At 35.6% G+C, this 129503-nt stretch overlaps 13 protein-coding genes and 1 pseudogene across 13 annotated transcripts; 2 read left to right on the forward strand and 12 right to left on the reverse strand.

Moving 5' to 3' along the window:
• Positions 1 to 8852: 8852 nt before the first annotated feature.
• LOC108387921 (olfactory receptor 5J3) lies at positions 8853 to 9797 on the forward strand. The gene is given in 1 exon segment (XM_017646302.3): positions 8853 to 9797. A coding segment is annotated over 1 exon segment (939 nt). The 5' UTR covers positions 8853 to 8858.
• A 2332-nt stretch (positions 9798 to 12129) lies between these two features.
• Positions 12130 to 15347, forward strand: LOC118968091 (olfactory receptor 5J2-like). The gene is made up of 2 exons (XM_036996818.2): positions 12130 to 12266; positions 13918 to 15347. Exon 2 carries the CDS (start codon positions 13941 to 13943, stop codon positions 14877 to 14879), a length of 939 nt encoding a protein of 312 aa, XP_036852713.2. The 5' UTR covers positions 12130 to 12266; positions 13918 to 13940; the 3' UTR covers positions 14880 to 15347.
• Positions 15348 to 19140: 3793 nt separating this feature from the next.
• Positions 19141 to 20082, reverse strand: LOC108387920 (olfactory receptor 8K3-like). Its single transcript, XM_036996793.2, has one exon. The coding sequence runs from the start codon at positions 20080 to 20082 to the stop codon at positions 19141 to 19143; it is 942 nt and encodes a 313-aa protein (XP_036852688.2).
• A 15657-nt stretch (positions 20083 to 35739) lies between these two features.
• Positions 35740 to 36681, reverse strand: LOC108386529 (olfactory receptor 8K3-like). Its single transcript, XM_036996786.2, has one exon. It carries the CDS (start codon positions 36679 to 36681, stop codon positions 35740 to 35742), a length of 942 nt encoding a protein of 313 aa, XP_036852681.2.
• Positions 36682 to 43457: 6776 nt separating this feature from the next.
• On the reverse strand, positions 43458 to 45845 carry LOC108386527 (olfactory receptor 8K3-like; annotated as a pseudogene).
• A 2982-nt stretch (positions 45846 to 48827) lies between these two features.
• LOC108386528 (olfactory receptor 8K3-like) lies at positions 48828 to 49769 on the reverse strand. Its single transcript, XM_036996785.2, has one exon. The coding sequence runs from the start codon at positions 49767 to 49769 to the stop codon at positions 48828 to 48830; it is 942 nt and encodes a 313-aa protein (XP_036852680.2).
• Positions 49770 to 56581: 6812 nt separating this feature from the next.
• LOC118968073 (olfactory receptor 8K3-like) lies at positions 56582 to 57508 on the reverse strand. The gene has a single exon (XM_036996792.2). The coding sequence runs from the start codon at positions 57506 to 57508 to the stop codon at positions 56582 to 56584; it is 927 nt and encodes a 308-aa protein (XP_036852687.2).
• Positions 57509 to 65238: 7730 nt separating this feature from the next.
• Positions 65239 to 66183, reverse strand: LOC118968072 (olfactory receptor 8K3-like). The gene has a single exon (XM_036996791.2). It carries the CDS (start codon positions 66181 to 66183, stop codon positions 65239 to 65241), a length of 945 nt encoding a protein of 314 aa, XP_036852686.2.
• A 9879-nt stretch (positions 66184 to 76062) lies between these two features.
• LOC108400935 (olfactory receptor 8K3-like) lies at positions 76063 to 77004 on the reverse strand. Its single transcript, XM_017666560.3, has one exon. It carries the CDS (start codon positions 77002 to 77004, stop codon positions 76063 to 76065), a length of 942 nt encoding a protein of 313 aa, XP_017522049.3.
• An 8201-nt stretch (positions 77005 to 85205) lies between these two features.
• Positions 85206 to 86147, reverse strand: LOC118968070 (olfactory receptor 8K3-like). Its single transcript, XM_036996783.2, has one exon. The coding sequence runs from the start codon at positions 86145 to 86147 to the stop codon at positions 85206 to 85208; it is 942 nt and encodes a 313-aa protein (XP_036852678.2).
• A 3921-nt stretch (positions 86148 to 90068) lies between these two features.
• LOC108400937 (olfactory receptor 8K3-like) lies at positions 90069 to 91040 on the reverse strand. The gene has a single exon (XM_017666563.3). The coding sequence runs from the start codon at positions 91038 to 91040 to the stop codon at positions 90069 to 90071; it is 972 nt and encodes a 323-aa protein (XP_017522052.2).
• A 4479-nt stretch (positions 91041 to 95519) lies between these two features.
• On the reverse strand, positions 95520 to 96467 carry LOC108400938 (olfactory receptor 8K3-like). The gene has a single exon (XM_036996748.2). It carries the CDS (start codon positions 96465 to 96467, stop codon positions 95520 to 95522), a length of 948 nt encoding a protein of 315 aa, XP_036852643.2.
• Positions 96468 to 103417: 6950 nt separating this feature from the next.
• LOC108400939 (olfactory receptor 8K3-like) lies at positions 103418 to 104368 on the reverse strand. The gene has a single exon (XM_036996790.2). The coding sequence runs from the start codon at positions 104366 to 104368 to the stop codon at positions 103418 to 103420; it is 951 nt and encodes a 316-aa protein (XP_036852685.2).
• A 9353-nt stretch (positions 104369 to 113721) lies between these two features.
• LOC140844337 (olfactory receptor 8J2-like) lies at positions 113722 to 117596 on the reverse strand. Its single transcript, XM_073215774.1, has 2 exons — positions 116697 to 117596; positions 113722 to 113793 (listed from the first exon to the last, which is right to left on the reverse strand). The coding sequence occupies exons 1-2, from the start codon at positions 117594 to 117596 to the stop codon at positions 113722 to 113724; spliced, it is 972 nt and encodes a 323-aa protein (XP_073071875.1).
• Between the last annotated feature and the right edge of the window lie 11907 nt (positions 117597 to 129503).

The following is a 129503-nucleotide window of genomic DNA, read 5'->3' on the forward strand; positions in this document are numbered from 1 at the left end:
TAGCCTGGGAGATGTATTGGATCAAGCAAAGGAGTTCAGAATTCCAGGTCTGGTGTTTCCACTTCAAGTCTTCAACATGTTGCTAAGGATTGTCGAAGTGTTTGTTGAGTCTGTCTCCAATTTCAGTGCCTGTTATTACCTCCCTCTGGAGATGTTTGCTTCTTTTACCCAGCCCATTCTTCCTTTTTCATTATTTTGATTTTAATTTTATCATTGTGGTAAGCATACGAAACATGAGATTTACCCCATTAGATTTTTAAGTGTATACAGTATGGTTAACTCTAGACAAGATGTATAGTAGATCGTTAGATCTTATTCATCTTGCATAAATGAAACTTCATACCTTTTGATTAGCAATTCCCACATGATCCAGCATCCAACTTCTGGGTATTTATTAAAAAGAATTGCTACCAACATTTTAAAGAGATATTAGTGCCCTGCCCATTCTTATTTGGAAAAGGTTATATCTGATCAGTTTTGAACATCCTGATGTTTACATTTTAAATACTTCCATTTAAGACTAACCATCAGAACAGACAAAATAAAACAAGTATGCAAAGGCCTAAGTGATTTTTCAATCTTTAGACATGGTGATATCAGTTAGGAATTTTTTGAGGTTCAGAGATTTCTCTGTAACTCTTAAAAATCATTTTATTTATTGGCTAATCTACTTAATCAGTTTGCAAAGCCCATTCTGGAGAAACAAACCACATAGTAATCAACCCATTAGGGAAAACAAACTACTAAAACTTCATGTATAGGAGTCCTTACATTAAAATATAAAATTAGTTTATAAAACATTGCATGGGAAATGCATATTCTAAAATATTCTTTATCAAATATTGCATTGGATATATTTATATAAAATAATATTCATCAAATATTACATAGGACATATACTAAAAACTATCTGTTTATTTGAAATTCAAATGTAATGGGGTATCCTGTGGTTCATCTGGAAATTCTAACTTTAATTAACAGCTTCTAATAGATGAGATCAGTGATGTTTCCAGTTATTTCTAATTTCCTCCTCAGTTGCGATATCCAAATTCCACTACACCTCTCACAGATCAAGTGGGTCTATGAAATCTAGTCATAGAATAGTCATAATCTAATGCTCTAAAAATACCATACTACTCCAGAGAACTCCAGTTAACAAAGGAGATAATGTATGTTTGTGGTGTTGAGAAAGAATCAACTGTCAGTGACCATAACAGTGTCCATGGTCAGAAGCTCAGAATCATAGGAAATGACCAATACCCAGATGATGATGAGATCAGCAATTCCCATCCACTCACCTTTAATGAGGAACTGGATTTTCTTCTCCTAACTTGCTCTTTTGCTTTGAATGGAGAGAATTTCTTCCTTTTCTCCCTCTTGAGATACTCCCTGAGGAAGAGGAGGATGTCCAAATCATCTGAGAGATTTTTTTAAATTGCCTTGTGGTGCCTACTAATTATCCAGGACATCCTACATACTCTCTAGTGAGAAAATACAAGGGCCAATTCAAGCAAAGGTGCAAAACAACATGACTGATACATACAGTTCCATGGAGACCTGCATTATGTAAAGATACTCTCACAGAATCAATGGTTAAAGTAACCATGGAAAACACTTTTACATAAACTTTATCCCAGTAAAACTGTACAGGACCAAAAGTAATGAAAAACCCAGAAATGATGTTATCATCATCACATAGAATTTTTTCCTTGAATTTATCATTCAAATAAAAAATACAGTAGGCATCGGGTTAAGAATATATTATGTAACCTATGTAAAATAGATATTACAGTTCTCCTGATCAGAAGATACCATGCTCAGAAACCATCTATTTTTCTAAAGTCACATGATTGGTAACTAGACTATTTGAGATGACAGCTTCATCTTTAAGGTCATGATATATATGCTTTGTTCTTTCATATGGTACACTCATGCAATGACTGTAATACAATGTGTCACTATAGTGAGTGTCTCAGTAACGGTGTTTCCTCTTGGATAATGGTCAGTACAACCTGACTTACGTAAGTTAGTACATTCTATCTCTTGTAACTTTTACCCATGCCCTCTTCCTCTATGATTTTCATATGTATAAGAATTGAGGGAAATTTGCCTATAGTCAAACATGGGTTTAAATTTTACAAATGCAAAGGATTTGAAAAATGTATTGCCCTTATTACTATACCTGAATCAAGAGAAGACATTTCCAGCATCCACCCCCAAAGTAAGTTCCTTTCTTTCTTTATATCCCCGTGTCCTAGGCTATTCCCATCATAAGGACATTTTCCTCATACTTTAACCCCCAGACAACATCTTCTCACTTGCAGCAAGTGCTGCATTAATTTCTGTCCCTAGGCTTATTTTTTCCTGTCTCTGAATTTCACAGATGTGCAGTCACACAACACAGATTCTAAATCTGGCTTCCTTCGCTTAGCCCAGTGATTTTGAAGTTCATCCATGTTGTGCTTGTATCGCTGCATGATATTCCATTGCATGAACTGACTACAATTCTTTAACCATTCTCCTGCTGATGGATATTTGAATTCTGTGTTATTATAAAAAGTCTAGTGTAAACCATCTTATATGAGTATATTTGTGTACAAATTGATAACTTTCTCTTGATTACAGATCTAATAGTGGAATCACTGGATCATAGGATAAATGTCTATTTAACTCCATAAGAAACTTCCAGATTCCCCAACTTATGGGTTGTTTTCTTTTCTGTTGAATTTTTAGAGTTTTGTGTGTGTCCTAGATGAATCTACTCTTTTATGTTTTTCTTCTAGAAGTGTATTATTTTGATGTTTCTCTTTAGCTCTTTGATCCATTGTTCTGTAGTGATACAAAGCAGAGTTGTACTACCACTAGAGAGAGCAGAACACTCTCTCCCATCTGAGGTCTCCACATACACAAAACATGCTTGGAGGCAAGGGGATGGAATGGGCAGGAAAGGCCATAAAACTAATAAAGCCACAACCCAAGGTACAGAACTCTGAAGACTGAGAAGGGGGAAGGAGAGCTAAGAACCAATGTCTGTTACCATTTCAAGGCTTGTTCTAATTCTCTTATACAAGTGTGTGTCAAGGAATTTTGGATTCCATCTTGGACACTGTGATACTGAGCTTTGAACATGTCTGAATTTTGTGATGTTCTTCCTAAGAATGTTGATTTTATTTGTTCTTTTAAAAAAATTTTAACAGGAAATTACCACAGTTTGAGTAAAATATCACACTTTGCCTCAGGGGCTACTATAAATACTACTTCATACTTTTAGCCTTGTCTAGAATACTGAAATCTTCTCCACAGCCACATGGTTCAAGGCTAGTGAACTGGAGAGTGTTTGGACACAGAATGTGGATCTATCATTCCCTGGATGCTTCCTTTCTGGAATTCATCCTAATTTTACTGTGACTGTGGTTGTCCTTAGCTCTGTCTTTTTGTTCTTCAGATCAGAAAACCTGTTGGATGTATATAAAGCTTCTATTTGGTGCAAACGGGGACCTCTCCTCAAAATAGAATTTGTAAAATTCGGAAGTCATTAGGTTCCTTAGGATATAATACCTTTGAGAATCTGCCTGATATATTTTTTTCTAAGACATTAATTTTTAACCATGTGGTGGTATGCCTTTTCAAAGTTATCTTGGTCATTTCCAGAAATAGATCAAGAAATCATGTCTTCCTTTCAGTTTTTAAGTTATATATTTGCCTGATACAGTTTCATATTTTTCCACCATTTTAAATAGTTTACTCCCTTCTTCTGTGGCTTGTATTACTTTTATCAAAAAAATCTGTGTTCATTCTTTATTTTTTAATGTATTGTTTTTCCATAAGTTTTTCAAATTTCTAAATTTTTCATTATTTTGTTTTCTCTTGGTATAATTAAGTGTGGAAAGTTTCTACTGTCCTGTGTTCAAATTCAGTAATTTTTTTCCTTCAATGTGTAATGTTCTTTTAACAAATGACCAATAAAATGTTCATGTACAATATCACATTCAGCCCTAAAACTCAGTTTGATTCTCTATTATAATTTCTCTTTTTCTTTTAGTATACATGTTTGCCTTTCAATTCTTGCAAATATTTATGACTATTTTAAAGTCCTTCTTGTCTGCTAATTCTACCATCTCTGATATTCCTGAGTCTAGTTTTGATGACTTATTTTTTTTTTCACAGTTATGGATAACATTGTCCTGCTTTTTCAGTCTGCAAATAAATATTTTCTTTTGATGCTGGACATAAAGAACATTCTTCAGTTAAGCCTGGAATTTGTAAATCTTTAATCAGTGTTGAGTTTTGTTTTGGCAGGCAGTTTATTTGCTTTAATTTACTTGTGCATCTGCTGTACAATATCACATTTAGCCCTAAAAACTCAATTTGATTCTCTATTATAATTTCTCTTTTCTTTTATATACATGTTTGCCTTTCAATTCTTGCAAATATTTTTAACTGTTTTAAAATCCTTCTTGTCTGCTAATTCTGCCATCTCTGATATTATGGATAACATTGTCCTGCTTCTTCGATCTGCAAATAAATATTTCTTTGATGCTGGACATAAATAACATTCTTGTTAAGCCTGGAATTTGTAAATCTTTAATCGGTGTTGAGTTTTGTTTTGGCAGGCAGTTTATTTGCTTTTATTTACTTGTGCATCTGCTTAATCTTTTTGAGAATTAATGTTGCGTTCTGTTACAGTGGAGTACAGTGAATATTTTCCTTTGGGACAAGTTTCTCTTTCTTCTGCTATTTCCATTGAAAGCCCTAGACATTCAATGAGCTTCCTCATTAAGATTTGACAGAATTTGAACATACACCAACCATGTGTGAAGTGCCAGTTTTCATCATACAGATCTTTGGTAGTTTATTTTTTCCTGTTAGTTGTTCTTGATCTGACTTAATGCAATCTCACCTTAAGCACTTGAAGTCTCAGATGTCATGCCAATATCTCAATCACTTTGTCTGCTTAGTTATCTCTACTCTGGTACTCAGTTCCACATACTGTAACCACCTCAGCCCTTCCTGATCTGATTTTGTGTCTTTATCTCAAAATGACTATTGTGCTCTCTATACTCCCCACTGCCACCCCATGCCAGAAACCAGTAAATGTGTCCTTCACAGATCAGAGTCTTACATCATCAAATATCTGAAAACATTTGTTACTGTGTGTTATCTCATTTTCTAATTGTTTGCAGGAGTAGTTATTAAAATCCAACTTTCCTGTTACAGAAATTGACAAAAACCCTCAGGAAATGCTTACTATCAATTACCCATTATCAGTCTAATTTTCAGCAACCTTCTCATTTTTCCCCAGGGAGATTATCCATTTATTGAGATTAAGGTTTTAGATATTCGGATATAAGTGTCCTTGGGAGTCTTCTCCAATATTTCTAAAAATTAGTCTTCAGTCATTTTTGGTAACTGCTTTACATCCAGTGCATGACATAATGCCTAGAATATATCACTCATCATAAATATTAGTTCAATGGATATAAGTGTTGACTGTAAACAAGATTTCTAGCAGGATTCCTCCAAACTGATTGTGCAGGTTAAGCTAAGAAACAAGATAAACATCCTAACAATCAGAAACTTGTTGTGTACTCTGTATGTATGTTGCTTTTAAAGAAGCCTTTACAAGCAATAGCACTTGTCAGCTTCCTTATCTTCTACATCTGCATAAAGACAAAGTGTGTAGCAAGCCTAGTAACATCTAACCATTTACCATGTAGGCAATTCACTGTTTCATTGAACAAATTATTTTAATTATTGTTCCTATTACAAATTCAAAAATCCCTCATCTTTCGCTTTACATTTTCTTAAATTCTTTATAGTATTTTAGTAAATTGTACACTTTACGGAGGTAGATGAGACATGGGCAAATATAAAGTCCCTTGGGAAACAGTATTTTCCAATGTTTCATTTATTACTCTCTAACTAAGCTGTGATAGAGCTTGTTAGAGGCTTATGTAAAATGTATATATAGCTGTCTTTTCTACCCAAATTTGTCCTCTTAGAGGAAAGAAATTAAATGTTATCACTGTATTTGTTTGCTATACTGCTTATTATGTATTAATAGTTAAGATTTACTACACTTATTTTACTTGAACTTTTTCAGATATACCATTCATATAATAACTCTGCATATCTTATGCTCATTAATGAAATTGTTTCTGAGTAAAGAAAAAAAACATGCGAAAAGACAGAAAGTTTCTAGAGCTGAAATTTTAGAATATTTTCATTTGGTAAGTTCACTTTAATAAGAATTTTTCTTTTAATCTTTCCTTTGCATTTCCTCTTATTTAATACATCATTTAGAAAGTTTGTTTTAAATCAGATAGAATCATTTGAGTGTGAGGAATATTAGAGATAATTCAATCTAACTCCACATTCTATCACTGAGTTATATTTACAATATCATCTTAAATTTTACAGAGGATAAACATGCCTGAATAAGTAATATACAGTTGCCCCTTGAACAACATGGGTATTAAATGCATGAGTCCACTTATATGGGGACTTTTTTCAGTAAATACTGTACAGTACTATAAATATAGTTTTCTTATGACTTTTGTTAATAATATTTTCTTTTCTCTAGCTTATTTCATTGTAAGGATATAACACATCATACATATACAAAATATGTGTTAATCAGCTAATGTCATCAGTAAGGCTTCTTCCGGTCAACAGCGCACTATCAGTTGTTTTAGGGAGACAGAGGTCAGATATTGATCTTCTACTGCATGGGACTCAGTGCCCCGGGGCCTGCATTGCTCCAGGGCCAACTGTAAATGAACTTCTAACTTACATTTGGAAATCCTATTTCTTTAATTATGCCTTCACTGAAAATTATGTAAAATAGATCATCTTTCCTTAAGAAATGCTGTTCAATTGGTGTTCTGAAAAGATGAGTCAGAGAGTTACATGTTAGATGGCAAATCTAAGCAATTCAGCTTTCTGCCGTGACGGAAGTCTTCTATAACCTGTATGTGATGTAACACCTGCTAGACACATATGGCTATTGAGCACTTGAATTGGAAATAATTCAAAGAACTGAAATTTTCTTTTACTTAGTTGTAATTTCTATTTAAATTTTCACATGAAATTACTCATTGCTGCATTGTAGAACTCAGATGTGATGGACTGATGTCACATTCTATTTTGAAATATCTGGATTTAACAAGATTGGAAGGACTTATCCATTTTGGCACACATTTTGGTACTTTCTAAGCAGCATATGAAAAATTGTGAAATTAATAGGCTAATAATTTATCAAAGGAAATTAAAACATTCTTTTGCATTTCCATTTGTCATTTTAAATAACAGGAAACAGATATTTAAATTGGGGAAATATAAATTAGTTGACCAAAGTACTTTTTCATTTCTTTATATTCATCCACATCTATCCTTAAAAAATAACCTCACATAGCAATTGTCTAGTGGTGTATTATTTATCTAACTTCTTAACTGACTACCAACCCATCTTCCTATGTTATCTATAATCAGAGTACATATTATACACCCAAAGCAACACTTAGCATTTTTCTTGTAATATCTTTTCATCTTTTCAGTAATCATGTCACATAGATGTAATCATACGCAGTCTGATAGCAGAGAGATGAATTTCTCAAAGTCAATTAAAAGGGACAACAATATATGTAATCCCTGGTTGGGCTAATGCCACCCACTTCCCTTTTGTGGCAACTGAAATATATTAATCGCATATATATAGAATTAACATAGATAATCCAGATTTTATCCTTGTTTTTATTTCATTTAAAAAACATTTGTAAATTCCTTCTCTTAACTCTTACGACTATGGGAAAGATGAGTTCTATAATTTTCTGGAGATGTTGAATCTTATCAAAATACAAGTTGAATTAAAAGTATAAATAATCAAACTATCTAAGAAAATCAGATTTAGAAAACCATAATGATTATATATATTTATCAGTATATGAAGGATATGAAAAAAAATGCTCCAGAGCAATTGATTATTTTGGTTATACACATTTTAATTTTATCTTATTCCATATATGTGTGTGAGTGTGTGATGCTATTATTTACATATACAGATATATAGCAACTATTTAAGTACATTGAATAAACTCCTTATCCATATAGCAATGTATATAAAAACACCTTAATGCAAAAAAATAAATATACAATTTATTTATTTGGGACCTCGCATAATTTATGAAATCTTCTACTGCTCTATTTGAGCAAGGTGGTGCTCCAAGGATTCCACAGAGGGTCTCTTTCCATGGGGCTCATAAGTAGGCATCAGAAAAGGCCAGAGAGACTCATGCACTTTAAAGGGTATCATGTATCCTCTTTGGAAGTCAGGCCCTCACCTCATAATCTTTGCCTGTTGTCTGGTTATCGTACTGTTTTTGTGATTTAACTGCATAGTTAATAGTGCATAGTTAATTGCATAGCTGATTTGAAATCTTGTCTTTTACTCCTTTTATATCTAAAAATGAAGAGTTCAGAAGAGGGCTTAAATTTTATTTTGTAAATTCATTTTACTTGCTGTCAGTGTCACTCTTGGTAGCATCATATCCCTACAGATGCAGGAACTTTGGAGACAGACTGAAATTTTTGAAAGCACTTTTTCTTTTTTTTTGCATACTTCCCTTTGGGATAGAATCAAAGCTAGCACTAAAAATAAATAAATAAATAAAATTAAGAGACAATCTGGTCAAGCGTCTTCTATGAGAAATGAGAAGACTCAGGTTCAACAAAATAGTGAATGATCCAAGATACAAGTCTATAAATGTTTCTATTTGCTTTTACTGAATACCAGATTCTCCTCAGTCTATTCTAATCCCTTTAATTTATCCATCACAGATTTCAGGATAAAGAATTAACAAATGGCTGAAGAGAATTTTACGGTTGTTACTGCATTTATTCTTTTGGGGCTGACAGACTGCGCTGAACAGAAAGTAATGCTTTTTGTGTTGTTCCTGGGGATCTAAGCCATCACCCTGGTGGGGAATCTGGGCATGATCTTCATAATCCGAATCACACCCAAGCTCCACACACCCATGTACTTTTTCCTCAGCTGCCTGTCATTTGTAGATGCCTGCTACTCATCTGCAATCGCACCCAAAATGCTAATCAACCTCCTGGTTGTGAGGGGAACCATTTCTTTCTCTGCTTGCATGGTACAACATTTGTATTTCGGGGTGTTTATTACCACAGAAGGCTTCTTGCTGTCGGTGATGGCATATGACCGGTACGTGGCCATTGTGAACCCTCTGCTTTACACGGCAGCCATGTCTAAGAGGAAGTGTGTAGGGCTGGTTGCTGGGTCATGGATATGTGGAACAATTAACTCGCTGATACACACAGTAAGCTTAGGCAGACTGTCCTTTTGTAGGCTGAATATTGTCCGCCACTTCTTCTGTGATATTCCCTCGCTCCTAAAGCTGTCATGTTCGGATACCTCCGTCAATGAGCTGTTGCTCTTAGTCTTCTCTGGAGTCATTGCCATGGCCACCTTTTTGATTGTGATCATTTCGTATGTGTTTATTGTGCTCGCCATTCTGAGGATCCGCTCCGCAGAAGGGAGACTGAAAGCCTTCTCCACCTGTGCCTCTCACCTGACGGCAGTGACCATATTCTACGGCACCTTAAGTTTTAGTTACATCCAGCCGAGCTCCCAGTATTCTGTAGAACAGGAGAAGGTGGTTGCTGTGTTCTATACGCTAGTGATTCCCATGCTGAACCCGCTGATTTACAATCTGAGGAACAGAGAGGTGAAGGATGCTGTGAAAAGGGCCATAGAAACAAAACAACTCTCCTGTTAATCTCAAGACCTTGTCACTTCTACAATATTCTACCCGTCAGTTCTTCACTTGTAGCATTCACATGAATTCAATGAATTTTAGAGTTTCTAAGTATAATACAAATCATTTTATTTTACATATTAATTTTTCACACGAGGAAGCAAGACTAGAAAGTAAAAGTGACTTTATGTACAACTGCATTTTAGAAAGGTAACTTAAATCTCAGTTCACTAGACTATTAATATTTATATCAATCAATTTTAATACAATCAATTTAATAATTTTTTTTAATCCATAGAATTGTGAGCATCTTTTCTGATTAGGGGAAAACTTCACATGTGTATTATATATATATATATATATATATATATATATATATATATATATATATATATAAGATATAAAGATTATATATATATATAGCAGATATAATGAATTACAGATCTTTCTAGTATACTTAAAAAATTATTTAGAAAGTTAATTTTATACATATTTTCTTTTATTTTTAAAACTTGCGTTACATTTTAAGTATTGGTAAGTCCCCATGTTAAATAAAAAGAAGGCTATGAATACAAATTACATTTTCCAACTACTAGTTATTTGCCTACTTTTATTCCTTTTAGACATCAGTGACTTTAGCAACTGAAAGATGAGTTATGAGAAAATGACCCTATTATAATCCTCAGCTTGCAACAATATATTCTTCCTTAAAAAAAAATCCACCATAAAAGACAGATAACTTGTATAAAATGATTCCATTTTGGAATAAGTAAAATTCAGCCCCCTTCCCATCCATCTGTCCTTTCAAGAATTGACTTCATGTTCTTTCAAGATTGAAGAAAAGTCCAGCAATCTTCAAATCACATGATGGATGTTAATGCCTGCCTGAAGTTTCATTCTATAATGATGGATTACTTGATTAACTTCATTACTTCTCCTGATTTTAGAAATCATGCTGTAAAAAATATTATAATAAAAAGTTTAAAATAAAAATAACAGATTATGTTCAATGTTCTGCATTTTGGGAGCCTGTATTAACGATTTCCTATCAGACAACCTGAGGTTTTCAAAACTGATGAGAAAGTTTAAACTAGTTAAACAATTCTACATTTGCTAATGGATACCTGACAATGAATACAGTTAATATGCTAGAAAGAATGACAAGGTTTAGAAAAGAAAAGCAATTGTTATTTTTCCAATGAACAATGACAATAACAAAGCTATTATAAAGTGGTTTTTGCATATACATTTGGTAACACATGGGTCACGAAATTAGGTTGATTTAAAGTAATATGTTATTCATTCATGTGGGATATAAGTCAAATTCCATGAAAATGTTGTTTTGTAGAGAATAACCATCTTCATTATTATAGTACTAACAGTTCATACCATAATGTGTTTAATTGAAGTATAACACTGACTTCTCTGACAAGCATTCTTATGTATGCATATATATCTCCATGCATATTCATATAAGAAGAATCAAAACGAAAAAAAATGGACCAGTACAAAAAAATCAACTTGTCCCAGTTCATTTTAGAAACCTGAATTGCCATTCAGCTGTGACAGAATGGTCTGGATTTTTTCTCAACTAGATTTTGATAAGAAGAGGTTATGCACATAAAAGGTGAAAATAGCACCTGGAACTTCCATGCATGTTTTTAAATGTGTATTTGTAGTAGAAAGTGAATATGTTGGTGTATTCCATAGAAATAAGAATTCAATAGGAAAATGACACTGGATCTTGGCTATGTTTAAGCAAACAGCAACATTATAGGACATTGTTTAAAGAAGCACACATATACAGATAATGTGTGAATAATTATATTTAACAAACCTTGACTTCACAACTATTAAGGACAATCATATTTTCTGTAGATTTTGAAAGGTCCAGTCCATATTATATCTTAATGAAATGTATGCAGTTTATTCTAATTATTCACAATTAAAATTTCTGCTATTTTTTCACCCTTGGCTCTATTTGCTTTCCAGTGTATAACATTTTTTTATATTACCATCTTCAAGAAGCCAGTTCCTCTGGTATCCCTAGAGAAAGTCCTTTGAGAATCTTGAACACAATCCCAAATGTAATTTTTGGGTTGTTGTGATTGACTTAGTGTAATCAGATTCTGAACTACAGGGATTCTGGCCTCATTAGAACAGAAAAATGCGTGCATACACACATTCATATGTGTATATATATATATACCTTTCCCTTCTTTCAACTTTGCCTTATTTGAGGAAATAATTAAAGATGTGAAACCATCATTCTTTTTTTTTTGATGTGTCTGTTTTACATTGTTTTACTTGGTTTTATCTTAGTTTTTGTTTTAACCTAGAATGATATTCAGTTACCTACCATTAAAATCTTGATCATTCTGAACCGCAGAAAATATCAACTGGTTTCATTTCTAAGAAAAGAGTAAAAAACATGGAAATAGACTTGAGCATTCTAAATGAATTGATATACCAAGCTTTTTTACATCATTGGTAAGTCCATTCCTTCTAATGTTTTCCTTTTTCTTTTAATTGCATCATTTTTAGCATTCATCCTGTAAATAATTGAAAATTTCAAATATGTTAGGTTCTTATCAGTGTTTTGAATCATATAGTTCATATAAGTTGCATCCATATCTTATATAATTCAATTCTCAACACTGTCATCCAATTTTGCTGCCAAAGTTATATAGTTTTATAACTGGATTGCTAATATAATTTCTAATTCCTTTTAAATATTCTATTTCCCAAATAGTAGTTTACAACAAAATTCATGTCTATAAGTAATCTCCTTTTTTAATGGGAAATTTTTCAGTTAATACTCTAAGAGTAGCAAAAGAAAGAACAGGTATAAGATTTATAAAAGTACAGTTTTGAAATATACAGACTTATTATTTGTGGGAAATGCTCTCCCATACTGTCAAATCTGTTGGTATTCTTTCAAAAGTTTGTGAGACATCCTGAAAAAATATGTGCTTATTTTATATATCTCACATTGACAAGGCCAGTTTATAAACAAAAAATTGAGATGTCCATTTGATAACTCAAATCAAGGAATAAATACAAAAAGATTTATTTGGGAAGTAAAGATAATTCTATCCTGGATCAAGAAAGCTAAATAACTTTTCTGATGAAATAAAACCTGTTATTGTCAACATTAGGATTTGACTGAAGATTAATAGATTCCTACCATCTCTCTGTTGTGGCAATCAAAACATTTTAATTAAAACAAGTAAGTAGTGTCAATTATACATAGGCCAAAATAATCACTTCTCATAATTTCTCAGACAACAACCCAATTTAAAGAAAACGTCTTTCAAATTTCTGCCTTCTAAATTGTTATGCCCGCTTTCTAAAATTCTGCTTCCTGTTTTTCAAAATTATATAACATTTCAGAAAAAGCAGGAGGCTCCATGTAGTCCAGATATGCAAGAATCAGTATTCTGTGTCCTCAGTCTCAGAGTGAGACACCGTCTAGAGCTCCTGTCCAATCACAGGGAAAATTGTCCCGAAGCAACAATCCTGGCTACTTGTAATAGGTATCATGCGAAAAGCAGGCTTTTCTTTCATGACTTTCAGAGTTAGCTGTTGCCCCCCAATGCATCCCATGATCTCAGAAGCCACAATTTGGTATTTTTAAATGTCATTACTGTTTGCACCTGAGCCACCTTATTTCATGATAATGGCCAATTTGCTATCTACACTATGGTACCCGTAGATCATTTCTACATATAACTTCAAAATATGTATAACTGACCCCAAAACAAAACAGAACAGATCAGAAGAGAATTTCATTGAATCACAACTTTCCAAAAATATGTAATATACATGCTATTAATTTTAATTCCCATTAGTGCTATCATTTCCTTAGTGCTAGTAAACTTTGTTATTGAGGTAGTTATTTTAGAGACAGACTGAAACTGTGAGAATGAAACACTCCACGATTGGTTTTTTGACATATAATCATATAAAATAACAACCCTGGGAAGAAAATTAGAGATGATCTAGCCCACTTGCTAATTTTATTAATGATGAAACTCAGATTCAAAGAAGCGGTATGAGACTCACATCAGTGACTGTATTCATTTGATTGTACTTTATTTTCCTCTAATAAATTATAAATCCCCTTTTTTTCTCACAATAGATTTTTGTGAAAAGAAGAAATGAATGGCTGGAGGGAATTTTACATTTGTTACTGAGTTTATTCTTTCGGGGCTGACAGACCGCGCTGAACTGAAAGTGACGCTTTTTGTGCTGTTCCTGGGTATCTATGCCATCACCCTGGTGGGGAATCTGGGCATGATCTTCATAATCCGAATCACACCCAAGCTCCACACACCCATGTACTTTTTCCTCAGCTGCCTGTCATTTGTAGATGCCTGCTACTCATCTGCAATCGCACCCAAAATGCTAATCAACCTCCTGGTTGTGAAGGGAACCATTTCTTTCTCTGCTTGCATGGTACAACATTTGTGTTTCGGGGTGTTTGTTACCACAGAAGGCTTCTTGCTGTCGGTGATGGCATATGACCGGTACGTGGCCATTGTGAACCCTCTGCTTTACACGGCAGCCATGTCTAAGAGGAAGTGTGTAGGGCTGGTTGCTGGGTCATGGATATGTGGAACAATTAACTCACTGATACACACAGTAAGCTTAGGCAGACTGTCCTTTTGTAGGCTGAATATTGTCCGCCACTTCTTCTGTGATATTCCCTCGCTCCTAAAGCTGTCATGTTCGGATACCTCCGTCAATGAGCTGTTGCTCTTAGTCTTCTCTGGAGTCATTGCCATGGCCACCTTTTTGATTGTGATCATTTCGTATGTGTTCATTGTGCTCGCCATTCTGAGGATCCGCTCCGCAGAAGGGAGACTGAAAGCCTTCTCCACCTGTGCCTCTCACCTGACGGCAGTGACCATATTCTACGGCACCTTAAGTTTTAGTTACATCCAGCCGAGCTCCCAGTATTCTGTAGAACAGGAGAAGGTGGTTGCTGTGTTCTATACGCTAGTGATTCCCATGCTGAACCCGCTGATTTACAGTCTGAGGAACAGAGAGGTGAAGGATGCTGTGAAAAGGGCCATAGAAACAAAACAACTCTCCTGTTAATTCAAGACTTTGCTAATCCTGAACTGTCTGCCAGTCAGTTCTCACTTCCAAGAATTCCATAGGTGTTACAGCTTCTAAAGATTGTAAAGATGTTTTTATTCTATATGCTTATTTGTTATATGAAGAGGCAGCCAGAAAGGGAAAGCTGTTTAATTCCCACACCCGAATCACAAAAATAGCCTATCCCATAGGTCTTCTGACATTCTAGGCTGTGAGTCTCTGAATCAGTATAAATGCCATAATACATTTATATTTTTCTCTTATTTGGAGAAAGGAATTGTTTAATATTTGCTTGCATTTAAGTACATAAAAACAGGGTGTGCACAAAGAAAACATAATTGGTTGTCAAATTTCCAAGAATATAGATATAACTATAACTGACATATGCCTCTCAACAATCATAACGTTAAGGATAACAAAAATTTATATGAAATTTAATAAAACATCCATTTGACCATTCTTTTAGAAGTCTTGGGTTATGTTTTCATTTCTGTGACTATTTAACTTTGCTATTTTTTCTTATGTTTGGAATAATTAGCTCCCATTTGCCTATGCTGAGTATATTACACACATACAATAAAATAAATAAAATAAGCGTATTATGTGAGTCCTATAACTTTGATCTTTAATTTTTAATTCTTTGGTCTGTTCTAATTTCTTTGCCTTTCCGTTCATTTTAGAATCAGTTTGCAGATTGCGCTCACTCAAGTATCAGATCTAACAAGGACTGTATTTCCAATCCATAAGCAAAATATTGTCTCCACATACATGTCACTGATTCTTTTCCTCAGTATTTTGCTGTGTTCGATATGTTGATTTAGGGCATATTTTGTTCAACTTATAAATGTTTCATGCTTTTGATTTTACTGTAGTAAGTTATATATTTGCTTAAACTTCAAATTCTTTATTTCATATATACAGAAATACAAAGGATTCTGCATGTTGGCCTGGTTCACTGTGAATTTGTTGTATTCGATTATTAGTTCTAGTCACTTTTACAAATTCAGTTTCTACACCAACAACCATGTCAGCTACACAGAGAAACAATTTTATTTATTTGTTTCAGCTCTATGTGTCATTTTATTTACATTCCTCATCTTATTGCACAGGCTGGGATCTCCATTATGGTCTATAATTGTTGTAGTAAGAAAAACAGCCTTGCCTTCTTCCAATTTTAATGGGCAAATATTCATCCTTTCATCATTAAGTATGATGTTCACTCTACGTTTTATTGTAGATATCCTGTATCTTTTTTTAGGAAGTCACTTTCTGTTTCCAGACTGTTGAGAGATCATTTTATTTGATGCTATAAATGGAAAGTGAATTTCATCAAATGCTTTTTCTGCATCAACTGAGAAATTCATACATTTTTTTCTCTTTATGCTGCTGATACAATTAGTTACATTATTGATATTTGAATGTTGAACCAGGCACCCTGCAGACCAGTATGGTTATGTGTTCTATTTTTATTCCACTTTACAAGCGAAGTTACAAATCCTTTATTATATCATGCAGTGTAGCAAGGCAGAGAGATATAAACAGTTCTCTGCCAATCACCTATAGTATTCAAATGGAGAAGCCCGGATAAAATGTCTTCAAAGTCTGAGGAGCAGAAGATGATGGAGAATGAATACTCCCCTTACAGACCTCCTTTTTGGGGAAAGAATATGCATTTCTCACATCGTCTGTGGCAGAATTCTACCTACAAAACATTAGCAACAGATATTTGGCTTTTTTGGAATTCTGCTTCTCCTCAGCCTTCATTTACCAAAGGTGGCTGAACTTCTTAAAACAGAAATCATTTCTTAACATGGGAACCTGCTTGTTTACCTCAAGCAGGTTCCTAACAAGAATTAATGCTAATTCTTGCCCATCCTCTGGTTTAGTACAGATTCTACTCAGCCTTCATCCTGCATTCACTTTGTTACGGCTATTGTTGCAAAATCACTCATCCAAAATGCCTGATTAATTTATATTTCTGAGTGAATTTGTTTATTTTTAATTAATTAATTACATGCTTCTTAAAGTCATTTTCTGTGGCAGACAAGGCTTTTCACTGGTTTTTCTTTCTTGTTTTTAGTCTCTCTGCTGTTTCTTCTCTTCTAGTCTGACATCTGCCAAAGTGAAGTTCTACATTTATCATCTCTGGATGACATCAATGAAGCGCACAAATCACATTAAGAGACAATATAGGGTATTTGTTAGAGCTTGAAGTCCTAAGCATGAGCTAGAACACCTGGCTTGACTACCTATTTCTAACACCTAATGCCCTGGGGCACTCTGCCAATGTACTCTCTGGGCCACTGTTTTAAAATGTGAAAAATGGAAATGTTAATGGAACCTACCTCACAGAGATGTTGTGGTGACTAAACTCATCAAGACATGAGGAATGACTGCCATACAGCACTTAGAAATATGAGATATTATGGCCTGGTAGTCTTTATGGCCATTGTAAAGATTTCTTGTAACCGCATCAGTAGTTGATAGTATTTATCCCCACATGATGCCATACCATGCAATTCTTCTTGTATTTCAAGTCTTTATTTTTTCAGACAAATTTTAGGTTCACAGAAAAATTGAGAGGAAGGTACAGAGCTTTCCCATATTTCCCATATATTCCCTGTGCACATCTCATAGCCTCCCCGTCCTATGATGCACGTCCACCACCAGAATGGTGCTTTTGTTACAGTCCATAAAGTTACATCACTCTCATCAAAAGTTCATAGTTTACAGGAGGGTTCACTTACATTAGGGTATATTTGGTGTTGTACATTACATGGATTTAAACAAATAAATAATGACTTGTATGAAACACTGTAGTTTAACACAAAGTATTTCTGCTGCTCTAAAAATCCTTTCTGCTCCACCTATTCATTTCCTCCTCTCCCTTAACTTCTGTAAACACTGATATTTTTTGTTTGATCTTTTCCAGAATGTTATATCATTGGAATGATAGATACAGTATGCAGTCTTTACAGATTGGCTCTTTCCACTTAGCGACTTGTACTTAAGGTTCTACCATATCCTTCTGTAGCTTAATAGTTCATTTCTTTTCAGTGCTGAATAATATTCCATGGTCTGGATGTACCATGATCCATTAACCACTTCATCTACTGAAGGACATAATGATTGCTTTCTATCATACACTTTTAAAATTTTGTGCCAAAAAGTGTTTTATTAAATGCTCATTGGCTAAACAGAGATTTTTCTTGCATAATGGTAACAAAGTAAGTATTGTAGGCTAATAGGGACAATAAAATATCAGAAATATTCAGAAGAATAAAGGCAGACAAAATGGGGAAAAATAAAAGTAAGCACATGGGAAAATATGAAGAATGATATGAAGCAACTATGTATAAAAGGCAAGATAACCATGTCCCTGCCATGTACCAGGTCTTATTTGTCTTAGAAATAGTGTATATGACAGGATTATCTCTGCTTGCTTTCCACAAGTAGGACAATCAACCAGTGCGGTTTAGCGATGAAAATCAATGAAATACAGTGCGTAATCAGTATGGATGAAAATTTGGAGCCATCAACCCAAGGGAAGAGAGGCAACACACAGGCATCACAGAAGAGCTTTTTTACCCAAGGTTACAAAAATAACTGCAACAGAATTTTTAAAGATAGATATTACTTTTTTTTCAAAAAGGTAAGGAAATACTACAAACTTCTAAACCAGGCAATCAGCTATTAAGAACAACCACTTGGAGGAAAAAAATTACAAACTTGGGAGTTTCTGAGTGGTCTCAAATATTTATCTTAATTTGAATAATCCTGATATCAACAAAATGATTGATTGAGACAAAATCAGATGCCAGTCAGAATGTAAGGACTGCTGAATTACAAAATATATTCACTACACAGACTCATGTTCAGAAGAAAAGACATTGATGAGGAAAATGGGACACACACACACAAACATAAACACACTTATATACACATGTACACACACATAGAAAGACACATTAACTTTATTCTTTAGGTTACAGCAGCACCAAAATCCTTGGAGATTTTATTTGGGGGTCGGGGGTTACATCTATGCAAGACATTTACTCTACTATAACAGTTACATAACTTATGGAAGGCAAATGTCTTTACTAGTTTGTTTGTTAGCCTATTTACAACAGTTGGAAGTCCTTACCATATAGACACCTTCTGTAAATATATATTGGACTCATATGTGCTTACAATTTCTTTTAGAGGGTTATAAAGAAAAATGTGAAGTTCATAATGTGGTTTTTGGGAAGCATAGTGAACTCTAATGAAAAAGATTACATAGTTTTTTCCACATTTTTTGCACTGCATATTTTATGTCTCTGTTCCTCAAGCTATAGATCAAGGGATTTAACATGGGGATAACAAGGGTGTAAAATATGGAAGCCACTTTATCAGTGTCAAAGGAATGACTGGACTCCGGTTGCACATACATAAATATCAAAGTCCCATAGAACACTGTGACCACTGTCAGGTGGGACCCACAGGTGGAAAAAGCCTTGTGCCTGCCCTCGGCAGATTTCATCCTGAGAATGGCTACAATGATGAGCATGTAAGACACAAGAACTATCAGAAGAGATGAAATCAAATCAAAACCAGCTAAAATCAGAATAATCATTTCAGTTTCATGTATATTTGAGCAGAGCAAAGATAACAAGGGGAGACTGTCACAGTAGAAATGACTAATAATATTATAGCCACAGAATGACAAATTAAAGATCTTTATAGTGACTAGAAGAGAAACAAATGTGCTGTAGAGATAGGGGACTGCCACCAGCCCCTGACATACCCTTGGTGACATGATGACTGGGTAAAGCAGAGGTTTACAGATGGCCACATAGCGGTCATAGGACATTGCCGACAGAATGAAAATTTCACTAACAATGAATACAAGAAAAAAAGCTAGTTGTATAGCACAAAAACAGTAAGAGATTGTATTTTGATCTACAACAAAACTTACCAACATTTTGGGTCCCACAGCTGTTGCATAACCGAGGTCAGTGAGAGCCAGGTGTCTGAGGAAGAAGTACATGGGGGTCTGGAGCCTGGGGTCCACCTTGGTGAGGGTGATCAGGCCCAAGTTGCCCAACACTGAGATCGTGTAGATGGTCAGGAAGAGCCCAAATAAGGGGGCCTGCAGCTCAGGGCGATCTGTGATTCCCATGAGGATGAATTCATTCAGCACTGTTAGATTTTGTGTTTCCATGCAGGCGTATCAGGAGATGTATCTGGACAGAGACATTGGCACAGTCAATAAATTCCATGTGTTACATTCCGGGAGAAGTTTTAGTATGCAAAGCCAAATGCATAAGATACACCCAAACTTTCCAACGTAGGGCATATAAAAATTAAATCCGCAAATAATAATATACATAAAAAGAGATAGAGACAGTCAACGGTTCTCAACTGGAGTTGATTTTACTAGTCATTTTTGCTTGGGGAGATATTGGTTGATGGGTGCTATTGGCATGTAATGGATAGAGGTCAGTTATGTTTCTAAAGATTTTGGTTGGAAAGATATTGGGAGTTAGGGTGCTATTGTCACGTGATAACTCAGGATCAGATATGCTTTTAAACTCCTACCATTCTCAATATCCCTTCAAAAATATAAGTAGTGCCAGGTTGAGAAACCAGGATGGTATAGATAGATAGACAGATAGGTAAATGGTGGTTAGATAAATGAATAGATGGATACATAGATGCATAAAAAGGGAAATATAGCTATATATAGAAACAGATAAAGATACATATACATATATAAAGGAAAAATGAAAAAGCTAATGATATATTGACAATTGGAGTGTTACTTATGTAAACTAATGTGCTATTTTTTAAAGTTTTATATTGGATATTTATATAATTGCAATCATGTAGTGATATTTATAAATTATGCTTAATAGGACAGTTATATAATGAATTATATTATACAATTATAATTACAAAAATTTGAAGCCACAAATTCCCAAAATGCTCGAATCTACTACTTCAACACACAGTCATAAAATCCTTTGTGCCTGCAGGTGACACAGGCTGAACCAGTTAACACACTTGACAGAGAGTGAACAGTTATATAAATAAGGAAACTATAAAGTCTGCAGTGAGAATTACTTGTATTTATAGAGAGAAATATATGAAATACATGTATGTGTAGAAATAATCTCTGTTACACCTCTACTTATGGTATTACAAAGGAATAATTTGGGCAAATAAGTTATCTAAAACTCTTTATTCTCATATTCAAAACCAATACATCCTTACAGGGCTGGTGGGAGGATAAGTGAAGATTAAATGATAAAATGTCTATGCTACCTTTTCGGTACATAGTGGGTTTTTTTTTCTTTTGTTTTTTGCTTCTTTTAATGGTAACAGTAACTTAGCTCAAATAGGGTTTCTTTACATATATCTAAGTAAATTATTCTGGACTGTTACATATCTTCTTTTCAAAGCAAGATGATGGGTCAGGAGAAGAAAAGGTCAAGTAGGATAGAATGCATGTGACTTACTCCAGGCTGCTCCCCATTTCTCTTCTCTGTGACAAAAATTGGACAAAAAAAAGTTGTTTTTCTTTTGTACTGTATTCTAATTTTCTTAACTGTTTTAACAAAATATTAATAGAAGTTTATTATGTTATAAATTTTCTTAAAATGTTTATCTTCCCTTAGGGGCATTTTCATTATAATACATACTAACTTGTACGTAACAAATCAAATACACTGTATCATGTGAGACTGCAGGAGAGTATTAGGAAATCTGGGCAAATTGGGAGAAAAAGCCATCCCTTAATTGTTTTCATCTGATGAAGATTCACAAAAACTCCCTTGGCATAAAGAGATACTGTACTGTGCAAAAATGTCTGGAGTCACTATGCCTCACAATACTATGCAGATGAAATAAAATACACTAAAGGTGAGATGTACATAGATTCTTGGATATTAATTTAAATTCTTCTATACCTTCAGGCCACAGGAACTCCTTAAAACTATGATATATGTAAAACTCAGGGACTCACTTGCATGATCAAATAAAAATGTATCTGAATATCCTTAATACACAGGTTAAGAATATACCAGAGTAAGAAATGGTGGCAGATTAAGGTAAAAGAATTGTCAGCTTTAAAATGTTGTAAGTAAGAATGTTCCCTTTAAAAAAAAAAGGTAGCAGAAATGATACTAGTTACAATGAAACTTACAGTAACAGTAGCCTCTCAGTGATCTATAAGAAAATAAATAAAAAATACAATTTATAATATTAAATATAAAAGTGGTTACATGAAATATGAATTTAACTTAAAATATTATTCATAATTTTGTTTCCTCCTCATAGCCTATTCTGCCTCAATGTGCACACTGTTTTTATATGGAAATGTGTACAGGTAGACCACAATTTCAGAGAAATAAATATCTTTAGTAAATGTAACAAGAAGCAGTATAAATCTTGCTTTTTGTTCATTTTGTTTTGACCTGAAAATATGAGAGGATGAGAAAAATCATACTTGGTAAATTCCAATTTTCCTGTAAAGGAAAGATAAAAGTGTTTTTCTTCTCACAAGCTTAAGCATCCTATGGAAAGAACCAAATTGCTTGTCATAGTTTAAGATTTTTGTAGCATATTGATTGTTATTTTTTTAAAAACTTATACTCTTTGCAATTAATTATATCTCCTTTCTGTCAGATCCCATCTGAAATTGAAGAACATGCTAACATTGTACTATTACCATAAATCTACATACTTAAAAGTCTGCTAATATCCAAATAATGCTTTTCACACTTCAGTGTGAGATAGAAAGCCCCTTTGACCTTATCAAGAGATCTGGAAAGAATCAAGTTTATACATTTACTTAAATAATCATCAAACATTAAATTATATTGAGAGAGTCAAAAGAAAGAGCCTACAGTCATTAAGCTTTTAAGAATTTGGAAAGACATCAGAATGAGACTGAATACTTGCAGCTTCTTAATTCTGCCAATTTTTACAAATTCATGTCTCTTTGCTTATGCTTCATTTGCTCTATGTTTGGCTTGTATGGAGATACAATTATTTACATAAAATGAATATCTTATAACGAATAGCATGATGATGTTTCAAGGATGCTTTTGAGCATGTGATCTGTCAACCATGTCAAAATACTAAAAAAATTAATATGAAAAGAAAAGGAGAGGGCTCCTGTTCCTGTCCAGGCATACGGAGCAGCAGAAAACAATGAACTGAAGCAGACATGGTCATGTTTAGCTAGGGCTCTGCCTGTCAATGAAAAGTGGGACTTTGCATGTCTCTGTAACACTGTTTATGGTAATGTAAGACAGCACAGGAAATATTCTATCTTTTTACCTGCAATGAAGTCTCTGTCTTGACTCCCTCATGTGTTTCTTACAAGGCACAGTGAGAACAATTTATGGATTTGTTCACCATTTGAGACTCTCTCTGAGGAGATGCCAAGCAATTTGTTGACTATCCCTAATGTATTTGAGAGCAAAACAAAATGTTTAGAGGTAGGCTGTCCTTTAAGTGTCAGGGACAATTTGTATTCAACCATTATCCTTTTTTTAACTTCCTTCTTTCCTCCCTTTCTCCTTCCCTTTTTTCCTTTCTTCTCACTTTTCTCCCTTCCATTTTTTACTCTTGATTAACTTTCCTTTTATAACACACAGATCTTGATTAAAATACTGTACCTACAGGAAATGCCAGGAAGAGTCTGCATTTCCACAGCGGTGTCCTCAAACGACTGACACAGTACAGACATGATGAAACACCGCCTCTTCACAATTTTTAGGGAAGTAAAACAGTACATTATGCAAATATGAGCTTTATTGTGACTTGTCTCATTGTTAGTTTGCATCTACGGTTTATCACTTCTCTTTTTTTTTTTTTTTTTTTTTTACTGCATTTTGCACCATTTCAGTTATTCCAATCTGTGCAACTCCCACTCCAATGCAGACCTATTCATTACCCCAGCATCCTTTGGCTACCCCTTTACAGCCACACCCACCTCCTCCTCCTCCACCAGTGTTCCTAACCCCTAGTAATCACTATTGTTTTCTTTAAATGAAGCAAAGCAAATTTTATGTGAATACACTCCAAGGGAGAAGTAGGCCAGTTTCAAGGTAGACAAAGGCCCCAGTCTTTTAGGGGAGGGTGTATTTATCACATCCTAGTCGGGAGGCATCTCTTTGAATGACAGGTTGACGTCATTTGATTGACAATTCTAGTTATACACCAGTTTCTCCTGGTTCACATCTTTTCCCAAAATACACACAGAAAAGCCCAGGGCAGGGGTTGTGGGGGGTGCTGCAGGGAGGGATCAAAACTGCTGTTTTATTTTAATGAGATTATGATGAGAGGTGGTTTGGGTGGTTCTCGGTTGTGTTCAGTCACATCTGAGTATGATCTGGTTGGGACTGGTTTGGCCTGGTCCCAATAGGCAAGGAAGTTATCTCCCTGCAAAGCCTTTGTTGTCTTCAAGTGGGACTCCCTAACTGGGGAGAACTTTATCTTCCCCTTCCCCAGCTGCTCATGTCTATCATTCTTTCAAATATTTCCCCCTCGAGCAGCTGGGACCCAATTCTTTGGTCACTGGGGCGAAGACCTCTCTGGCTGCTTCCTGCTGTTGGAGGGAGTAGCGGTGTACCTAGACTGCGTCCCAGGGCTTGCTGTCTGTCAGTTGGGCTTTGGGACTTATGACTGGTTGGGTAAGTACCCTGTGGGGCCTGGGATCTGGGACACGGTGTCCAGATGAAGGTTCTGGTCAATCCAGAGGTCCCATACAGATGGAGGGTGAGGGCATCTGAACTGGTTGATAGACATTTTGAATCATCATTTGTAGGTGAAGAGCTGGGAGAAGCGATCCCAATCACACTACCAAATATGTACAGGTGGGGCTTGTTCTCTGCAGTTCTCCTCCGCACTGAAGCAAAGAACTGAACGGCAAACACACAATAGTGAGGCAAAACGAAAGTTGTTTTTTTTTCCTTTTTTTAAAAAAATTTATTTTGGTATCACTAATCTACAATTACATGAGGAACGTTATGTTTACTAGACTCCCCCCATCACCAAGTCCCCCCCAACATACCCCATTACAGTCTCTGTCCATCAGCATAGTAAGATGCTATAGAGTCACTACTTGTCTTCTCTGTGTTGTACAGTCCTCCTCGTGACCCCCCTCATTATACACTTTGCATCCTTTTTTTATAGTCCAGAGGTCTCTTATTTTATTTTACACCTATCATGATGCTCTCCTCCTTCCACTTCTTCCTCCCCCTCTTTCTTCTTTTCAGAGAGTTTGAGAAGGATTGGTATTACCTCTTTAAATGTTTGGTGGAATTCACAGTGAAGCCATCGGGTGCTGGAAATTTTTTTTTTGGCGTTGAGAGGTTTTTGGTTACTGATTCAATATCTTTACCTCTTATAGGTCTGTTCAGATTTTTCTATTTCTTCTTTAGACAGTTTTTGTAATTCCTGTGTTTTTAGGGATTTGTCCATTTCATCTAGATAATCTAATTTGTTGATATGCAGTTGTTCATAGCACTCCCTTGTACTTTTTTTTTTTTTTTGAGAGGGCATCTCTCATATTTATTGATCAAATGGTTGTTAACAACAATAAAATTCTGTATAGGGGGGTCAATGCTCAATGCACAATCATTAATCCATCTCAAGCCTAGTTCTCGTCAGTCTCCAATCTTCTGGAGCATAACGAATAAGTTCTTACATGGTGAACAGTACAAGGGCATTCATCACAGAAATTTTCAGTTTTGATTATGCATTATGAACTATAAACAATCAGGTCCAATATGAATATTCGTTTGATTTTTATACTTGATTTATATGTGGATCCCACATTTCTCCCTTTATTATTATTATTATTTTTATTTTTAATAAACTGCTGAAGTGGTAGGTAGATGCAAGATAAAGGTAGAAAACACAGTTTAGTGTTGTAAGAGAGCAATTGTAGATGATCAGGTGTGTGCCTGTAGACTATGTGCTAATCCGAGCTAGACAAGGGCAATAAAACATCCACGGATGCAGAAGCTTTCTCTCAACGCAGGGGGGGGGGGTGAGGTTCTAAGCTTCACCACTGTTGTTCCCTAATTTCTCACCTGATGGCTCCCCTGCGACTGTGCCTGTCTTAGGTTGTTCCTCCCTTGAGGAATCTTACCCGTCTCTGGCTAACCAGTCATCTTCCGGGGCCATACAGGGAAATGTAAAGTTGGTATGTGAGAGAGAAGCCATATCGTTTGAAAAGGTTAGCTTTTTACTTCTTTGCAGATTTATGCCCTGTGGCTTCTATGCTCAGCACTTGTCTCGAGGTATCTTTACCACCTGGAGGAATTATGATACTCAGTAAATTCGATATGAGGCACAAATTCTATTTAAGGGTTGTAATTAGGAAGGAAGAAGAAAAGCTATAGAGGTAGCATATGGAAGAAAACATGGTTGGATTATTTCTTTGACATATCTTCTTGTAGAGTACCTTAAGTATGTATAGGTTTTAAACTACTAACTAACTTGCACACACATATTAACATAATAGGAATATGGAGACATCTCCAGTGAAGCCAAGAAAACCATTTAGGCACCATAGACATTTGTGAAAATTAGTCTATGATATGATGGATATTGTCCAACTGTACTTGGACAGTCTGAGAGAAATCAGACAAATTAAAGCAACCCATTCCTCGGATCTGTTCACATCCCATATGTTCTTTTAACCATAGATAGTCTATAGTCATAAGATTTTTGCTACAACTTGCACCCCTCCCAACTCCTGATTGAGTTCCAACAGTACAGATCCGGTCAAATTCGTTGTCTCACTGTATGCCCGTGCCAGCCTAGACATCTCTCTCCTCATTGCAATGGCAAGTCCAGGAAACGGTGGGGTGGACGTAGCCACAACCGCAGCATCGCCCGGATACCTGTGGAGGCTTTTTGATGATCATCCCCTGGCACGAGTCCTCCAGAGAGTGCTGATGCCAGAAGCTCCTCCTCATATCGTATCTTAGTTCATTTTCTGGGTAGCGAAGCTAGGCCTTGATCTTCTGCATAGAAACAAACAGACCCTTTGCCCACATTTTGACATGCCCTCTATACCACTGTGCAGAACTCATTGGAGGTCAGCACACAGGGACTGATTTTTTTTTTAATTAAGAGAAAGGAATATTATCAGAAAAGAGTACCTCCATAGCTGATCATCTGACACCTTTAAGTGATCAACATTAAGGATATTTAAAGCATGTATTAATCTTTGATTTACCAATTGTTTTATCCTATCAAGGAGTAATCCCCCTTTTCTTTTCTTCCTTTTTTTTTTAATTCTTTAATCTACACTTACATGAACAATACTATGTTTACTATGCTCTCCCCTATATCAGGTCCCCCTAAAAACCACATTACGGTCACTGTCCATTAGCATAGCAAAATGTAGAATCACTACTTGTCCTCTCTGTGTTGTGCAGCCCACCCTCCCCTTTCTCCCTCCCCCCCATGCATGCTAATCTAAATAGCCCCTTCTTCTTCCCCCCCCTTATCCCCCACTGCCCACCCATCCTCCCCAGTTCCTTTCCCTTTGGTACCTGTTAGTCCATTTTTGGGTTCTGTAATTCCGCTGCTGTTTTGTTCCTTCAGTTTTTCCTTTGTTCTTATACTCCTCAGATGAGTGAAATAATTTGGTATTTCTCTTTCACCGCCTAGCTTATTTCACTGAGCATAATACTCTCCAGCTCCATCCATGTTGCTGCAAATGGTTGGATTTTTCCACTTCTTATGGCTGAGTAGTATTCCATTGTGTATATGTACCACATCTTCTTTATCCATTCATCTACCAATGGACATTTAGGTTGCTTCCAATTCTTGGCTTTTGTAAATAGTGCTGCGATAAACATAGGAGTGCATCTGTCTTTCTCAAACTTGATTGCTGTGTTCTTTGGGTAAATTCCTAGGAGTGGAATACCTGGGTCAAATGGTAGGTCTGTTTTGAGCATTTTGATGAACCTCCATACTGCCTTCCACAATGGTTGAACCAATTTACATTCCCACCAGCAGTGTAGGAGGGTTCCCCTTTCTCCACAGCCTCACCAACATTTGTTGTTGTTTGTCTTTTGGATGGCAGCTATCCTTACTGGTGTGAGGTGATACCTCATTGTTGTTTTAATTTGCATTTCTCTGATAATTAGCAATGTGAAGCATCTTTTCATGTGTCTCTTGGCCATCTGTATTTCTTTTTTAGAGAACTGTCTATTCAGTTCCTCTGCCCATTTTTTAATTGGGTTATTTGTTTTTTGTTTGTTGAGGCGTGTGAGCTCTTTATATATTCTGGACGTCAAGCCTTTATCGGATCTGTCATTTTCAAATATATTCTCCCATACTGTAGGGTTTGCTTTTTGTTCTATTGATGGTGTCTTTCGCTGTACAGAAGCTTTTCAGCTTAATGTAGTCCCACTTGTTCATTTTTGCTGTTGTTTTCCTTGCCCGGGAAGATATGTTCAAGAAGAGGTCACTCATGTTTATGTCTAAGAGGTTTTTGCCTATGTTTTTTTCCAAGAGTTTAATGGTTTCATGACTTACATTCAGGTCTTTGATCCATTTTGAGTTTACCTTTGTATATGGGGTTAGACAATGGTCCAGTTTCATTCTCCTACATGTAGCTGTCCAGTTTTGCCAGCACCATCTGTTGAAGAGACTGTCATTTCACCATTGTATGTCCATGGCTCCTTTATCAAATATTAATTGACCATATATGTTTGGGTTAATTTCTGGAGTCTCTAATCTGTTCCACTGGTCTGTGGCTCTGTTCTTGTGCCAGTACCAAACTGTCTTGATTACTATGGCTTTGTAGTAGAGCTTGAAGTTGGGGAGTGAGATCCCCCCTACTTTATTCTTCTTTCTCAGGATTGCTTTGGCTATTCAGGGTCTTTGATGTTTCCATATGAATTTTTGAATTATTTGTTCCAGTTCATTGAAGAATGTTGCTGGTAATTTGAGAGGGATTGCATCAAATCTGTATATTTCCTTAGGAAGGATGCCCATTTTGATGATATTAATTCTTCCTAGTCATGAGCAGGGGATGAGTTTCCATTTGTTAGTGTCCCCTTTAATTTCTCTTAAGAGTGACTTGTAGTTTTCAGAGTATAAGTCTTTCACTTCTTTGGTTAGATTTATTCCTAGGTATTTTATTCTTTTTGATGCAATTGTGAATGGAATTGTTTTCCTGATTTCTCTTTCTATTGGTTCATTGTTAGTGTATAGGAAAGCTACAGATGTCCGTGTGTTAATTTTGTATCCTGCAATTCCGCTGTATTCCAATATCAGTTCTAATAATTTTGGAGTGGAGTCTTTAGGGTTTTTTATGTACAGTATCATATCATCTGCAAATAGTGACAGTTTAACTTCTTCTTTACCAATCTGGATTCCTTCTATTTATTTGTTTTGTCTAATTGCTGTGGCTAGGACCTCCAGTACTATGTTAAATAACAGTGGGGAGAGTGGGCATCCCTGTCTGGTTCCTGATCTCAGAGGAAATGCTTTCAGCTTCTCACTGTTCAGTATAATGTTGGCTGTGGTTTTATCATATATGGCCTTTATTATGTTGAGGTACTTGCCCTCTATTCCCATTTTGCTGAGAGTTTTTATCATGAATGGATGTTGAATTTTGTCAAATGCTTTTTCAGTATCTATGGAGATCATCATGTGGTTTTTGTCTTTCTTTTTGTTGATGTGGTGGATGATGTTGATGGATTTTCGAATGCTGTACCATCCTTGCATCCCTGGGATGAATCTCACTTGGTCATGGTGTATAATCCTTTTGATATATTGTTGAATTCTGTTTGCTAATATTTTATTGAGTATTTTTGCATCTACATTCATCAGAGATATTGGTCTGTATTTTTCTTTTTTGGTGGGGTCTTTGCCTGGTTTTGGTATTAGGGTGATGTTGGCTTCATAGAATGAGTTTTGGAGTATTCCCTCCTCTTCTATTTTTTGGAACACTTTAAGGAGAATGGGTATTATGCCTTCTCTGTGTGTCTGATAAAATTCCGAGGTAAATCCGTCCGGCCCGGGTTTTTGTTCTTGGGTAGTTTTTTGATTACTGTTTCAATTTCTTTGCTCATTATTGGTTTGTTTGACTTTTGTGTTTCTTCCTTGGTCAGTCTTGGGAGGTTGTATTTTTCTAGGAAGTTGTCCATTTCTTCTAGGTTTTCCAGCTTGTTGGCATGTAGATTTTCATAGTAGCCTTTAATAATTCTTTGTATTTCTGTGGAGTCTGTCGTGATTTTTCCATTCTCATTTCTGATTATGTTGATTTGTGTTGATTCTCTTTTTCTCTTAATAAGTTTGGCTAGAGGCTTATCTATTTTGTTTATTTTCTCAAAGAACCAGCTCTTGGTTTTGTTGATTTTTGCTATTGTTTCATTCTTCTCAATTTTGTTTATTTCTTCTCTGATCTTTATTATGTCCCTCCTTCTGTTGACTTTAGGCCTCATTTGTTCTTCTTTTTCCAGTTTCGATAGTTGTGATGTTAGACTATTCATTTGGGATTGTTCTTCCTTCTTCAGTTGTGCCTGGATCGCTATATACTTTCCTCTTAAGACTGCTTTCGCTGCGTCCCACAGAATTTGGGGCTTTGTGTTGTTGTTGTCATTTGTTTGTATATATTCCTTTTTCTCTATTTTGATTTGTTCATTGATCCATTGATTATTTAAAAGCATGTTGTTAAGCCTCCATGTGTTTGTGAGCCTTTTTTTTTCTTTGTAGTATTTATTTCTACTTTTATACCTTTGTGGTCTGAAAAATTGGTTGGTAGAATTTCAATATTTTGGAATTTACTGAGGCCCTTTTTGTGAGCTAGTAGTATGTGGTCTATTCTGGAGAATGTTCCATGTGCACTTGAGAAGAATGTATATCCTGTTGCTTTTGGATGTAGAGTTCTATAGATGTCTGTTAGGTCCATCTGTTCTAGTGTGTTGTTCAATGCCTGTGTGTCCTTACTTATTTTCTGCCCAGTGGATCTATCCTTTGGGGTGAGTGTTGTGTTGAAGTCTCCCAGAATGAATGCATTGCATTCTATTTCCTCCTTTAGTTCTGTTAGTGTTTGTTTCTCATATGCTGGTGCTCCTGTATTGGGTGCATATATATTTAGAATGGTTATATCCTCTTGTTGGACTGAGCCCTTTATCATTATGGAGTGTCCTTCTTTATCTCTTGTTACTTTCTTTGTTTTGAAGTCTATTTTGTCTGATATTAGTACTGCAACCACTGCTTTCTTCTCACTGTTGTTTGCCTGAAATATTTTTTTCCATCCTTTGACTTTTAGTCTGTGCTTGTCTTTGGGTTTGAGGTGAGTTTCTTGTAGGCAGCATATAGATGGGTCTTGCTTTTTTATCCATTCTATTACTCTGTGTCTTTTCATTGGAGCATCAAGTCCATTTACATTTAGGGTGACTATTGTGAGATATGTACTTATTGCCATTGTATGCTTTAGAGTCGTGTTTACCAAAGGTTCAAGGTTAGCTTCTTTAGTATCTTACTGCCTAACGTAGCTCACTTGTTGAGCTGTTATACGCACTGTCTGGAGATTCTTTTCTTCTCTCCCTTCTTATTCCACCTCCTCCATTCTTCATATGTTGTGTGTTTTGTTCTGTGCTCTTTTTAGGAGTGCTCCCATCTAGAGCAGTCCCTGTAGGATGCCCTGTAGAGGTGGTTTGTGGGAAGCAAATTCCCTCAGCTTTTGCATGTCTGGGAATTGTTTAATCCCACCATCATACTTAAATGATAGTCGTGCTGGATACAGTATCCTTGGTTTAAGGCCCTTCTGTTTCATTGCATTAAATATATCATGCCATTCTCTTCTGGCCTGTAGGGTTTCTGTCGAGAAGTCTGATGTTAGCATGATGGGTTTTCCTTTATAGGTGACCTTTTTCTCTCTAGCTGCCTTTAAAACTCTTTCCTTGTCCTTGATCCTTGCCATTTTAATTATTATGTGTCTTGGTGTTGTCCTCCTTGTATCCTTTCTGTTGGGGGTTCTGTGTAATTCTGTGGTCTGTTTGATTATTTCCTCCCCCAGTTTGGGAAAGTTTTCAGCAATTATTTCTTCAAAGAGACTTTCTATCCCTTTTCCTCTTTCTTCTTCTTCTGGTACCCCTATAATACGAATATTATTCCTTTTGGATTGGTCACATAGTTCTCTTAGTGTTGTTTCATGCCTGGAGATCCTTTTTTCTCTCTCTATGTCAGCTTCTATACGTTCCTGTTATCTGGTTTCTATTCCTTCAATGGCCTCTTGCATCTTATCCATTCTGCTTATAAATCCTTCCAGGGATTGTTTCACTTCTGTGCTCTCCTTCCTGACATCTGTGATCTCCCTCTGGACTTCATCCCATTGCTCTTGCATTTTTCTCTGCATCTCTGTCTGCATGTTCATGATTTTTATTTTGAATTCTTTTTCAGGAGGACTGGTTAGGTCTGTCTCCTTCTCATGTGTTGTCTCTGTGATCTGTCTGCCTGTAGTTTTGCCTTTTCTTGGTGATAGAGATAGTTTGCAGAGCTGGTATGAGTGACAGCTGAAAGAGCTTTCCTTCTCATTGGTTTGTGGCCTTCCTCTCCTGGGAGAATGGCGACCTCTAGTGGCTTATGCTTGACAGCTGTGCGCAGACAGGGCTTCTGCTACCTGCCGGGTTGCTATGGAGTCTATCTCTGCTTTTGCTGTGGGCGTGGCCTGGCTGGGGCTGCTCCTCCAAAATGGTGGACCCCCCCTTTGCGAGGCGCTGGGTTCTCGCAGGTGTGGATGTGTTCTGGATGTTGTCCTGTGTCCTCTGGTCTCTATTTTAGGAAGAGTTGTCTTTGTTATATTTTCATAATTCTATGTGGTTTTGGGGGGAGAGTTCCACTGCTCTACTCACGCCACCATCCTGGCTGCACCCCAAAATGAAAGTTTTGTTTGTATGCACTCCAAGGGAGGAGTGGGCCAGAGTCAAGGTAGTCAAGGCCCACTAACCTATTTTCTATCCTGTATTTTTGCCATTTGAAGGGTGTCTTATACCATGCCATTGAAACTCTTTTGGGATTAGCTTTTTTTATTCAACATAATTCTCTTGAGATTCATTTATTTGTCTATAAATTATTTTTTCCTTTATTGTTCCTGAGTATTGATGATGCAATTGTTACAGAGTACTGTTCTAAGTATTGATGCTGTAATCTGTTCCTGAAAAGCACTTGGGTTCTTTCCAGTTTCAACTCTGATGAATGAAATGTTCATGAACTTTTATTTAGAGATGATTGTATGAACATGTTTTATTCTCTTGGTGTGAGAATCCAAGATTGCAATTGGCAGTTGTTTTAAATTTGATGAAATCCATTTATAAATGTTTACTTTCATAGATCATGTATGTGAGGTCATGTCTGTAAGCTCTTTACTAGCCCTAGGTCCTGGAAGTAGACATGGTTTTTCCACTGTTTTTATCTAAATGTTTTACAGTTTCGTATTTCACATTTAAGTTGTTATTCATTTTGAGTTAACTTTTGTATAAGGTTTTGCTCAACATTGTTTGTTTCTGCCTCTGGACTTCCAATTATATCAGCACTATTTCTTTAAGAGGCTACCCTCCATCTATTGAATTACCATTGCATCTTTATGAGAAATTAGATGAACTATTTGCAAAGGTCTATTTCTGTGTTTATTCACTTACGTGGATATCCTGTAATCTGTTCATCCATTCTTGAGTGGATAAACTTTCTCAAGTGGGCTGTTCTGTTCCTGAGCTTTGCCCATTACAAATAGAGCTTCAGTAAAACTGAAGGGGAAGAAGAAAAATGCATCCTTTTTTCTCTTAGGGACTCTAACTGTGACTAAGAATTAAACTGACATAAGACACATTAACAGGTCAAAAGCATGCATGTTTTATTTAGCAATTTTTACATGTATGTGGGAGTCTGTGGCTTACAAGAAAAATGAAGACCCAAAGAAGTGGTTATCTCCAAGTGCTTATAAGCTAAGCTGAACAAAGTGTAGTAATTGTAGAAAAATAACCAAAATATATGGGGAGACTATTTCTTTTAATTAAAAATAAACTATAAAAGCACTAGTAACATTTACCTTCATATGAGTATACATGTGTGTATATATATATATATATATATACACACACATATATGTAATTATTATGAAACATTTTATTCAAATTTGATTCAATTCACAAATTATTTAATCCATGATGGTGGACTCAGAAAGCAGTCCAGTCTCTCTACAATGTAAACAAGTGTATTGAATATTGAAAATAAGGGAATTTAGGGAGGGTTATTCCCACGAGAATTTCCCAGGGAAAAATACAAGAAACACTTTCCCTGAAACTGTGAGGGAACCAACAGATCAAAGAAAACGACTCAGAAAAGTCAGTTTGAAGGTCAATGAGCTTTATGAAGGGGTTACTCAGAGAGCAGTGGACAACATTCAGGCAGCTGCTCTCCAGAAGTCCCCACCATTCCCAGGCCCCCCACCCTTAGGCTGGCTTCCATCAGGGAACAGGGAAGGGGACTACGTGCAGGGGAGCACGGAAGCAAGGAGCTGCTGCTTTTTGTTAACGTGAGTTTTAAGTGGGGAGTTTTAAGGTGGGAATAGACCACCTCCTTCCTCTGGAATGCAGCCCAGCAGTTTGTCCTTTAAAATGGCTGATCAAATTGGCTTTACCTGCATCAGGCTTTGGAGGACTGTCTGTACTATAGGTATGTAGGAAGCATGTTCTTTGTACTAAACATGACAAGTGTATAAACTGCTGTGTGTTACACTGTGTGTCCACTAGAAATAAAGCATAGTCCAAATTATGGGATCATCTCCTTGTGTTTCCTCTTAGTAGGACCATCATATTAAAGAAATCATACCATATATCCTGATCAAAATATTCTACTCACTTTTTTGAACCACATTTGAAGAAAGTCAGTCATATGAAAAAGAGGGAACTGTCTCATTTATAACAGAGTAGACCTCAACTTCAAGGATACAAACAAAAATGGACCATGCCTTTTAATAAAGAATTCTACTTGCCTCTCAGTTAGATAAGAAAGAGTAATAATTCATTAGACCAAAAAACAAAAAAAAAAAAAAAGAGAAGAATCAACCTCAAACTGGAAGGAAAAATCAAAGTAAGAACCTGGTAGTTTCTGTAGCAGGCCACAAGAAACTTAGCTCAATTGGTACACCACTCTTAGAGATAAATGGACTGATATAGACAAAATGAGGTGCTGCGCTGATTTCTGAGCTGTTGAAATGCCAACTATGTTGAGATAATAGACTCCTGAGGGTTCATATGTTGAGGTAATGGCACTAATGAGAAACCATCAGGACACAAAGATCCCCACATATGATAGGGGCATGTGAGCAAATTCAGATGACTGATGGCTTCAAGTAATGCATTCCACTGAGCCTCCTTGATAAATACGATTAAGGGTGTTTTATCACACCCCACAGAAACATGAATGGTAACAAGAAAGAATGCATTTACAGAAAAATATGCATGCATATGCACAAATACATAGACACTGGAAAGCTTATTCCAATAGTTGAGAATAACACAAGCATCATTTTAACTCAAATTCTAAACCAGCTGTTCTTTACTCCCACAAACCTTACCTGGTGTTATAGCCTATTATCCCCTAACTTATTCTGCTGTACTAAACTTTTGCATAATTATTATGTTTATAACTCATTTCTTTTCCTCAAGTAAGAGAAAACTGTATTTTTCTAATGTATTTAGAGCATTTAGAAGTATGACTGTACATAGAACTTCTAAATATATGTTGAACTCTTATATTTTTCCCCGGAAAGAACACATAACAGTGTTTAACATTGATAACCTAATTCAAGGGACTACATGGTACAACGACCTTAAGAAAAGATATTGCATAACTTTTTCCATATCCTATGTAGAGCATATTTAACATCTTTGTTCCTTAAACTATAGATTAAGGGATTTAACATGGGGATAATGAGGGTGTAAAATATGGAGGCCACTTTTTCAGTGTCAAAGGAATGACTGGACTCAGGTTGCACATATATAAATATCAAAGTCCCATAGAACACTGTGACCACTGTCAGGTGGGACCCACAGGTGGAAAAAGCCTTGTGTCTGCCCTCTGCAGAGTTCATCCGAAGAATGGCTACAATGATGAGCATGTAAGACACAAGAACTATAAGAAGAGATGAAATCAAATTGCAAACTGAGAAAATAAAAATAATCAATTCAATTTCATGTGCATTTGAGCACAGCAAAAATGACAATGGGATACAGTCACAGTAGAAATTATTGACAATATTATAGCCACAGAAGGGAGAATTAAAAATCTTTATTATGACCAGAAGAGAAATAAATGTGCCATAGACATAAGGGACTGCAACCAGCACTTGACATACCCTTTGGGACATGATGACTGTATACAGCAGAGGGTTACAGATGGCCACATAACGGTCGTAGGACATTGCTGACAGGATGAAAAGTTCACTAACAATGAACATAGTGTAGAAAGCTCCCTGTGTGGCACAAAAATAAGAGGAGATTGTATTTTGTTCCACAACAAAACTTACTAACATTTTGGGTCCCACAGCTGTTGAATAACCGAGGTCAGTGAGAGCCAGGTGTCTGAGGAAGAAGTACATGGGGGTCTGGAGCCTGGGGTCCACCTTGGTGAGGATGATCAGGCCCAAATTGCCCAGCACTGAGATCACGTAGATGGTGAGGAAGAGCCCAAATAAGGGGGCCTGCAGCTCAGGGTGGTCTGTGATCCCCAGGAGGATGAATTCACTCAGCACTGTTAGATTGTGGTTTTCCATCCAGGTCTACTGGAAAACCTATTCTGGACAGAGACATTGGCATAGTAAAAAGCTTTCTTTTAGAATCATCTGAGGGGTTTAGCAAAGAAAGTTAATATAAGTAAGATAAATCTAAATTTCCAATTCAGGAAACTTTAGAGAAAACCCACCTCCCTCCATAAAACCCCTACAGCAATAAACACAGTCACACTCACATATGTATATGGGGTGGACAGGGAGAAAGCAAAAGTGATAGGGTTGGGGTCAGGGTAGATCAGTGGCTTTCCAATGGGAATATTTGTCCCCCAAGGAACACTGATATGTTGTGGGGCTTTTTGGTTGTCACTATTGGAGAGAAAGAACTTAAGGAATATCATTGTTAGGGCCCAATGATGCTACTAATTGTCCTACTATATTCGTGCTGCCCCCACAACAAGGAAGTATCCAGCCTCAGATGTCAATAGGGCCAAGGTGGCAAACACTTATTAGGATAGATAGATGACATAGATATAGATAATATAGATAGATATAGATATAGTAAGTGGATATAAGAAGTAAAAATGGTAAAACTTTAGGTGTTAGGTATAGATGATAATTAAACTCATTTATATAATGAAAACTACATAATTGCATTTATCAAATTATAATCACATTATATTTTATTATGTAACAATTACAATATCAAAAACTAAAAACCCAAATTCCAATAATCTGTGGAAACTTTTGAAACCACTTATTGTAAAACAGTCATGTGAGACCCCGTATGCCTGTAGGGGAGCTCAGGATCAAGTGACACATTTGACTGATATAGCACAGAGGTGTGTAGTTAGAAAACTAACAGATCATAGATTAGATTTTTTGACATTCACAGGGAAATATCCCAAGAAATACATACATGTCGAGGGAGTCATTGCTATACCTACAATTCTGATATAGACAAAGGAATACTTTGAGTCCATGATATGGATTATTTTACTCTCTGTTTCCATATCTGCAAAATCAACCATTCCTTTTTTCGCAGTGTTGCTGGGAAAGATAAATGAGAATTAAATATTTCAGTGTTTTTATGGCATTTGGAAATATCCCTCAAATATCACTTACATGTTTGTTCTTTTTTAAATGGTTAGAGTATGTTATTTGAACTGGGTTATCTTACATATATACATATAAATGCTTTTGTGTGACTTAACTTCTTGGTTAAGGTTATGATAATGAATAGATCAAGTAGTGTGTTATCCAGGTAACTGTCCCCAGTTCCCTTGCCCTGCCAGGTCCCAATTCCACACCTAAAGTTGGACCATGAATGTGTTGTTCTTTTGGATAACTGATTTCTACCTCACTAAAATATTTAATAGAATTTTTATCTAAAACCAAAGTATTTCCTCCTCCCCACATGCATTTTCATTATAACTGACATATCCTAAGTTGTAACATATCAAGTATAGATTCTTTGAGGAATCTAGGACAGTTTGAGGAAATTGAGCTGATGTGGAGGAAGTGGAGTCGCCTGAATTGGTTTTGCATAATGCAAGTTCATTCCCTTTGGATAAAGGAATCAGCTCTACTTTAAGGACAAATTGTCTTCAGGTTACTGTTACACAACAGCATGATGAAATACACAGACGATAGCTAGTTGGCTAGACATAGGTTGAGGTATGTAGATTCGAAGATGCTGTTTTAAGTCAGCTGGACAGTATAACCACAAGAACCTCTCTGTACTATGTTATCTAGCATACAACACACGCAAATAAAAGTATAATGAAGTAAAAATGTATAGAAAGATACCTAACAAACAGCTATTATAAAAAATGTATGTCAAAATAGAATGAGGATGTCAGGCTTAAGTAAAAGAATTAATGGTTTAAAAAATTGTATTAATGCCTCCTTAGAATGAATGAAGGAAGGAAGGAAGGAAGGGAGGGAGGTAAGGAAAAAGATTGCTGAATACAAGGAAAGTAGCAGTGTCAGGTCTATGAATGGGCTATAAGAAAACAAATAGAAAAATACATTATAACATTAAATTTTAAGCATGTTACAGGAAATTCACACTTACCTCACAGAGAACATTGCTTATAAGATTGCGAACTTCTTACACCTATCATATACCCAAGCACATCCTTTCTTATTTCAGAAATACTCAACTACTGTTAAGAAACACTATTTAATGAATGGAATAAGAAGCAATACAGATTTTGGTTAGATGAAAGGCTAAAGAAAAAAAACATTTCATTGGTTAGTGCTGACTTCCTCACATAAGGGAGGATAGAAGCTTCCTCTCACCAGCTTTAAATGTCCCTGGAAAGCATCATTTTACTTTCCTACAGTTTATTCATGCAATTATGATTTTTCAATGATATGCTCGTTGAGAAAACTTTATTTGCTTCCTGTTAATTGACTGGAAATTGAACATGCTGTACATCGTACTAACAGCAAAAACTGAGAACTTAAGCAGATCCTAACGTCCAAAATTTGCCTTTGACTTCTCAATGTAGGTGGAGTTTCCCTTTTGCTCATCACAATTCAGGAGCAATTTACATTTATACATCAGTTTAAATAATTATTTATTAGGGTATTTTCGAGAAGGGAATGAGAAGTGTTTAAAACCACTAAATGACTGAGGATTTGGTAGGACATCAAACTAGAAACTGAGCAACTACAGTTTCATAATTTTGCCATTATTTTTATTTTACTTTCCTGACTCTTCAGTTAGGATTCATTGTCCCTCAGTTTTGACCTTCATATTATCAAGTATTTATATGGGACACAAATTTACATAAGCTATATGGCACTGACATTTCAAAACTGCTTATTAGCATTTGTGAAAATAATTTGGACACACAATCTGAAGAAAAGGGAGAGCTGGCCTCTTCTGTCATGCCTTATCCTCAGTGGAATTCACACAGAGGTGAAAATCACAAATGGCCATCCTGCTAGGCTTTGCCACAGAATGCAAGTGGTACCTTGCACATATTACCAAATATTTGGATGTTGGTATAAGATAAGACCACACGAATATTCTGTTTACCTGTGATGAAACCTCTGTCTTAGTTCCCCCATGTGCTTCATAACATGGCAAAATGAGAACAATTTACAGGTTCTTTTCCTCCTCTGAGACTCTCCCTGAGGACATGCCAAGCAATTTCTTGATTATCCCCAAAGCACTGGAAAGCATGACAGAATGCAGGGGAGGGTGTTTATTAATGGCCTAGAACAAAGTGCATTCACCCGTGATTAGATGTTGTGTTTGTGTATGACATTCCTATGTTTTATTCTCTATTAACTTTCTGTTTTCTCTCCCATTTTGTTGTTAATTTTATGGGTTCAGTTGATGAGGCTGTGGCGCCCAGTTGTTTAGTCAAACATCAGTCTACATGTTGAGAAGATACATTTTAGATGTGATTCACATTTAAGTCAATAGACTTTGGGTACAGCCAATTACCCTCCAGAATGTGGGCGGAGCTCAGCCAATCAGTTGAAGGCCATGAAGAACAAGGACTGAGGTCCCCCTAAGCAAACGGAATTCTGCTCCAGATGACAATATAGAAGTTCAACCTTAGTATCCCACCTCTGTGCCCCAACTGCAGTATCCACTCTTGCAGTGCCAGCCTCCCCACAGATGGTGTCTTGCCAGTCCCAACAATTACATGAGTCTGTTCCTTAAACTCTCCCTCTCTCTCATTTTATATATATATATACACATATATACAAAAATATATATACATATATGTAGTATATATATATTATATACATATGCATATGTATATAATACATATATACATAAAATATATACTTACATACATATGCATATACGTAAAATATATACTTACATAAAACATGGGAACATTTAATTTACACAAAATATTCATACATAAAATATATACATATATAAATATAAATAAATATTCATGTAACTACAATACACATATAAATTTCTCTTTTAGTTCTATTTCTCTGGAGTGTCTAATCTTACTAACACAACCACATAGGGAAGTTGATTAATATATTTATCTGTGCAACAATGTTGTCAGTTTTCCCCCAGTTCTAACATGGTCTCCTTAAATGAAAGACACAATGAAGTCACTTTTAAACACTGTGCCATTGCATCATTTAAATGACTAAATACACTAGAAATAGTATGTTATGTATATCATTTTTGTCTCTTAAATATTTTTGATTGCCTTTCTTTTCTTTTTGACCACAGGGAAGGGAATTAATTACTTCTACATCTCATTCTCAACTCACAGTGAATTGCCATCTGTTTAGGTCTTTTCTCTCATTTATATTTGCTTTTATTACATTCCAATATTTCTTGTTTTTCATCATGTCCAGTGCTCACTCCAGGATCCTGTCTGCCTTCACACATATCCTCCTGTACTTGTTATATATTCTGCATGATCAATATATCCTGCAAAATGTAATATTTTATGTACATATTGTAAGAAAAGAAAGATTGCTTAGGTTTTTATCAGGGCAAGATCTGCTAATAAACAGAGCTTGAACAGACTGTTAAGAGAGTTTGATTCTTCATAATCTACTCAGATCCTGGCCATTTTGGGGAATGTGGGAACAATTATCTCTCAAGATCGCATGATATCATAATAAATGAGGCTTGCATAACAATAGTTACGCAAGCTGTTTGTACAAGAGTATAAAGCGAGAGCTCTGGGGCCACCCACTGAGGCCTCACCCATGGGGGGGAGGCCCTGCCCAGGACCACTCTCCCACCAAGGCTCCAGGCAGCTGTTATCAGGGGCTCCCCAGCTAGTGCAGCTCTGATGCTGTCTGCTGGGTCTGGTATAGTTTTTATTCTTGCTTTCATTTTCCACTTTCAAAGTATTTCTCTTAACGCTTTGCAATAAACATTATATTTAATGTATTATCATGTGCAGTTTCAATTCTGCCTTTTCAGATCCTTTGAACCTTACCTTGAGCAAAACACATATGTTTTATTGTGTAATTTTGCTATAACTTCTGTTGTTGCACTTTGAGTCATTTAACGGTTTGTGATGTATATGTATTGTGGCATTTTTTTTGCTTCTTTCTTCCTTAAAGTCAATAATATATAACAAGTTTTCATGGATCTATTCTTTATTGGTAGCTGTCTCCATCTCAGTCATGACCAACACTGTTACAACATAGAGTCCAATGAGAAGCCTTGACTTGCTGTTTTATATGTATGTTGTAAACAAAATTATCCATGATGTACATCACATATCTGCTCCTGTGTGTGTGTGTGTGTTGATATACATGTAGATCCGTCTACACCTCCACATATAGCCACACATAGGCACACAGAACAGTAAAGATCTCTTGGTAAAAGAAAACAATGCATTTTATGCTGTAAAATAATTCCCATTGGTTATGCCAATATCCTCTTCCACTAACAGACAAGGTACTTGAGTTATTCATCTGTGATAGGACCTGTATTATGTTTTTTCTTGTTAATTGGATCATGTTGTAAAATGTGTGTTTCTATTGTTGACTTTCCCCTTTATTTTTGGTTTGAATCTGGGCATATTAAATAAGTGAAACAACTTCATATGAAAATAATTAAAAGTAATAAACTTCACATATGTAAAGTATAAAATTTGATGTTTTTCACAAGTATATGCATCTAAACCATCATCAAAACAATCAAGGTAGTGGACATATCTGTCACCCCCCCCCCAAGTTCTGTAGTATCTATATAATATCTCCATTCTACACCTTTCTAGTCTGAAGAGCCTTAACTTTGATTTCTTTAACTGTTTATTTTGGAATAACTATAGAATTACAAGATTGAAAAAAAAAGTGGAGCCCGGAGAGTTCTTGTGTCCCACTTAGTTTCCCCTGGTGGTAACAACTCATTTACTTTTTCATTTCTAATATTGCAGGTCCGCTGGTAATTGATTCTTTCAGCATCTGTATATGTGAAAAATCTTATTTTGCATTCCTTCTTGAAAGCTCTTTTTCTGGGTACAGAACTCTAGGTTAGCAGTTATTTTGTTTCTGGGCTTTCATGATGTTGCCCCTTTTCTTCTCACCTGCAGTGTTTCTGATGTTCAATATGTTTTCTGTTCCTCTGTAGCCAAGTATCAATTTTCTTTGACTGCTTGAGGTTTTTATTTATCATGGGCTTCTAGCGATTTGATTATGATGTGTCCCCAGGTAGTTATGTATATATTTTGTAATCTGAAGTTGGTTGATTTCCTTGAATAAGAGAGTTTTTAATTTTTATCGTATTTGGAAAATTTTCACCTACATTTGCTTGGAATAATTTCAATGTTCCTCTTCTTTGGGGAGTTCAAACACATGTATTCTTGGTTGCTTAAAGTTGTCTCCCAGTTTATTAGTGCCTTTTTCATGTCTTTGCTTCTTTAAACTTCTGTGTTTCATGTTGATACTTCATATTGCTCTTTAGAATCACTAATCATTTCTCTGTAACGTCCAATGTGTTGTGAGTTCAATCTCATGTATCCTTCATCCTGAGCATGGTGTTTTTATCTCTAGAAGTTCTTTTTTAAAATACTCTCCATGCCTCTAAAATACTCTCCATTGCTTTTTGAAATGATGATTATACTATTAGAATAACCATTTCTTTGTCTTTGTTTGATATTTCAAACATATGTCACTTTTTGGTCAGTTTCAATGGAATGGTCATTCTATTTATTCTGAATTATGTTTTCTGTTTCTTTGCAGCCCTTTAATAGTAGAATGAATCCCATTCATTACAAATCCTTCATTTGTGGATGCAGGAAAATTTTATATTTTATGAATATTCTTGAACTTCGTCCTAGGATATAGTTATTTGGAAATAGTTAAATCCTTTCAGATATTGCCTTTATAATTTCTGAGGTAGGTGCAGAGCAGTGCTCATTTAGGGCTAGTTTCTCTCCTGAAGAGAGGACCTTCTTGAGTACTCTACCCAAGGCCAAAGAAAAGACCATCTGAAAGGATTAAAAACAGCAGTGTCCAGAACTCAAACAGAGACAGGATTCTGTCAAAGCATTACAGAGACAGTAGAAAAATTCCTAATTCATGGGGCCTTGGGTAGCTTAGATCCCCTCAGCATTGCTCATTTCCATATCTTAGAATCCTAAAATATTATGAGCCCAGCAATCATAGCTCTCCTGTAATCAAAAATAGATTAAATCACTCCTCAACTAAAAAACCCCATTTTTTATCCTCAGAATAAGAGGCAAGTGTTACAACGGCCTATATAATCCAAGGTCAAAACTATGTTACAAGTTGCATTCTCTCTCCTATTTCCTAATCACATTTTATGCCCTAACCACATTTGATTGAGACACAATGGTAATAATGTCCTTTAGAAACTGATGCCTTGCTGGGTCTTCCTCCCGGGAACATTCTCCCCTCTAGATGTCCACTTGGTCCACTGACTCAATGTCCAAGTGCTTTCTTAAATGTCATCTTCATAGAGGGCCCTGATGCCCTTCAAGTTTAACCCTCCATCTTGACTACTTGCTCTATTTCCTATTCACATATTACTCAGTCAAACTTATCATAAGATTCAAACCATTTCTCATTTTACCTATTTCCTGTAAAGCCCGTAATGAGAGTATTAGGGTTGTTAAACTTAACAATATGTTTATTTCCTTGAATGAATCCATTTATGTACTATCTATCAGGCATCTTTTTTTTTGCATGTGTGTTTTTTATGGTTAAGCAGTACATGTAAAATTGTGAATGGGATGAACAGAGTCCAGGATTTATAAAAATAAATGTTTAGTGGAAAAGATATACACACTGGCTACATATATGGGGGAACATGTATGAATGGCACTTATTTTGAGACTAAATATTGGCTAATATCTGAAGTATGAACAGGAATCATCCGTTTATTAGGGAGAGTATTTGGTTTGCAAGTAATGACTAATTTTCTTAATTTCTATCCTTATCACACACACATTGATTTTTCCCCATCCCATGGAGGTAACAGTACAAAGCTAAAGCAATGCCAGTTATTACACACATCGTGTCATACATAATTGATTGCTAATGTATTCTATAGTGAATTTTAAATAACGTAATTACACACTTTCTCCAAGTTCTAAGTGGGACATTTTTTACCTTTTTGCCTTCATCCTGTAATCACGGGTATTACCAATGTGTAAAATAAAGAGGCCATTTTAGCAGTACCAAAGGGATCGCTGGATTTGGGCTAGACATATACAAAGAGGAAAGTGCCGTGGAATATGACTACCATGGTCAGGCGGTATCTGCAGGTGGAGAAAGCCTTGTGCCTGCCCACTGCACGATTTCTCCTGAGACTGGCCACAAGGACGGAAATATAACGGAAGGGGAGAAGGGTGAGGGGGATAAAGGGCACAGTAATTGACAATCACAATACAAGTTGGTTATGCGGACAGTAGTACAGCATGGAGAATATAGTCAATGGTTCTGTAACTTATTTCTGTGTTGCTGGATACTAGCCACACTTGAGGGGGTGATGATTGAATAATATGGCTAACTGTGTTGTACACATAAAACCAATATAAGATTTTACATCAATGACACTTCAATTAAAAAAAGAGAATATAAGCCACAAGGACTATTAGAAGAGATGACACCAAATTAAAAGATGAAAAGATCAGAATTATCAATTTAATTTCACATGGTCTGAGCAGAGCAGAGATTATCAGTGGGAGACTATCACAGTAGAAGTGCCTGATGACATCATAGCCACAAAATGATGAAATGAAAATTTTTGATAGTCAGCAAGGACAAATATACACTGTATAGATAGGGTACTGCCACCAGCAACTGACACAATCTTTGTGACATGATGACCGTGTAGAACAGAGGGTGACAGATGGCCTCATTAGCAGTCATAGACCATTGCTGACAGAATGAAAAGTTCACTAGTGATAAACATACTGAAGAAAGTGAGTGGGTGGCAAACCAATTATAAGAGATTTTCGGTTATCTATAGCAAAATTTGCTAGCATTTTGGGTTCTACAACTTTTGAGTAACTAGATCAGTAAAAGCCAAGTGACTGAGGAAAAGCACATGGGTTTTTGCAGCCTAGGGTCTAACTCGGTGAGGATGATCAGGCCCAAGTTACCCACCACTACAACCGTGTAAACAGTGAGGAAGAGACCAAAGAATGGAGGCTGAAGTTCAGGGACGTCTGTGATTCCATTAGAATGAATTCACTCAACATCGTTAGATTGTGTTTGTCCATCAAAGCCATGTACTGAGGATAAAGATAAAACTATCATTAACTTTCATGACATACGACTGAGATTATCATTGTAATATGTGAGTAAAGACTGATCTCTTTCATTTATGTTATTTTGTTTAATCGGCTCCTCCAACACCTGGCAGCTCAATTCTCTCTCTTTTAGGGCAGCTAAGATCTTGCCAGTGTCCTCAGATAGGACAGCAAAGGTACAAACAACAAAAGTAACAATAGACAAATTGGACTTTATCAAAATTTTAAAAGACAAGCAAACTTTTACAAAGGAAGAACATTATGAAAGAATAAAGAGATGACCCACACAATGGAAAAAACTATATACAAATCATATACCTGTTAAGGGTCTGGTATGGTGAATATAGAATGGACTCTTACAATTCAACAGCAAAAGACAATTTAAGCTAAAAATTAAATAGGTGAAATACTTGAAAAGTCGTATGTCAGAGAAGATATATAAATGACCAATAATCTCATGAAAAGTTGTTCAACGTCTTAGGGAAATGGCAATCAAAAACCACAATGAGGTATCACTTCACACTCCATAATGGCTACAAAAGAAAACAAAATTGCAAGTACTAAAAAGAGTTGGAGAGATTAAAACCTTTGTAAATTCTTTCTGGGAATATAAAATGGTACACCTGCTATGAAAACAGTTTGATGATTACTCATAAGGTAACCATTGAATTACCAAAATGACCCCAAATTCCACTCCTAAATAAATACCCAGAAGCATTGAAAGCCACAGGTGTTCACATAAAAACTCACAGCAGCATTTATTCATAATAGTCAAAAGGGAAATAGCCTAAGTGTCCATCAACTGATGGATAACAAATGAGGTCTATCCCCACAGTGGAATATAAACAAGCCATAGGAGGATTGATGTATTGATACATGCATAAAAATCTTTAACCATGCTGGGTGAAAGAAGCCAGGTATGAAAAACCACATATTTTACATAGTGCACAGTTCCATTCTATGAAAATACCCAGAATAGGCAAATCTGTAGAGACAGAAAGCAGATTAGTTGTAACTTGTTCAGGAACACTGAATTAATTCTCAAGAGACAATACACATGAGCACTTATTTTTAATGGACATAAAAAAACATTTAAATCTCGTGGAATAAATGACTTTCTTGATCATACTGATTTTAAGAGTTAGGCGATTTCTTACCGTTTTACTTCTTTTTTCCAACACCAATATGCGTAGTATGCAGGGAATATGTGTTTCAAATGTGTTCTCTCAGGAACTCCTTTTCCATCTCCTATAGTATATTTTGATGAATACAAATATTTCTTTTGGATAAAGTACAATTTACTTATGCTTTAGTGTTATTATTTTTTATATTCTGTTTAAGAAATCTTTGATTATCTGATATCAAGAAGATATGATTTCATTTTTCTTCAAGAAACTTTTTGTTTTTTCACATATATTATTAGTATCTAACATTTTCTGTCCATAAAACATAATGTAGGAAATACATATTTTCTTTAATATTTGTAGATGCATAGCTCACAGGTACATACATTTTTCTTAATAATTAAAAATAAACTGCAAAAGCATTAGTGATATTTATCCTCACAGGACTACATATATCTGTATGTACATACGCATCTTCTGAATTATTTTTATTCATATTTGATTGGCCTCACAAGTAATTTAGTCCATAATTCCATAATTCTGGTCTCAGAAAACAATCCAGTATCTCCATGATATAAATAAGTTCATTTAATATTACAAAATGGTAAAAATAAATAAAAAATAAGGACATTTAGGGAGGATTATGTAGGAAATACTTATTTGTAGAAGACATGACAGGTGTGTAAATTGCTACATATCACGCTGTGTTCACCAGAAATATATCATAGTCCAAATCATTAGATCACCTCCTTCTGCTGCTTCTTAGTAGCACCAGCAAATTGAATTGATGCAGTCAAACCATGTATCCTAATCAAAACAGTACTCACTCATCTGAACCAAATTTGTGGAAAGTCAGCCATCCAAAAAAGTGGTAACCACCAATCTATCAGACAGGAGACCTCATATGCAAGGATACAAACACAACAAGAACATGACTTTTAAGCAAGAATTCTTATTTCTCATAGAGATAAGGAAGACATGAAACATTAGAAAAGAAAGCAGGTATGAAGCAAGATCAAACTGATAGGAAAAATCTAAGTAAAAGCCTGGTAGCTTCTATAGCAGGTCACAAAAAATTTAGCTCAACTGATATTCAACTCTTAGAGATAGATAAATGGACTGATGTAGACAAAATTAGGTGCTGCACTGATCTTCTGGGTTGTTGAAATTCCGACTATGTTGAGTTAATAGACTCTCGAGGGTTCATATGTGGATGTAATGACACTAATGAGAAAAGAGCAGAACACAAAGATACCCACATGAAATGGGGACATTTGAGCGAATTCAACTGACTGATGACTTCAAATAATTCAATACACTGAGCAACCTTTAAATTAAGGGTGTTTTATCACACCTCAATGAAACATGAAGGCTAATGGTGAACAATGTGTTTACAGAAAAACACATATATATATATACACATGAATATGTAGACATGGAAAATTTGTTCTAATAGCTGAGAACAACACAAGCAACATTTTTAACTCAAATTCTGGGTGAGCTGTTCTTCATCACTCCACACAAGTCCACACTCTTGCCTGGTGATATAGTCTATTGTCTCCTAACCCATTCTACTGTACTAAATTTTACCTGATTATTATGTTTACAATTCATTTTTTTTCTCTCAAGGAATGAAAATAATTGTGGCTTGTTCACTAAGTATTTAGAGCACTTAGAAGTATGACATAAAAATACTTAAAAGTCAACCTCTAAATGTATTTTGGACTCATTTATTTCTGCTTTTCCCTCTGAGAGAACACAACACATAACAGCATTTAATGTAGATAACCTAATCATGGGAACCACATATTGTAAAGACCTTAAGAAATTAAGAAACAGTATTGCATAATTTTTTACATATCCTATCTAGAGCATATTTTACATCTTTGTTTCTCAAGCTATAGATCAAGGGATTTAACATGGGGATAACTAGGGCATAAAATATGGAAGCCACTTTATCGGTGTCAAAGGAATGACTGGACTCAGGTTGCACGTACATAAATATCAAAGCCCCATAGAACACTGTGACCACTGTCAGGTGAGACCCACAGGTGGAAAAAGCCTTGTGCCTTCCCTCAGCAGAGTTTATTCTGAGAATGGCTGCAAGGATGAGCATATAAGATGCAAGAACTATAAGAAGAGAGGAAGTTAAATTACAAACTGAGAAAATCACAATGATCAATTCAATCTCATGTGCATTTGAGCACAGCAAAGATACCAAGGGGAGACAGTCACAGTAGAAATTATTGACAATATTATAGCCACAGAAGGAAGAATTAAAAATCTTTACAGTGACTAGAAGAGAAACAAATGTGCTGTAGACATAAGGGACTGCCACCAGCCCCTGACATACCCTTTTGGACATGATGACTGGGTACAGCAGAGGGTTACAGATGGCCACATAGCGGTCATAGGACATTGCTGACAGGATGAAAAGTTCACTAACAATGAAGACAGTGTAGAAAGCTCCCTGTGTGGCACAAAAGTAATAGGAGATTGTATTTTGTTCCACAACAAAACTTACTAACATTTTGGGTGCCACAGCTGTTGAATAACCGAGGTCAGTGAGAGCCAGGTGTCTGAGGAAGAAGTACATGGGGGTCTGGAGCCTGGGGTCCACCTTGGTGAGGATGATCAGGCCCAAGTTGCCCAGCACTGAGATCGTGTAGATGGTGAGGAAGAGCCCAAATAAGGGGGCCTTCAGCTCAGGGTGGTCTGTGATCCCCAGGAGGATGAATTCACTCAGCACTGTTAGATTGTGGTTTTCCATCCAGGTCTGCTGGAAAACCTATTCTGGACAGAGACATTGGCATAGTATAAAGCTTTCTTTTAGAATCATCTGGTGGGGTTTTAGTGTACAAAGCTAATATAACTAAGGTAATTCTGAATTTCCAATTCAGTATACATTAGAGTAAACCCACCTCTTTCAATAAAATCTATACAACAATCAAACACACACTCACACTCACACATGTACATATATAGAGAGGGTTGGGGGAGAACGTGACAGCGATATAGGGTTGGGGACAGGATAGATCAGTGGTTTTCCAGGGGGAAGATTTGTCCCCCAAGGAACACTGGTATGTTGTGGGGCTTTTTGGTTGTCACTATTGGGGTGAGGGAACTTAAGGAATATCATTGTTAGCCCCCAATGATGCTGCTAATTGTCCTACTATATTAGTGCTGCCCCTCCAACAAGGAAGTATCCAACCTCAGATGTCAATAGGGCCAAGGTGGCAAACACTTATTAGGATAGATAGATGATACAGATATAGGTATAGACACATATATTAGATAGATATGAGAAACAAGTTTTTAAGTGGCAGAACTTTTGGTATTAGATACAGATAATGTTGAATCCTCTGTCTTTTATATAATGACAATTACATAATTAAATTTACAAAATTACAATCATGTTTTATATTATCAATTTCATAATAAAAAATTTAAAACAGAAAGTCCAATGATCTGTGGAAACATTTAAACCCATTTATTGTAAAACATAGTCCCTTATGACTGTAGGTAATACAAAAGGAAACAACACATTTGGGTGACAAACTCATAGTAGAGATTATTTGTCATTCACAGGAAAATATTCCAGGAAATATACATATGTAGAGGGAGTCACCGCTATATCTATAATTCTGGAATAGGCGAAGGAATACTATGAGCAAACGATGCACCATCTTACTCTCTTTTTCCATATCTGCAAAATCAAACCTTCTTTTTTTTTCCAGGGCTGCTGGAAAGATAAATGAGAATTAAATGTTTCAGTGTTTTTCTGGTGCCTGCAAATATCCCTCACACAGTGGATATTGTTTTGTTTTTTTTTTCATTTTTTTTAAGTGGATAAAGTATGTTGTTTGAAATGAATTTTTACTGATATTTACTCTGAACCCAAGTATTTGCCTTCTTATTTCCAAAATGTTGGACTGCTGTTAGGAAATTCTACTTAAAGGGATGGAATAAGAAGCAATACCAATCTTGGTTTGATGAAAAACGAAGGAAATAACATTTCATTGGTAAGTGCTGACTTCTTGAAATAAAGGTGGATAGAAGCTTCTTCTCACCAGCTTTAATTGTCTATATAAAGCATCAAATTGTATGTGTTTTCTGTCAGATTCCACTGGAAACATGTACATTATTCCATCACCATCAAACTGAGAACTTAAACCTCTCCTAACCTTCAAAAATTGCCTTTCACTTCTCAATGTAGGTAAGTTCCTCTTTTACACATCAATATTCAGAAATAATTTACATTTATACATTGATTTAAATAATGAATTATTAAGATATTTTTGAGCAAAGGAATACGATCAGTCTACTGTCACTAAATGACTGAGGATTTGCAAGGACATCAAACTAGAAACTGAGTGACTACTATTTCATAAATCTGCCATTATTTTTATTTTGTACTCCTGACTGTTCAGTCAGGCTCTGTCACCTCTCAGTTGTGACCTCCATCATTCATATGATGACATATTTATGGGACATGAATTCACGTAAGCAATACGGCACTGACATTTCGAACAGTATCAGATTTTCAGAAAATATTGGACAAATAATCGCAAGGAAAAGGAGAACAGGCCTACTCTGTCATGAATTATAAACTATAGAATGAACACAGAGGTGAATCACAAATCCTTATATTTGCTGTGCTTTGGCATAGAATAAAAAGTGTTATCTTGCAAATGCCACCAAAACTGTTTGGACACGGGTATAACACAGCACCACGTGAGGTATTCTGCTTACCTGTGATGAAACCTCTGTCTTGGTTCCCCCACGTGCTTCAGAACGTGGCAGAGGAAGAACAATTTATGGGCTCTTCTCCCCCTCTGAGACTCTCCCTAAAGCGATGCCAAGCAATTTCCTGATTATCCCTGAAGCATTTATTAGTTTCATCGAATTCAGGGGAGTCTGTTTATTAATGGTCTAGAGCAATTTGTATTCACCTGTGAGCTGGATATTTTGTTTGTGTAGTATTACATTTATACGTTTTATTCTTGATTCACTTTGTTTTCTCCCCTTTTTGGTAGTTAATTTTTGAATCCACTTGGCTAGGCTATGATGTCCAGTTGTTTAGTCAAAACTCAGTCTAGATGACATGAAGATATTTTTAGTTGGTTCACATTTAAATCAATAGATTCCGAGTACAGACAATTATCCTCCAGAATGTGGTGGGCCTCATCCAATCAGTTGAAGACCTTAGAACAAAGACTGATTTCTCCCAAAGAAAAGGAATTTGCTCCAGACTGCATAATCGGAATTTACCTTAGTTTTCCACTTTTGTGTCCCAACAGCAGTACCCACTCTTGCAGTGCCAGCCTTCCCTCAGGTGTTGCCTTGCCAGTTCCAACAGCTGCAAGAGTTTGTTCCTTAAAATAACCCTTTCTCTCTGTCTTATATATAGGCTACATGCACATATATATAAAAATAATATAAAACATGATGTAATTACAAAATTTGTACATAAATATTTATATAAATACATATACAAATAAATGTACATAAATATAAATAACTATTGCTGAAACTAAAATATGTATATAAATCTCTTGTTGGTTCTCTTTTTTAGACTATCTTTATTAACATAATCATATAGGGAACTTGACTGATATATGTGCAACAAACTTGTCAGTATTTTTCCAGTTCCATCATGGTTTCCCTCAATTGGGTGACACAATGGAGTCTTTTATAAACACTGTCCTATTGCATAATTTGAACATACACATGAACTAAATAATGTATTATGTATGTAATGTGTTGTCTTCTCAAATTTTTCTGATTATTTGTCTCTTTGACCCTAAGGAAGGAATTAATTACTCCTGTTCCTCATCCTTAACTCACAGAATTATTATCCATTAGGTCTTCTCTGTCATTATGTTTGCCTTTATTGCATTTATATTTTTCTTGTTTTTCCATCATGTATAAGACCCACTCCAGTTATTCTTATCTGCCTTGGCACACAGCCTCCTGTGCTTGCTTTATGCCCTGCATTACCAACGTATTCTGCAGAAATGTAATATCTTACGTGCATATGTTTGGTTATGTTATTCTGCTATAAATTGAGTGGTCATATTTTAAGTTATTTAATGGTCTATGAGGTGTTCATGTTGTGTGTTTTTTTTCTTTCTTCTTTACAGTGAACAGTATATAACGAATTCCATGGATCTATTCTTTGTTGATAGCTATTTGTTTGTTTATACCTTCAGTTATCACTAACACTGCTACAACCTAGAGTTCACTGAAAAGCCTTGACTTGAATGGTAAAGTGTTGTCAACAAAATTATCCATGATGTACATTTCACGTCTGCCCCTGTGTACGTGTATGTTGATGTACACATAGATCCACCTACACATATACCCACACACAAGCACATACAGTAGACAGACCTTTTAGAAAAAGAAAATATAATGCATTTAATTTTGTTAACTATTTCAGATTGGTTGCACCAATATCCTCCTCCAGCCGCCAATGGATGAGGTTCTTAGATCTGCAAAAAATTACAGCACGTGTGTTGTATTCTTTCTTTCAATGGGATAATATTGTGAAATGTGTGATTCTATTGTTGACTTATTCCCCAGGTTTTGGTTTGAATTCTTGGCATGTTTAGTAATTATGTAGAAAAACTTCTTATAGGAATCATTGATAATAATAAACTGTGTGTAAAATCTGGTAAGTTTTGAAACATGTGTATCTGAAAAATCATCAAAATACTCAAGATAATGAACACATCCATCACCACCATGTTTCATAGTATCTGTCTACTTAATATTTCCATTCTACCACTTCCTAACCTATGATGTTCCAGGCCGTCTTAGGTTTGATGTTTTTAACTTTTATTTTGAAATAACTATAGAATTACAAAAAGTTGCAAAAACAGAGTCCAGAGAGTTCCTGTGTCCCATTTAGATTCCCCTAGTGGTAACAACTCACTTATATTTGATAAATGCAAATGTTTATTTTTAGATTTATTGCTATTAAACACCATTTAATGTTTGTTATTTTGTGACCCTCTTCAAGAAAACTTGGCTTATCCCAAGTCATGATTATTTCACTTTTCTTCTAGAAAAGATGTGACTTTTAACTTTCACATTTATATTCATAATAAATCTCAATTAATTGATTACATGATGTAGCTCAATGACTAAGGTACGTGTTTTATATAGGTGACCTCAATTAACTAGGTCAACTTGGGACAAGCTCTCCTTTTCTCACTACATGGCAGGAGAGTTTTGTTTTAAATCAAAGCTACATGTGTGAGTTTATATTTATTTTTGGATATCTCTCCTTATGTGCATGATGACATAATTTTATAAATAATCTACTTTATTAAAGGAATTGATATATATGTTTCTGGAAGTTCTTTATCTTTCTTCTAAGATATGCCCCTGTTATTGTAGATCCTTTGCAATTCTACACCATAAATTTTGATAACTATTTGGGTTTTAATAAAAGACAATTGGAATTTTGATTGCTATTGCAAAAAATCTATAGGAAAATTTGGGGAGAACTGACCTCATCACAATATTTATATCTTTCAATCAATGGACATGATATATTGCTACATGCATATGTTTTTAATAACTCAATAATTTTTTGTAGTTTCTAGTAATAAAGTTATGCAAATCATTTATTAGATTTTTCCCTGTGTATTTCACATTTTCTACTGTAATTGAGAGTTTAAGTTTCATTTCTACCGGTTTTTGCCAATTATAGCAAAATAATTTATTTTTTATATGCTGTCCTTCTATCTACTAACCTTGAAAAATTTACCTACGATTTGTAATGTTTGAGCTTGAAGGTTCTTTTAAAAAATCATTGATGTATAGTTGATAAAAATGCTGCTTTAGTTACAGGTGTACAATATTGTGATTTGTCAAATATACATTATGAGTTCTCACCAGTATAATTACAGTTACCATCTGTCACCATGCTAAGTACTTACAATGCTATTGACTGGATTCCCTATGCAGTACTGTTCATACCAGTGACTTATTTATTTTATAATTAGAAGTTGGTGCTTCTTTATTCCCTTCATCGATTTCACCCATTCCCCTCAACCACTGCCCCGCTGTCAACCACCAGTTTGTTCTCTGTATTTATAAGTCTACTTTTGTTTATTTGTTTTGTCTGTTCATTTGTTTAGTTTTTTAGATTCCACATGTAAGTGAGATCACATGGTATTAATCTCTCTGCATGATTTATCACATGTAGCATATCCTTTATAACCATCCATTTTTGTCACAAGCGACAAGATGTCATGTTTTTATGGTTGAGTAATATTCCACTCTATGTAGACCAAACCATCATTTCCATTTACCTACTGATGGACACTCAGGCTGTTTCCATATCTTACCTATTATCTTACCTATTGTAAAAAATGCTTCAGGAAACAGAGGAGTGCCTATCTCATTTTGAATTTGTGTTTTTGTTTTCATTGAGAAAATACCCAGAGGTAGAATTACTTGGTCATGTAGTATTTCTATTATTGATTTCCTGAAGAACCTTCATACTGTTTTCCAAGTGGCTCCCCCAATTTACTTATCCACCAGCAGTGCACAAGGATCCCTTTTTCTCCACATCCTTGCCAACATTTGCCTTTTTCTTGTGTTTTGTTAATAGCCATTCTGACTAGTGTGAGGTGGTATATCTCACTATGGTTTTCATTTTCATTTCTCTGATGACAAGACATGTTGAGCATCTTTCCATGTGCCTGTTGGTCATCTGTATGTTTCTGAAAAAACTTACTGGTCCTCTGCCCCCTTGGTTTTTAATTGGATTGTCTGTTTTTGTTTTTGTTTCTGGTGTTGCGTTGTCTGAGTTCTTCATCTATTTGGATATTATTCCCTTATTATTTATATCAAAAAGTTTGAGTATCTAATGTACACAGTTACGCCACATAAAAATAATAACACTTGTATTTCAGCTTCCCCAAGCATATATACATATTCACATATCATAATGTACCAGAAATCTGAGATACTGCTCACAACAAGGAAGGTAGAGTTAAAGTGTTCTTAAGACAGATATTTTGGTGTATTATTCACTGCTTTATAAATACTCAGCACAAGGACATGAACGTCCATCTTCTATATGTCAGAATGCCAGTATGATGGATTTTGAAGATGTGTAAGACACAAAAAAGTGTTTTATTAAAAGCCACAAGAAAAAATTATCTACTGGGATATCCTTTAAAAAGGACTCCCTTAAATTTTAAAGGTAATATTTCACAATGTGAGAACAGTGCTCTGGACATCAGTCTCTTTCCTTGAAACTTAAGGGCAAATTAAAGTCCATATCAGAAGGATGGTCATTACCTGAACATCTATAAGTTGAAAACAAACAAAAAATGTTTCTAGTCTTCTGTACAGTTTATTTCTTTTTTAATTTATTGAAATACAGTTTATATATAGTATTGCTTTCAGATGTACAACAGTGATTTTTGACAATTATATACATTAGTAAATGCTCACCATGATAATTGTAGTTACCAAGCATTTTATACTTTCATGCTTCCTAAAAGCTTATCATATATAAAAAACAGTTGTCTATAACCTAATTTCTATTTATTTGGGGGTTTAGCATAGATCTTTCCATAACTTACGCAGGGCACCTTTTACTTCTTTGTTCCTAAAGCTGTAGATCATAGGGTTCAGCATGGGTATTATCAAGGTGTAAAATACAGAAGCCATTTTATCAGTGTCAAAGGAATGACTGGATTTGGGCTGCACGTACATGAAGGACAGAGTCACGTACAATAACACTACCACCGCCAGGTGGGAGCCACAGGTGGAGAAGGCCTTGTGCCTGCCCTCTGCGGAGTTCATCCCGAGGACAGCCAGAAGGATCAGTGTGTAGGACACAAGGACTATCAGAAGGGAAGAAAGCAAGTTAAATGCTGAAAGGATCAGTATTATCAACTCGATTTCCCGTGTGCTTGAGCACAGCAAAGTTAACAAGGGGAGACAGTCACAGTAGAAGTGATTAATGACATAGCCACAGAAGGATGAAATAAAAATCGTTACAGTGACTAGAAGAGAAACAAACGTGCTGTAGATGAAGGGAACTGCCACGAGCACCCAGCACACTCTTTGTGACATAATGACCGTGTAGAGCAGGGGGTTACAGATGGCCATGTAGCGGTCATAGGCCATCACCGACAGAACGAATAGTTCATTAATGATGAACATATTGAGGAAAGCTAGCTGTGTGGTGCACCAATTATAGGGGATTGTGTGTTGATTAGCTAGAAAATTTACCAACATTTTGGGTCCCACAGCTGTTGCATAACCGAGGTCAGTGAGAGCCAGGTGTCTGAGGAAGAAGTACATGGGAGTCTGGAGCCTGGGGTCCACCTTGGTGAGGATGATCAGGCCCAAGTTGCCCAGCACTGAGATAGCATAGATGGTGAGGAAGAGCCCAAATAAAGGGGCCTGCAGCTCAGGGCGGTCTGTGATCCCCAGGAGGATGAATTCACTCAGAACTGTTAGGTTGTGGTTTTCCATCCAGGTCTACTGGAAAATCTATTCTGGATAGAGACATTGGCATAGTAAAAAGCTTCCTTTTAGGATCATCTGGAAGGGTTTTAGGGTATGAAACTATTATAAATAAGGTAATTCTAAATTTCCATTTCAGTGTACTTTCGAGTAAACCTACCTCCTTCAGTAAAATCTATACAACAATCAAACACACACTCACACTCACATATGTATATCTAGAGAGAGGGTTGGGGGAGAACGTGAAAGCGATAGGGTTGGGGACAGGATAGATCAGTGCTTTTCCAGTGGGAAGATTTGTCTCCCAAGAAACACTGGTATGTTGTGGGGCTTTTCGGTTGTCACTATTGCAGTGAGGGATCTTTAGGAATATTATTGTTAGCGCCCAATGATGCTGGTAATTGTCTTACTATATTAGTGCAGCCCCCACAACAAAGAAGTATCCAGCCTCTGATGTCAATAGGGCCAAGGTGGCAAACACTTATTAGGATAGATAGATGATACAGATATAGGTATAGACACATACAGTGAAGAGATATAAGAAACAAATTTTTAAGTGGCAGAACTTTCGTTAGTAGGTATAGATAATGTTAAACCCTCTGTCTTTTATATAATGACAATTACACAATTAAATTTACCAACTTGCAATCACATAATATAATATCGATTAATTTCATAATAAAAAATTCAAAACAGAAAGTCCAATAATCTGTGGAAACATTTAAAAGCATTTAGTGTAAAACATAGTACTTTATGACCATAGGTAATACAAATGGAAGCAACACATTTGGGTGATAAACAGATCATAGTAGAGATTATTTGTCATTCACAGGGAAATATCCTAGGAAATATACATATGTAGATGCAGTCACTGCTATACCTACAATTCTGGAATAGACAAAGGAATACTATGAGCAAATGATGTATCATCTTACTCTCCTTTTCCATATCTGCAAAATCAACCCTTTCTTTTTTTGCAGGGCTGTTGGGATAAATGAGAATTAAATGTTTCAGTGTTTTGTGGTGCCTGCAAATATCCTTCACGCAGTGGGTATTGTTTTTTTCTTTTTTCATTTTGGTTTTTAAGTGGATAGAGTATGTTGTTTGAAATGAATTTTTACATATGTACCTACAAATGCTTTTTTGTTACTTAATTTGTTGGTCTGTGTTACAATAATGAAGAGATCAAGTGGTGCGTTATCCAAGTAACTGTCCCCAGACCCTGCCCCCCCATATCCCAACTCCACAACTAAAATTGGACCATCAATGTGTTGTTCTTTTGGATAATTTATTTCTTCCTCACATAATATATTTAATAAAAATTCACCTTAAACTAAAATATTTCCTCCTGCCCATGTGTATTTTCATTATAACTGACATATACTCTGTTGTTTGCAAAACGCCAAGTATATATTGGAGGAGTCTAGAATAGTTTGAGGAAATTCAGCAAATTGGGAAGAAGTGGGGCCACCTGAATTGTTTTTTTTGTAATGATATTTCATAAAAATTCCCTTTGGATCCCCTACTTTAAAGGAAAAATTCTAAAGTTTTTTATATATATAAAAATATATATATAGTAATATTACACAACTGCAAGATGAAATGTACAGATGGTAGATAGATGAATAGATAGACATGATAGATGGATAGATGGATGTAGAAGTATTTAGATTCTGAGATTTTAATTTAACTTTGTCTTTACATTAAGGCAAAAAAGAACCCCTCTGTATTGTTACCTAGCATATCATACAGACAAATATAAGTATAGTGAAATAAAAATGTATAGAAATATCCCTAATAAGTAGCTAATTTTTTAAATGTATGTCAAAATAGAATGAGGATGGTGGGTTAAATTAAAAGCATTAATGGTTTAAAAATATAATATCAGTGCTTCCTTAGAAGGAAGGAAGATCCTGAACACAGGGAAAATAGCAGTGTCAGGAGTCTATGAATGAGAAATAACAAGAAAGCAAATAGAAAAATACATCATTTTAAGCATGTTTATAGTAAATCCACACTGATCTCACATGAAACACTGTTTATAAGATTGTGAGTTTCTGATAGCTACTCTGAACCCAAGTATTTGCCTTATTTCCAAAATGTTGGACTGCTGCTAGGAAATTCCACTTAAAGGGATGGAATAAGAAGCAATACCAATCTTGGTTTGATGAAAAACGAAGGAAATAACATTTCATTGGTAAGTGCTGACTTCTTGATGTAAAGGAGGATAGAAACTTCTTCTCACCAGCTTTAAATGTCTATATAAAGCATGAAATTATATGTGCTTTCTGTCAGATTCCATTGGAAACATGTACATTATTCCATCACCATAAACTTGAGAACTTAAATCTCTCCTAACCTTCAAACATTGCCTTTCACTTCTCAGTGTAGGTAAGTTCCTCTTTTTGCACATCAATATTCAGAAATAATTTACATTTATACATTGATTCAAATAATGAATTATTAAGATATTTTTGAGCAAAGGAATACAATCAGTCTACTGTCACTAAATGACTGAGGACTTGCAAGGACATCAAACTAGAAACTGAGTGACTACTATTTCATAAATCTGCCATTATTTTTATTTTGTACTCCTGACTGTTTAGTCAGGCTCTGTCGCCTCTCAGTTGTGACCTCCATCATTCATATGATGACATATTTATGGGACATGAACTCACATAAGCAATACGGCACTGACATTTCAAACAGTATTAGATTTTCAGAAAATATTGGACAAATAATCTCAAGAAAAAGGAGAACAGGCCTACTCTGTCATGAATTATAAACTATAGAATGAACACAGACACGAATCATAAATCTTTATATTTGCTGTGCTTTGGCATAGAATAAAAAGTGTTACCTTGCAAATGCCACCAAAACTGTTTGGACACGGGTATAACACAGCACCACGTGAGGTATTCTGCTTACCTGTGATGAAACCTCTGTCTTGGTTCCCCACGTGCTTCATAACGTGGCAGAGGAAGAACAATTTATGGGTTCTTCTCCCCCTCTGAGACTCTCCCTAAAGCGATGCCAAGCAATTTCCTGATTATCCCTGAAGCATTTATTAATTTCATCGAATTCAGGGGAGTCTGTTTATTAATGGTCTAGAACAATTCGTATTCACCTGTGAGCTGGATGTTTTGTTTGTGTAGTATTACATTTATACGTTTAATTCTTGATTCACTTTGTTTTCTCCCCATTTTGGTAGTTAATTTTTTAATCCACTTGGCTAGGCTACAATGTCCCATTGTTTAGTCAAAACTCAGTCTAGATGACACGAAGATATTTTTAGTTGGTTCACATTTAAATCAATAGATTCTGAGTACAGACAATTATCCTCCAGAATGTGGTGGGCCTCATCCAATCAGTTGAAGACCTTAGAACAAAGACTGATTTCTCCCAAAGAAAAGGAATTTGCTCCAGACTGCATAATCGGAATTTACATTAGTTTTCCACTTTTGTGTCCCAACAGCAGTACCCACTCTTGCAGTGCCAGCCTTTCCACAGATGTTGCCTTGCCAGGCCCAACAGCTGCATGAGTTTGTTCCTTAAAATGACCCTTTCTCTCTGTCTTATATATAGGCCACATGCACATGTATATAAAATAATATAAAACATTATATAAGTATTAAATGTGTATGTAAATATTTATATAAATACATATACAAATGAATGTATATAAATATAAATAACTATTCCCGGAACTAAAATATGTATATAAATCTCTTGTTGGTTCTCTTTTTAGAGTATCTTCATTAACATAATCATATAGGGAACTTGATTAATATTTGTGCAAGAAGCTTGTCAGTATTCCTCCAGTTCCATCATGGTTTCCCTCTATTGGGTGACACAATGGAGTCTTTTATAAACACTGTCCTATTGCATAATTTAACATACACATGAACTAAATAATGTATTATGTATATAATGTGTCTTCTCAAATTTTTCTGATTATTTTTCTCTTTGACCCTAAGAAAGGAATTAATTACTCCTGTTACTCATCCTTAACTCACAGAATTATTATCCATTAGGTCTTCTCTGTCATTATATTTGCCTTTATTGCATTTATATTTTTCTTGTTCTTCCATCATGCCTAATACCCACTCCAGTTATTCCTATCTGCCTTGGCACACAGCCTCCTGTGCTTGTTTTATGTCCTGCATTACCAACGTATTCTGCAGAAATGTAATATCTTACATGCATATGTTTGGTTATGTTATTCTGCTATAAATTGAGTGGTCATATTTTAAGTCATTTAATGGTCTGTGAGGTGTTCATGTTGTGATTTTTTTTTTTTTGCTTCTTTCTTCCTTACAGTGAAAAGTATATAACGAATTCCATGGATCTATTCTTTGTTGATAGCTGTTTGTTTGTTTATACCTCCAGTTATCACTAACACTGCTACAACCTAGAGTTCACTGAAAAGCCTTGACTTGAATGGTAAAGTGTTGTCAACAAAATTATCCATGATGTACATTTCACGTCTGCCCCTGTGTACATGTATGTTGATGTACATATAGATCCACCTACACATATACCCACACACAAGCACCTACAGTAGACAGACCTCTTAGAAATAGAAAATATAATGCATTTAATTTTGTTAACTACTTCAGATTGGTTGCACCAATATCCTCCTCCAGCCGCCAATGGATGAGGTTCTTAGATCTGCAAAAAATTAGAGGACTTGCGTTATGTTCTTTCTTATTAATGGGATAATATTGTAAAATGTGTGTTTCTATTGTTGACTTATCCCCCAGGTTTTGGTTTGAATTCTTGTCATGTTTAGTACTTATGTAGAAAAACTTCATATAGGAATCATTGATAATAATAAACTGTGTGTAAAATCTGGTAAGTTTTGAAATGTGTGTACCTGAAAAATCATCAAAATACTCAAGATAATGAACACATCCATCACCACCACCATGTTTCATAGTATCTGTCTACTTAATATTTCCATTCTACCACTTCCTAACTTATGATGTCCCAGGCCGTCTTAGGTTTGATGTTTTTAACTTTTATTTTGAAATAACTATAGAATTACAAAAAGTTGCAAAAACAGAGTCCAGAGAGTTCCTGTGTCCCATTCAGATTCCCCTAGTGGTAACAACTCACTTCTATTTGATAAATACAAATGTTTATTTTTAGATTTATTGCTATTAAACATCATACAATGTTTGTTATTTTGTGACCCTCTTTAAGAAAACTTGGCTTATCCCAAGTTATGATTATTTCACTTTTCTTCTAGAAAAGATGTGGCTTAACTTTCACATTTATATTCATAATACATCTCAATTAATTGATTACATGATGTAGTTCAATGACTAAGGTACGTGTTTTATATAGGTGACCTCAATTAACTAGGTCAACTTGGGACAAGCTCTCCTTTTCTCACTACATTGCAGGAGAGTTTTGTTTTAAATCAAAGCTACATGTGTGAGTCTATTTTTGGACTTTATATTTATTTTCAGGTATCTCTCCTTACATGCATGATGACTTAATTTTTTAAAGGATCTACTTTATTAAAGGTATTCATATATATATATTACTGGAAGTCCTTTATCTTTCTTCTAAGATATGTCCCTGTTATTGTAGATCCTTTGCAATTCTACATCATAAATTTTGATAACTGAGTTTTTAAAAAAACAATTGGAATTTTGATTTCTATTGCAAAAAATCTATAGGAAAATTTGGGGAGAACTGACCTCATCACAATATGTATATCTTCCAATCAATGGACATGATATATTGCTACATGCATATGTTTTTAATAACTCAATAGTTTTTTTGTAGTTTCTAGCAATAAAATCATGCAAATCATTTATTAGATTTTTCAGTGTATTTTATATTTTCTACTTTAATTGAGAATTAAAGTTTCATTTTTACCTGTTTTTGCTAATTATAGCAAAATAATTTTTTATATGCTGATTGTTTATCTAATAACCTTGAAAAATTTACTTATGATTTGTAATGTTTGAGCTTGAAGGTTCTTTTAAAAAATCATTGAAGCATAGTTGACAAAAATACTGCTTTAGTTACAGGTGTACAATATTCTGATTTGACAAATATACATTATGAAATTCTCACCAGTATAATTACAGTTACCATCTGTCACCATACTAAGTACTTACAGTATTATTGACTAGAATCCCTATGCAATACTGTTCATAGCAGTGACTTATTTATTTTATAATTGGAAGTTGGTACTTCTTTATCCCCTTCATCGATTTCACCCATTCCCCTCAACCACTGCCCCGCTGTCAACCACCAGTTTGTTCTCTGTATTTGTACATCTAGTTTTGTTTATTTGGTTTGTTTGTTCATTTGTTTAGGTTTTTAGATTCCACATGTGAGATCACATGGTATTAATCTCTCTGCATGATTTATCACATGTAGCATATCCTTTATAATCATCCATTTTTGTCACAAGTGACAAGATGTCATCTTTTTAATGGCTGAGTAATATTCCACTCTATGTAAACCAAACCATCATTTCCGTTTACCTACTGATGGACACTCAGGCTGTTTCCATATCTTACCTATTGTAAATAATGCTTCAAGAAACAGAGAGCATATGTCATTTTGCATATGTCATTTTGAATTTGTGTTTTTTTTTTCATTGAGAAAATACCCAGATGTAGAGTTATTTGGTCATGTAGTATTTCTATCTTTAATCTCCTGAAGAACCTCCATACTGTTTTCCAAGTGGCTCCCCCAATTTACTTATCCACTGGCAGTGCACAAGGATCCCTTTTTCTCCACATCCTTGCCAACATTTGCCTTTTTCTTGTGTTTTGTTAATAGCCATTCTGACTAGTGTGAGGTGGAATATCTCACTGTGGTTTTCATTTGCATTTCTCTGATGACTAGTGATGTTGAGCATCTTCCCATGTGCCTGTTTGTCATATGTACGTTTCTGAAAAAACTTACTGGTCCTCTGCCCCTTGGTTTTTAATTGGATTGTGTGTTTTTGTTTTTGTTTCTGGTGTTGCATTGTCTGAGTTCTTCATCTATTTGGATATTATTCCCTTATAATTTAATTCAAAAAGTTTGAGTATCTAATGTACACAGTTATACCACATAAAAATAATAACACTTGTATTTCAGCTTCCCCAAGCATATATACATGTTTGCATATCATAAAGTACTAGAAATCTGAGATACTGCTCACAACAAGGAAGGTAGGGTTAAAGTGTTCTTAAGACAGATATTTCGGTGTATTATTCACTGCTTTATAAATACTCAGCACAAGGACATTAATGTCCATCTTCTATATGTCAGAATGCCAGTATGATGGATTTTAAAGATGTGTAAGACACAAAAAATATTTTATTAAAAGACACAGGAAGAAATTATCTACTGGGATATCCTTTAAAAAGGACTCCCTTAAATTTTAAAGGTAATATATTGCAGTGCGAGAACAGTGCTCTGGACATCAGTCTCTTTCCTTGAAACTTAAGGACAAATCAAAGTTCATATCAGAACGATGGTCATTACCTGAACATCTAAAAGTTGAAAACAAACAAAAAATGTTTCTAGTCTTCTGTACTGTTTTTTTTAATTTATTAAAATACAGTTGATATATAGTATTGCTTTCAGATGTACAACAGTGATTTTTGACAATTATATACATTAGTAAATGCTCACCATGATAATTGTAGTTACCAAGCATTTTATACTTTCATGCTTCCTAAAAGCTTATCATACATAAAAAACAGTAGTCTACAACCTGATTTCTATTTATTTGGGTATTTTGCATAGATTTTCCATATTCTATGCAGGGCACCTTTTACTTCTTTGTTCCTCAAGCTATAGATCATGGGGTTCAGCATGGGTATTATCAAGGTGTAAAATACAGAGGCCATTTTATCAGTGTCAAAGGAATGACTGGATTTGGGCTGTACATACATGAAGGACAGAGTCGCGTAAAATATCACAACCACCGTCAGGTGGGAGCCACAGGTGGAGAAGGCCTTGTGCCTGCCCTCTGCGGAGTTCATCCCAAGGACAGCCAGAAGGATCAGTGCGTAGGACACGAGGAGTATCAGAAGGGAAGAAAGCAAGTTAAATGCTGAAATGATCAGTATTATCAACTCGATTTCCTGTGTGCTTGAGCACAGCAAAGTTAACAAAGGGAGACTGTCACAGTAGAAGTGATTAATGACATTATAGCCACAGAAGGATGAAATGAAAATCTTTACAGTGACTAGAAGAGAATCGAATGCGCTTAAGAGGTGAGGGACCACTACGAGCACCCAGCACACTCTTTGTGACATGATGACCGTGTAGAGCAGGGGGTTACAGATGGCCACGTAGCGGTCATAGGCCATTGCAGACAGAATGAATAGTTCATTAATGATGAACATATTGAGGAAAGCTAACTGTGCAGCGCACCAGTTATAGGGAATTGTGTGATGATTAGCTAGAAAATTTACCAACATTTTAGGTCCCACAGCTGTTGAATAACCGAGGTCAGTGAGAGCCAGGTGTCTGAGGAAGAAGTACATGGGGGTCTGGAGCCTGGGGTCCACCTTGGTGAGGATGATCAGGCCCAAGTTGCCCAGCACTGAGATCATGTAGATGGTGAGGAAGAGCCCAAATAAAGGGGCCTGCAGCTCAGGGCGGTCTGTGATCCCCAGGAGGATGAACTCGTTCAGCACTGTTAGATTGAGTTTTTTCATTCAGGCTCATTGGAAAACCTATTCTGGATAGATAGAGATAGCATCACAGTCAATAGATTTTATATATTATCTCTTGAAGATGTTTTAGTATGTACGGTATTATAAATAAAATACATCCAATTTTTGAAATTAAGGATATTTTGAAATAAGTCCACCTTGCAAATATTAAAATATACATAAATAGAGAGAAAGAGATGTGGAAATTGATGAGTGGTTCTCAACTTGAGCAATTTTACTCCCCAGAGAATATTTTCCAATCTCTATAGATATTGTGGTTGTCACGTGTGGAGTTGAGGTACCACTGATTTTCAGTGTTAGAGGTCAGGTAAGCTGCTAAATATCCTATTATATCCAATATCCAGCCCATAACAATATTCAGCCAATAATGACCATAGTGCCACGGTTGAGAAATCCTGATGATAAAGATTCCATAGATGCTACTAGGTACATAGATAGATGGAAACATAGATATGTAGTAGAGATACATGTATATCAATATTAAAGCAAAATTGAAAAATTATAGTGATGTCAAAACTTTGGGTATTTTCTTTGCAGGTGATCACTGTACTACCGTGAAAATTTTATTTTTATTATTTATGTGATTCAATCATGTATTACTGTTTATGGAGTATATCAAGAATATGGCTTAATACATAGGCCAACATTATAAAAAATTTAAACCACAAATTCCGAAAATGCATGGATCTTACTACTCAAAATACAGCCTTCTGAACGATTTTATGCCTAAAGCACCCTTGACAACTATCTGGCAGGGGTGTGAGTAAGGAAAGTATAGCAGATCACAGTGGGAATATTTTTGTCTATGTATCTGAACACACCAGGATATATATGTGTGTAGTATAATTTCTGTTGTACCTTACTTAGTAGTAAATATAAAGGGTCAATTTGGGCAAATAATGTAAGTTATCTAAACCTCTTTATTTTTATATATAAAATCAGCATTTTTTTGCACTGTTGTTGAGAAAGATAAATGAAGATTCAATGATTTCATGTCTCTTTCTACCTGGAAATAGTTCTCAAATATCACATAAACAAGTTTTCTGGAGGTTTTCTTTTGCTTCTTTTTGTTTTGCTGTTAATGGTGATAGTAAATTACCTGAAAGAAGTTTTCTTTACGTATATATGAGACCTATTGCATGAATAGATGAGAGGCTGGTCAAGTGGGACATAACACATGCAGCTCACCCACTCACTAACCCACTGCCCATTCCATGACTAAGTTTGAACAATCAAGTTGCTATTCTTTTGGATAATATATTTTCTAATTTTTAAATAACACTTCAGTGTAAGTTATTTTTATATACATTTGCATAAAATGTTATTCTTCCTCTTGTGTCATTTTAACTAAAATTTATATATGCTAACATGTATGTAGCATATCAGAAACACCTTAGTATGCAAGAAACTGGGGAAGTAGGATGTGATCTGGGAAAATTGGGAGAAACAGAAATCACTAGCCCTGGTTCTGAACAATGAAATTTTCTAAAATTTTTCTCGAATTTAAAGATACCATATTTTAAAGAAAATAAAATGTTGAAAATCCCTGTGATACACAATACTGTAGACACAAAATAAAATACACTAAAGGTGAGATATACGTGGGTTCCAGGGTGTGATTTGAAATTTTGCACATTAGGCACATGTGGAAACTCCTTCATATTGCAATGTGTAACACATAATGTAGATAAGCATATAATCACATAAAATGTACCTCAATATCCTAAAAATTCACAGATAAAAATTGTACCAGAATAGAAGGTGCATGGCATATTAAGGTAAGAGAACTATTTTGTTTAAAACATTGTGAGCCTCAATGCTTTTGGTTTTTCTTTTTAAAAAAAACAATAGAAATGATAATGTTATGATAAAATTCGAAGTCAAGAATCTCTGAGTTGCTATAAGCAGACACAAAACAATTTTCAGCATGGTCCTCATTTTCCAGTGGGATCTTCCAGAAAGCAGATAGAATTATCTGAAAGAGTATAGCTTTAAAAAAGTAAAAATAAAATAGTGACTAGTTAGTAAACTCTAAAAAAACAATTTGGCACCATAGAACACCAGAGGTGGTGAGAAGAAATGCTTTTATTTTTCTGTACCTTACAGAAAATTGGTGCTTACTATTGTCATTAATTTTTTAGCCTCGTTGATTGTAAAGGAGAGAAAAACAAAAAAAGGAGAAAAAAATAAAACAAGATTGGACTGACTGCTTTTATTGCATTTACTGTAAATTTATCTAGTAGCACTATCTTCTAACACGCATTTCCTCACACCTAACACAGAATGACAAGGGAGTTTCAAAGGTGTATTTAGCCCCTCAACCCATGCGAAGATATTCAAAACAATGATATAAAGAAAGAAGTAGTTCTGTTCCTTCTCAGGCATTATGGGTATTAGAAAACAGAGAGAACTGAATCAGAAATAGTCCCACTTTGCTATGGCTTTGCCATGGAATTAAAGTGGAACTCTGCAAATATCCTTGAAACTAGGTATTGACGTCATACAGAACCAAGGAAATAGTCTACCCATTTTTACCTGTAATGAAGCCTCCGTCTTGACTCCCATATGTGTTTTTTAACACAGCATATTTAGAACAATTTATGGGTATTTTTCACCTGTTGAGATGCTCCCTGAGGAAATAGATGCCAAGCAATTTGCTTAGTATCCCTAAAGAATGTGGGAGCACAACACAATGCCTAGAGGTTTTCTATTAATTGGCAAGGACAATTTGTATTCACCAATGACTAAGCTTATTATTGTTTATTTGTATATGGTACATGTACATATAAAAATATCCCTCTCATTTCATTCTTTTTATTTCTTAGTAATTGCTTTCATCAACTAGTCATAACCTCTTTTGGTATTTTTTCCTTAACTGAATATTGCAGCATTTCATTTATTCCATTCTCTCCATTCCCCCTTCCAATATTTCTTTCTCCCATTGAAGAGTACTCTCTTGTGCTTAGTATGTGCCTAGATTATCAATTAATCCTTGTAAAAATGTAATATTTCACATATATGTGACTAAGTAAATGTCATTGCTGCATTGAAATCACTTTATTTGCCGTGTGTCAATGTTATGACATTTTTACTTCTTTCTGCATTATAACCCACATTTATTTTACACATTTCAATTTTTTTATTAGCACATATTTTTGTGTCTATCTCTCACCTTTCATCAACACCTTTGCAATGTACAGCCTTGAATATATACCCCCCAAAATTATGTAAATGCATGTGTATATGTACATTGTGTTATCTTGACAAGAGAGAGTAGAATATACTTATTAATTTTCTTAAGTACAGATTGCTTATGCCAATATACTCTTGTATTAGTAAATGCAAGACTTATCCTGGATCTTTCCTTCCATGTCAAGTACATGTATTATGTCCTTATTGCTGTTTATGGTATTATATGTATCTTTCATATAATTTATTATACAGGGTCTTCCTTTTTCTTTTCAGATTATCCAACAGCTGACATTTCATATAAATATTACTGGCCTGTTTCTTTTGTCATGCTTTCTTTCTTTTTTTTGAACATTGATGAAGTTGCATATATATAAAGTATGAAATTTAATAGATTTTGACATATGCGCATATCCATGGAGCCATCAAAACCATGAAGATAACAATCATATCCATCACTCCCCAAATTTCCTAGTGTTCAAACATATTAACTCCATTCTATCCTCCTTTCCTTACCTGATCAAGACTACTTTAATTTGCTATTTTCAAACACTTTTTATATTCAAGTAATTACAGGAAGTTGTAAAAGAGAGTGCATAAAGGTTCTGTGTAATCTTCACCCAGTGTTCCCCAAAGGTAACATCCTGCATAATTGTAGGATGATTTCACAAAGAGGAAACTGACATGGGTACAATATACATACTTTGCTCAGATTTCACCAGTTTGCTTGTAATCTTCTGTGTGTTTGTGCAAATTCACTCTGCATTTTATCACATGTTCACATTGGTGTAACCAGTACACAGTCAAAATGCAGAGCTGCTCCGTCACCACGAAGTTCCCTTTTGTTTTCCCTGTAAAGCCACCCTGTTTTCTTCCTCTGCCACCATTCCTAAGCACTGGCAACCACTAATCTGTTTTCCATTACTTTAATCTGTGATCTGAAAAATGTTTTGTAGGAAACACTTTGAACCTTACTATTCATTATCTTTTGGGAATGAGTTTTTAAACTTAAATCTTTTGGAGTCCATCCCTGTATTTATGCGTATATATCATTTGTTTCTTTAAGATGCTGAATACTATTCTATGGTAATGAGATCACGTAGATGCTGAGGAAGAGCCCAAATAAGGGGGCCTGCAGCTCAGGGCGGTCTGTGATCCCCAGGAGGATGATTTGTTCAGCATTCTCACATTGTGGTTGTCTATTCAGGTTTATAGGAAAACCTATCCTAAATAGAGACAATGGCACTACACTTTCTTTTAGTATTTGCTGGTGGTGGTTTAGTATGCAAAACTAAGATAATAAGATAAGTCCAAATTTCTATTTCATGATATTTAAATATAAACCCACACCCCACATAAAATGTATATAACAGAACACACATATATATAGAGATAGAAGCAGTGACAGGGATAGGCTTGGAGACAGAGATAGACCACTGGTTTTCAACTTCAGAAGATTTGTTCCCCAAAAGAGTATCTGATATATTGTGAGGCATTTGGTTGTCACATCTGGAGGGAGAGAGTTACTGGTATATCATGGTTAGAGCCCAAGGTTAATACTCCTACTATATTAATGCTGCCTTCACAACAAAGAATTATCCAGCCTCAAATGTTAATGGAACCATGGTAGGAAAACAATGACATTATGATGGATGGATAGATAGATAGATAGATAGATAGATGATATAATAATCAAAAATTTAAAAAATGGTTATAAATTTTGGTTAGGTATATAGATGATTATGAATCTCTGTTATTTATATAGTGGCAATTACATAATTACATTTACCAAATTAAAATCACATAATATAATATATATTAAGTATATAATATAAATTTTTAAACCCAAATTGCAGTAATTTGCAGAAACATTTAAAAGTGTCTATTGTAAAACATAGTCCTGTGAGACCCTTTATTCCTATAGGTACAGAATGAAACAACGCATCAACGCATCCGGCTGATTGAGCTCAGAGCATCCGGCTGATTGAGCTCAGAGATGTATAGATAGACAACTCTAACATCATACAGAGATTACTTGTTTTTATATACAGAAATATCCCACAAAGTGTACATAGGTAGATAGAGTTACCACTGTACTTACAATTGTGATATATGCAAAGGAATATTCTGAACAAATCATGTGAATTATCTTATTCCCTTTTTTCCATATTGGCAAAATCAACTCTTCCTTTTTTGCAGGTTTGCCGAGAAGATGGATGAGAAATGTTTCGGTATGTTCATGGTATCTTGAAATATCCCTCAAATATTAGGTGCATAGTGGGGGTTTCTTTCTCTGTGTTTATAATTTTTTAAGTGAATATAGTATGTTTTCTAATGGATTATCTTTCCATATGTACATATACAGTTTTTGTGTGTGTGACTTAACTTCTTGGTCAAGGTCATGATAATGAATAGATCAAGTAGTGTGTTATCCAGTAATGATCCCCAGTCACCCTGCCCTACCGTGTCCCAACTCCATTTCTAAATTGGACCATCACTGTGTTGTTCCTTTGGATAACTTATTTTACATCACTAAAATATTTAATAAAAATTTATCTAAAACCAAATTATTTCCTCCCCCTTCGGGTGCATTTTCATTTTAACTAGCACATACTAAGTTGTTTGTAACACATGAACTATATGTTGTCTTGGAGGAATCTCAGACAGTTGGAGGAAATTGAGCAAATTGGGAGGAAGTGAGGCTACTGAAATTGGTTTTATGTAATGAAATGTCATTAAAATTACCTTTGGATAAAGGGATCCTTCACTTTAAAGAAGAAAAAAAAAGTATTTTAAACACTTTACTTTTTTAATTTATTATGCAGCAACACATTAGCAGTATAAAATGAACAGACAATGTATAGATATAGATAGAGGTATATAGAATCTAATGTTATTTTAAGTTTGTACATTAGGCCACAAAGAACCACTCCATACCGTGTTGTATAGCATAAAAGACAGATGAACATAAATATGGTTAAATAAAATGTATACAATATCCCTAATAAACTGCTTATCTAGAAAAAATCAGAATAGAATGAGGATGGCAGGCCAAAGCAAACAAATTAATGGCTTTAAACATTGTGAGTGTCCACACTTCCTGGAGGAAGGAAGGAAAGAAGGAGAGAAGGAAGAAGGAAGGTCATGAAACCAAGAAAATAGTAGTGTCAGGAGTTTATTAATGAGCTGTAAGAAAGCAAGTAGAAAAATATAACATTAGCCCTTACTATCTGTCAACATAGGAAGCTGTTACAGAATCGTGGGCTATCTCTGTGCTGTACTCCCATCCTGGCGACTAATTTATATTATGATTAGACTTACTGTGTCCCTTCAACCCCTTCACCCTCTGCACCCATCGGCCTCAACCCCCATGATAGCCAACGATTACTTCTCAGTATCTGTGAGTCTAATGCTATTTTGTTCATTTTGTTTTGTTTATTTCTGAAGACCACATATGCAAATCATATATTTCAGGAGAGTCTGGTATAGAAAATATACAAAGTACTCTTTCAACTCAGCAACAAAAAGCAAACACAAAGTTAAAAAAAAATTGGCAAAAGACTTGAACAGGCGTTTCTCACAAAGTTATGCAAGAGGCCAGTAAGTATATGAAAAGATGTTTAAGATCATTAGTCATTAGGGTATGGCAAATCAATACCACAATGAGATAGCATTTCATACCCATGGGATAGATACTAAAAAAAGAGAATTACAAATACTGGCAAGGCTTGGAGAAATTAGAACCTTTGTACATATTTGTGGGAAATGTAAACTGGTTCAGCCACTGTGAAACCAGTTTCATGTTTACTTGTACTTTAATAATTGAATCACCATTCTGACCCAGCAATTCTACCCCTAGATACATATCTAAAAGTTTTGAAAATCACTGCTGTTCATACAAAAACTTGTAAGCAAATGTTCACTGTAATATTATTCATAATAGTTAAAATAGAAACAACCCAAAAGTTCATCAGTTAATGGATAGAAAACAAATGTGGTATATCTGTACCATGGAATATTAATAATGCATAAAAAGAAAGAAGTATTGATACATGCTACCACATGCATATGTATTTAAAACATTGATGAAATAATCCAGGTATTAAAGGCCACAATTTGTACAATTTTATTATATGAAATATCCATAATAGGCAAATCCATATAGACCATAAACAGATTAGATGCGGCTGTTCAGGAACACTGAATTAATTCTCAAGAGATAATACACTAAGGGACATATTTTTAATGGATACAACAAGCATTATAAATCTCATGCAATGAATCTTTCTTGATTATACTGATTTTAGGAGTTAGGCAATTGTTATTTTGTTTTTTGTTTCTCACAAATTACCTGTATCAATAGTTTGTATGGGATATATGTTTTTAAATATGTTTCTGAGGATTTCTCTTTCACTCTTTTATGGTAATTTTGATAAATACAAATATTTATTTTGGATAGAGTGCTATTTATTCTCTATAATTGATTTTACTTTTTAAAATTATTTTTATATTTTGTTTACTCTGTTTAAGAAGTTTTTTCTTAGCCAAGTTATGAAGATATTGTTTTGCTTTTCATTATGGTTTTAAATTTCACATTTGTGTGTCATATGACATCTCAGTTTTTACATGTGATGCAAGTCAAATAGTAAGGAGCATGTCTTACATAGGAACTTAACTGATCTAGGTCACCTTATGTTTCTCTCCTTGCCTCACTGCATTGCAGGGGAGATTCTTTTTTTAATCAAGTGAAATTACATACATGAGTCTACTTTGTGACTTTATTTATATTATTTATACATATATATTTTTGAATTTTTTTATTGAAGAAAAGTTGATATACAGTCTTGGTTTGGTTTCAAGTATACAACACTGGTTTAACAGTAACCCACATTATGAAATACTCACAGTTATTTTTTGGTCTCTCCGTCCATATGTGCATGATGACAGAATTTCTTAAATAATCTAACTTTATGAAAGTAATTGATATCTGTTACCGGAAGTCCTCTGTATTCTTCCTTCTTCTAAGAGATTTCCCTGGCTATTCATGATCCTTTGCATTTCCACATGAATTTTGATATCAACTTAAGTATTAAAAATACAGTTAAAATTTTTATTGTTATTGCATTAAATCCATAGGGAAATTTAGGAAGAACTGAACTCATCACAATGTGTATTTCTTTCAATCATTGGGCATGGCTTATTGTTACATTTATGTCTTCTTTGTAGCTCAATTATGTTTTGTAATTTCTAGCAATGAAGTCATGCCTATAACTCCCTAGGCTTTACCCTAGATGTTTTAGAGACTTTTCCTAGGGTAAATGATAGGTAAAAATTTTACTTTTACCAAACTTTTGCTAATATATAGCAAAATAATTCATCCTTTATATGCTGACCATTTATTTATTACCCTTGAAAATTTCACTTATTATTTGTAATGTTTTAGCTTGAAGATTCTTTTGGATTATTTTTAACTAAAAAAAATTATTAAACTATAGTTGACATACAATATTATATTAAATTCAGGTGTACAATATACTGATTTGACAATTATATACATTATCAAATGCTTACTACAAAAAATTTAGTTACTGTCTGTCACCATACAATGCTACTAGAATGTGAAAGACTACATTCCTTATACTGCATTTCATTTCCATTACCTACTAATTTTATAATTAGAAGTTTGTATCTTTTTTATCCCCTTAACCTATATTCCCATCCTCCCACCCCCATCCCTGGCAATCACCTTTTCTGTTCTCTGTGTTTATGAAAGCCTATTCCTGCTTTTTTCTGTGGTCATTTGTTGTTCTTCAGATTACATATATAAGAGAAATCATACGGTATTTGTCTTTTCTTCCTTATTTATTTCCATTAGGTAATAGCCTTTAGGTCTATGCATGTTGTCATGATGACAAGATTCACTCTCTTTTATGTCTGAGTAATATTCTATTGTCTCTAGGAACCACACCTTCTGCATCCTTTCATCTATTGACGGACAATTAGGTTGCTTCCATATGTTGGCTATTGTAAATAAAGCTGCAACAAACACGGGGTTGCATATATCATTTTTAATTAGTGTTTTTGTTTTCTCAGGGGTAAATAACCAGAGTGGAATCACCAACTCCTGTGGCATTTCTATGTTTAATTTCTTGAAGACCTTCGATACTGTTTCCACAGTGGCTGCTCCAGTTTACACATCCAACAATGGTGCCTAAGGTTCCACTTTTCTCCACATCCTCAGCAATACTCAGTGTTTATCTTGGTGATACTAGTCATTCTGCCTGTGTGAGGTGGTATCTCACTGTGGTGTTCATTTGCATTTCCCTGATGACTAGTGATGTTAAGCATCTTTTCATGTCCCTGTTGGCCATCTGTATGTCTTCTTTGGAAAAATGTCTATTCAGGTTCTCTGCCCCCTTTTTAATCAGGTCATTTGTTTTTTGGTGTTCGGTTGTATGAGTTCTTCATCTATTTGGATATAAACCTCTTTATAGATACATGGTTTGGACAAATCAAAGTTGACAACAGAAGGATGAACATCTATAAATTAAAACAGGAAAAATGTTTCTAGTTTTTAATGCCTCTTATACATTCCTTCTTTCTGAAGTCTTACCAGGTATAAAAAACAGTACTCTATATCTAACTAACTGTATATGCATTCTATATTGAACTCTATGTTGGAAATTTGCACAGATTTTTCCATATCCTATGCAGTGTGCCTTTTACCTCTTTGTTCCTCAAGCTGTAGATCATGGGGTTCAGCATGGGTATTACCAAGGTATAAAATACAGAGGCCATTTTATCAGTGTCAAAGGAATGACTGGATTTGGGTTGTATGTACATGAAGGACAGAGTAGCATAAAATATGACTACCACCGTCAGGTGGGACCCACAGGTGGAGAAGGCCTTGTGCCTGCCCTCTGCAGAATTCATCCTGAGGACAGCCAGAAGGATCAGTGTGTAGGACACAAGGACTATCAGGAGAGAAGAAACCAAATTAAATGCTGAAAAGATTAGTAGCGTCAACTCAATTTCATGTGGGTTTGAGCACAGCAAAGTTAACAAGGGGAGACTGTCACAGTAGAAGTGATTAATGACATTATAGCCACAAAAGGATGAAATAAAAATCTTTACAGTGTTTAACAGAGAAAGAAACGCACTGTAGAGGTAGGGGACAGCCACGAGCACCCAGCATACTGATTTTGACATGATGACCGTGTAGTGCAGAGGGTTACAGATGGCCACATAGCGATCATAGGCCATTGCTGATAGAATGAAAAGTTCGCTAATGATGAACATGATAAAGAAAGCTAGCTGTGTAGCACACCAATTATAGGAAATGGTGCGTTGATTAGCCAGAAAATTTACCAACATTTTAGGTCCCACAGCTGTAGAATAACCGAGGTCAGTGAGAGCCAGGTGTCTGAGGAAGAAGTACATGGGAGTCTGGAGCCTGGGGTCCACCTTGGTGAGGATGATCAGGCCCAAGTTGCCCAGCACTGAGATCGCGTAGATGGTCAGGAAGAGCCCAAATAAGGGGGCCTGCAGCTCAGGGCGGTCTGTGATCCCCAGGAGGATGAACTCATTTAGCACTGTTAGACTGTGGTTTTCCATCCACGTTTATTGGAAAGCCTATTCTGGATAGAGATATCATCACAGTCAACAGATTTTCTGTATTGTCTTCTAAAGGTGTTTTAATATGCTTAGTATCATAAATAAAATACATCCAAATGTTCCAACTTAGCATGTTTGAAAATAAACCTATATTCCACACATTAAATTATATATAAACAGAGACAGAAAGGTATATGGAAATAGATGAGTAATTATCAGCTGTAGTGATTTTACTCCCCAAAGCATATTTTCCAGTGATAGAGACATTCGGTTGTCACAACTGATAGTAGAGGTGCTTGTAGAATTCTACTGTGTAGAGGCTAAACATCCTACTACATGCTACGTCCAGCCCATAACATGACTGGTCAGTAGTGACAATAGTGCCAAGATCAGAAATCCTGATGCAGTAGATTAGATGCACAGACATAGAAAGATAAATATATAGGTAGATACATAGACAGATAATAAGTATACATAGGTAAGGCTATCAAAGCAAAAATGAAAATAAGTTAAAATAGTGTTGAAACTTTGGGTGTTAAACATGTAGGTGATCTTTGTACTATTCTTAAAGTGTTTGTTTATCATTTGTATGATACAATCACATCATGTCATTTATCAAATATACTATTAATATGACACAATACATGTTAATTATATGATAAAAGTTTCGAACCACAAAATCCAAAAATGCATGTAACTCAATACTCAAGACTTAGTCTTCTGAAAGATTTTATGCCTGTAGATGGAACTGGCTGAAAAGTTGGCACACTGGCTAGATATTTGGCAGGCACGTGAATAATAAAGTGTAATAGATCACAATGGGAAGTATTTTTGTTTATGTGTTGTAACAGACCAGTAGATGTGTGTAGGTAGTGTGGGTTCTGCTGTACCTTACTTTATAATATGAATATTATAATATGTAATATATTATATACACAATATATAAAATATATAATAATTTGGATAAATAATGTAATGTCTCTAAAACTCTCTATTCTCATATAAAACTAACATTTCCTTGCATTGTTGTTAGGAGGTTAAAATGAAGATTCAATGATTCAATGTCTAAGTATCTGGAAATAGTTCTCAAATATCAAGTTACATAGGTTTCTGTTTGGTTTCTTTTGTTTTTATTTTGTTTAGTTTTGTTGTTAATGGTGATAGTAACTTACCTGAAAGAGGTTTTCTTTAGATACATATGTGCATTCTCTAGACTGTGACCCAACTTCATTGTCATGACTATTATGCGAATAGATGAGGAGCTGCAGGACATAACACATGGAACTTACCCAGTCACTACCCTACCCCCTATTTCACGTGTAAATTTGAACAGTCAAGTTGCTATTCTCATGGATAACCTATTGTCAAATTTTCATATCTATTATAACATTTTCATTTAAGTTATTATAATATAAATTTGTTTAAAATATTATTCCTCCCCTTGCAGGGTTTTCATTAAAATTGAGATATCCTAAGTAATATGTAACAAATCTGATGCACTTTATTATGCAAGAAACTAGGGGAGTAGGATGAAATCTGAGAAAACTGGGATAAAAAGAGGTCACTGGCAGTGGTTTTGCACAACGAAATTTCATAAAAATCCCTTTGGATTAAAGGATATAGTAGTTTAAAGAAAAAAAATGTTAGACATACTTGATACACAACACCATAGGTACAAAATAAAGTACACTGAAGATGAGATATACATGGATTCTTGGGTATGATTTGAAATCCGCCTGCACATTAGGCACACAGGAGCTCCTTCAAACAGTGATGTAGCCCATAATACAGATAAACGTATAACTACTAATGTATCACATAAAATGTATCTAACTACCCTAAACATAAGGATACAAAAATTATACCAGAATAGGAGGTGGATGGCATATGAAGGTAAGAGAACCAAAGAGAATTTTAAAAATTGCGGGTATCACTGATTCCATTAAGAAAAAAAAAGAATGAATGATAGAATTTATGATAAAAATGCGAGTCAGGAGTCTCTGAGTGAACTACAAGCAGATATAAAAGAGTTTTCAGCAAATTCCTCATTTTCTAGAAAGAAAATGACAGAAAACAGATATAATTATCTAAAAGAGAATAGCTTTAGAAAAGTAAAAGTCAACTGCTCAACAGACAGTAAACTATGAAGAAGCGATTTGATCCTATAGAACCTCAAAACTGGTGAGAGGAAATGCTTTTGCCTTTCCTTACCTTACAGAAAATTGGTACTTATAAAGTGTATTAACTTTTTTAGCCTTCCATGATTGGAAAGGAAAACAAAAAGAAACAAGCAAACAAAAAAGAAAACAAAATTTGTACTGCTTTTTATTGCATTTACTGAATATTTATCAAATACTACTACCTATACATTTCCACATACCTAATAGAAACAGAATGACAATGAAGTTTCAAAGATGCATTTAGCCCCTTTCCCATGTGAACATACTCAAAACAATGATATGAAGAAAAAAGTAGAGAAGTTCTGTACCTATCCAGGCATTGTGGATATTAGAAAACAGAGAGAACTGAATCAGAAATGGTCCCACCTTGCTCTGGCTTTGCCATGGAATTAAAGTGGAACTCTGCAAACGTCCTTGAAACACTGGAGATATTAATGTCATATCAACCAAGGAAATAGTCTATGATTTTTACCTGTAAGGAAGCCTCTCTCTTGACTCCCATTTGTGTTTTTTAACATGGCATATTCAGAACAATCTATGGATCTTTTTCACCTGTCAAGATGCTCCCTGAGGAGATGCCAAGCAATTTGCTTAGTATCCCCAAAGCATGTGGGAGCACAACACAATGCCCGGAGGTTGTCTATTAATTGGCGAGGACAATTTGTACTCACCAATGACTAAGTTTATTATTTGTGTATTTGTTTGCTAATTATTAATGTATTTGCTACTTTTTTCACTTCTAGTTCACTTTCCATTTTTACACACAAGACCCTTGATAAAATGTCATATACTTAGGTTAGATTCATTAGGGTCCACATTTCCATAGCGGTCTCCTCAAATATGTGACACTGTGGATAAATGCTAAAATTATGTTCTAATACATTATTTAAAAAATTTAAACACAATGAAAATTATGCATTATTTAAATGCAACATATTGTCTCTTTGATTTTCATTGTTTTTTCCCCCATCTCTGAGACAGAAACTACTCATTCTTCTCATTTCATAGTGAGCTGACTTCATTAATAACTGGTTCTTACTTCTCTTTTGGTTTCATATTTCCTTTGAACATTGTGGTATTTCATTCATTCCATTCTGTTCGTTCTGCTTCCAATTTTTCTTTCCCACCCTGAAACATATTCTCTTTTGCTTGATATATACCTAGATTATCAATTTATCCTACTAAAAATGTAGTATTTTATATATATATGTAACTGTGTACATATTATTGTTTTTTAAATTTCATTGCTGCTTAATTCACCGTATTATGCATCGATGTTATGACTTTTTTTGTTTATTATAATCTATGGTATATATTTAACAAATTTTACTTTTTTTTATCAATAGGTATTTCATTTGTCTCCAACTCTCACCTATGGCCAAACCATTACAAAGTATATCCTTAAAGAACAGCCTTGAGCTTGTCCCCTTAAAATGATGTAAATATATGTACATAGTATGTATCTATATATAAACACAGACATAAGTATATATATTTATTTATGCACATAAACATATCCACATATATAGATACATAATCTTGATAAGATGGAGTAGAATATATTTATTAATTTTCCTAAATATATCAGGCTATTTATACCAATGTACTTTCCTATTAATAACAGACTTATCCTGGTAAGCTCATGAATTATGCCCCTCTTGCTGACTGGCAGTTGGTAGCATCATATGTTTCTTTCATATAATGTATTTTACTGCTTCTTTTTTCTTTCCAAGTTATCCAGCAGCTAACATTTCATACAAGTATTAGTAGTCTGTTCCTACTGTGACATTTCCCTTATTTTTGGACACTGATGAAGCTGCATATATATATATATGAAGTGCAAAATATGATAAATTTTGACATATGTGCATATCCATAGAGCTATCAAAACATGAAGATAACAATCATATCCGACACTCCTAGAATTTCTTAGTGTTCATACACATTAACTCCACTCTAATCTTCCTGCCCTCACCTGATAAAGACAACTTTACTTTGCTACTTTCAAACACTTCTTATATTCAAATAATTACATGAAATTATAAAAAAGAATGCATAAAGGTCCTGTGTAGTCTTCACCCCATGTTGCCCAATGGTAACACCCTGCATAACTGTAGGATGATTTTAAACAGGGAAATTGACATTGGCATACTACACATACTTTGTTCAGATTTCACCAGTTTGGTTGTAATCTTTTTGAGTGTTTGTGTAAATTCACTCTGCATTTTATCACATGTTCACATTGGTGTAACCAGTACACAGTCAAAATGCAGAGCTGCTCCGTCACCACGAAGTTCCCTTTTGCTTCCCCTTTATATCCACACCTGTTTTCCTCCTTTGCCATTGTTACTAACAACTGGCAGCCACTAATCTTTTTTCCATTAATATAATTTTGTCATTTGAAGGATGTTTTATAAATAATGTATAATTTATAGTCTTTGGGGATTAGCTTTTTTCACTTAAATGAAATATTTCAGGATCCACCCCTGCATTTGTTATTTTTATCATTTGTTCCTTTCAGGTTGCTGAATAGAAGCCCAGGCTATCAATGGTACAGTTTGCTAAACTATTCACTTTTTGAAAGACATTTGTGTTATTTCCGTTTTTCAACTGTTATGAATAAAGATTCTATGAACATTTTGTGAATATGATTGTACGAACGTATATTTTGATTCCTTGGGAATCGTTTCCAAGAAAGTGACTGTTAGGTTGTATTAATTTCGATGAAGTGCAACTTAACAATATGTATTTTGTATACTGTTCTTTTGATGTCTATGAGCTCTTTGTTAGCCCTTACATCCTATAGATCCCCCTATGCTTTGGTCTAAACAGTTTACGGTTTTGTATTTTACATTTAAGTTGTCGATGTTTACTATATTTTCTGTAAGGTTTAGGTCAATATTGTTTGTTTTTGTCTATGGATGTGTAATTATTCCAGAATGATTTTTTAAAAGGTTATTCTTCTATGGAATTAACTTTGTACCTTCATGAAAAATAATTCAGAAATTTTGCAATGGCCTAATTCTCTTTTCTTTTCCATTGATTTATTATGTCTTTCCTTCCACCAGTGTCACATCACATTGATTACTATAGCCATATAGTTGTCCTAACAGGGAGTAGAGCATTTTTTTACATGTTATTCTATATTTTAACATGTGTTTTAGCTATGCTAAGTCCTTAATGTCTCATATACATTTTGGCATAAACTCATATGTTTCTACACAATATCTTGCTGAGATTTTTGGGGGTTTGTGTTACCTATAGATCAGTTAGGAAGAACTGGTATCTTTAGTATACTGAACTTTCTAATCTATGAGCTAGTTATGTCTTGCAATATATTCAGATCTTTGATTTCTTTAATCAGCAAGCTTTTCAGCAGACAGATTCTGCACATGTTTTCTGAGTTTCTAAGTATTTCATTATACCTGTGTGATCCTAAATGGTATTTTAAAATTTAGTTCTACATTTTAATACCTATCTACCTATCATCTATCTGAATTCATTGGCTTGATTTCTGATCTCTATCATTTTGCTGAATTCACATTTGTGGGGAGACTCCTTGAAGTTTTCTAATAGACAACATGAACTTTTCAAATAGGGACAGTCTCATTTCTTCTTTTCTAAGCTGCACACCTTTAATGCCATTTCCTGCATTTTGATGGCTTCCTGTTTTATCTGCTTTGTGTAACTATAGATGAGCTTGTATATTAGATTTTTTTTTGTAAGTTATATTTTAGATTGTTCACTCTTTTAAGTCTGGCGTCCTTCACCATGCATAATTTTAAGAGTCATCCATATTTGTGTATCCCTATAATTCATTACTTTTTATAGTTGAGTGATAATTACTTTCTTGGCTGTATCACAATTTGTTTATCCATTCACAAGTGGAAGAACATTTCTGTTGTTTTCAGTGTCTATTATAAATAAACCTTCTGTAGACATTTGTGTACACATTTTTGTAATGAAATGTGTTCTCATTTCTCTTGGGTAAAAACATAACAATGGAATGGCTAAATATTACATTAGGTACATGTTTAATTTTTAAGATGTGAATCTTCAATGAAACGGTTTCTAAATATGTAAATATTTATACCATTTTACTTTTCCACGAACATGGTATGAAACTTCTAGTTCCTGCACATACTCACCAACAACTAGATATTTTATATGTTCTATATGATATATAGTGCTATCTTATTATAGATTAAGTTGAAATTCATTAATGAGTTATCATGCTAAGCAACTTTTTATGTTATGTACTAGTTTCCGATTTTCAAATTATTATATCTTAAGGAAAATAGAATACTTTCTGATGTAAATTATGTGTCTACTTAGTAATGAAATAGACACTAAATTTTAAATGAATGAAATATATCATCAAATTTGTAAATCTTAATACATATTTTTCTCCTTTTGGTTTATAATTAGAGAGATAATAAAAGAAACATTAAGATTTATTTTTACAGTGGGATTGGATTATGTTTATTCAATTATTTTTCAAATTCACACATTATTCACATTTCACTGTATCTCCGTCTAACATACATTATACAGGAAACAAATATTATCATATATATATATATATATATATATATAGCTCATACATAGGTATGTAATTTTCTCTTAATAATTAAAAAATAAACCATAAAGCATTAGTAATATTTATTCTCATGACATATATAAACATATGTATATATTATTCTAATGAATTGTTTTTATGAAAAACTAGTGTCACAGGTAATTTATTCCATCATAGTGGACTCAGAAAATGGTCTCTCTGCGATATAAATAAGACTTATCTGTAAATAAACAAACAAACAAATAAATAAATAAATAAAACATTAGGGATTTGAGGAGGGTTATGCAAGAAGTATTCTAAAAGAATGACAAGTGTATAAATTGGTACATACTGTTTTATAAATTCATTAGAAATAAAGCATAGGCCAAATCATGGGATCATCTCCTTTAGATTCCTCCAGGTAAGATAATCAAATCTATGTAGTCAAGCCATGCATCTTAATCAAAATACAGTACTCATTCATTTGAGCCAAATTTTGTGGAAAGTAAGCCTTCTGAAAGTGAGGGAACCCACTAATTTATCATAGGGTAAACCTCATCTGCAAGGATATAAACACAACTGAAATATAACTATTAATCAATAATTATTCTTGTTCTTCAGAGAGATAAAAAATAGTAATAATCCATTAGATACAAACAGGTAGGGAAGAATCAACATCTAGCTGATAGGAAAAGTCATACAAAAAACCTGGAACCTTCTATGGCAGACGAAAACTTTGCTCAATTGCTATATCCGCTATTATAGACAAATGGACTAATGTAGACAAAATTAGATGTTACACTGATGTCCTGGGCTGTTGAAATGCCAAATATGTTGAGTTAATAGACCCTCCAGGGCTCATATGTGAAAACAGTGGCACTAATGAGAAAAGAACAGGACACAAAGATCCTCACAGGAAATGGGAACATTTGAGCAAATTCAGATGACTTGTGACTTCAAATTAATGCAATACATTGCGCTTCCATGAAACTACAATCAAGGGTATTTTACATACTCCACAGAAGCATAAGAAGGCTCACCAGAAATTATGTACCTACAGGAAAACATACATAGATACAAATATATAAATACTGGAAAATTTATTCTAATAATCTAGAAAAACACAAGCATCATTTCATCCTCTTCTGTACCTGTTGGTCACTCCCATATAGCATGCCCACACTCCTTTCCTGGCGTTATAATCTATTGTCTCTTAACCCATCCTACTGTACTTAATTACATAATTATTATGTTTATTATAATCATCTTTCTCTCAAGTAAGGAATATGTGTTCATTGCTTGTTCCCTAATGAATTTAGACACCTAAAAGTATGACTGTACATAGAAGTCACCTCTAAAAATATGTTGAACTCATTTGTCTTTACTTTTCCCACTGAAGTAAGGAATACATAACAATGTTTAATGTTGAAACCTAATCATAGGAACCACATAGTGTAATGAACTTAAAAAAAGATACTGAATAACTTTTTCCACATCCTATGTAGAGCATATTTAACATCTTTGTTCCTTAAACTATAGATCAAGGGATTTAACATGGGGATGACAAGGGTGTAAAATATGGAGGCCACTTTATCAGTGTCAAAGGAATGACTGGACTCAGGTTGCACATACATAAACAGCAAAGTCCCGTAGAACACTGTGGCCACTGTCAGGTGGGACCCACAGGTGGAAAAAGCCTTGTGCCTGCCCTCGGCAGAGTTCATCCTGATAATGGCTACAAGGATGAGCATGTAAGACACAAGAACTATCAGTAGAGAGGAAGTCAAATTAAAAACTGACAAAATCAGAATAATCAATTCAATTTCATGAATATTTGAGCAAATCAAAGATAACAAGGGGAGACTGTCACAGTAGAAATGACTGATGACATTGTAGCCACAGAAGAAGGAATTGAAAACCTTTATGGTGACTAGAAGAGAAACAAACATGCTGTAGAGGTAGGGGACTGCCACGAGCACCCAGCATACCCTTTGGGACATGATGACCGTGTAGAGCAGAGGGTTACAGATGGCCACATAGCGATCGTAGGCCATCGCCGACAGAATGAAAAGTTCGCTAATGATAAACATGATAAAGAAAGCTAGCTGTGTAGCACACCAATTATAGGGGATGGTATTTTGATCCACAACAAAATTTATTAACATTTTGGGTCCCACAGCTGTTGAATAACTGAGGTCAGTGAGAGCCAGGTGTCTGAGGAAGAAGTACATGGGAGTCTGGAGCCTGGGGTCCACCTTGGTGAGGATGATCAGGCCCAAGTTGCCCAGCACTGAGATCGCGTAGATGGTGAGGAAGAGCCCAAATAAGGGGGCCTGCAGCTCAGGGCGGTCTGTGATCCCCAGGAGGATGAATTCACTCAGCACTGTTAGATTGTGGTTTTCCATCCAGGTTTATTGGGAAGCCTATTCTGAGTTGAGACATTGGTATAGTAAAAAGCTTTCTTTTAATATCATCTTGTGGTGTTTAAGTATACACAGCTAATATAAATTAGAAAAATCCTAATTTTCAATTTAGGATTTTAAAAAATAAATTACCTCCCACATAAAATACATGTATTATAACATATATGTAGAGAGAAGCATAGAAACAGTGATAGAGAGAGAAGGTTGGAGGAAAAGATAGAACAGGGTTTTTCAATAGGAGAAGACGTGTCTACTAAAGCATATTTGACACGTTTTGAGGCCTGCTGGCTGTCTCAACTGGAAGAATGGAAAGACTAGTATAGCACGGTTAGAGCCCCTTTATGCTGCTAATTGCCCCATTTTATAAGTGCTGCCCCTGCAGCACAGAATTATCCAGGCTCAAATATCAATAGAGCCAAGGTGGAAAACCTTTTGTGGTTAGATATAGATGATATAGGCATAGACATAGACATAGATACCAAGAATGAAAAAAATGATAAAAACTTCATATGTTAGATGTCCATTCTAGGATGCTATTTCAAGTTCATCTGCCACAAAGAACCCCTCTGTACTTCATTACATAGCATATAACATAGACCCACATGAGTATAATAAAATAAAAATGATAGAAAATATCCCTAACAAACAGCCAATTAAAAATGTATATATCAGGATAGAATGAATGACAGACTGAAGTAAAAGAATTCATAGTTTCAAAATTGTGAGATTCAATGTTTCCTTGGAAGGAGGGAGGAAGGGAGATCCTGAAGACAAGGAAAATAGCTTTGTCAGGAGTCTATGAATGAGCTATAAAAAAGCAAGTGGAAAAGGACATTATGGTATTAAATTTTACGCCTATTTATAGAAAAATTTACATTGATCTCATGTAAACTTTTGTTTATATAAGATGGTGAGTTTCTGATATCTACCCTGAATCCAAGTATGTACCATCTTTATTCAGAAGTACTCAACTGCTGTTATGAAACACTGTTTTAAAATCAATGGAATAAAAAACAGTATAAATCTTGTTTACATGCAATAATGAAAGGCCTAACCATGATAAAGCATTACTTTGCTAAGTGATGACTACTGTGAGGTAAGAAAGAATAGAATGGCTTCCTCTCACCAGCTTTAGATGTCTATAGAAATCACCAAATTCCTTTCCCTTTATTTACTGTCTGTGTTGATTACCAGATTTTTTTTTTCTGAGAAGGCACCTCTCCTATTTATTGATCAAATGGTTGTTAACAGCAATAAAATTCTGTATAGGGGACTCAATGCACAATCATTAATCAACCCCAAGCCTAATTCTCAACAGTCTCCAATCTTCTGAAGCATAACGAACAAGTTCTTACATGGAGAACAAGTTCTTACATAGTGAATAAGTTCTTACATGGTGAGCAGTGCAAGGGCAGTCATAATAAGGGAGAATGTGGGATTCACATATAAATCACGTATAAAAATCAAATGAATAATCATATCTGACTTGATTGTTTATAGTTCATGATGCATGATCAATACCAGATTATTTTTTAAAGCCATATTCTTTAAGAAAATTCTATACACTTTTTCAGATTCCACTGGAAAATGAACATGCTGTATGTTGTTCCATCGCCATAAAACTGGGAACATCAGCATCACCTAACCTCCAAAAATTGCTTTACACATCTCAGCGTAAGGTGGAGTTCCTCCGAATTCATCAAGAATCAGAAAAAAATTCATATTTGTGTGATTTTTATCCTCCGATTTAAATGGCGAATTATTATAATATTTTTGTGAAGGGACTAAGAGTCTAGTGTCACTAAATAATAGGATATGAAAGGATATCAAATGGGAAACTGAATATCTACAGTTTCATAATTCTGCCATCATTTTTACTTTGTATTTCTTACTCTTCGGTTGGGCTCTACTGTCTCTTGGTTCTGACCTCTATCATTCATATGATTAAGTGTTTACATGGAGCATAAATATTCATACGTAATGGAGCACTGATATTTCAAACATGCTTATTAGCTTTTATGAAAATATTTGAACAAATACTCTGAAGAAAAGGAGAGCAGGCTTATTCTGTTAATGCATTATTAACAGTAGATGCGCACAGAGGTGAATCCGAAATTTTCCTATTTTGCTATTAGGGGCCATTGAATAAAAGCATTAGCTTGCAAGTGCCCCAACTGTTTGGGCAGAGGCACAACACAGTAAAAGATGAACCATTCTGTTTACCTGTGATGAAATCCCTGTCTTGGCTCCCAGTATCCTTCATAGCACGGCGGACTGAGAACAATTTATGGCTCCTTTTCCTCCGCTGAGACTCTCCCTGAGGAGGTGTCAGGCAATTTCTTGATTATCCCTGAAACATTTGAAAGCTTAACAGAATGCAGGGGAGGGTGTTGATTAATGGCCTAGATCCATTTTTATTCACCAGCGAGTCAGATGTTTTGTCTGTGCGTGGCATTCTTGTATTTGACTCTTGTTCAACTTTCTGTTTTTCCCTCCATTTTGATGGTTAGTTTTGCACGTCCCCCTGGCTAAGCTATGGTGCACAGTGTTTAGTCAAACATCAATCTAGTCATTAGAAGACATTTTGTAGATGTGATTCACCTTTAAATCACTAAAATTTGTACAGCTAATTACCTTCCAGAATGTGTGTGTGGGGAGGTCTCGTCCAAACAGTTGAAGGCCTTAAAGAACAAGGTCTGAGGTCCCCAAAGAAAAAGATGTTCCAGACAACAATACAGAAGTTCTACCTTAGTACCCCACCTCTGTTCCCCCGACTGCAGTAGCCACTCTTGCCGTGTCAGCCTCCCCACAGGTGTTGTCTTGACCGTCCCAACAATTACATGAGTCTGTTCTTTAAAATCACTCTCTCTCTTTCTCTCTCTCTCTATATATATAGAAATAAATTCATGTATATATGCCTCTGTCCTCTCCTGTATGTATCATGACTAAAGCTCTCAGGATTTCCATTTCCAGATCCAAGTGCCCTACAATCTATTGTTGGCACAGGAGTCATGCCTGTCTGTTAATCAAGGATAGATTAATTGACTCATGGGCAGAAAATCTTCTAACAGTTTTTTTTTATCAGTTAGAATAAAAGGAAGTTTTAGAGTGGCTTGTATGTCCTAAAAGATCAAATTCTATGATACAAATCTACATTGTTTCTTCGGTTTCCTAATCACATTTATGCTCCAACAACCTTTGTCTCCAATGCTCCTCAACACAACAGTCACACTGTTTTAGGAACTGATGCCTTGTCAATTCTCTCTCCCTAGAAAAGTCTTCCCCCTAGATGTCCACGAGTCCGCTCACTCAACTGCCAAGTGTTTGTTTATAAACATCATCTTTGTAGAGGACTCCTGATGACCTTAATTAAAATTTAATTCCTATCCTGGCTACTTGCTTTATTTCATTTTCATGTTGCTCAATACAACATATTCCCATTCTGCCTATCTCCTGTATTTTTCATAAGCTCCCAAATGAGAGAGATTTTAAAAATAAATGTTTATGTTCTTGACTCAATCCATTTATTTAAGATCTATCAGGCATCTTTTTGCATGAGTGATTTTTACTGTGTTAGGCCCTACAGATAAAGCTGTGAATGGAATATACAGAGTCCCTGGCTTTATAAAAATAAATGTTTAGTGAAGGAGACATGTAGACTGTCTACCTGAGAGAACATGTAGAAATAGCTCCTAATTTGTGATTACATATAGCTTGATAATCAAAGTATGAGCAGGAATCATCCATCTGTTAGAGATAGATTTGATTTAGAATTAGTGAACACTTTTCTTTATTTCTGCTCTTCTCATTCATTCATTCATTCTTGCCCATTCCATGGTGGTAACAGTACAAGGTTAAAGCAATATCATTTACCGTATGCACTGGCTTGCACATATCTTATTATTAGCATATCTTACAGTGAACTTTAAATCCAATATTTGCCAGCATTCTCCAGGTTCTATGCAGAGAATTCTTCACCTCTTTGTTCCTCAAACTGTAGATCATAGGATTCAGCATGGGTATTACCAAAGTGTAAAATAAAGAGGCCATTTTATCAGTATCGAAGGAATCACTGGATTTGGGCGTCACATACATAAAGAAGAGAGTGCCATAGAATATGACTACCACTGTCAGGTGGGATCCGCAGGTAGAGAAAGCCTTGTGCCTGCCTTCTACAGAGTTCATCCTGAGAATGGCAATAAGGATCAGCATGTAAGACTCAAGAACTATCAGAAGAGATGACACCAAATTAAAAGCTGAAAAGATCAGAATTATCAATTTAATTTCACGGGTGTCTGAGCAGAGCAGAGATATCAATGGGAGACTATCACAGTAGAAGTGCCTGATGACATTATAGCTGCAAAATGATGAAATGAAAATTTTTATGATAGTCAACAAGGACAAAAAAACACTGTATACGTAGGGTACTGCCACCAGCAACTGACACAATCTGTGTGACATGATGACTGTGTAGAGCAGAGGTTGACAGATGGCCACATAGCGGTCATAAGCCATCGCTGACAGAATGAAAAGTTCGCTAGTGATAAACATACTAAAGAAAGTGAGTTGGGTAGCACACCAATTATAGGAAATTGTAGGTTGGTCAACAGCAAAATTTGCTAGCATTTTGGGTCCTACAGCTGTTGAAAAACCGAGATCAGTGAAAGCCAGGTGTCTGAGGAAGAAGTACATGGGTGTTTGCAGCCGAGGGTCTAGCTTGGTGAGGATGATCAGGCCCAGGTTACCCACCACTGTGACCATGTAAACAGTGAGGAAGAGACCAAAGAATGGAGGCTGAAGTTCAGGGACGTCTGTGATTCTCATTAGAATGAATTCACTCAACATCGTTAGATTGTGTTTGTCCATCAAAGCCATTCAGGAATCCTGTACTGGGAACAAATTGAAAAATAATCATTAACTTTCATGACGTGTGACTGAGATTACCATTGCAGTAAGTGAATGAAGACTTCCATCTTTCACTTATGGATTTTTGCTTTAATTGGTCACTCCAACACCTGGCAGCCCAGTTCTCTCCCAGTTCAGCTAAGCTCTCAACAGTTTTCTTAGCTATGACACCAAAAGCACATACAATGAAATGAAAAATAGATAGATTGTACTTTGTAAAAATCTAAAAACAAATCAACTTTTGTGCATCAAGTGACACTATCAAAGAATGAAAATTCAACCACAGAACAGACAAAAATATTGCAAATCATTGATCTGGTAAGGGTCTAGTACAGGGAACATACAGAAAACTCAACCAACCAAAAAACAAGATAAAGACTTGAACCAACAATCCCCACAGAAGATATACAAATGGGCAATAAGCACATGTTCCACATCATTAATAATTAGGAAAATGCATATCAAAGCCACCAGTGAGATAACACTTCACACCTCCTATGATGGGTATTAAAAAATTTTAAATGACAAACTCTGGCAAGGTGTTGAAGGATTAGAACCTTTGTACATTTTTGTTGAGAATGTGAAATGGTACAGCCACTATGAAGACAGCGTGATGGTTACTCTATATGCTAACCGTAGACTTACCATTATGACTCAGCAATGACATCCCTACATATATACCCCAAACTATTGAAAAGTACAGGTGTACATACAAAAAACTTAGAGATAAATGTGCATAGCGGCGTAATTTCTAATAGTTAAAAAATAGAAACAACCCATATACCTATAAACTGATGGATGGCTAACAAATGTGGAATAGCCATACAATCCAATAAATCATAAAAGGAAAGAAATACTGATCCATGCCACAACATGGATACGTCTTTAAAACATGCTAAATGTAATAAAACAAATATAAAAGGGCATGTATTGTATGTATACAATCCATGCAATTCTATTCTATGAAATCTCCAAAATAGGGAAATCCACAGAGATGGAAAACAGATCTGTTGTGGTTTTATGAGGAACACTGAATTATTTCTCAAGAGATAATGCATTTAGGGACATATATTTAATGTATACAGAAAACATTATAAATCACATGGAGCAAATGATATTTGAAATCTTTTTTTCTGACAAAATATGTAAAAAAAAATACAATAGGCACAGTGTAGCATGGGACTTCACTGTACAACAAGGTTAACTGAAGAGATTAGAAAACCTCCGTCATGCTACAGCCCTGCTCCATCTCCTGCCAAATACAGCTTTCAACACTAAATAAGTGACAATAAAGTCTACAATGAAATATTAATAAAAATACCCATGTAAATACATTTATTTAAACATCAAACTAACTTTTGAGTGAGACTAAGGAGAGTTTTAGAAAGAGCTGCTCTATAAATAAGGAGTGGAAAAGATATCTTAATTTAAGACAAAAACACCCATTCCTGCTTTATACTTTCACAAGGGCTGTTCTTTGCTTAAATCTGTATTTGGGCAAATTTTAATCTTAGTTCCAATTTCCATTTGATCTGCAGTAAGTGAATAAAGGGATGCATTGATGGAATTTAAAGACCCTCCTAAAGTTTGTTGGTAAGGGTGAGATGCAGTCCTCTTAAATAAAGAGATGTTAAAGTGTGATGGAGGCACCGTGTGGTGAAATGAGTTGATGCTTTAATGTTATGTCTTGGCCTCATCTTCAACTAAAAGTGGTGACTTACAAGTTGCATTGATTCTTTCAACGATATTGGTAAATTTGGGAAACACATGGTGTATTTGAACAGAGAAATTGCAAGGATTACACAAATACTGAGATAATTTTAATTTTAGATGTAACTGAAAAACCCCATGATAATCTGTTATTCCTTGAGGTTAAAAATTTTAAAACCCATTCAATTAGCTGTACATATGCTGTTATATTTGACACTGATTAGAGGTCCCAGTGAAAGAAAATAATAATGAAGGTCTTCAGGTCTTGGGGGTGAAGTTTCTTAACAATACTAACTCCTATTTCAGGGCTTGGATTTTTTTTTCACTATTCAAAGTGTGCAAACTTAATATACCAAATTAAATGTCCAGCGATCATCGAAAATCATAATAAAGATGTTTATGGCATCGTAGTAGCCCAGAATCTTCCACTATCACAGCAGATTGTTAAAGCTATGGTTAGATCGCCAAGGTGGGGTGTTAAAAAATTTCAGTAGGAGAGATGCCCACCAAGTGTCACTGGACCTGAGTTAGTCACAGAAACAGGTGCAGTCCACTCACCTCTGATGAGGAATCTCTCTGTCCTCCCTCTGTGTTCCTAACATAACCCAACAAGAATTTATGGGTTTCTTTCCCTCTTTGAGATTTTCCCTGAGGAAATGGTACAATTTGTTAATTATGCCTAAAGCATTTGAAAGCTTCAGGCAAAGCCAGTAGTATATCTGCTAATTACACAGGAATCTTTATGTGCCCACACATACACAGGTATCTTAGATACCTCTCCATAGTTTCTCTTGGTTAAGTCTTTCCTACTGAAACCCAGTATGTTTTTGTTGGGAATGTGAAATGGTACAGCCACTATGAAAACAGTGTGCTGGTTACCCTATATGAGACAACTGTATAGGCTTATGATGAAATTCAACCTTTTATTTTTATTTGTTTTTTTGCCAGACTTACAATTGCTTTTTAAATTGTTTATTTGGCTCAGAGTATATAGTGGAGAAATGGTTGAGCAATACTTAGTGCATTGTTTTAAAAAATCACAAAGAAAAAGCACATACATGTGGCTGTTTCCCCCTTATGTGTAGTGTTTTGAACTTAGTATTGAAGTATAATATACATCTTAACAAAAGCATGCATCATAAATACATTTTTACAAATAACACATCTGTGTAATCAGAATCCATATTAAACAGCAATAACAACAAAAACAACAACAAAACAGTATCAGAACCCCAGAAAATCCTTCATTCTCTTTTTACCACGAACTATCCCCTAATACACACCCATACACATACACACACACAAACACACAGTAATAACCGCTATGCGGAATTCTAACTGCATAGATTATTTCCACCTATTTTTGTTACTTTCTATAAAAGATACCCTATACATGTTATTTCATTGTGCATGGGTTCTTTCACCTTATCTATTGTGACAGATTGTTCTAGATTGCTCATCCTTATTTTTGTACACAATTCCATCTTACGACTATACCACAAATCAGTTATTCAATACTCTGTTAAATATTAGAATTGGTTTTAATTAGAGGTTTTGATGAACATAAAACCTTTTTTCATTTGTGTATTTATAAATAATAATAATTGGATTTTGTCATGTATTTATTAAAGATAATCACTTATATTTTAAAAAATTATTGCCTTGTACACAGAAGTTTCCTGATAATGGTAATTAAAAACAGCTACCCCCAACCCCTTGTGTCCACACCAATATTTATTTGAGATTGGCTTAATATCAAAAAAATTTCCTTTGGGTCTATTCCTTACACTAAAATTGCTGAATCATAGGATATGCATATTTAGCAACAGTGAATAGTGCCAAATGAATTTCCAGAGTGGTTATATCAATGTGTGTTCCAACAAGCAATGCAAATAGTTATGATTGCTCAATGTCTTCATCAAGATTTATTATTTTCTATTCTTTTCTGTCCAGGACAAATTTATAAGTCTAAGTTTGTACTTTTTTATCCTTTTCACCATTTTGTCCATCTCCCATCCCCACCCCTATAGAAACTACCAATCTGGTCTTTGTATTTATTAGTCTATTTCTATTTGGTTTGTTTGTTTTGTATTTTAGAGTCTGCACATTACTGAACTCATATGGTATTTATCTTTATTTGCCTGATTTATTTCACCTAGCATAATACCTTGTAGGTCCATCCATGTTATCACAAATGGCAAGATTTAATTCTCTTTTATGGTTGAGTAACATTCCATTGTCAATGTAGACCACACGTTCTGTATCCATTCATCCAAATGGACACTTAGGTTACTTCTATATCTTGACTATTATAAATAATGTTACAATAAACATAGGAGTGCACATATCTTTAGAAATTAGTGGTTTTGTTTTCTTTAGATAAATTCCTAGAAGTGTAATTGCTGTAACTGTGAATGGTAGTTCTATTTGTGTTTTTTGTAGAACCTCTATACAGGTTTACATAATGGTAACTCCATCTAAGAAGAAATACATTAAAAAAGACTTCCCTTTACTTATAAGTACTTAGTATTGTGAGACTAGTAATGTGAACTTCCAACTCTGCCCCTGAACTTAAGGACAAATCAAAGTTGATACCAGAAGGAAGATCACTACTTCAACAAGTTGAAAATAGGAAAAATGTTTCTACTTTTCTCTGCCTTTTACACATTCCTGCTTTTTAAAGGCTTATATACAACAAATAGTCTATACTGTAATTGTATATACATTCAATATTGGACTTTATATGGGGAATGTGCACAGATTTTTCCATATCCTACGCAGGGCACCTTGTACCTCTTTGTTCCTCAAGCTGTAGATCATGGGGTTTAGCATGGGTATTATCAAGGTGTAAAATACAGAGGCCATTTTATCAGTGTCAAAGGAATGACTGGATTTGGGCTGCACGTACATGAAGGACAGAGTCGCATAAAATATCACAACCACCATCAGGTGGGAGCCACAGGTGGAGAAGGCCTTGTGCCTGCCCTCTGTGGAGTTCATTCCGAGGACAGCCAGAAGGATCAGTGTGTAGGACACGAGGACTATCAGAAGGGAAGAAAGCAAGTTAAATGCTGAAAGGATCAATATTATCAACTCGATTTCCTGTGTGCTTGAGCACAGCAAAGTTAACAAGGGAAGATTGTCACAGTAGAAGTGATTAATGACATAGCCACAGAAGGATGAAATAAAAATCTTTATAGTGATTAGAAGAGAAACAAACATGCTATAGAGGTAGGGGACTGCCACGAGCACCCAGCACACTCTTTGTGACATGATGACCGTGTAGAGCAGAGGGTTACAGATGGCCACATAGCGGTCGTAGGCCATTGCCGCCAAAATGAAAAGTTCACTAATAATGAACATGATAAAGAAAGCTAGCTGTGTAGCACACCAATTATAGGGGATTGTGTGTTGATTAGCTAGAAAATTTACCAACATTTTGGGTGCCACAGCTGTTGAATAACCGAGGTCAGTGAGAGCCAGGTGTCTGAGGAAGAAGTACATGGGGGTCTGGAGCCTGGGGTCCACCTTGGTGAGGATGATCAGGCCCAAGTTGCCCAGCACTGAGATCACATAGATGGTCAGAAAGAGCCCAAATAAGGGGGCCTGCAGCTCAGGGTGGTCTGTGATCCCCAGGAGGATGAATTCTTTCAGCACTGTTTGATTTTGTTTGTCCATCCAGGCCATTAATGAGAATTACTGTGGGAAGAACCATCAGAAGAGTCAGTGGGCTTCAGAAGATATCATCTGTTAAAATTTTAGTATGCAAAGCCACTGTGCATAAGATACATCCAATGAGTTGAGGTGGAGTGATTTCAAACAAGACTCACCTCCATTACTGAACCTGGAACAAACTTAGAAACTAACAAGTTAAGGTATACAGTAGCCATTTCGTTTTTTGAGTCACATACTGGGTATCATTACAAGGTAGATATGGTCCCTCTACGGTTGTGTCTCCAATATATCATCAGAGAATTCTGACCAAGAGCAAGAATCCTGATATTTTTTTCAAAAATGTTTTTCATTTAAAACACATGTAATTGGTTAAAACATACCACATCTTAGAAGGAATAATAATCAAAGTACTTGCCCCTGTACCTTCAATCCAGTCTCCAGAGAAAGCCATTGCTAACTCATTTAATAGAATTTGATTTACCTTTCTTCATTGCAACTCCACATATCTAAATGGCATTGTCTTTGGGTATCTATTTGATTTTTTAATAAAAATGGAGTATATTTACCGTATTTTATTTAGATATTATTCTTTCACCTTTATGTCATCATCCATCAAGAATACATGAGTGCTTTGAATTAACATGTTTGATTAAGATGTATTCTCACTCCACTATGATTTCATGAGTTTTAAACACTTAAAAAGATTTTTATGATAATAAGAAATAATTCACCTACCTTGCAGAAGTCCTCAAGATGTTCAAATGCACATAAACCATTTTTTATTTCTTATAGAACAATGTATTTGAAATTACTGCATTTGTGTGCTGATTTTCCAAGTGTCTGACTTTTGCTACATTGCATACAGAGTAAGGCCTGCACCTGTAATTTATTCATATGCAAAAGGACAACTGGTAGCATTCCCACGTTTGCACTGACACTGGCATTAGGGTTGCTGAAATGATGGGCTTAATGTTGTAGTTATATTTTTGTAACACATTTTAAGGCAAGTAAAAAGTTCTTAAAATGTATTTGTTAATGTACCACTTATATACTGTATATATACAGTATACTTATATAATGTACTTATATACTTATATAATGTACCACTTATATAACATTTGTTAATGTACCATTATATACTTATCCAAAAAAAGGGTAATGCTACTGTAAGATAGGGAATGCCATCTCAGATACCTCAGGGGCTGGCAAAGGAAATCGTTTCATGAAGTATACTGATAAATGCTAAAGTATTAAGAATGAGGGGATTTAGATATGACAAAATTCATTTGGAGCACTCAAATTTCACCCCTTTAAATGCACACAGACAGGACAGAATGTCCAGATAAAGTCACTGGACATGTCATTAATAAAAATGAAGTATATTTACCATATTTTATTTGGATATTATTCTTTCACCTTTATGTCATCATCCATCAAGAATACATGAGTGCTTTGAATTAACATGTTTGAATTTCAGGGTTGCATTTTATCTACTTCTACATGCCCTAGTCGCTTCTCCTTCAAATTGTTTAAAAGGTGCTTCCCAGCTTTCATGGAAAAAGATCATCTATATTTATTACAGTCTTCTGGGAATATAAAAAAATGAGGACCACCCTGCAACACATCCTAGGAGGCCAGTAAAATCCTGGGTTTTTTTTAAAAAAAAAAAAGAGATATATACTATGTTTAAATCTATGTTTCCTAGACTTGGAAAACCTATGACAATAATTCACCACATTATTAGACTGAAGTAGAAAAATACCAAGCATGTAGTAGGTAAAGAACTAATACCATTCAGAATGGGCAGAAACAATAAAAACAAAGAATAAAAGGGAAAGTCCTTAATTTAATAGAATATCCTCAAAAGTCAGATTGAGCAAACTTTTAAAAGTAAGACTGTTTAAACTTTTTTGAGAAACATTATGGAAGTCCTAAATAAATTGGTAGAAATACTGTTTCTGGATTGTAGAACTTCTTAGTAAAAATGTCAATTCTGCTCAGATAACTCTGTTTACTCAGTTCCTAGCTAATCAAAATCTCACTAAGGATTTTATAAAGTTAGACACTGATTAAATAATGTATTTAGAAAATGCAAATTCTAAAGTATAAGCAAGACACTTTGGAAAGACCTGTACAACCAGATATTAAAACTTAGAAGGCGAGAGTCATTGAGACAATATTGGCACCGGATGGGCAAACATATCACTGGAACAGAAAAGAGAAGTCAGGAAAAGCCCCTGATTGCTTAGACCTGTAGTGCACGTAAGAGGTGGCAAGTTAGGACAGTGAGGCAAACACGGTCAGTCCAGGGGAGCTGAAGAAAATGATTATCCACATAGTAGGGGATGCAAATGGATTTTTAGCTCATCCATCCAAAAATCAATCCTAGACTGGCTAAGAGCTTAATGTCATAAGTAAATACTTAAGCTTTTCCTGCGTTAAAAACTAGAAGCTCTGTGTGTCCCTAAGTAGACAGTATTTCAAGGAGATCAGAAAAAAAATTCAACATTAATTTGGCAGATTAAATCTACGTCATAAATTTTACTCTATCCAAAAATCTGGTCACCTTAAAAAATCTGGTTCTACTTTAAAAAAGTAGTACAAAGCATTCACTAGGAACAAGGAAACAGATGGCGAAGTCCAATGCCATATGCAAAGGAAGTTGTACTTGAAGAAAGGAATAATCCACTGCACTTTGTACAGCATGGCAAACCTCTTCACCACAACATCTAAGTTACAGTAATTTGACAAATGCCTGGAGTTCCTCTGAAACTCAGCTGCATTGGTAGTTTACCTGCCCGCTCCTTCCACCAGCTCCGCCCAAACACTGACTGGAAAAAAAAAACAGGGAAACTGAGCAACAAAATTGATTCTTATCTGGTCAAGGCCTAGACTCACAGCAGCACCAGGACTTCGATGGATGAACTCAAGGATGAAGCTCAAAGCGGTCCTCTTATGCAAAGGCAAATACCTGACCTGAACTAAATATTCTTTACAATTTTGTAAGAGCCCCAACTGAGATACACAGGGTGGTTAAACTGAAAAAATTTTGCTCACATTCCAAGGAGGGAGGGAGGGAAAAGTGAGGGAGATGAAAAAAAGAAGAAGCTTCAACAGCTCTAAAAATATGCCAGACTGAAGACTCTTTGGGTCATTGAGTTTCAGCAGAAATATATACGTGTATTAATTATTTTAAAATTATGAAATAAGGACAACTACCCACGCAGCTTTCACCTAATACAGCTAAAAGGCCATGAGTCTGATATGTGTTTCCATCTGGTTGTGTGAAATACAATGTGTTTTACTACTTTCTGTGAGGGTCAAGTGTCTGGAGAGCTCACTTGGGTGCTATGTTGAGGCCGTTTGGAAGTGCCTGACATTTAATGCATCAAGGAGCAATCAGTACTCAACAGATAAGAGACAGAAATCAATGGATCAATGCTCTAGCTTTCCCAACCATCTATAAGAGCTCTGAAGGACTCTTCAGAGCATGTCAAGTGACAGAACCTTAGTTGCTGACAATTATCTATGCTCTTTTGTACACTTTATCAGCTTTTTCCCTTCTCAATCTCACATTCCCTATTCCCTCATTTTTGCTTCCCGAAATCACCTACCAAGTAAACATCACATACCCAAGTCCTCAACTCATGGTTGGTTCTTGGGGGAATTGTATATATTCCAATCTCTTGAATGGTATTAGTAAAGCCAAGCCACAAATATCCATATCACTATGGCACTCTATGGATGTATGTTGATATGTTGATAAGAGATAACAATTGCATCAGTGTATAACCGGAAGCTCTGTCAGAAACTATTACTGTCTGGAGTATAGACAGTACCAATAACTGACCTGACCATCAGCATTTTTGCTAAGGTCTAAGATTCTAGGAAAAGCTTCCCCAAAAAGCTTAGTCTTCTTTCAGAATGTTTATGGTTTAGAAAGTGCAGTCAAATATAGAAATAGTAACAGAAATGCTGTCCCTTATTACCTTCAAAGAACATAGTAAGAGCAGTAAAAACATATCATTACTCTGGAAAACAGTTATGAAAAGAGGTCATTAATGTGCATGGGTAAAGTCCTAAGTCTGACATTGGAACTGTACTTTTATCTATAATTTAAATTGAAGCAGGCACAAAAAACAGTCAATGGAGCTAATCTAGTTATCATGATAATTGTACCATCTACTCACCTAAAATGAGGAATGGCTTCCTGTTCCCCCATGTGATTACTAGCCTGACTACAGGCAGAAGAATTTATGGCTGCCTCTCCCCTCTGAGACACTCCCCTGGGAGTTTGAATGCAATTCCTTGGTTATTCCCAAAGCACCTGACAATAGGAAATGATGCCTCTGGTCTTTGTTAGCTATCTTGGGTACTTTTGATTTCCCTAGTGAGGAAATGTTCTTTATATACAATTCACCTGCTCTTTTGTGTTATTATTTTTTTCTGCACTCACTCAGATATCTGTATTTAAGTATATTACTTCTCAGATACATGCTTAAATCATCTATAAATCATATAAACTTTTAGTCATTTGCACAATATTTTCTTCCAAGTTTTCTGTCTGAGGATGAAGACAAAACTCTAAACACATCCTAAAGAGTTTTAGAGATTCAGATGGAATAAAAAGTATGAATTTGTTTGTAACTCTTATTTTTCTTCTTCTAGCCAAAGGGACTAAAGTGAGTTAATAGTATCTTAATTCTATATTACATAATCAGTCAGTCCCAACTTCCCATCCCCACTTTCAGTTTCTCTTCCCCACATACCTACTTCCTCTACACAAAAATTGATATACATTCTTTAAAAGGAATACAGCCTTGGAAAGTAAATATAATGGTAGTTTTAATATGTGCACACATGTTGTTATATAACTCATTTGGAATCTCAAGGTCCTCACTCATTTTGAATTACAGTCATTTTACTGCACACACAGTGATATTTTGCTAACTTCTGTTTAATAAAATTGCTCTAATACAGTCTTCCCCTATTTAATATATGTTTGTTCCCCTAGTAAATTGACCTTTAGTTAGTTATCATATCTTTACTTCTGCATGTATTAACAACTTTCTGTGTGTGGTCACCATTGATCCCTGAATGAATATGTCTGAAATTTCTCCTGAAATTGTTCCCTGATTTGGGAAAAATAAGCACATTTAATGTCTTTAAATAAGGATGGATTTCTTTTGACATTTTTTTCCATGAACATACATTTTACCATACACAAGAATTTCATATCTGGACATCCAATTTATGAATACATACTGCTTATACATGCACTAAGTCATTGCAAGAAATATTTAAATCAGATTAACTTTATAGAGCTAATGTTGTTTTACTCTACATTCCAAATATTGGTCAGGATTTAAAGTAGAAAGATGCACTGAACACAATCCATGTCTACTAAAATGTTTGGAGATTATAACAAGACAAATAAATATATCATGTAAATATAGCTGTAGTATTTAAATATCTATGCTAGTGATAAAATTGACAGTCTTGAGGAATGCTGATAAAGTAGTTGCTGGAATGGCACAAAAACGTACTCACACCCTGTAGCAGAGGTGGGCTGGCTGATCACCAAATCTTATTTCCTTTCATCCTGGACAAAAGCTGGACTATTTCTCCTCCCTATTGCAGTTTAGAGTAACAAAGTGACAGACTTCTACCTGTTAAAGAGCACCTTCCTCTCTGTCAGCTGTTCTCTCCAATCCTGTGTGCTTGTCTGAAAGGCTTTCCACAGTGACTTGCTGTCTTGTGGTTTCCTATGGTTGAACCATTAAATATTGGCGACATGGTGACAAATTGTGAGGGAGGAAGCAAACAATGAGAAAACGGATTGTAGCAGAAGGGGAGATGCCCTGCTGTCCAAGAACTGTTAGTTATAACATGATGATCATTTGGTGCTCAAGAAAGAATAAGCTTCCCTAAACATAAAAACGTTGTAATTACTTAGTTTAAGCTATGACATCTGGCTTTCTTTGGGTAAATAACCAAAACAGTGGGATCACTAGATCATATAGTGTTTCTATTTTCAATTTCTAGGGACCCTCCACACTGTTTTCCACAGCAGCTATTCCAGTTTACATTCCCACCAATAGTGCACAAGATCCCCTTTTCTTCACATACTTGCCAACGTGCTTGCTATTTCTTGTCTTGTTGATGCTAGCCATTCTAACAGGTGTTAGATGATATTTCATTGCAGTTTTGATTTGCATTTCCCTGATGATTAGTGACGTTAAGCATCTTTTCATGCACCTATTGTTCATCTGTAGGTCTTTAGAAAAATGTCTATTCAGGTCCTCAGAATATGTGTTTTTTAGGTATTGAGTTGTATGACTTCTTGTGTATTTTATATAATGACTCCTTGGCTGTATCATTTTCATAAATCTTTTGGATATTTGATATACACAGTTATACCACATGAAAATAATTAAACTCTATTTCTGCTTTCCCAAGTATATACATGTTCACACATCATAATTTAACAGAAATCTGAGATGATAAAGTGTCATTCAGGTGGATACTATTGATGGATTATTCACTTCTGTATAAATGCTAGCATAAAACACAGTAACGGCCATCAGAAACATGTCAGTATGCCAGCCTGATGGATACTGGATTCTAAATGATGTGAAAGACACAAAGAAAATGTGACAAGATAAAGGCCTTAAAAGATTATCTAATTGGAGATGTATTTAAAAAGTCTCCCTTTCAGTGGCACCACAAGTACTTGACAATATGAAGACAGTGATCTGGAGTTTATTGTCTGGCCCTGAAACCTGAAAATAAATCAGTTTATACAAGAAGGGTGAACAGCGCTTGAACATCTAACAGTTGAAAACAAGAAAACTGTTTCTGGTTTCCATCCCTTTTATACATTCCTTTGTTCTAAAGGATCACCATGTATAACAAACAGCAGTACATATGTAATCAATTGTATATACATTCAATATTGGACTTTATATGGGGAATGTGCACAGATTTTTCCATATCCTATGCAGGGCACCTTGTACCTCTTTGTTCCTCAAGCTGTAGATCATGGGGTTCAGCATGGGTATTATCAAGGTGTAAAATACAGAGGCCATTTTATCAGTGTCAAAGGAATGACTGGATTTGGGCTGCACGTACATGAAGGACAGAGTCACGTACAATACCACTACCACCGTCAGGTGGGAGCCACAGGTGGAGAAGGCCTTGTGCCTGCCCTCTGCGGAGTTCATCCTGAGGACAGCAAGAAGGATCAGTGTGTAGGACACGAGGACTATCAGAAGGGAAGAAAGCAAGTTAAATGCTGAAAGGATCAGTATTATCAACTCGATTTCCCGTGTGCTTGAGCACAGCAAAGTTAACAAGGGGAGACTGTCACAGTAGAAGTGACTAACAACATTATAGCCACAGAAAGATGAAATAAAAATCTTTATGGTGGTTATCAGAGACGTAAAGGCACTGTAGATATAGGGGACTGCCACGAGCATCCAGCACACTCTTTGTGACATGATGACCGTGTAGAGCAGAGGGTTACAGATGGCCATATAGCGATCGTAGGCCATCGCCGACAGAATGAAAAGTTCGCTAATGATGAACATGATAAAGAAAGCTAACTGTGTAGCGCACCAATTATAGGGGATTGTGTGTTGATTAGCTAGAAAATTTGCTAACATTTTGGGCCCGACAGCTGTTGAATAACCGAGGTCAGTGAGAGCCAGGTGTCGAAGGAAGAAGTACATGGGGGTCTGGAGCCTGGGGTCCACCTTGGTGAGGATGACCAGGCCCAGGTTGCCCAGCACCGAGATGGTGTAGATGGTCAGGAAGAGCCCAAATAAGGGGGCCTGCAGCTCAGGGCGGTCTGTGATCCCCAGGAGGATGAATTCTTTGACCAATGTTTGATTCTGTTTGTCCATCCAAGCCATTAATGAGAATTACTGTAGGAAGAACCATCAGAAGAAAGTCATTGGTCTTTAGAAGATATCATCTGTTAAAATGTTAGTATGCAAAACCACTGTCGGTAAAATAAATTAAAAATTTTTTAGATCTCGTGGTTTAGAATGAGACTCACCTCCATTATGGAAGTTGGACCCAAATTTAGAAATCATACAACCTCAGAGATGGAGTAGCAATTCTACTTTTTTATGTCATATATTGGTTGTAATAACAAGATATATACCATCCTTTTTGGTCCTATCAAAAATATATCATTAGAAACATCTGGCCCAGAATGGGAATCCTGATATTTTTTTCAAAAATGTTTCATTTAAAATTCATATAACTCATTAAAACATAGACATTTTAGAGGGAATTATAGTGAAGCTGCTGGCCCCATGCTTCTTGCCCCTGCACTCTCGTTCCAATCTCCAAAGAAACCCATCGTTAACTCATCCAGTAGACTTTGATTTCCTTTTCTTCATCATCATTCCACATACCTAAATGGTATTCTCATCCCACCATCCATGTGAATTTTTAAAATTTTATGCTCATTTCACTATGCTATCATGAGTTTAGAACATTGTTTAGTGATTTTATGGTGATAGAAAATAATTGAGCTACTTTGCAAAAGTCCCTGACATACCCAGTATCAGGTATATAGACAACTTTATTTCCTGTAGAATAGTGTATTTGAAACTTCAGCCTTTATGTACCTGTTTTTGAAGCGTCTGATTTTTGATGTTGTGAATGAAATAAGGCCTGCATCTGTAATTCATTCAAAAAAGAAAGAGCAGTTAGCACCCATTCCCACATTTGTTTTGACTTTAACAATCATCTCTCTGAAATGATGGGCTTTATGTTGTAATTACATATTTCTAGCACCTGTTAATAGACTTAAAAACTATTAAAATGTATTTGCTAATGTACCACCTATAGTCACCTGTAAAACTGCTATAAATGTACATACATATATATCAGAGATGGGCAAACAGTATCATTACATGAAATATATGGATAAATGATCAAGTTATGGGGAACAGAGGATGTAGATATGGCATGATTCATTTGAAGTACTCAAAATTTCTCTCTCTAAATGTATATAGACACAACAAATAATTACTTGATCCAGATAAAGCCAACTGGGTATGGCTTTGATATGTAACAGAAGTATACTTAGTAAATTTTAATTTTAATACTCATATCTTTTTTTCATCATCCATCAAGAAAACATCAATTTTATGAATTAACATAATTAAAGGATTACATTTTATCTACCTGTACTTTCCCAAGTCCTTTCTTCTTCAGATTGTTTTGTGATTGCTTTCAAACTTTCATGGAGAAAACATCTATATTTATTACAAACTTATTCAGAGTATAAAAACACTGCATAGACTCCACAGTAGCACCAGGACTTGGGCAGAGGTGGGGATGGACATGAAGCCCAAGGCTGTCCTCTTAGGCAAATGCAAACGCCCCATCTCAGCTAAATATTCTATACAATTTTGCAAATAACCTCAAGTGAGATAAAAGCATTGGTCAAATTAACAATATTGTGCTCACATTTAAAGAAGGGTGGGATGAGAGAGGGAGATTTTAAAAAAAAACGGAAGAATCTTGAATGGCTCTAAAAGTAAATCAGGGTCCACAGTCTTTGGGTGAGTTAGCATCGGCAGAAATATGTACACATGTTGATCATTTTAAAATTATGAAAAAAGAGACAAACACCCATACATCTGTCATCCAGTACAGTTAAAAAGGCCATGAGCTCTGACATATGTTTCCATCCCTTATTGTGTAAAATATATTCATTAGCTCAGCAAGGGAACAGTAACTGCAATTAGGTGGCATTAGTGGATACAGAATCAAATATAAACCTTTTCTAATTACACATAAATTTTTTCAAATCTAAGACTTTTCTAATCCTCCTCATCCTATTCTTCAAAAAACAATTCTCCCTATTTACCTGTGCTATATGCAATTTATCATATGAAGAACAAGAGATCAAGAAGAAAACTTCCCTATGCATTTAGATACATTAGGAGAGAGGAAAAGAAATACCCATTCCTGCAGTTTTGAAGGGGTTCAGGTGTGGCAAACCCACCGATACTGAAAGTAGAATACATGTGCCTGACTATTAACTCTCCCAAGGATTGATTTTCTTGACTCTGTAGTTGCATTGATTTTAAACTCAGTTTTGTCCCCACCATCAATATATTAAAAGATGCATAGGCCCACTACCATGTGGAAGCAAATTTAATACAAAGATAGTAGGGACACAGATGTCCTATTATTGTGGTCTGGTGGACCTATTAGCCAAAGTCAAAATGTTCATATTATATTATTTTGGCTTTGTCCTTAACTTACTATTGCAAATATTACTGCAGTGGACACATTCGTTGTCATTTTAGGCTACCTTGGACATGGTCTATTGCCATACTAGATTTTTTATGGCATGCTGGCAGCTTATCTCAAGTGTTTTACTTCTTTCCCTAGAGGTAAAATGTCTTGAGAGCTAGCTTAGATTATATGCAAAACAGTTTGGAAGTAAGTGACATTTAATGTGTTCAAGAGCAATACTCAACAGAGAAGGAACAGAAATCAACTGATAAACACCCTGACCTTCCTAGCCATGTACAAGAGCTCTGAAGGACACATCAAAGCACCTCAGGGGATAGAACCTTAGCAGCTGACAGCAGTAATCTACATTTTATTGTACACTCCATTCCCTTTCTACCTTCTCAGTCTCACATTCCCTATTCCCTCATTTTTGCTTCCTGGAGTCACCTGCCAAATAAACATTATATACCCATGTCCTCTGCTCAAGGTTGGTTCTTGGGGGAATTGTATATATTCCAATCTCTTGAATGATATTAGTAAAATTAAGCCACAAATATTATAGCACAAATGAAACTATGGATGCATGATGATAAGAGATAACAATAATGTCATATCACTGAGTAACTGCAAGCTCAATCAGAAGCTATTACCGTCTGAGGCATGGACACTCAGCACCAATAACTGACCTGACCATCAGCATATTTGTGCAGGCAACATTCTAGGAAAAGCTTTCCAAATATGCTTACTTCCCTTTCAGAATGCTGATGGTTTAGAATATGCAATACAATATAGAAATAGTAACAAATAGAAATGATGTAACTTATTACCTTCAAAAAACACAGTAATAATGATAAAGACATATCATTACTCTGGAAAAAGTAGTTATGAAAAGAGATCATTATTGTGCATAGGGTAAAGTCCTGAGTCTGACATTGAAACTGTACTTGTATCTATAATTTAAACTGAAGCAGGCACAAAAATATAGTCAATGGAGCTAATCTAGTAATCATGATAATTGGTACCATCTACTCACCTAAAATGAGGAATGGCTTCCTGTTCCCCCATGTGATTACTAGCCTGACTACAGGCAGAAGAATTTATGGCTGCCTCTCCCCTCTGAGACACTCCCCTGGGAGCCTGAATGCAATTCCTTGGTTATTCCCAAAGCACCTGACAACAGGAAATGATGCCACTGGTCTTCATTAACTATCCAGGGTACTTTTGATTTCCCTAGTGAGGAAATGTTCTTTATATACAATTCATCTGCTTTCTTTCATTATTGTTTTTTCTGCACTCACTCAGATATCTGTATTTAAGTATATTATTTCTTGGATACATGCTTGAATCACCCATAAATCATATAAATTTAGAACTTTCCACGGTGGCTTCTTCCTAGTTTTATGTCTGAGGATGAAGACAAAACTCTTTGAACATGTCCTAGAGAGTCTTCAAGTTTCAGATGGAATGAAAAAGTATGAATTTGTGTGTGACTCTTATTTTTCTTTTTCTAAACAAAAAGACTAAACTGATTTAATGGTATCTTCATTCTATATCCCATAGTCATCCTGTCTTAATTTCCCATCCCCACATTCAATTTCCCTTCCCCACATAGGTGCCTCCTCTACAAAAGTTGGTATCTTTTCTTTCAAAGGAATACAGCCTTATAAAGTAAATACAATGTTAGTTTTAATGTAAACACATATGTTATTCTATAACTCTTTTTTAATCTGAAGTTTCTCATGCATTTAAATTATAGCCATTTTACTGTATACACACCAATATTTTGCTGACTCACTTTTTTAATTGTTACAATATGGGTCTTCCCCCATTTAATACATATGTTTGTTCCCCTAGTAATAGGCCTTTAGTTAGTTGCCATCTCTTGTCTTCTACATGTATTAACAACTGTCTCTGTGTGGCCTCACTGATCCCTCAGTGAAGACATCTGTGAAATTTCTCCTGGAATGGGCCCCTGATTTGGGAAAAATAAACACATTTAATGTATTTAAATAAAGACAGATCTATTTAAACACTTCCCTTATTAAATACATTCTACCATTAATACACAAGAATTGCATACTATGGACATTCCATTTATGAATATGTACTTCTTGTACATATGCTAAGGTATTGCACTAGATAGTTAAATCAGATTTAACTTTATAGAGTTAATACTGTTTTACTAAATACATTATTTTTAAAATAATTGAAATCTGTTCTGGGTTTGCACCAGAAAAATATGCTAAGCACAACTCATATCTACTAAGAAGTTCAGAGATTATATCAGACACATCATTTTAATATACTTTCAGTATTTGAATGTCTATAATAATGAGAAGATTGACAATCTTGAGTAATGCTGTTAAAGTAGTTCCTGAAATGACAAAAAAACTGACACACACTCTGTTGCAGAGGTGGGCTGGCTGATCATCAAATCTTTTTGCTTTCTACCTGGACACATGGCTAGACTATTATTCATCCTCCTTGTACTTAGTTGTGGTCAAATTTCCGAGTTCTTTTATCTTTTATTACTGAGGTAGTAGAAAAATCTTTAAACTAAAGAGTCTTGGGTTGTATGTAGACTATTGAAATTTATGTTCACAGTCTTTCAAAACAAAACAAATTGATGGAAAAATAGTCCTTTAGTAAGTTTTTGGTTTAAGTTTATAAAATAGCATTTACTACAGTGAATTTAGGTAAGTTTTATGGCTTTTCTTATTTTCATGCTCTTAGAGGGGTTCAGTGTGTGCCGCCCAAGATTTACAAACTTGCAAAACTTTCTGTCTAGAGCATCTCTGTATGGTGGAGTTGGGTCAAAGCTACTGCCTCTGGTGTACCTATAGAATGAGGGGCTTCACATCTTTCCTAACTTTTACAGGTATTCTCAGACCTTGCTCTGTGACTATGTATTGCATCTCCTACCTACTCTAATTACTAACAAGGTTTTGTTGTCACTGTATGGATCCAAATCCCATGGAACCTCCTGTACAGTCAGGTAGGTGTAACCTGGAAGTGTAGGTGACTTAATGTCTCAGAGGATGAGCTTTGGCCAACAGGAGATCCAAGTTGGCAGATAAATTATTTTTCCTATCTTATTACATTGAAAACTGGTGCTGGGATGATGTGCCTGCCTGGTTGGTTGACTGAGATAATTCATCATTTCTGATAAATGTGTTGCAAGTGAATATGTTGGGGATGGGATTGATTTTATTTTCCTTGGTTCTTGTCCCTGCTGAAATAAAAAATTGAAGGGAAGATACACAGTAGTGAGGCAGAAGAAAAGTTTAATTTGAATGCACTGCAAGGGAGGAGCAGGCCAGAGTCAAGGTAGATAAAGGCACAGTTACTTGAATCAAGCAGAGAGGAAGGGAAAGTGGAGGAAAGGGAAGCTCATTGAACTGCTGCTTCACCTAAGGGCATAATCCTTTGTCAACTCCTGAAACCAGTGTCACCTGGCATCCAGTGTCCATTTGGATCTGCACAGCATGGGAACTAAGCCCACCCAGGATTTGGGGGAGCTGCACAGCATTGGATGGAGTGTGAGATTATGTTCTGAGAAATTCCCAATGGCAAAGAAAAGAGATTTCCTGGCAGGCTACTAAAGAGCATGATCGCCCAGCTGCAGTCCTGTCCAGCTCACCCAGGTGAAGGGAACTTGCAAGCCCAAATCAGAGCTCTCAGCAGCCCCTCCCTCCTTATCTGGACTAGGACAGAGAGGTGACACACTTGAAGAAAGGCGAATGCGGGCAACCTGAGAGAGGAGGCATTTGGGTAAGGGTTGGCATAAGGCATGATGTGTACAGGTGATTCATAATTCCTTTGAAGTTTTGTCATAAGAATAGGGTTATTTAGGTGACTATGTTGGTTTGGGACTTCAGCATTTCTTTGTCCACATAGGTTTATTTGCACTTCCTAGATCTGTCTCCTGCCCTGGTTACAAAGATAACTTAATCAGGGCCTGGAGGAACAGGAAAAAAAAGCATAGAGGTTAAGTTAAAGAATTAACTGGGCCTTTTAGCAGATTTAAGGAAATCTTACAATGGCATGATCTAATTGATACAATGCAGACATGGGCTGCACTCAGATGCTTTTCTTTATTTGGGGAATATATGGACATTCTAAGTTACTCCTGGACTTTGGAGCTTCACCTGACTAACTCATTAACTCTGTGAGTCCTTTCTGGCTCTAGTTTTATCTGGTTAACTCTCTGAGTCCCTATTTGTGGGCTTTACTGGCCTTATTCTCCTCCACCTGCTCATATCTATTTTCTGCCTAACAAATACATGAATGTGTGTGCATATGTACATATACTTTGGGAACCTTTGAACCCAGTGTTTTTTGTATATCCTTTATTCAAAGAGGGATTTGTGTACAGTTTGTTTAGAACAAATTTTGAAGCTATGTAATGTAGAAAGGGTATTAGTGTGTAAGCTTTGCTCTTGTGAGACTATGAGTACCAGTGAATGAGACAGGTGTAAGATTTTAGGTTGCCACCTTTAACAAAATATGCCAATATTGATGTAGATGTTTAGGCAGAATAATGATCCTCTGACCCCACCAAAGACACTGATGTCCTTCGACTCAGATCTGCGAACAGGTTGCCCTCCAGAAAAAGAACAGATTTGCTAATGAGGTGACGTGAGTGGGTCAGGAAGTATGGATCTGCAGGGCAATGGAGTAATGAACTTAACACCCTTAAGGTTGCACAAATCATACAGTTCATGTTGTAATTTCCTTTCACACAACACTCAAAGCAGGAGATTAAGCATATCTGAAAGTCACACATATCAGAGATCAATACCGGTCACAGTGCATGATTCAGGTCTGGGCTGTCCCAGTCAGCCTCTCCTCTTTCCCAAGGGAAATGCGAAGCAGCAGAGACAGTTCCAGTGGAGTGACGAATCCATGATGGAGCAGGAGCAAGCCTCGGAGCACACGTCTGTGGTCCTGTGTTAGGGATCTCTGGGACAAGCTTGCCACATGGGTCTGTCCAGTCCCTTATATGTCCTGTCCATCCATCCAGGGGTCAGAGATGAGAAGGGACAGTCCATGTGTGGTGTTACCCAGCTCAGGCATTCACAGGCACGCCTGGCATATGGCATGATAACTGACATCCCTTTGATAACTGTTAGTCCATTCTTGGGTTCTGTGATTCTGCTGCTGTTTTGTTCCTTCAGGTGCTCACCGGCACACCTTTCGGAGTGGTGCATGTTTACAGAGGCAGTCGGTGGGAAAGCAGGCAAGCCTGACATGAGCAACACATCATGAGATTAAGTTAAAGACCTTGGCATGAGGATGTTCTCCTGGATTATCTAGGTGAGACCAACATAATCACAGGAAAGAGAGGGAGGCGAGGGAGTCAGAGAAGAAAATGAGGCAGCAGTGGAAGCAGAGGTGAGAGAGGTAGGATTGCTAGGTGAAAGGGAACCAGGCAAGGGATGTGGGGAACCTCTAGAAGGTAGAAGTGGCAAGAGAACAGAATCTCAAAGAGGTCCTGCCAGATATGCAGCCTGCTGATAACCTTGACGTTAGCCCAGTGAGACTCATTTTGTACTTCTGACTCCAGAACCATAGTGTTGGGAAGGAAGGAAGGAATTTCCCCTCCCCCTCGAGTTTCTTCTAGCTGGTCTTGGAATCAAATTGCCAATGACATGGCAGAAAAATAAACAATTTAATTATGTACAGTGAGTACAGGAAACCATAGACAGAGATTCCAAGGACAGTCAGGGAGAATGAGGTCTACATGTCATCCTGAACGATGGAGAAGGGGGCAGGGGCCTGAGACGTCAAAGGGCAAGGGAAGCAATTCACAGGAATATGAAAAGAGTAAATGTTTGATAAACAAAATACTTGGTGGGCCCCCAGAAACAATGAAGCTTCACAAAGAGGAACTTTACAGCTTTAGCCACATTCTTCTCTGTCTTCCACACCTAGTTTACCCTATAATATAGCTAGCTAAGGTGATGGTTCTCCCTGAAACAGTTCCCATCAACATGCTTTTCTTTTGTTCTCATTAATCTACAGTTACATGAAGAGCATTATGTTTACTAGACTCCCCCCTTCATCAAGTCCCCTCCCAACCCCATTACAGTCACTGTCCATCAGCGTAGTAAGATGTTGTAGAATCACTACTTGTCTTCTCTGTGTTGCACAGCCCTCCCCATGCCCCACCCCCACATTATACATGCTAATTCTAATGCCCCCTTTCTTTTTCCCACCTTATCCCTCCCTTCCCACCCCTCCTCCCCAGTCCCTTTCCCTTTGATAACTGTTAGTCCATTCTTGGGTTCTGTGATTCTGCTGCTGTTTTGTTCCTTCAGTTTTTCTTTGTTCTTATACTCCACATATGAGTGAAATCACTTGGTACTTGTCTTTACCCAGTTACGTGGTGAGGGTTTGGTGGGGTGGGGGAGGGTCAAAGTTTCTTCCTTAGTCTTTTGGGCCACAGCAATTTTCAGTTTCAAATAATCTGCATGCCTAAGTGACACATCTTGGACCAGCGTGCCCTTGGCCCCTGCAATGGCATAATAATTTTGTGTTGCTTCAAGCCACTGAATTGATGGTGCTTTTCACAGTGCCATTAGGGAACTAGCACAAGTAACAACACAATTACTTTTAGAAAATATGTGTATGTAAACCACATTGAAAGGTAGCAGAACTCCAGTTTTCATTCGAGATTTTCACTTATTTAATACATGGGATTGATAGAAAGCAAGTGTGACTTTAGTCCTGTTGCTTCAATTCTGTTCTCCTAACCAGACTCAGAGAATAGTTCTCTGCTGGGAAATACACTTGGTGGGTGAACTAAATACAACAATAACAAAATAAAAGCAAATAGACAAACATAAAATAATAGACATTATAGACTTTTATATACTTACAAATAATAAAACATAAAAGTCTTGAGGGCTAAATGCTATCAAGTTATTGCTAATTTTGTCCCTCAAGACTAGAAATATATATATCATAGTGTTTTCAGTTTATTTATGACTAATGTCATAAATTAACTCATGGATCTTAGTCTTATTGTCCCTGTATATGGCTTATGTCTGATTTCCCTAAACATTTCATGAATCTAATTTATTTCCAGACATTGCCTTTTTCCTAATGCTACACCCACTCTTTCTCACTCCATTGTATATTAATAAAGTTTTCCATGTACAGACAGACATATGCCACTTAATAAATATTAACTTTTATTTATTTTTTGTCGTGAGTGTCTTTCATAATTGGCATCCCTTTGAAGACAATGACTTAACTTTTTGATCTAGTAACATTTTATCCCAAAACACACCAAGCAAAAATGCTGTTTGCTTGTTGTTATGACTCCACAATGAAGACCATCAATTCTATACAACAATGTTTGCTGTAAGAATGATCTGGAGAAAATTAATCTTATATCACATTTGGATAGGATAGCAACATTTCACTTTATGTACATGCACCAAGTGAGAGGGAAGAAAAATAATCCCCTTATATATATATTTTTTTCTATTTTGCCACATGTCCTATTTCTATGCAGCATATGTAAGAATTTTCTGTTTAGTTTTAATTTTCTCTTAAAGGTTTATTTTTCCTCTGATACAAATTTATTTTAAGTGCAAGACAAAATGGGCCCCCAAAGCTTAAGAAATTGGTAGGTAAAATGCTGCAAAAACTTAATAAAATTTTAAACAGCTGAACAAAAGATATCTGTGGCAAAGAAGATGATCTGACTCCTTATCACATTCCAAGAAATAATTCTCACCTCTACCACCAGCTATCAGAGTTCCTCTTCCTTGTTTAGAAATTATAAAAATCCTTCAGTAATTTACATTTAAAATGTATTTATTTTCAGGTTATTTTTATTATTTATGTAAGTGTGTGTTCTTCAGTCAATTACTGTATTTTTCACTAAGGAAAATTGGGTATTTGAGGTTGCAATAAAAGGATTAAGATTTTGCCATTTAAATTAATGGAATTTTTAACTCTTGAATGGCCTCTTCTATCAGAAAGATTTTCAAAAGCAAACGAACACTCTTAAAGGAAGATAGTGTTGGGGAGAAGTCAGTTCAGAGACACAGTGAAGGTAGATAGCATAAGACACAAAACCAAAGTTAGGCAGGCAAAGTGAATTTTAATTCACCCTGTACAGCAGAGCAGGCCTGCCTGAGGTTAGACAGGTGCAGGCAGTTTACTCTGAGGCTTCTTTTATGGGGTCTTGGCAGGGCAGAGAAGTCTTTGATTGATAACACTTGGCCTTGGAGGCCTGATATTGTTGCCAGACACAGCTTTCTCTCGGTGCATCAGGTGAAACCTCAGCCTAGAGGGGGAGAGTTCTTAACTGAATGAGAAAGAATTCCTGAGAAGCTTAGACGAGTGTAGATATGGAAGGAATTCTTTAGGGCGAGAGTGGAAATGAATGGCAGCAGCCTTGCAGGCAGCTGAGAGCAGGAAATTTCAGAGGTGCAGAGGGAAAGCTTGCAAAACATTCCTTGGTAAAGGGCAGATTCCCTTGCGATCTCTTAAAGCCAGGGTCACTTGGTGTCCTGTGTCCGCTTGGATCTGCTCTGCGTGGGGGCTAGCCCCGCCCACCCTGGGATTTGGGGAAATACAGAGAATGGGATGGAGTGAGACTGTGTTCTGAGAACTTCCCAAAGAAAGGAGAGTCTCAGGCAGGTTCCTGGAACAGTTCCGTCTGGATCACCCAAGCAAGGAGAACTTGCCAGCCCAAATCTGAGCTCTCAGTAGCCCCTCCCTACTTATCAGGAGTAAAGCAGACACTAAGTGAAGACTTGGAAATAGAATGAAATAGTAAAGAAACAAAGACGCTTACCACTGGAAAAGCACAGAGACAAAACGCAATTAAGTTGAGCAGTGAAAAAGCTTTATTTAAAGTCATACATTCAAATAGAGAAAAAGCGTGGGTGTCCTTGTTAAGGAAAATACTGGAAAATCTGGACTGGATCACTGACGGATGAACCAAGCGGCACTCGGAGGTCTTGGAGAGTTGAGGTTTATTTTACACAGGCAGGCCCAGAGAGGAGTCATCTCCCAAGGTCTGAGCCCGGAACACAAAGCAAGGGGAGCAATTTATATTATTTTGATATGTGGCATTTCAGCATGCGCAGGGCAGAAGAGGGGAGGGGGGAGCTGGGAGGGCTTTGCCAACTGGAGGGAAAAAGCGGTTTGCTGACCTTGATGGCTGTGTTGAATATTTTCCTTATCTTCCTCAGAGAGGAGGCATGGGGGTTCCCTCTTTTAAGGACTTTCAAAGGGCCAGGGGGTACAAACTTGTAAAGTGGTCTCAAAATGCTTATCTCTGGTAAGAGACATTAAATCTCTTTTATTATCAATCCTCCAGGTAATTTTGCAGAATTAATTTACAGAAATTGGTCCGTTCCTTTCCAGGGTAACTCCCCTCTGGGAACACACCAGTCAACACCACCTGCACCTGCTCCCAAAGTGGTGGGAGTGATTGTTTACTAAAGAATATGTTCGGAATCTTCCTTCCTAACCCCCTGGTTTTTGAAATGGACTCTTAGCTTTAAGATGGAATCCTTCCTGTTCTTACTATAGACTGTTGGAAAAATAATCATGGTGCTTGTCTCCTGTCTCTGCCCTCCACCAGTGTAATTGATAAAAAGAAGGCAGGGGCAGCTCTGATGATGTCTGTACCTGTCTTTGTATAATATATTTTCTCTTATCTGGGGAGAGTTTGTGCTTGGAGACTTCTCATTTGGGTATGTTGTTTTTTCCACCTGGGGAATGTTTGGACATTCTAAGTAACTCCTAATCTTTGACACTTCAACTAATGACTTCTGTGAGATTTTTCTTGCCCTCTGATTTTATCAAATTAAGTCTTTGAGCCCCTTTTAGTGGGCTTTACTGGCTTTATTCTCCCTCCACCTGCTTATGTCTACCTTTCTACCTGACAGTTGTAGTTTCAAATTTACATTACTTTGAATAATGGCAGGGGTTATCCAGGAACCTCTTTACTGCACCCTTCACATCCCTGTTCCTTAGGCTGTAAATGAGGGGATTCAGCATTGGAATCACTAGGGTGTAGAAGACAGAGGCCATTTTATCAGTATTTAATGAGTGGTTGGTCCTTGGTTGCAAATACATGAAGAGCAGAGTCCCGTAGAACACAGTGACAGCCATCATATGGGAAGCACAGGTGGAAAAGGCTTTTTGTCGCCCCTGGGAGGAACGTATCCTCAAAATGGCAAGGACGATGTTGAAGTAGGATATTAAAACAACAATCATGGAGAAAAACAAATTGGTTCCTGAAAAGGCAAACGCTACTGTTTCTGGAATGTAGGTATCCGTACAGGACAATGCTAACAAAGGGACGCTATCACAGTAAAAATGGTTGATCACATTGGAAGAGCAATAAGACATAGAGAAGACACAGGAAGAGACTGTCAGGGCTGTGCTCAGACCATAGAGGTATGTGAGGGATACCAGCAGAAGGCAGATGTGCCGAGATACCACCACCGTGTATAGCAGGGGGTTGCAAATAGCCACATAGCGATCATAAGCCATTGCAGCCAGCATGAAAATCTCAGCCACGATAAAAGCTATAAATCCACCCAGCTGGGTTGCACATCCATAGTAAGATATGGTTTTCTTCAAAACCCAGAAGTTAACCAGCATTTTAGGAGCAATGACAGTAGAATTGCCAAGATTGATGATAGCCAAGTGTCGGAGGAAAAAGTACATGGGGGTTTGCAATTGAGAGTCAGCACTGGTGAGGGTGATGATGCCCAGGTTCCCTGCCACCGTCAGCCCATAGATCACCAGGAAAACAGAGAAGAGTGGAATCTGGAGCTCTGGATGGTGGGAGACCCCCATGAGAATGAACTCAGTCACCCCAGTGAGATTTCCTGGAGCCATTTATGTTGTAGCTTTCATCCCTTAATGGGGAAAATGGAGGAGATTAACAGACGGCAAAATTGTTTTTCTGTTACATGCTAGATTGTTAAATGTCTCATTAGAAATCAGTTTCTGTTCAGAAACCTTAGGTCTCACATCTTAACTGGTATTCTCACAAACCTTTCACAAAATTCAGAAATACAAACTCTCCAGAGACGAAATTCAGGTTCTTAAAACGGCTTAACTAAGCTGTTCATTCTTAATTCACTGTTGGGTGTATATATTGCATGAAATACATTATTATATTATTATACGTATTAGTGTTTATATACATACATTAATTATATTAAAATATATTTCATGAATATGTGTATGTGTGCATACATGTTTACATATGTATGTACATATACTCACATGCCTCTGTGTGTATTGAATTGTGAAAGATAGCTGCTGCCTATAAGAAGCTGATGAGCCAGTGACTTCCAGTCATTCTTTCTTCAGCTGACAGACCTTCTCTTCAGCCCATATTTTGTCATCATCCTTGAGAATTTCAGTATTTCTGTGGGAAACACTGTCAGTGCACTGAGATGTTCCTAGTGATTTCTGCCACATCCCTTTGCTTTAGCTGACTACAGACTACACCTCAACAATATTCCTTGATAGTATCATTCCTAAACTCTGCATCCACTTTACTTAGTCATATTTCCTTTCTTCTGCTAAGTCAGCCAGTCCCATCCTGTCACTCTGACTTCTAGTTGTTCAGACTTTTCTCTATTATTTTATTCTACCGTCCCTTCCTTTCCAGTTTATATCTTTCCTTTAAATTGTTTAAAACCTATTAGGATTTTTTAAAAATATTACTTATAGGTTTGATTTATTAAATTTTGACTACTTTTACCCATATAAAGAAATGAGTGGAGGAGAGCGTTAGCATTATTTAGCGTGTAGTGAAGTCTGTGGCCACAACTATACGAGGCATTTTGAAATGATGATTTCATTATTCTGCAGGAGTATCCTAGATGGATATAATTATTTTTATGTCTTATGAGACAAGTGAGGCTCAATGAGATTAAGTTCCTCAAAGAGTCTACAGAGGATATTGTTAATGATTATTTTTTAATGTCATTTATTTGCTTGTTTGATTGGTTAGTTGGTTCGTTGATTAGCAGTCCACCAATTATTTACTGTGGGATTTATACCCAGTACTTACATTCTTGTGTTGTAAGAAATAAATGATGTAATGTACATATAAAGGTTAGTTCGCACAGAGGCTGGTAACAATGGATGCAAAAAATTAGTATCAGTAATGACTGTTATTAGCATGTTTTGAATGTTTTTAATATATTTTCCTATTTTCAGTCCCAGGATTTCATTCTAACTGAAGACTTTTATAGTTGAAATAGAAACAGCAAGTGAATTATAATTTTGCATATTGAAAAAACTTACATATATCCTTACATATTAATAATTCCCTCTCCTAATGAAACATAACAAATGGCAAAGCTAGGATTGCTTTTTATTTCCTTAAGTATATGTCACCAAAATAAAACTTTTTGTAGAACAGCACTGGTTTTCTCCCTTTTCTTTAGAATCCTGTTTGATTTAGCATTTGTTTTTGGAAAGAGCTATTTTAATTTTTTAACATATAGTTTAAGTTCATTTTTAAAAATAAAATGTAAAAGTTTATTAAAACAATAAATTCTGAGTAAATAAAGCTTTAAAAGTATACCTACGGTTAATTATTTTGTGATACAATTTGGATAAAAAAGAATATTGCCTATTCAATTTTAAATAGCTTCTGATATGATTTCAAGAGTATGTTCCATTTAACTCCACTTCTGGAACTTGTCTTAAACTTATTTAAACATGGGTTGTGTTAGAGACAAAGTGCATTTCAGTATGAGCTCTCATAACCACCAGCAACATAGAGACTGAATATTGGCCACAGGGAATCTTTCCATCTAGGAAGTCAATCACCCTGGGCAATGTGAAAATTGGAAAGGGGAGATAAATATGTTTTTATGGACATTAAATCATTTAGTAGGTCTTTCTTGGAGACATAGAATCTTATATCTGAAAGACACTTAAGAAGTTTCTCATCTGGTGTAGAGTGCCTGCTAAAAGATCATTTCTGCCAGTTCTAAGGCAAGAAGCATTCTGTTTTATCGTAAGTTGAAATATACTCCTAAAAAGACTTTTCATGATTGTTTTTAAGGTCTCAAGCAGTCTAATTTATGAATAAGGATGTCGAACGCTATTATTTAAGTCGTATCACCATCACTTCTACTTAGCAATCAATGAGCAAATATTTGATTCACTAGGAAAAGAGAATAGAGCAGACATCATTTCAGTTCTGAGTCTTATTTGAATTGAGAAAGCTCAAGTTTCACCTACCTGCACACAGAGTTCTGTTGCGACCCACTCCTAAGGTTGCTGCGTGATGCATGCCAAAGGGTTTTAGAAGTGTTTCAGGTCCCTGAAGATCTTCACATTGAAATTTGTTTGTTTAAGGCCCTAGTCCCTGAACATGAGAACCAGAATTCCCAGATAAGGTTCTTATTCCCCAGGGAAAGACCAACTGAATGCTCATTAATCAAGTGTCCACAAAAAATTCACCCAAAGAGGGAAAATGTGGAGATAGACAGTCAAGGGACTCCCATAGGTGATCGTACTGAGTAACAGTCACGTGCAACAATTCCACCCTTTGGTTGGTTGGTTGTTTTGCATTGTATTCCTGTGTTAGCTGGGAAATGTTGCTGCTGGTCCTGGGTGGAGAAAACCCAGTAGTTAAAAAGCATAGTATTCTGTCCCAAGTGTTCAATTTTAACATGAAGAATAGGAATAGAACTGAAGGTAAAGCCTCCATTCTGGTCAAGAACTAATCCTGGTATATTTATCATAAAAACCTGTTGAAATACAACATGAATTCAAAAAGTGAATGGCTGTAAGAGGACATGCATATTTTAAATTGAAATTTATAAGGTATCCATCATATATCTGGTTCTATTTCTATATTGTAATTAAATTATTTGGATGAAAAATATGTTTTTTTTCCATATAATCCTGTGATCATTACTCAAGCATATATAAATATTGTAATTAAATATGAATAACAATTTTCATTTGACTTTTTGTATGGAATTTTATAGTGTAAGCTTTATAAGTGAAGAGGCTATCTGTAAATAGTGTGCCTTTAAACAGCTTCTAAATAATACACAGGAAAGAGTAGATGTTCGCAAGATACTTGTTGACTGACTGATGAAATGAAGGATAATTAAATGAATGCATAAGTGCAATATTCATCTTAAAATTCTGAGATAAAATATGAGGTTTTTGTTTCCAGTGCTATAATCTATCTTTATTGTGATCTGAACATTGATCAAGAAATGGTGACAACTTGCAAATCATTCTCTAAAATATTCAGTACCTTAGGGCAGGATACACTGTTCCTTCTTTATCTTGGTGTTCTAATATCTCACTGTGGCACCTGTTAGGCTCCAAAATTAAGGAAGTAAAATTAATGTAAAGACGCTTGTAAAAATGCAATTTTAATGAAGGCAGGAAATTCCAAATACTTTGGCTCAAAATTGAAAGAACTTGTCTCTACAAGAGAAGAAAAATAACAGGCAATATTGAGTACATGCAGCAGAAATGTGCTTTTGTGCACATTACTTTATTTCACCATTATGGCAACTTGTATAGCTATTAAGTATCAGAGCCAAAATTCAGTGCTAGGTCTCCCCAGAGTGCATGCACTTTTCACCATGTACACTGCCTCCTAGAACACCATGGCTTCATTCTATAACTGATCTCCCCACTTGCCACCTCCAGTGAAATGAAACATAATTCTTGATATACATTTAAATGCTATTGATTCTTTTACTAGGCAGAAGAGTTTTAGTTTGATGTAGTCCCACTCTTCTAATTTTGCTTTTGTTGCTGGTGTTCACAGTGTTGTATACATGAAATTGTTCCCAACCCAGTGTAATGAAGTTTCACTCTTATGTTTTCTTCTAGGAGTTTTACAGTTTTAGATCATTTAGATCTTATGGTTAAGTCTTTCAAGTCGACTTCTTGCATTGTATAAGGTAAGGGTGAAATTTCATTTTTGTGTGTGTAGATATCCAGTTTTCCCAACACAGTTTGTTGAAGTGACTATCTTTTCCTATTGTGTATTATCGACACTCTTTTGAAGATCACGATTGTGTATTATTGATACCCTTTTGAAGATCAATTGACCATCCATGTGTGGATTTATTTCTGGGCTCTTCATTCTGTTCCACTGGTCTATATGTCACTTTTTTTTACACTAACAACAAACTGTTCAATTACTGTAGCTTTGTAGTACATTTTGAAATCAAGAAATGTGTTAAGTCCAGGTCTGTTCTTCTTGCTCAAGGTTTCTTTGGATGCTGAGGTCCTTTTTAGTACTTCATGAATTTTAGGACTTTGAATCTTTAGATTGATTTTGGTGGTGTGGATATTTTATCAAATGCTTATCAAAACCACATGTCATCCTGAGAAAGAAGAATAAAGTGGCAGGGATCTCACTCCCCAACTTCAAGCTCTACTACAAAGCCATAGTAATCAAGACAATTTGGTACTGGCACAAAAACAGAGCCACAGACCAGTGGAACAGATTACAGACTCCAGACATGAGCCCGAACATATATCGTCAATTAATATTTGATAAAGGATCCAAAGACATAAAATCTGGAAATGACAGTCTCTTCAACAGATGGTGCTGGCAGAACTGGACAGATACATGTAAGAGAATGAAACTGGATCACTGTCTAACCCCATACACAAAAGTAACTTCAAAATGGATCAAAGACCTGAATGTAAGTCATGAAACCATAAAACTCTTAAGAAAAAACAAAGGCAAAAATCTCTTGGAAGTGAACATTATCGACTTCTTCATGAATATATCTCCCTGGGCAAGGAAAACAAGAGCAAAAATGAACAAGTGGGACTATATCAAGCTGAAAAGCTTCTGTACAGCAAAAGACAACATCAATAGAACAAAAAGCTGCCCTACAGTATGGGAGAATATTTTCGTAAATGGCAGATCCAATAAAGGCTTGACATCCAAAATATATAAAGAGCTCATGCTCCTCAACAAGCAAAAAGCAAATAATCCAATTAAAAAATGCGCAGAGCAGCTGAACAGACAGTTCTCCAAAGAAGAAATTCAGATGGCCAACAGACACATGAAAAGATGCTCCACATCACTAGTTACCAGAGAAATGCAAATTAAAACCACAATAAGATATCACCTCACACCAGTAAGGATGGCCACCATCCAAAAGACAAACAGCAACAAATGTTGGCAAGGTTGTGGAGAAAGGGGAACCCTCCTGTACTGCTGGTGGGAATGTAAATTAGTTCAACCATTGTGGAAAGCAATATGGAGGTTCCTCAAAATGCTCAAAATAGACTTACCATTTGACCCAGGAATTCCACTTCTAGGAATTTACCCTAAGGATGCAGCACTCCAGTTTGAAAAAGACAGATGCACCCCTATGTTTATCGCAGCACTATTTACAATAGCCAAGAAATAGAAGCAACCTAAGTGTCCATCAGTAGATGAATGGATAAAGAAGATGTGGTACATATACACAATGGAATATTATTCAGCCATTAGAAAGCAAATCCTACCATTTGCAACAACATGGATGGAGCTAGAGGGTATTATGCTCAGTGAAATAAGCCAAGCGGAGAAAAACAAATGCCAAATGATTTCACTCATCTGTGGAGTATAGGAACAAAAGAAAAACTGAAGGAACAAAACAGCAGCAGAATCACAGAAACCAAGAATGGACTAACAGTGACCAAAGGGAAAGAGACTGGGGAGAATGGGAGGGTAGAGAGGGATAAGGGTGGGGAAGAAGAAAGGGGGTATTATTATTGGCATATATAATGTGAGGGGTGGGGGAAAGGGGAGGGCTTTTCAACACAGAGAAGACAATTAGTGATTGTACAACATCTTACTATGCTGATGGACAGTGACTATAATGGGGTTTCGGGGGGGGCTCTTGGGGTAGTGGAGATCCTAGTAAACATAAATAAAAATAAATTAAAAAAAAACACAATTCAAGCAAGAAGAGAGTTGTGTGAAATAATACATTCATAGCACAAAAGCATTCAGTTGTATATGCTTATGTATATACATGTTTATGTATGCTTATATATAAGTGAAATTAACTACTAGCAATGATAAAAGAGAAGGGAGGAAGGAATTGCAAACTAAACACAATCACGTGATCCAGCAATCACATTCCTTGGTGTTTGCCCAGAGGAGTTGAAAACTATGGTCCACAGAGATGTTTGTAGTAGCTCTATTCATAATATCCAAATTTGGACACAACCAGATATCTTTTAGCTGGTGAATAGATACAAAAATTGTGGTACATCCAGATAATGGATTATTAGGCAGTACAAAAACCAAGCAAAGTTATCAAGCCATTAAAACATATATTTTGCTAAGTGAAAGAAGCCAAATTTGAAATGGTTTCATATAGTATGATTCCAACTGTATGATATTCTGGAAAAGGCAAAGCTATGGAGACATTGAGAATGGCAGTGGTTTGCAGTAGTTTGGGGTCAGGAGAATGACAAGGCTGTGCACAGAGGATTTATAGGGCAGAGAAATACTTCATACAAGATTATACTGATGGGTTCATGTCATTATACATTTTTTAAAACTCATAGAATATTTCAACACCAAGAGTGAAGCCTAAGGTAAGGGATAGACTGGTCAATTACAATGAGTTAATGTATGTTTAGCAATTATAAAAAAAGTACCACTTTAATAGAAAATATGAATAATGGGGGAGGCTGTGCTCATGTAGGGACAGGGGCTACATGAGAAATCTCTGAACTTTTAACTTTGCTGTGAACATATAACTGCTGTAAAAAAATAAATTCTTTAAAAAAAAGAAAAGTAAATGAAATTAAGACAGGGCAATTAGAAGAAAATTACAGAAAATTCTTATTAATAAACCTCAAATTTCTATGATAACACTTCCTTAAAATAAGACATACAATCAACAAACTCAAAAGAAGAAAAGAGAAACGCAAAAGAAAAAAGATGACTACTTGGCAAAATTGTGTCCCAAAAGCCCTCTATTAATATCCACAATGGGATTTTTAAGGTGTCAAGACACCCAAAGCAGCAGAATATCAGCAGTTTTCCACCAAGCACAGGATTAACATGGACAGGGAAGTGTTACCAAATCTGTGACACTTGGTGAACTTGGAATCTCAAAAATCCATCATAAAAAGGAGAGGACAGTTTACTCAGTGGGAATCTCAGTAAAATCAAACTGGGAAAATGGAAAAGTCTTTACATTCTCCAAGTTGTAGATGAAAGACTCCCCACCCACCACCAGGCTGAATCAGGGTGTTACAAAGGGCTTGTAGGAGACCCAAATTGTTGGTGTGCTAAGTCACTGAAGGTCTCCAAAATATGCACCACATACTTCCTTCCAAAAGGATGGGCTTCACCTTTAGAAGAGAATAGTGAGAAACAAATGTCAGTGACTAGGGCAGAATCAGTGGAAAGGAAAGTTTGAAATAAGGAAAGGGGTTCTGGAATACATAGGTGTCATTCTGTTACAGCAACGTATAATGTCTAAGGTGTAGAGTACCACTTTGGAAGATAAAGTCTCGTTATGGGACTCAAGGAGCTCCACAGAAATGCTAATGAATTAGGCTTAGCTCTGAGAGTTCAAGCAGTTATACAATAAGACAATATTTTAAATCTGTAACAAAATGCAAGTGATCCTTTGATCATGCAACTTGCAAACTATCTATAAACCATGTAAATTCTTATGATAGTCAAAATGCCCATCACATTTAAACATGGGAAGAAGGTAGATACATGTACTAACCTAGCATATTAGTATGTAGCTTGCAAATGGACAAAAATAAACATCATGTTCCAAAATTTACTAAAGTCATAAATAAAGGACTACAGAACAAACTAATATGGTAATTTTTTATTAAGTTATCATTGATATACAATCTTATAAAGGTTTCACATGAACAACATTATGGTTACAACATTCACCCATATTATCAAGTCCCTCCCACACACCCCATTGCAGTCACTGTCCATCAGCATAGTAAGATGCTATACAGTCACTACTTGTATCCTCTGTGCTATACTGCCTTCCCTGTGACCTGACTACATTATAATTATCTTAAAATAATATTAAAGAAAATTTCAGAGAATTGAGTTTTTTTCAAAGTAGTAACAAATATAACAAATATAACAAATAGTAACAAAATATAACAAATGAAGTGGCTACACATCAGAAGGATTTGAAGACATGATTAAGAGGACACATAAATTAACTAGAAATTCAAAAAATCATACATCAAGAATGATTCAGTAAAACACAAGAGTGTGTGGTAACTGTTGAAGGCCCAGTGAAGGAGCGAGAAGACAGAAGAGACACGAAAAGTCTGTTTGGCATACAGATAGTTAAGAGTTTGAGAAAAACTGATGGAGAAATGCTGAAATATAATTTTCAAAATGTTAAAGATATGACTCATGCCAATATAAAATGCCAGAAAGAAAATTTTTATTAACTTTCTCAATAAAAGGAGAATCAATTAGAAGGCAATCAAAGAGCAATTGAGTATTGGGGCTTATTGAGTTTGCTAGAAATTGCACAAAAAAATAAGCATTTCTTTCCTTCTTAAATATTTATTGAAGGAAAAAATACATATAGAAAAGTACTTACATCTCAAGTGTTCAGCTTGATGAATTTTCACAGTCTGAACATAACCCTATAAAAAAACAAGACTAAGAAGGAGAATATTGCCAGTACTTACCCCAGATGCTTCCCTTATACTTTCTTCTAGTCACAATCTCCCTTACCAAGAAAATCCCCACTCTGAAGCAAGGATTAATTTATGTAATAGCTAGTTTTAAAGTTAGGGTGATTACATTTTAATATGATTTAAGAAAATCTACCATTTTAGGTGCCAGTTACATGAACACTGTCAAACATATACTACTGTATAAACTATAATCAGATGATAGAACATTTCCATTGTTCTAAAAAGTCCTGTCACACCATTTTGTAGTCAGTCACCTGCCTTTACCATCCAATTCCAGCAACCGCAAATGTATTCTCCATTTTTATATTTTTGCCTTATCTGAAATGTGAGGCAGTGGAATCACATTGTCACCTTTTGAATTTGTTTCGTCCCACTTAACAAGATATTCTAGATCTGTCTGTGTACTTGAATACATCAATAATATCCCTATTAGTTGCTGAACAGTATGCAATCCAATGGATGTACCACAGTTAGTTTATCCGTTCTCTAGCTGCTGGATAATCGGATTTCAGCTAGGGAATATTGTGAATATAGTGACTATAAACATTGGAATCCATTCTTTGTGTTCATGTGTGTTTTCATTTCTTTAGGGTAAATTGCAGAGTCAGACTGCCAAGTCATAGGGTAAGTCATTTGGTATAATAGGACCATGTTATATGGCAAGTCATGTTGCCAAATCATATGGTATTGCCAAGTCATATTGCCAAGTGATATGGTTAGTCATTTGGTAAATGTATGTTTCACTTCTTAAGAAACTGTCAGATTGTTTTCTAAAGAGGCTGCTTCCTTACCAGCAGTGGGTAAAAGTTCCAAGAGCTCTGCATCATAAGACACTTTATATTATCAGTTAATATATAATTTTAAATTTCACCCATATATATTGATAGGTGTATGGGATCAATTTGTTGTTTTAAAGTACATTTCTTTCCCTAACAACAGATGTGTATAACACTTTATTATGGGCTTAGCTATTATCTGAGTACCTTCGGTGGTGAAATGTTTATTCAAGTTTATGCCCTTTTTCTTGTTTTTCTTTTATTTATTTTTTTAGTCTTAAAAAAATATCCTGGAAAAATGTTCCTCCTTGGATAGCTGTTTAGCAAGCATTTTGTACAATTATGTGCTGTATTTACTTAACCCCTCAGCAATGTCTTTTACAGAACAGATTTTAATTGTGATGAAGTAAAATTTATCACTTTTTTCTCCCATGGTTCATGGGTTTGAGATATATTTAAAAATTTGTTACTCAACCATGGTCACACAAATGTCCTATGTTTTCTCTACATATTTTCTAGAAATGTTATAGTATTAGCATTTTTATGTAAAAATTTAAGATTCATTTTAAGGAAAGTTTTATGGGTGGCACAAAGAGTCAATGTTTTCTTTTTTTGTGGTATTATGCTGTTCTTCAAATTAAAGGTCATTTAAAAAAAATACTTTCCCCCCTCCATGGATTTTTCTTAACAACTTTGACAAAAATCAATTGACCATGTTTGTTTGAATTATTTCTGAAGACTATTTTTTTCTACTGATCTAGGTGTCAGTGTTTTATTAAAATTTCACTCCGATTATTTTAGCTTTATGGTAGTCCTAAAATCAAATTATGCAGACATTCCAACTTTATTCTTCTTTTCTAAAATTCATTGCTTTTCCATATAAAATGGGGACTCAGAGTGTCAATGCTGCAAAAATACTTGTTTAATTTCAATTGGTGTTGCATTGAATCTATAGATCAATTTCATTTTATTTTATTGATAGACCATTTTTCACAGTCAGGATGCCTGCCAATTAATCTGGTTTATTTTTATTTGCATTCAGATTCCATTAGCAGCATTCCCTATCTACTAATTTATAATCTCTGAATGTGGAGTCTAGGCATCCATGAATTTTCCACAATTTCTCCAAGAGTTTCTTATGTACATAGCCAGTTACTTGTCTAAATTAGCATAGGGATCTCTGAGACAAGACCCTATACAGCTTAAAAATGCTTGACTCTTCTCTCATGTTTCTCTAATATTCTTATGTTCTTTTACGTAGAATATTATAATTTTCTATATACTTCCCCATCTTCCCTGCCAATACTCTCTATTTATGTATTTATACTTTATTTCCAAATCAAAATCTCAATGAGTTCATATCTGTTTATCATACCACTTATAACTGTGGTAGTTTAAAATTTATAAAAAATATAGTTCCCTTTGTTAACTAATTATAAATTCTGTCATAGGTTATGCTTTCATATTATATTTCATTATGTCCATATTTACAGGATAATTAAGAAGGTTATTTTCCCAGGAAGAAGAAACTAGGTTTTAGAAACTTTAAATCATCAACCTAATGACTTACAGCTAGTTAGTATCAGAGCTGGGACTATGTCCTGTACCATTAATTTTCTTTCCCACTGAGGAATCGTTTTAAACCAGTGGTCAGAGTGCATTCATGTAATCGTTTTCATCATGTAGTTCATTACCCAGAACTGTTCAGTTGTTTAAAATGAAAACAAATCATGATACTTTTCTGTCTTAGAAAAGAATTAGGTCTGTTTTCCTCTTGGGGCATCACTGTGAACTTTAAGAACTCAATAAAATGGTATAAGAATCTAAATGCATGCTATTCACAGCATAACTTAACTGAGTGAATAGTTCATTTCCACAGGTAAGAGGAAAGGTCTTAATAACTTATAAAATATTTTAGAAACTGCTCGTGAATTTAAAACAAGAGTATACAACTTAATATTTGTATTTAAGAGAGAAGATTCTATTTAACTCAAAGCAGTATCAAAAAATCACATGCCTTTCAGGGGACCTAGGAGAGAAAACAGGAAAGGTTTCCTACGTATTTTGGTCAATTGAGCTGTAAATTAGACATGTGCCTTAATTTCCTTGAAGAACCATAGCAATCAATGTAGTCATAGTAGAATCAAAAGGTTATAGTTACAGTTTAAGAAAATTATTAACTCAATAAAATATGACTACCAATTTTGATATACCCAGCCATTGCGTATATGCTACTTCAGGATCATAATATTTTTAATGTTGGAAGAATACAAATAAATTTTAAATTTATTTTATTATTTAG

This window comes from Manis javanica, chromosome 11, assembly GCF_040802235.1.
Source record: "Manis javanica isolate MJ-LG chromosome 11, MJ_LKY, whole genome shotgun sequence".
Classification (NCBI taxonomy): Eukaryota; Metazoa; Chordata; class Mammalia; order Pholidota; family Manidae; genus Manis; species Manis javanica.

Excerpts from the sequence above, each read along its gene's own strand:
- LOC108386529 (XM_036996786.2), bottom strand. The coding sequence starts at position 36,681 with ATGGAAAACCACAATCTAACAGTGCTGAGTGAATTCATCCTCCTGGGG.
- LOC108400935 (XM_017666560.3), bottom strand. The coding sequence starts at position 77,004 with ATGGAAAACCACAGTCTAACAGTGCTAAATGAGTTCATCCTCCTGGGG.
- LOC108400939 (XM_036996790.2), bottom strand. The coding sequence starts at position 104,368 with ATGGCTTGGATGGACAAACAGAATCAAACATTGGTCAAAGAATTCATC.
- LOC108387920 (XM_036996793.2), bottom strand. The coding sequence starts at position 20,082 with ATGGAAACACAAAATCTAACAGTGCTGAATGAATTCATCCTCATGGGA.
- LOC118968072 (XM_036996791.2), bottom strand. The coding sequence starts at position 66,183 with ATGAAAAAACTCAATCTAACAGTGCTGAACGAGTTCATCCTCCTGGGG.
- LOC118968091 (XM_036996818.2), top strand. The coding sequence starts at position 13,941 with ATGGCTGGAGGGAATTTTACATTTGTTACTGAGTTTATTCTTTCGGGG.
- LOC108400938 (XM_036996748.2), bottom strand. The coding sequence starts at position 96,467 with ATGGCCTGGATGGACAAACAAAATCAAACAGTGCTGAAAGAATTCATC.
- LOC118968070 (XM_036996783.2), bottom strand. The coding sequence starts at position 86,147 with ATGGAAAACCACAATCTAACAGTGCTGAGTGAATTCATCCTCCTGGGG.
- LOC118968073 (XM_036996792.2), bottom strand. The coding sequence starts at position 57,508 with ATGGAAAACCACAACCTAACAGTTCTGAGTGAATTCATCCTCCTGGGG.
- LOC108400937 (XM_017666563.3), bottom strand. The coding sequence starts at position 91,040 with ATGGCTTTGATGGACAAACACAATCTAACGATGTTGAGTGAATTCATT.
- LOC140844337 (XM_073215774.1), bottom strand. The coding sequence starts at position 117,596 with ATGGCTCCAGGAAATCTCACTGGGGTGACTGAGTTCATTCTCATGGGG. Across the intron at positions 113,794-116,696 it reads ACAGGGATGTGAAGGGTGCA|ATTCATGAAATGTTTAGGGA; the intron begins GTAAAGAGGTTC and ends GAAATAAATTAG.
- LOC108386528 (XM_036996785.2), bottom strand. The coding sequence starts at position 49,769 with ATGGAAAACCACAATCTAACAGTGCTGAGTGAATTCATCCTCCTGGGG.